The sequence below is a fragment of the Colletotrichum orchidophilum genome (assembly GCF_001831195.1).
Source record: "Colletotrichum orchidophilum strain IMI 309357 chromosome Unknown Scaffold_111.1, whole genome shotgun sequence".
Lineage (NCBI taxonomy): Eukaryota > Fungi > Ascomycota > Sordariomycetes > Glomerellales > Glomerellaceae > Colletotrichum > Colletotrichum orchidophilum.
The window spans coordinates 1-135939 of NW_019173067.1; the positions used below are offsets into that span (position 1 = coordinate 1).

Below are 135939 nucleotides of genomic sequence, written 5' to 3' on the forward strand. Positions count from 1 at the left end.
TTTTGGTTTCCTGATGCCCCGCGCGTTCGCGCTCGTATCAAAAGGAAACCTCACGCTGACGGTGAAACAAGTTCATCTGGGGTCTCGAATACATCTACGACAACCTCCCGCAAAAAAAATGGTACGTCATCGTCGACGACGACACCTACCTCGTCAAATCCTCGCTGCGTCTCCTCCTCGCACACTGGGACTCGAACGTGCCGCAGTACATCGGCAATGCCGTCGGCGACTTCAAGGGCCGCTTCGCTCACGGCGGGTCGGCCGTCGTGATATCGCACGAGGCGGCCAAACAACTCCTCTCGCGGCGTGATGTCGTGGCCGCGGCGCAGGAGCACTCCCTCGACGAGACGTGGGGCGACAAGCTCGTCGCGACGGCGTTTCAAAAGATTGGCGTGTACCTCGACGAGCGGTACAGCCACTTTTTCAATGGCGAGAGGCCCAATATCAGCAAGATGATGGCCGACCGGTTCTGCTCGCCGCTCGTGTCGTTTCACGGGGTGGCGGACCCGGCGGAGATGAAGAGGATTGGGCGGGCGTTTGCGAACGAGAGGAGTCCTGTCTTTTGGGGCCAGTTGTGGGAGATTTATGGTGCGCCATCAGTGGAGGAGTTTAGGAGGCTGCCGATTCGGACGGGACGTGATTATGTTGGAAGGATTGACGAGCGGGCTAAGATGGTGCATGCTGTTGAGAGCGCGGAGACGTGTCTGAAAGAGTGCGAAGACATGGGGAAGAAGTGTTTAGCGTGGGCATGGGTCGAGCATACCTTGGAGTGCAAGTTGAGCCCGTGGATGATTCTTGGAGAGCGGGTCGAGGGGCACTACTCGGGGATCAATACCGGCGAGGTTGAGAAGCTACACGAGAGTTGCTGAGAGAAGAAGAAGACGGCGAAAGACGGTAATGGTAGACATGAAAGCGCGATGATACCCAGGGAATACGCAGGCGTAGTGGCGGCAAACAGGTTGGTGTACACTCGGGTTATATTACTGGGACGGCGTAGGTAACAGGCGTTGACAATCAATTTTGAAGCATCATTCTATTTGAAGAACGCTTTCTTTTCAAAAGTCTCGTTGACTGTCTAGAAGTTACGTTGCAGCCCGCGGCCGTAATCCACACGATATACCTGATACTGCGGCATCTCCGGATCCACGTGGGGGAGCATTTGAGCAGCAGACAAGATATGCACGCCGCACTCACACTCGTCGAGAGCTCGGCTTCGGGCGGGGTGTAACTCGGGCCGGATCGAGGACCGAGCTCCATAAGGCAGGTCCGGAAGGGCGGTCCCCACCCGATTGTGGCTCAGCAATCGAGACTCATCCGTGCACGTGCGTGGCTTGACATAGGCTGTTGCCGCCCCACCAAACAAATCGGGGGGTTGTCAATGTGCAGGGTGAGGTGCGGCGGCGGCCCTTCGGACGGGGAAAGAGGTCGGGTGTGTGAGGTCCCCTTTGGTTACACTCACTAGTGCGAGGGGCGGCCGTCAATGACGATGACGTCTCGTCTCGAAGTGGGCGCGCACACACACGCGAGCTCAGCCACGCTGCATCCCATCATTTTCGCCTCTTGCAATTAGTGCGGCGCATTCTTGGTAGCTGGTCTAGATGCCAACTGGTTTGTTGATGGTGGTCGACAGGACAGGACAGTTGACGTCAACTCAATCAGCTCTTTCCCACTTCCATCCGCCCCCCCCCCCCCCCCCCCCCCTTCATTGCCCCTCGGACACGGATTTACAGCAAAGCTCCTTCAGCCGTCTTCAACGGTCAACATTTAATTAAATCGAACTCCTTCCAATACTCTTGGCATCCGGTCTGACTTTTTTTCAAAGCGAAATAAAGACTCGAGAAAAAGCACCCCACAAAACGGACCACTCTCAGCTCCCTTCAGCTATTTGCTCCCCCATCGTCCAGTCAACCGACGAGCGGATCAGTTTCATTTCCCAACTCTTTTTGAAGTCCCTGTCGTCGTCGGTGGTGGAAATTCCTCCCGTTGGCCCTACCTTGGACCATCCAGAAGCTAGAATCGTAAATCGCAGCTCCTAACCCCTGTTGGGAGCCCCACCAAAAGCTTTCCCAGCAGCAGGGCCCCCAAAGTAACTGGAACTGAGGCGGACCGCACACGCACCATCAGCCGGTGCGGTCACTAAGCGGCGCCAGCCACTGCGCACTACGACATCCCACTTTCCCATAAAGACAGGTCCAAGACAGCTCAGCACGCGGGCCACTTATCTCGAGACCCCGCCTGCATGCCGTAACATTTGAGAGAAACTTACACACAAACATACAACCACATACACGCACCCTCGAGTCCGTATTCTTTCTTCTACTATATCCGTGAAGCCATTCAACAACTCTGCCAAAGTCACTCCAAGTCTGCAAAACACCTCTCACCTAACAAACATCATTCCTCGAATCGACAATGGCGGCCCAGACCCCAACATCAGCTCAAGCCCAGGCCAACCAGGGCAGCTGGGGAGCTTTCCTCAAGGTATGTCCTTCCTCTCCTTCGTCTTCCCTACCCCTCCCCTTCTCCTCTGTCCCTCCCTTGACACCAAACACGTCGCAACTGACACGGGTTTCCAATCCTCCAACAGTCCATCGCTTCCTTCAACGGCGACCTCTCCTCTCTGACGGCCCCGCCCTTCATCCTCTCCAGCACCTCCCTGACCGAGTTCTCCTCCTACTGGTGCGAGCACCCATCCATCTTCGCCGCTCCCGCAAAGGAGGCCGACCAGGCCAAGCGCGCCCTACTCGTCACAAAGTGGTTCATCAGTACCCTCAAGCAGCATTACGCCTCCCGCAGCGAGCAGTACGGCAACGAGAAGAAGCCCCTCAACCCCTTCCTCGGCGAGCTGTTCCTCGGCAAGTGGGAGGATGACGCTGGCACAACGGAGCTCATCAGTGAGCAGGTTAGGTAAGATGGCTACCTTTTGGCTCTTTTACCAAGATTTCAGACTCCAAAGCGTAACGTTAAGTTGCTAACCGTCGTGCTTTGAACAGTCACCACCCGCCCGCGACAGCCTACTCCATCACCAACCTCCCCACGGGCGTCCACATCGAGGGCTACAACGCACAAAAAGCAACCTTTAGCCGCACAATCAACATCAAGCAAATCGGCCACGCCGTCCTGACCGTCCCGACCCCAGACGGTAGCAAGGACACCTACCTCATCACCCTGCCCGCCCTGCACATTGAAGGCCTCATCTTCGGCGCCCCCTTCATCGAGCTCGAGGGCACCTCCTTCATCACCTCCTCCACGGGCTTCACCACCAAGATCGACTACTCAGGCAAGGGCTGGCTTTCGGGCAAGAAGAACAGCGTCATCGCCTCCGTCTACCCCACGGGTAAGGAAAAGGACGTGCTCTACAACGTCACAGGCATCTGGACAAAGTCCTTTGAGATTCATGAGGGCGCTGCCAAGCATAACTCGTCCAAGACGCTACTCGACACCTTTGACGCCGCGCAGCACCCGACTTCCAAGCTCGTCGTAGCGCCCATCGATCAGCAGCACCCTCTCGAGTCGCGCCGCGCGTGGAAGGGCGTCGCCGACGGCATCGCAAGGGGCGACATGGACCTCGTCAGCCGCGAAAAGACCGCCATTGAAAAGGCGCAGCGCGAGCTCCGCGCAAAGGAGAAGAACGAGGGCCGCTCCTGGGAGCGCAGGTACTTTACCGATCGCCACAGCGCGGGTGACCCCGTTCTCGAATCCCTCGGCGCCACTGTCGGCTTGCCGGCTACCGGCGACGCGGAGAAGACGGGCGGTCTGTGGCGATATGACGCTGTGAAGGCGGACAAGGCGCGCAGCCAGGCCGCGCTCAGTGAGGAGGACCAGGCCAAGATTGCAGGGGAGATTTTGGGACAGTAAAAGTTTATGAGCCACGAGACAGGACGAGAGGGGAGGAAAACACAATAATGAGGAAGGGCGTTCAAGCCTGGGTTAACTAGGCGGAATGGGTTGGCCCAAGATGCCTACCGGAGACATCTTGGATTGGGCGACTGCTAGAGCTAGCGAGTTGGCGCATCGGAGTTTCCCTCTGTGCCGCGAGCCTGAACCTCGGTGCGCAATGAGCACCGCGTAGAGTACTATTAATCGAATGGAGTCTTTGTTATCTCGTTGCGTGCCAATGTCACATACTATGTAGCTACACTGGTACATGCAATATCCATGTGCCAACTCTTCTGGCATCGCCTATCCTGACGATGGTGTAGATTGCTGTTATTTTGAGTGAGGCCTACCTAGGAAAAATCTAACCTCAGAGTGACGTGTGTCCACCCCCTCTAGGGGGATCGACTCGCGTCATCTGATATCTGACAAAGGCTTCTTCAGGGCTTCCAGAAAGCCAGGTATATATACATGTCCTCTGACGAAATGGCACTCGTACACCGCATTTGCAAAGAAAAATAATGAAACCCCCCCGGCCCCCCCGATGAAGGCAGATAGCTGCTTGGGTAAGTAAAGCGACTCAATAGAAGGATGGTACGCAAAAGGCCCCGACGGTAATTTCAACGCTATATTCAGCTTTATCCAACCTCGTCTCTGTAAAGCGACTGTCACAACCCTCAAAAAACTATGTACGTACCGTATTTTTGCACTCAAGGGCCGTACCTTACCTTGCGTCACAACGCTTCGAGCGGGCTCCCTTCTCTTCCAGCTTCTAGCCCCTCCTCCTCAAAATGCTGATTGGGGTCCCTCGAGGGACTTCCCCCCATGCAGATGCTTAAACAACAAGACTTTTACGCCAGCTGATGCAAAGTTTTTTTTTTCTGTCTCTCTCTCTTCTCGATGCAAGTAAAGTGCATGCATCCGAGCATGTGTGGTATGTTCAAAAGATTCAGTCTCAAGAATGTAAACGAGCCAGGGGTCAACGCAACATCGTAAGCCTCATCGAGGCGGTGGCCGTGTAGCACCGGAACGGCTCAAACTCGGGTGGCAACGCCCCAGTCTGCGAGGGAACGTTGCCGGCCTCGCTCTACGGGCTATCATCCCTCTCGAGCTCGTAGAATAGCAGGTAGACCTCGCGACGGAGATCGAGAACCTCGGCCGTCTTGGCTTCGCGAACCTTTTCGTCGCTGATGCGCCACCAGCGGTCGGTGGGCTGCTTCTTGCGGGACCTGTGGATAGGCGGACGAGGTGCCACGGCCATTGGCGTGGACCGTGGGGGACTGCTTCCGGGTGTGCTATTGCCGTTGACCTTTTGCGATATCTTGGAAACGGTGCTCTTTGCCGACGCCGTGAGTGATCGCACTGAACGGATGCTAGCCGAGTCAGGTTCCCTCTGCCTATCGCGCGGGGCGGATGTCGGACTTATTCGCTTCCAAACTCGGTCCTTTGGCGAGGCGTCGGATGACGAAAGCGAAGGGGTGGAAGAATGCGTTTCTGAGCTCGGCGTCAGTAGGTCGGGTGTTGATATAGCGGGGCTGTGTCCGCGAGCAATCGCACTAAGTTGCGGCGTCGACGGCTGTGGCGTAGCCGCGGGGCTGGCTGTCTTGCTGTAGATGCCCGAGGGCTGAAAGGTATTCTGGTTTGAATACGGAGCATAGGTATTCTGGCGCCGGAACGATTCGTAGTGCCCACTGTGATGGCTTCCCTTATGTGTGACGAGACCCAATAACTTGTAATTGCGACGATCGCGCAAGCCGCCAAGAGGCAATCGCTCGGGGAAGGCAACTTTGGCCGAGTTCTTGGTTGACGTTTGGTCGTAGATGGAGCGCGAAAGATGGACGGCAAGGATGCGCGGGAAGGACGTGAGGCGTGTCGACCGTGCGATTTTACGCTTGGGCGCATTGGCTATGTTGGGGAGAAGCACGTCCTCGGGAACATGTTCCGGATCAAAGTCAATCGCATGGCGCAACTTGCGCACTGCCTCCTCGAGTGCGGTCCTCTCAGTTTCGTTCTTTGCGTTTGCCAGGTCGCTCTTGAGGGATTCTTCGGCGTGGATCAGTCGGCACCTCTCGCACTTGAAATCTTCAATCATCTCCGTCTTGAAGATCTCGTCAAAGCACGAGCTGAGAGTGGTAGAGCTGACTTGGGGTACATTCAATGTCAGCATATAGAAGGACTCCTCTCTTGGCTTCGTTTTGTGACCACAGGTCTGACACTCGGACTGGGATTCGTATTTGCCTTCCATCGGGAAGCCTTCGTCTTCGTCAATGGGCGCATGGATACCATTGGTCTGGATCTTGGGGATGGTTGGCGTAGGTAATGCTGAGGAGGAGTCTTCGGCGTTGCCGTTGGCCAGGTCAAGGGTTTTGAGTTTTTCTTGTATTGCGTCGCCATTGACGGAAGCGCCGACCGAGGTGGCTCGTGAGGCTTCCAATTTTACCTGGGTGCGTGCCCTCTCGCCGGCGTGGTACTCTTCTTTGAGTCTCTCGGCCACGATTTGGAGAAATTCCTGGGCGTCCTGCTGCTGCCGACTAATACGCTGCCTGAAGGCTGTCTCAAGTACCCTCACAAACTCAATGGCAGAGATTGATTTCTTGTAGATGGGCCTTTCGTTGAGCGAATCAAGCATGTCCTTCAATCCTTGTGTGACCAATCCGCGTTGCATGCCCTCGATCTTCCATTCCGGGTAGTTCTTGCCTGGCGGCTGAACCAATTGGGAGTATACGCCCTCATCATCGATGTTTCGGCGGTGAATTTCGCGGATCAGGTACATGCGCAGCTCGCCGAGACCCGCGAGAGCCTGCAAGGTCGAGTTGATGAAGCAATCGTTTGCAGCATTGCGCAAGCCGACAACACCCTTCCTTCGTGACGACGAGGTGCTGGATTCGTCGATTGTGAATGTCGGCGCAAAGACGTATACCAGGGCAATGGCAGCAAGGGATGCGCCTGCGGCATAGGAGATGGTCGTGACGTTCTTGTCTGGCATGATTGGAAATCGGGAGGCTCGGAGTAAGCAAGGTGACGGGGAGGGGATCGGGGTTTTGCGCGAACAAGCGCGATGCTCGGGGGATGGCGGCGCCTGGACAATGGACCATGGTCAGCATAGGTTTCTCCAAACATTTCTGAACAAGTCCCGCGGCGGTGGTCGTGGTGCGTTACACCCGTCTTCCCGAGGGCCGCAAGGCGCAGGACGGAAGCCAAACTTGCCTATGCTTTCTGGAGGCGGAAGAAACGCAAGCTCATAACGCTGTGAAGACCGGGCCAGTAAGGATACAGGAATCCAACATTGTCTCTCCAGAAATGGCGGAGGCGGTGCCAATGTTTTCGTCAACGATGTCAACCCACAGAGGGCAAGGCCGTGGTACGAGTTCGGCGTAAGGGCGAAAGGGAGGAGGAGAAGTGACGAGGAGAGAGGTGAGGCGAGAACTGGAGAAAGAGGCTAGAAACTGGAGACGAGGACTGGGAAAGAGGGTCGGCGATGGAACACACCAGGTTGCTGGAATGGGTAGACTGGGGGGGTGGCAGAGTGAAAAAACGGGGTAAAATGGAGAAATCAAGCAGGTGGACGGGGGTCACCACCGACTCGGTGGATCGGAGTCGGGGAGACGGTCAGTGGCGCATATGGTTTGCCAGCGAAGCGAAAGCGCGGCGACAGCATGAGAGAAGGGGGCGGATGAGTAGGTAGATGGATGTCTTGTTTGCTGGTGTGTGTGTGCGCGTTGGTTCAAGAGAGCCGATGAGCAGGCATGACTCCTGTTGTCTGCCCTGGCAGTTAAAGGAGGGCCCTTCCAGTCGCGGTTTGAGGGTTGGTGTGTATTGCAGTATTGCAGGCCCGGGAGTGTTTGGTAAGGTACAGAACTATGTGGCTACCTACCTAGGTAGATAAAGGGGACGCAGAGAACAGACTGGCAAGACTTTGTTGCTTGCCTAAGACCGCGGGAACAATGGGATGCGAAATGCAGGAATGCAAGAGCAGTCGGCAAAATCCCATATGGCATGTACGGAGTATGGCTGCGCCTATCACCGCCTCGTTATGCGCGCCGCTGCGGCCGTCATTGCAGCCCGTCAATTGTCTCCACCTACTCACCGTTTCCCCGACGCTTTCCTTTTCCCCCCCAAATTGCTTCTTTTCAAGCCTCCCTTTTAGGACTTCCCAAGACGGGCGGCACTTCTTTCTTTCTTGAACTCATTCTTTTTTTATTTATTGGACGGGTGCTGAAGAAAGCGCGCCATGGCATTGGAAAGAACTCGTCTAGACCGACTTGCCTCCAAGAACAGTAGCCAGCCTGGAAACTTTTAAAATTTTTCCCTCCTTTTCTTCTTTTTATTTCCTGGCCAGCGCCACAGCTTTTGGCCCCGGCATCACCCGTTCGGCTCTCTCGGCCACCGTTGTTCCGATGCGGACTTTGGTGAGAGCCCGTCACATCCAATCCCATCACGTACTGCCAGTCAGTCTCCCGAGCTTCCATCTCGAGACTTGAGCGTGATTGCTTGGTTTAGAGTCAGGTCTTTCCCGGCTCTCCCCGCCGTTCATCCTGCCAGTCATCGCCCGATATGACTGGCCACCCGCAAAGCTTCCAACTGTTATTACGTCTGGCCGTTTCTCGTCAATACCTTACTTTACCTGGCTTTACCATACTTCACCAAACTTTACCAATGCACCTACGACAGATGGGCAGAGTAGCGTTGCTACGTTATTGGTGTGCCGCCACGCGCCATGCCGCCTCCAGCACCTCGGCCTGCATGTTCCACGACATATTCTAGAAGCCCGCCGTGGCCCTGCCCGTCCAGCCCTGCCCGCCCTGATCTCGCCGCATTTTACCTTGTTCCGCTGGGCCAACCGCTGGCCGAGTGACTTGCGTCGCTTCCTGCAAGGCAACCACTTCAGATATGTGATCAACATCCGCCGAAGCCACTTGATTGGGGACCGAGGCACCGTCTCTCCTACTAGCTGCGACGTGGGGGGTTGGAGAAGCAAAACTCTCCAATGCAACGTCACCCGACTTTCCTCACCACCAGGACCGCTCTTCTGCACGCGCTGACCACCATCGCCCGGATCCTTCTCTTATTCGTCCGCCGCTAGTCGTATATTCAGTGCTGCATGTCTCCAGAAGAAACCCAATCTGTCCGAACCATCAGACGGTTCCCCAGCATGTCCACATTACGACACAAAGGTACAGTAGTGGGAGCACTCGGTCCTAGCACCCATCACCTGTCAGATGCTGCGGACAGAAATCCGGCTCTAGTCAGTTACCCCTCAGTCCCCCTCCAGTGTCTGAGATATCCGGCAATACCTGTCTCAGAACCCCGCACCTGCTGCTATTGTGAACAGACTATACCGCCGTCTTGAAATTTGGGCGGTTAAAGTGTTGCTACAAGATTACGGACAAAGGCGGGATACCGCAGCGCCTCTTCCGCCGCGCTAGAGCCGAAGGCAAAGGCGAAGAATCTTCAGCCATCGAGCGCTGACCACCAAAAGGCCGGTGCGAGAGGCTGGCATGAAGGCGCCGCTGGACATCGAACCTACCTAGTCGTCGGTAGTCTTCAACATGTCCTGCGGCTCGTGTTGCGTAATATCGCGCCGCAGCAAGTCTTCAATGATGCCGCCCGAAAGCGAGCCGTGTCAAATTCACCAGCTTCTCAAGTACGGTATCTGTCTAATGCGGTTCCAGAAGAGCAACGACATGTTGGGAAATAAAGTCAACCTCGTCGTACACCTCAATACCCGCCCAGGCCAGAAATCCAATCTCTGGGGAAATTGATGTTGCTAATCCCAGATCCCGACCCCGGTCCCCGGATTTTGCCTCCTTATTACATGCGAGACACGGCAGCTTGGGTCTAGCTTGCAGCAAGCTGTCGGGTCACATCCCAAGACCTGACACCGCGAGTATTGACTGTTCAGGAGATCAATTAGACATTTGCCCCTGTAACCGAGAGAAAGTCACAAAGACCTCTTGAACAGAACAACTCTCGGTGCCGATCACGAATGGTTGCTCCTATACTCCTTCAACGGGCGGACTGTCCACTGGGTGGCTTTTCCAGTCCCAAATTGAACCATTCAATGCTGCCATTTTGACCCAGTCACAGCACAAATCAGTGGCGTTCTCATCCCCGTAAAAGGACGTTGGGATGTCGTATTTCTCAATGGCCAGCAGTCCCTCGGGGTCATATTCGTCCCATCTCGTCGTCTCTATTTCCGGGAGGTCGCTTTCCACATCGGCTAGCACGATCTTGATCTTCCGGGGTACCAAGTGGTCATAGCTGTTCAGCATGTGATAGTAGTCGTCTTTGATATTGATCCGCGGCGGCACGAGCGGCCGCGCGAGGATGACCTGCTCGAGCTGGGCGGTGTTTGCAATGTCATACCAGAGCCAATGGCTCGACATGGGGGCATTAAACAATAGTACCCGCCTCAGATTGGGCCATAGGCTCCAGCAGTTGACGGTAAAGGTCTGTTGCATAAAAGTCAGAGCCGGATAGTCTCGAAGGCATATAAGCTCCTCCAACTTGGAAAGCCTCTGGAATCCGTCCGTCAGAGTCGGTCTGACATCGAGATGGTCGTCGTAGCCGGACAACGTCCCGAACGGCATATCGACGATGAGGCGTTTGAGGGTGTCGCAGACCTCACAAAAGAGCTCGCGCACCCACATCGCCGTCGGTTTATCATCGAGCGACTTTCCAAAGGGGCTGAGGTAGAGAGATGTGATGGATTTGAGTGACAGAGTCGGCGGGAGAGTCCTGGGCGAGGGGGAGAAGAGGCTGAGCAGGAGCAGACTCAGGCGGCTTGTCGAGTCGATGTGCATGCATCGCTTGCGAAGTAGGCGGGTGCTAAAGTCATATGTCGAGCGGGAGACCCGACTGAAGGATATCAGAGCTTTCGTTGCACTATGGGATGCAGGCAAGATTGACGATTCATTCGACGGGAGGAGGCTCTCAATGATGTTCAGAATGAGTTCAGGCGGTAACCGCTGCCGCTCGACCAGGGAAGATGACATTTGCAGAGAGAAGGAGAAGAGGCACGCAGGCTTTGCAGATCTGGTCGAGGTCCGGTAACGCAACAAGCGGCCGGGAGACTCTTATCTGATGAGCTTAACTGACGGAAACACACTGACGACAAAGAACATTGTCGGGAGGAATGAGGGGAGACGCAAGCAGAGCCAGGCACTAGGTCTCGCTCGGTGAGGGGTGGCTGTCCCCGGGTGGTCCCACTTTCTCCGCAGCGCCCAATCCGGAGCCAGTCGAGTCCGCTTCACCGAAGGTCGCACGGGAATTAGGTACCTCTTCGATTAACGAAGAACATAAGTAGTCTCTATTTTTTTTTTTACCAACTCTACCTCAAACCCTGCCTGCCTCTGGAGTCGACGCGCATCCATTATGTGGAACCAATTGAGGCTTCGGCTATGTAAATCCCCTTCGTTTGTATCATCATTCAAATTCAGCTCAGATGCTGAGCTACGGACATTCGTCATGAGAGAGCATTTTCCACCGCAATTTCCGCTGACTTTGGCTGCCAGAGAGAGTTTCTCCTCAGTGTCGCATTCAAGGGGCCATCCCCTGATGTAATTTGCTCGTCCGGCAACCGTCTCGGCACCGCATCAGCCGCCGGTCCAGCCTGCCACAATGTCGCGCTTCCCCTCCGCAGGCCAGTGTCAGCGAGTTTCTGGGGAGTGAACTCGGGGCTAGACGCCTGCGACGTCTCGGAAGGCTGAAGCTCTTCTTCCACGCCGCCGTCTGCCATGGGCGAATCGACCAGCGCGGGCGGCACACTCGCGTCCCTCGTCACGTCTTGTTTGGCCACGGCAGTGTCCTCGGCCTCGGGCGCGAGGCTGACGACCATTCTCCCGCCGCGGATCTCGCCCTTCCTCATCCGGTCGAGGCCGCGGTTGATCCCCTCGAAGCCCTCTTCTACGCCAAGGACCTCGGGCGGGCTGACGAGACCACTCTCGAGCAGGCGCTCCAGCCAGGTCACGAGCGCCTCCCCAACAGCAGGGACCTCGTGGAAGACCTTGATGGGGACGGTGTGATACGCGACCCCCTCAGGCGCCTGCTCCTTGGGAAGACCAGTCAGCCCGATGAGATGCTTCACGGTGGGCGCCGAGTTGCGAGGCGTATCGGGGGGACTGGGCGGCGCGCCGGCATCCTGCGACGGCGTCAGCGCGCGCAGCAGCCAGCCGGCGGACTCCCGACCGCTGGTATCCAGCGCGAAGCGCAGGTCCTTTCCGACGTTGGCGCGGATAATGTCGATGGCTCGCGAGGGATCGTGGCTGTCGACGAGAAGATCGGGCCGGAGGACCGTGTGGTTCGACAGCCGCAGGCCGTGGCGCAGCTTGTCTACCACGGTGACGACCTTGAGACCTGCCAGCCGCGCGAGCTGCACGGCCAGGTTCGCCGAGGTCGAGGACCCGCCCCAGATGACGACCCAGTCGCCCGCGACGGCCCTCTCGTGGTTCCCAATGCCGGCGAGACACTCCGATCTAATGTCCTGCGGCAGACTCTCGGGCGGGATGGAGCGCAAGAGTGTGAGCAGGTCCGGCCCGCCGAGGACGTGGGAAAAGTCTACGCCCATGCAAACGCCCAAGGAGAGCACCGCGGCGACAAAGGCGACGCCCAGGGTCGCGCCGGCGTGCGGGGACACGTTGGCGGGGATGCGGGCCGCGTTGAAGTCTGCGGTGACGACGTACTCCTGGTAGGCGGCCTTGCGGAGGTCGCGGTAGTCTGTGGAGATGACGAGGACCTGGTCGCCTTCGCGGAGGCGGCTGTGGGATTTTTGCGGGCGGCGGACGACGCGGCCTACGAGTTCGCGACCTGAGATGTAGGGGAGTGTTGGAATTGCAAAATTGAAGTCGCTAATGTTGGGGGGAGTGCTGGTTAGTTTGCCTTGGCATCCAGAAAAGGCGCCGACACACGTTGATGAGAGTGTCAGAGAAAGGGGAAGGGGTGGTTTGGTTGTGTTTAGAGACGTACGGTGCTTTCCAGTCAATCGGGTTCAGACCGATGTGCTCCGTCTTCACCAGCACCTCCTGTTCATCTTGGATCTCGGGCACTTGGTACCCTTCTGCCGTCTCGTACGGCTGCTTTGCAGCGTGGAGGATGAGGACGGTCTGTGTCTCTGGAATGTCTGCCATGGCTTTTCTCGGTTTCTCGGTTTCTTACGGTCTCGCCGTTCTCATTGGTAAAAGTTTCAGGGGGTTCAAGGTGGTGAGACTATGCCTCCTGGTTGGTTATGAGATGGGAATGGCTTGTCTGCGGGCGTTTTTTCGACTCTGGCCGTATGTGCGTCGGGTATCTTTGCAGCTCTCGCCTTGGGCAATAGTTCCTCTCAGAGTGACGCAGAATTGCAAAGTGAGAAACTAGGATCACTCTATCCAAATACTGTAGAGAGGGGATAAGAGGAAAGAGGCGTGTTGGAGGAGGGGAGAGCACTCCAAATGTCACAATAGAATTGTTAAACTTTTTCTTTTTCTTTTTCTCTTGTCATTTTTTGCTTAAAGATAAGGGCCATTTGATTTCCCCTCCTCCCGGTGTTCGGAGTCGTTCTGTCGATCGGGAACTTGCTTTGCTTGGGCGCGGGGGGGTATTACGTGCTCTCGTAGTCCCGCATTGCGTGATTCTTCCCCAAGATGGCTGCATCGCCATTGACCATTCAATCAACCCCCCCGCGAAACCCCCTCCAAAGAAGACGAACCCGACAAGAACCAAAGTTTACCTGATGGACGTAATTTGAAACTCTCATTTATAGGCGGCTAATTACGTGTTAAGTTTTAGCAGCAGGCGTGGATGACTTCTTGGGTTTTCCAAAAGACTGGCGCAATCTTTCTCAAGTGCTGTCCTTGCGCCCGAGGCAATCTAATCTTGCGACAGGGAACCTGCCACACCTTCTCTTTGCATGGACTAGTGTACCTACCGAGAAGAGCACCCGAGTCGTCTGTTATCCCCGTTCGTTCGAAGCGCGGGCGGGTACCGCCCGGACCGATACGGCGACGAAGCCCGAGCTGAACCAACGACAGCCGGCCCCCTCCCTCATATGCTCTCCACCCAGGGCCCCGCCCCGGGTCACGACATGTTGCAGGATTGTTGCCAATTCACGTAGTGATAGATAGAGCGCGAGCGGGTTGGCCGATATAGGCTGCTGAGTAATTCTCGATGCTCGCGACTTTGGGGTGCTGCGGGTTTGGGTGTAATGGCGTGCTGGAGCGGAAATGCTGCGTTGACGCGACTGGGCGTTGGATTCGCATTGTGAGACAACAGTGATTGTCTTTCCAAGCTGACTTGCTGGTTCTCGCGTTGGATAGGAAAGGAGAAGGCTGTTTGGTTGCTGGTGTATGTGGTTTAAGCTCCGTCTCCGCTCACTCTCCCAAATTAATCCTGCGCACTTCGTCCCTAGAGCGTTGACACAGGATGAATGACATGATAGCATGCGATGGCTGAAGATCGGAAGAGAGTCAAACTTGGTCACATGTATGCCAGTCCCCCCCCCAAAAAATACAAGCGCGACTGTCTCGAAGATTGCGCATTGGTATCTCTAGAGCTTCCTGAGTTTTCAATGTGGAGGATCATCAAGTCAGCCAGGGGAACGCGAGTCAAAGTTCAATATCCGCCTTATTCAATCACACAAGTGAAAGTCACATTCAACAAATTGCACGGTGATAAACAGGAAGTTGAACAAGCCGGTGCTATGATTGTTGAGCAAAGGCGGGGGATGGCGTTAAAAGTAGTTACTCAGAGCTTGCATTGGTGATTTCCCAATCTCCTTTTGTCCAAGATTTATAAAATTTCATGAGGAATAACCTGGGAACTTCTGTCAAAGGAGCCTCTTTAAAAATTGTTGGTAGTCATATGCCACGTCCGCTATCAACCAGCCGTTCTTCACTTGACAAATCGGATCCGCTGAACAGATTAACAATATGATTATCGCAACCTATCTACCCTAAGTAGGTCTTCTTGTACGCCGTAGAGATCTCGCATCAATCATCCAAAAGACCACAACAAGGTTTATTCTCTTCGCCAACTTACTCCTCGACTTCGAGATTTCTGTGATTAGCCGACGAAGCTATTTCGGGGACCAGCTGGATTACATAAGTCGGCGTTCGATGCAACTCTGGAAACACGGATGGTCCCTGGACCCATGAAGATATCTTGGTTCTTGAGTTTCCAACTTTGCCAACTTTCTTCGCTCGATGCCTAAGGCCCTACGACAACTCGTCGTAACCTCCACCTCTAAGTATGACGTCCAAAAGCATGTACTGGGCAATTTTGAGCCCCGTCAGCGTTGGATTCGCAAGACCATCTGCATACCTCGATGGACGCCTTACCATCCGCCGGTGATGGCGATGCCGACGGGGGTTTCCCAAACATTTCAGAAACTCAAGTCGACCCCGACGGAGACCTCATCCTGCTAGCGGGGCAGCAGACGGAGGATCCCGAGGGGGCTTTCCGCGTCTGCGCCAGCGCCCTACGACGCTCTTCGCAGGTCTGGGAGAAGATGCTCTTTGGGCCGTTTGAAGAATCTAAGCCGGCCTTTGGGATATGGCTAGTGAATCTCCCCAAAGACAATCCCGGCGCGCTGGAGATTATCCTTAACATTATCCACGCGAACTTCCCCTTGGTCCCGAATTCGCCAAGCCTGTTCGAGCTGTATGAGGTTTTCCAGCTGGCAAACAAGTACGACATGATTTCGGCCCTACAGCCGTGGGCTGTTGCCTGGTCGAATGTGGCGGAGAGTGATGCGGCTGTCACCGACGGGCTCAGCGTGGCTGCTTTGGCCTACGTCTCCTGGGAGCTGGGACACGTCGAGCTACATAGGGAGATGATGGGGACACTGCTCCTACAGTCTTCTCTCGACAAGGATGGGCGTATGATTACTAGCGATGGCGTGGTGCTGGACGATTTCGAGCCCATCGGCCCACCTAGTCACCTCGGTAATTTCAATTCTACTGAACAAGTACATACACGCGCCAATTTTGCTGACAAAAAGTGTCTAGAGTTCCTACGCAGACAGCAACGAGACATCTTCCGCACTCTGCCACTTCAATTAAATTCCGTCATTAGGGAGCTCACAGGTGGCCAAGGCTGCTGCGTTGACGAGACCGGCCTCCGCGAAGAAAAGGCGGCGTGCAACAACATTATCCTTGGCAGCCTGCTTAGAGGGATGGCGAGAGCGAGGGGAATGATCTCCTTGACACTGACAGGCAATGCAGACGAGAGTGTTGCTGACTTTGCGGAGGTAATCAGATCTATTGCCGAACATATCTCTACCTACGCGGGGCACCGAGATCGATGCAGCCCTATCATAAGGATCAGTGACATGTCTCACAAGCTCCGCAAGGGCCGAATTGTAAATTTGACTAAGAACACTGTGGATAAGATGGAAAAGAGGCGGGCGGAACTGAAGCTGAGTCTGAATTGATCACCCACGCCAGAGGCCAGTGACTGCAACAACCGTGGACAAGACATAATCTCGAGAAACAATTGGGCAGTGAATTAATGAATCAAACTATTAATATATAGAATTATCCAACTTCTAAGGCAACGCTCCATGTCGTCGTAATGCATTTAGCTCAGAATACCCCTGTGGCCGTCGCCATCAGCATCCTTGAAGGGGTTCAGCTTGTCAACAAGCGAAATCTTCTTGCCGTTGGCATCGTGGGTAGCATGCTCAGTGGTGGAGGCCTTGCCAGCACCGCTCTGGCTGGTGCTGGTGCCTGTCGAACCGAACCGAGGCTGGAAAAGAGTTAATTGGATGCAAATGATCAATGATAAGCATGTGACTTACCTCAGACTTGTTCAGGCCTGAGCTACCGTGAGTTGCAGTGGTAGGACTACCGGAGGTGGTGTAGCTGCTAGCGGTGTTCTGGGCGCCGGTAGGATGAGTACCGTGCAAGATGCCTTGGGCAGTGGTGGTGGACTTATCACCTACAGTTTGGTTGTTGGTGAGGTTGTCACGACCGGTCTGGTTGTGAGACAGGTTGCCAGTTCCGGGCGTGTTGCTGGTACGAGAGTTGGCAGTCTGGGCAGCCGCAAGGCTCTCGGAGCCGCGGGTGCCAGTAGTACTGTGGGTGTTGTTGGTATTGTGACCGTGGTGGGTAGCAGCTCCCGCGGCAGCGGCGCCGGTGGCAGCGGTAGCAACCTTGCCGGAGCCGGAGTGAGTGTTGTGTTGGTCAGCACGCTGGTTCTCGAGACCGGTGTGGCCGAGGCCGCGGTCGCTCACACCGTGGGTACCGGACTGGTTGTTGTGATGCTTGTGGGCAGCCAATGCGGCCCCGCCTGCGGCAGCAGTGCCAGCGGCGGCAGTACCCTTCCCGGGACCGGAGTGGTGATGGCTAGCTACCCCACGCTCTTGCTCATGCTCGTGGTGCTTGTGAGCAGCAACGGCAGCACCACCGGCAGCCGCTGTGCCCACAGCGGCCTTGCTAGCGCCGTGGCTGTGGTCATGGCTGTGGCCAATGCCGGACTGGTGTGTGTTGCCGAGATCCTTGTGGAACTTGTCGGGGCAGCCCTCGAATTCGTCGTATCGGTGGTGACGGGGACCATCGAGACTGCCCTTCTCCTTGGTGAACTCTTCGAGGGTCTTCACGGGCAAAGTAGTTGCCTCATGGTGGATGGGCTTGGCGTGGTGCGTCTCGTGAATAGGGACAGTGGTGTGAACAATGTGGGGTTGAATGGTCTCCTTCTGGATAACGGGTTGGATGTGCTCATGGATGTGGTGATGCACTCTCTCGCCAGTTACAACGGGAGCAGTGGTTGTTGAGTGGGTGGTCTCGTGAGTGGTAGAAGTGTCCTTGAACTTTGCGTGTGCCCGTTCAAGGGTATCCTTGGTCTCTTGCTCGTTTCCATGGTCAAAAGTCTTGTGTGCAACAGGGACAATGTTGTGGTGGTGCTTCTCGGCGCTGGTAATTGGGTTAGTCATTTAATAAATCCTCGTGACCCTCGCACTGCTTACAGAGTCTCCTGGTGCTTGACAGGCTGAATAGTAGTATGGTGGTGATCTTGATGAACCTCCTTGTCGACTGCTGTCGTCACTTCCTCGTGACGGTGAGGGCGGACCTGTTCTTCGGTAACGGCTCTGTTGACATCTTCATCGACGCTGGTCTTGTGGTGTCCATCCTTGGAGATGAAGCTGGAAACGGCTTGTTTGGCTTTATCCATGATTGCGGTTGTTATCGTTGGTAAGTGTTTGATTGATTGAGTTGGTTTGGGTTGGATTGTGTCGTAAAAGGGGTTTCGGGGATGATGAAGATGTAGTATATATACGTCAAGTTGATCAAAAACCATATTTCTTCACGCACCTGGAAAGCATCTGAAATCGTCAAAACCATCGTAAAAAGCCCCAAAACGTCATGGGACACTGAATTTCAGCTACCCTAACACTAACGTCGCGTAGAGATTCGCTGAATCTCGAATCCATTCCCCATCGGCGACTGGAATTCCCGTGTAAAGGGACCATGATCTAACAAATCCGATGCAAGACGTCATTTCCAGATCATGCTGAGCCTGGACTCATCGAAATAAAACGCCTCAAGGGTTGTGCCGAGAGCTAAAGCGTTGGCTCTGATCATCCGGGGAAGCTGAAATTCGGAGCTATCCTTCTGCCACTGACGAGGTCGAGGAGCGACTGAGCTGGACATTCTTGGCATGGCGTCTAGCAGTGGATAACATCCAATGTTATCGGAGGAATGGGGCCTGTGAGTTAAGCCTCATTTAGTGTGATCCGCTGGGCCCGGTCGACGCAAGAAGGCTTGCTCTCAGTTCTCAGGAATCCCGGCGTGGTGGCGCGGACAGGTGTGTCTTGGCTAGGCCCGCGCTAGGCGTGGGTAGCTTCATATGTACGGCGTCATAATGGATGCGGCTATCGACCACATCGTCGGAAATGGGTAGTGCCGTGCAAATACCTCATGGCGATCGCGGGGTACTTGCTACGTAGACCTCGACACCGAGGATCAACAGAGCTTGAGGCGGTTGGCTTGCAATGTTTTGACCCTCTGCGCGTGTCAAACTCCCTTGCTAAGCATTTGCGGAAGGAGACTTGTCCGAGTATTATGACGACGAGCTCAGATTTGTATACCCAGTTGAGAAGTCAGGAGCGGAGCAGGGTCCGTGAAAGGCTGAAGAAAGGTCCAACTCAATCGTCGGCATTTGCCTCGGCGACGTGGTATTTGATCTGCACTGAATTTACCTCCTAAGTCTTCGCGATAATACTGGCGCCAAATCATCAACGCATTTGGTTGAATTACCCACCCGAGCTTTGGACAATATGATCCGTACCAATCATTGCGCGGAAAAATTGTTCATGCTTTGGGCGGCGAGGGTCGATACGATGCGAACGGTGCATGTGGTCTCGCTATTGCTTCTATTCTCCCCTCTTGTTCGAAGACTTTGAACAACGGCTGTTGAGTTCAAAATCCTTCGCTAGAATGGCGGGCAACAGAGGAAAGCCTACCACCGAGGCACTGGCTTCGGTTTTATTAAAGCCATGTTTCTGGTCCACGTTTCGGGGTCTCGCAGTCAACCAAGCCCAGGCAGTGTCTGACTTTGCCGGTACCCGTTGTTTCCCTGGCTACTGTGGTGTGGCTGAGTGCAAGTGGAGGTGGCGCTCTCCCCAGCTCACATAGCACATCTTCATCATACTCATGGAGAACAAAGGACTCGGTGTTCTGAAACTGTCGAATCATAATTAGCTGTTCCTTCCATGGCGATCTTCTTTGGCCATCTTGTGTGCATGTTTCATATCTGTGTTAGGAAGGCATAAAAGACGTTGAGAAAACAATAACGTTGTGACCTAGGCCAGGGGCATAAGCATAACCGATACATACACTGGCAGTTTACACAAACAGTGAATGCGTCCACTCTGAAAGGGCCACTTAATTGAATGAAATAGAAATGTCCATTTAAGCCTGGCAGGCGCCAATGGAAAGTGGAAATTGCGACTCATCACAACGATTAACAACACAACCCCCAGCAACTCTGCAATTCACTTCTTCTCGTTCTTTTCAACACAATTCCCAGCCCGTTCTTACCATTTCATTCTCAAGTCAACCATCGATCAGCAACATCAAAATGCCTTCGAACACTAACCAGTTCCTTCTTTTCGTCTCGATGCTGGCATCGATGATCCTTGGACACGTTGTCCTCGAAAACCCTAAGCCCTTCAAGTTTGTTGAAGATGGCCCTACTAACCCCATTTCTCCCACAGGTGACGACTTCCCATGCAAGATTCCCGCCGGGGCTAGCTACATCGTTGATGGAGCACCCACAGTCATTGCCATCGGCGAGACCTTCGAGGCCACCTTCCAGGGCCAGGCCGTCCATGGAGGCGGCAGCTGCCAGTTCGCCCTCAGCGCCGACGCCAACCCCACCAAGGATTCCAAGTGGATGGTCATTCATTCCATCGAGGGCGGTTGCCCAGCCCGTAACCAAACGGGTAACCTCGAGGGTCCCAATAAAGATAAGTACCCTTTCAAGATCCCCTCCAGCATTGCACCCGGTGACTACGTCTTTGCCTGGGTCTGGCTCGCCAGAATTGGTGGCCAGCCAGAGTACTACATGAACTGTGCCCCCATCACCGTCACTGGTGGTGACGGTGCCTCCAAGAAGAAGCGAGAACACTTTGCTGATCGTCGCATGTTCCTTGCGAAGCGTGAAGAGTTTCCCGAGCTCTTTATGGCCAACATTGGAGAAGTCGCTGGCGGCTGCACCACTGAAGAGGCTCTGGCTGTACAAGTTCCCATCGCTTTCCCCAACCGCGGCATCTATTTTGACCGGCCCGAGGGCGACAATCTCTACAAGCAACCCTGTGATGGCAATCCCAATGCCGGAACCCCTGTCAAGGCTCCGACTGGCGGCGATATGCCTCCTGGTACTGTTGAGACGGCTGTTCCGACCTCTTCCGTTGTCGACGGCTCCCCTATCTCAACCCCTATCCCGACCGCCTCCTCTGCCGTCACTTTATCTGTCATCACATCACCTACAGACCCAAACCCGGCCCCGACGACAGCTCCCGTGGAGCCTACTGCTCCCATCGAGCCCACCGCCCCCATCGAACCCACTGCTCCGGCCGAATCTTCGATCCCAGCAGCGCCTACTGTTTCTATGACCTCTCCCGCCGAGACTGCAGCCCCGACTGGCGTTGATCCGACCCCTTTCATTTCCGTCGTCACGGTCACCATCACCGCCACCATCTGTGAAACAACGACCGCTCCAGGTGCGCCTGTAGCTGAGCCTACCACTGCCCCGACATCTTTGCCTGATTCACCTGTCACTGACCCCGACTCTTGCACCGAGGGCTACTTGACGTGCTTGGAGGACGAGACTCATTTTGCTACTTGCACTGGGGGCCAGTTGACTGCGCCGCAGCCGATTGCCCCTGGCTTCAAGTGTGCCGCTGGAGAAGGTCAAGGTCTTGACATTTCGCCTATTGGAGGAGAATGTTAGAGGATGGAACTGAACTGCTACGGGGGCCAAAGTTTCTGCGAAAAGTGCTGTGCTTATGAACAAGAAGCTGTTCTTACATGTACTCTCGCAATGACTGTATAAGAAAATTTCCCCCTCATGGACATGTTATCCAACCGTGACGCTTCTGCGCGCTGACCAGCGACATCTGTGTCACATAGATATTCGTCTTCCAGACTTCAATTCCGTGCAGATTATCCGTAGATGTCGAGAAGTTGAGATACTTTCCTTGTAGGGCGATCCTGATGACTTGCAAATGCCCGGACCATCGCCGGCCGTTGCGATCGGCCCCACTTTCCAGAGATGCGGCCTGCCGGGTAAAGGGGTCCAGTCCGAGCAGGTTCTGCCCAGGAGACAATACGGGCCAGGTCTGGTTCGATTGAAATGATCATCGCAAGCGCAGAAGAAGCGCTCTAAGCGCCGCAACTAGTCTGTAAATCTGACATCTTGCTCCCATCAGCTCTTTGATTGGCGTGGGCGTCACGTTGATATCTGCCTTCATGTACCTAATTAAACGAAAAGGGGCAGCTGAAGGAGGAGTCGTGAGCATGAAAAGATGCTCATCGCAAGAAACCTCTCAAGGGTGGTAAGAGTATGCCTCAAACTTGAGCGTCAACGCAAAGAACTGAGTACAAGGACGACTCGCACGCGGCCCATTTCTTGCGTCCTTACGCTTGGCTCATGAGCTGATTCGTGGTAACAGCGTTAGGCGCGCGCCTTGAATCCTCCTCGCCGTTATCGTTGGCTTTAGCTCCGATGACGCCCGTGTCTATGTAAGTCGCAATCAAATCCATTTAGGAATACAATGTGTTACAATGTCTCCATACTCAAATAGATGATGGGGGCCAGATGGCGCGCAACATGAATCCACACCATCCTCGACCCCCCGGCCGGTCGGTTTTGTTTACATGACCCGCCCAGTGACAATAGGTATTCTCAGTTTTCGAGCTGCCTAATACAGCGGAGTAAACTCATGCACGACGTCAGGAGATAGCAGGACTAAGGATGCCGTGCTGGGATCCATGAAGAGCTCGGGGAATAAGGCTCGCCTGTTCAATTGCCGCCTCCCGTTGCCAAGAGAGCGTTCCTGTCGATCAGACCCCATTGTGCCCTGCGATTACATCCCGGCAGTGATAGGCAACAATCAGATGGCCCCATACCCACATGCCAAAGTCCCTTGTTTTGACTGCCTGACGAACACAGCCAAACGGCTTCTTCAATAGCCCCCACGACGGTGGAGCAAGCTGGCATGTCTCACGTCCTCGAAATTAGCTTATGGGGCTTCATGGTGCTTATGGGTTGCATTGATGGTCTCTTCCAAAGTCTGTGCCCTCCCTTACCAAAGGCCCCGATAGAGTGGCCGTGGCTTGAATTTAGACTTCGGCATGGGGAGTTCCAGGCTGCTACTATTCTAAGTTGGGAATCCTTCGCCAGGCACAGAACGAAAGATCCTACCAAAGTTCGTATACTTTACCAAAGGAGTTTAATCCTTCGAGGTTCAATCGACCTCGGCCCCCAGAATTCATCTCGAAACAGCAGAGATTAATCTGCTAGGCATCGCGATTATGGCCTGCAGCCTTACCGGGTTCGAAACTCCAGCTGCCATAATTTTCTCAGAAACCAAAGTCCCTTTCTCTCATTGTTCTATAACTTAAATGAGAGGCTGCTCACGCCTCATGTTGGACTCTCACAGACCAACACAGCTCAAGCTCCTAACAATTACACTCTTTATCAGGAACATAGTCCTTGCTTTCCCGCGTTAATTAGCCCGACACCCTCTCAAGTCCATCATTGACAATGAAGACTTCGGCCACTCTTTTGGCCCTCGTGGCCGCCGGCAATGCTTCGCCACTTGGCATCTCCGTCAAGCGGGATGCCCTTGACAGCAAGGATGCCATGTGCAAGGGCTGGGATCTCACAACCCCAGAGGGCGCCGACAAGCTCTGGGAGGACACCTATTCCGGCGCTTCTCTTGACCTCTTCATCAAGACTCAGTGGGGTCAGTTCACAGCTCTTTATGCCGGCGACTTCTCGTGCGAGAATCCCAGTGCTAACCCAAGACTTTCAAACAGAACACGAGAACTCGTGGGTCAAGAACCTCGAAGACTTCGTCTCAGGCGGCACATCGGGCAAGTCTGGCGCCGCTGGCTGCTCAGCCCTCGGAAACGAGTGCAAGCCGTTGAACGACATGACGTGCGATGCTCAATATGACGCGTACGGCAAGACTCCGATTGGCAAGAACTCCTATTGGATTTTCCAGGCAGTCAAGGGCATGCATGCCAAGTTCAACGAGCTGAACCGGCAGCTCACCAAGGAGACGCTCATCAGCGGACTCCAGATCGGTCAAATGGTGACCGACTTCCAAGGCAACCAGGATGACCCCGGCGATGTTCTTAGCTGGCTTTCCGCCGCTGCCTCTATGGGTGGTGCGATTGGAGGTTTGGTTCCTGGAGCTGTAAGTTCACCGGATCTTCATGAGAATTTGCTATTCTATTCCAAGCGCTTGCTGACAACTTGCTGTAATAGGGAACTGCCATCGCTGGCGGCTTTGGTATGCTTAGCGGCATCTTCTCTGGTCTCGCCGCCTCCAATAGCGCCAACGAGATCGACCAGGGCTCGATCTCCGCCGCCCTGGCCGACGCATTCAAGCAAGCCACCGGCGCCCTCGAGAACACGCTCCGCATCGCCACCGGCGGCGGCACAAGCCAGGCGGAGTACGACTCACTGCCCGCCCCGAAGTGGGACACGTTCCAAAGCAAGATCACAAAGTTCTACAACGGCGGCTGGTTCCTCGTCGACGACGACGAACAGGCCGTCACCGTCGCCCTCCAGTCCATCAGCAACAATATCAAGCCAAAGGTCGCCAACGACGTCATGAGCGCCGCCAAGCTCTACCTTGTCGCTGACAAGCGCGACAATGTCAAGTCGCGCGAGGACTGCGGCTACGCCACGGGACGCCAGTGGATGGCGCTTCGGGACGGCGAGGAGTACTGCTTCTACATCATGCTCAACAGCCCCAACCCGAACCGCGAGAACGACTGGGTCGAGGTTGAGGCCGAGGTGTACGACAAGATGGCTTCGTACGGACTCGGTAACCGTGACCCGTACTACCGCGCCATCATCGACTGCGCGCTCAACGGTGGAGACGACAAGGATAAGGTTGACTTGAGCAACCTAGCCTGGGGCAAGGTTCCCACGTGCTACTTCAATTTGCCGGCTGTCTTTATCGAGAAGGATACCAACGTTGGCTGCGGTAGCCCTTTTGATAACCAGGGCTGCAACTACCTCAAGGCCACCCCGATCTCGTAAACTGACGTAGTGGACAGGGGCGTCTTTTCTTTAGTTATCAATCTTGATGATTACTTCACTATGATTGAGACATTCCACTTTTGTATAATAGAATATCAGCTCTTACAGAACTGCTTACTTTAAAGCTAATACTACCCATCAATGATAAGAAACAGTCCATTTGATCAACGCTGCGTCTTAACCAAAATTGCCAACTCATATACACGTTGATCCAGAAACAGTCAAGTTCACGATTCATTCAGGACATTTTGAAACAGGATTGGAATATGTACAACCAATCTATAGAATCGTGTTCTGTAGTACCAAAAAATGCTTGATCATCAACATCTAGTGATCTGAAAAGTTCTATAGCAGCTCGTCATCTTATACGCTCGGTGGTCGACAGGAACGGATTTCGAACCAATAACTTCCTTGTGATCGGGCCTGCAAAGTTCGACTTCGTACCACCTCGAGGTAGAATGTTTGAAGACCGAGGTAAGGTACTAGTCACCGCAATTTACAGGGATTTATCGAGGTTTTACCACAGACTGTTGGATATGAAACACAGCCCGTGTAGGCTGAAGAATTTTGTGGTAATGAAACAGATGTGCCGCTGAGTTGGATACAAGATATGAGGATGCTAGCAAGAGAGAATACGCATCGACAGCAATCAGTTTGAAAGCATGGACCTACTACTTAACCCTATACTAGCTTTGTGAATATAAGACATGCATAAGTAGTTGAAAAGACAAAAAAGTAGCTTGCCGGTTCTTGTGTCTCTGAATCGCCTCAGCCAGTCACCTAATAAACAGTGTGGAGAATGAAACTTATGTTGGACAGAAAAACATATATACACTAACCAAGTCTGCATCAGATAGAGTTGTGAATTCTATGAGGTTGAGTGTCTCTCCGAATGTCTCTTCCCTCCGCATTCGTTCATTTCACGACTTTTCCGCCATACCATGAACATCCACGGATTTTTTATTTCAGACGAAGATGACAGCAGGTTGGGTAGAAAATAAGAAGCAACAGTTATTCTAGCCGCATACAAGGCTGACGATGTACGGAATGAAGAAATTGCAATGAATGGCTGGGGCCGTATGCAAAGACTCACTCTCAAGCCTACCTAAGTTATAAAGACCAAATATCCCCAACGTGAACTTTCAATCCAAAACTCCATGAATCAGCATAGCTGAGTCATATGTCCGGACCTGATCATTTTCCACGCGAAATGTCTCACCAAGAAGTGCGGAAAAAGCTTTTGCTTCACAGTGGACCAAGGCCAAGCCCAGACGGACCATCCTGCCTGACCTCGGGAGTCCGGGCACTTCCCCGCGAAGCAGCTTGAATCGACGTCGTATTCTGGTAGAATCATCAGATTGACTGTTGCCAACCTTGCTTATGTTTGTTTCCAGGTACGAGATGCCAAGCATAGCCAACCTATCAGCTCAGTCTGTTCGTTGTTGAGCGTGTATCATTACGTAAAACTGGCACTTCCGTGCGTTTTTCTTCCCCTCAGTCGCCTCTTCATGTCTGCGCTTATACAGATTTTACGGAATCACTGAACTCTACCATGTAACGCGACATGACATCCCAAGATGCCCCGTGACCTCCGTGCTGAGGGTGGTCCGGCGGGCGGTGCTGGGCTTGGACGACATCATTACGCATCTCATCTATGTGGTTCACCATGATTTTCAATCCTTTTCAGCAGAGTTCCCTTCTCTCCCACACAATCCAAAGGAGACTCGACGAGATGGAATTCAAGAACTTGCCCATTCGACCAGCGGGTCATACGCCCAACGCATACGACAGTGACATGGATAGCGAGTGGATTCAGACGCCTCCCGAAGAAGCATTTGCGGACGAAGACGAGTTCCAAATAGATCCGACGGGAGATCTACTGTTGCACGTCGGTTCTGACCCGTCTACCGGCAGCGCCAGGTCCTTTCGCGTCTGTTCAAACACACTACGACGAGCGTCGCCATTTTGGAAACGCACACTACTTGAGACATCCTCAGAGACGCAAGCAGTCGACGAAGAGTGGTGCAGATGGACCCCATCGCTATACGCCTGTCAGCACGAAAAGTTAGATGGATTGATGATCCTGCTCAACGTCATTCACTCAAAATTCTCACTCATACCGAAGGAACCCACACTCATCGAAGTCTACCACACGCTATGTTTGGCTAGCTTGTACGAAATGGAGCATGTCTTGCAACCGTGGATCGTACAGTGGTCTGGGGTGTTGAAGACGCCAGAGAGCACCAGCGACGGCCGGAATCTGGCCATGTTGTCCTGCATTGCCTGGGCATTGGGCGACGAGCGACTTTTTGCGAGGACCATCATCAAAATCAGCCTTACCTGCACCATAGATGATAGAGGCCACATGATCACTCCTGACGGGGCTCGCATAGAAGACTATTTTCATGATTCCCTCGGCTCACCGATCATCCCAGGTAAGTCAATTTCTTCACTTGCGCTGACTTTTTGGGCCTAACAATCTCTTAGAGGCCATTCGTACCCTACGTTCCCAACTAGCCACAGAGTTACCCTCACATCTCAATGGTGTTATCAACAGATTAATAGACGGCACATGGCTGTGTGCCGGCATATCTGGAATTCCCGTAACCCGAAACAAAAAGTGCGATTATATTGTACTAGGAAGCGTGTTCGCGGGCCTCATCTACGTCCGGGGGACCAGAATGACAGAGATGGTAATCAGAGTGGACGAGAGCGTCATGGACTTGCTCAAGTCTCTCAAAAGGGTGCTGTCGTACGTGACTTGCTACGAAAAGCACCCGGAATGCAACCCGGCTGAGCGCATCGCAGATGCTATGAAGAAGACGATTGATGACATGGGCACACCTCTGAGCTCAGACTGTGTCCAACGAATGAGGGAACAGCGCCAAAAGACAGGATGGGAAAACTGAGGATGCACTGTTGAGAGTAGCATGGAAATCGAGAATGTGATCCGGGATTATAGTCTATAAATATGTCCCCCCGGTTAATGAAGTTATTGTATCGAAGAACGGAGTAAAGGCGTTGAAAGGGGGTGGATACAATTACTGACACAAAAGTTAAGCGTTCATGTAATCAGTCTCTTATAGCAAAACTGGGCAGTATGTTTCAGGGCTAGACCAAACCGCAGCGAAATGTGTAAAAGACAGTAGTCGTCTCGTACTATACGAGGATGAACGTATGTTGATAAAATGGAGTAGTAACATGAAGTCGAATCAAAAAGATATGCTATGACCGCGGCAGGGTTCGAACCTGCGACCTTCTCGGATCAAGCTCACATTGTTGTGAACGAGAAATCATGACCACTAGAACACACAGCCGGTGTTGTTGAATTCTGCCATGTTTGCATTTGACCAAGTGGATTGCATCGTGTTGCTGGCAGCTGCTGGAATTAAGCGAAATGAGAATGGGGTTGCTAGCACATGGATGTAACCTCGAAGGCTCGAACTAGAACAAACTAACAAAGCCTCGATGATTGATCCCATCGTCTTTCTGTACACGGCCATGGCATTGCACATCCAACAAGTCGGTCATACCAATGTGTGCGGGAAAATACGGCGGGTGTGAAGTCCAGAGAGGAATTGACCTTGAGTTAAAATCGCTTAATATTTGTCGCTTCTATTATTCACATCCCAGAAGACAGGAGACCAAGAGAGTCTCGGCGCAGCGGCCGGGACGGCACTCTAGCGCCACCCACTCTACAACCCTTCGCTAAGCCCCTTTATTTCTCCCGTCTGAGAATCTAGTTCTTCTGGTGCCGAGGCGGCTTACCGAAATCCCACCAGTCAACTCTGCCTTGGAACCAGGCGGGAACCTCTACGGATGTGGTGTGTCACATCAAACGGTATGCTCGGATACGAAAAGACGGCTGCCCAGCATGGCCCGATAGTGGTGATGAGGGCCTGGATCAAAAATGGCTGGTGCGGCCCTTGTCTTGCTCTAGGGATGCGCTCATGTCGGCAGCTGGGCCCCATTGCCGTTTCTGGCTGCCCGATGCGTGCCACCCTTGGTGACTGATCTGAACCCCGGGAATATCTGGGGAGAGGACCGCTGAGTTGGGCTCGGTCTGATCTTGGGTCACCTGCATCTTGGCGCGGCTCATGCCAAAGAACCCAGCTATTCGTGACACATGACTTTGCATGTCTAATTTTGACGAGGAAGTCAGTTATGATTGACGACGAATGAGGAAAATGTCTTCATTGGTGCACTCTGAGGAGCTCACGGCCAGGCTCTGTGTGTATCCTCGAAGCGTGCCCAGGGAACAGGACAAAAGAAAAACGAGTGAGGCTTGTATGCTCTCCATTGGAACAATCTGTCAAATGTGTCATACTGACGCCGTGTTTCCTTGCACCACTAAAATGAGATGCCGAATTCGTGAGACAAAAAGAAATATGCGCGCTACTGCGGCGGAATTTTACATAAAGTGACACTGTAGGTGATGTGGCAATGGCTATCCAGCACACGCGGGCGGCTTCACATAAATACTACGGTGGAGTTTTCGGTCAAGGAACGCGGTTATAACGGCAGTCTTTTGTGCTTAGGAAGCACGTATGCGATTGCGCAACAAGTCCATGTGCTGAAAAGAACCGTAAATGACGGCAGCAATCAACTAGACTATTGACCAGGCTGAGCCTCGGAATGGCCCGAGGGGGCCACGTCAATATTTGCAAATGCCCATGAAGTGGGAATCGATCGATTTCGGCTTTCCAAGGTGCTCATTGGGGCCATGACTGATGATGAACCTAAACCGGCCGAACATGAGTCAACAGTTCATTTCCATCTCCCGCTGGCCTTCTGCTTTTGGTTTTACGGATATTGAACCAGGGATACGATGGCTTGGACGAGTTCTCCTTTTAGCTTTTCAGGCCAGCCCTCCCTGTAACATACAATCCATCTACCTGAAGCCACAAGGTGACGAGCAGATTACACCTGCCCACATGGCCCATTGGTGGAGTCACTTCTTGAGCACCTCGTGGCCGCAGTGTGTACGCGCTTGGTTCGTCCAGTAAACAGAGTGATCAAGGTGAAACCGCCCCTGTTTGCCCACCGTAATCTACCCCGTCCAGTGGACCCCCCACTAAGCCCGCAACAAGCTTTCCGTCCGATACGCACCTCCGGCATCCCGGTCGAGTAGCCACGGCCGCAGGCAAAGAACCTCACCCGTCGTGTTGTGTTCTGGGCCGCACACTAACGTTCCATTCGGGATGCTACGCCGTAATTGGAGGGACTTTTCTTTCTGTTTTCTGGAGGGAAAAAAAAAAAAAAAAATCGTCGCCGGCGGTTGACGTAGCATCATGTAGGGGGTATATCAAAGGGCCACCCGCCCGCCTGGGAACCTCGTCTTGGCAGCCCTACGATTCGTTCCAACAAGCTACGTTCTCTTCTTGTCCGATATTTTTGCGCCATTCGTTCATTCCAGACACTCTTTCCAATAGCTGAAGCTAGTCCGAATTTCCACAATGCAGTTCACCTCCTACCTCGTCTCGGCCATGTTGGCCGTCACGGCCGTCGCGTCTCCCACGCCCGTCACCGTCGATAAGCGTGCCACCCAGATGTGCAACTCATGGGGCTCCGTCGCCGCTGGCCCCTTTACCGTCTACCACAACAACTGGGGTGCGTCCAAGGCCACCTCCGGCAGCCAGTGCACCACCTTCACATCCTACAAGTCCGGCTCCGTCACTTGGTCGACCTCCTGGACCTGGGCCGGTGGTCACGGACAGGTCAAGTCCTACTCCAACGTTGCCCTTGAGAAGGTCAACAAGCCTCTCACTGCTGTCAAGTCTATCCCCTCCAAGTGGACCTGGAGGTAAGTCGTCTCATCATTCCAAGTCGAACGAGCCTAGGCATCGTTTGTGCTAACCCCCATCATTAGCTACGAAGGCGCTTCCATCGTGGCCGACGTCGCCTACGATCTCTGGCTCGCCCCCTCCGTTGGTGCCAACAACAAGTACGAAATCATGATCTGGCTCGGCGCCCTCGGCGGTGCTGGCCCCATCTCCAGCACTGGCAAGGTCATTGACACCCCCACCATTGCCGGCACCAAGTGGTCCCTCTACTCTGGTAAGTGAACAATTGCATCTGTCCACCACGGAAAGCCGTCTAACTCGACTTACCAAGGCCCCAACGGTGACACCACTGTCTACTCCTTCGTTGCCCCCAGCCAGATCAAGAGCTTCAACGGCGACCTGAACCTCTTCTTCACCTACCTCACCTCCAAGCAGGGCGTTGCCAAGAGCAGCGTCATCACCAGCCTCCAAGCCGGCACCGAGCCCTTCTCCGGCACCAACGCCATCTTCAAGACCTCCGCCTACACCCTCACCGTCCAGTAAATGCTTGTTACAGCTATGCTGAACAACGCTGTGCGGACCTCAACCCAATCCTGAACTGTGTTCGGGCTCAGATATTCGACATGTATATATTGTCGCTTTTTGTACATACATTTAATCATCTTCAAGAATACCAAACAGGATTCATGACATTTATGGTTGCTGTTCTGTTCGTCGTTGTAAATTGAAAGCTTTCATGTCCCGGTGCCCATTTCAAGTAAAATCTCAAGTGGAGAAGAATTATGCACGCTTACTTGCGCCTATATCTATGGATGATTGAGCAGTGAGGCTGTCCGTACACGCAGTCATTTCTAATGGTACAGTAGCCCTGATCTGTGCCAAACGGGACACCCGCGGCTCCACCTAGATTCAAGCGGCCTATGTTATGTCGCTTGCCCATGTTGTCCCAAATCCAAGGAATCCCAGTTGAACTGATCAACGTTGATACCATGCGTGTCCGGCATACTAATATTTGGGTACAGAGCATTGTTTGTTGGCGAAAAGGTGATTTGGTCATAATTGAGACTGTGGCCGACAAAGTCCATCGGAATCGATGCACCAAAGTCATAAGAGCCCATGCCCATGGCTTCGGCTGTAGGCGACTGTGGACTCGGAGTCGGCGTCACTTCCAACAGCCTTTCTTGAACCTTGGTTACGATTCTCGGCGGGACTACCGGCTGCCCCGAGTCTCTGAGCGCCGTTGCTAGCACCTCCCAAGTGCTGATAATGACCTCGCTGAAGGGGATAAAGACTGGGGAATACCCCGGCATGAGTTGCTCGAATCGAGCTTCGAAATGATCGCTCAGGGCGTTCCATATATACTCGGCTTTAGAATCCAGGGGGTTCAGTTTGAGAAACTGGGTGATGCGGATATAGGCAGGGAAAGGGTAGTAGATTTGGAGAAACCAACGGAATCGCTGGGTGAGAGGCGAGGCTGCCAGCTTTGCGTCGCAATGCAGCCACCTCAGGGCGCTGGATAACGTGATTTTGTACCTCTCCTCGTCGGGCTCCATGAGGTAGCTGTGAGAGTTTTCCATGAGACGGAACTTTGAGAGCGATGCGCGCGACATCCACATGGCCATGAAGTGCGTCGGGTTCTCGAGATCGCAGTACCGGAGATACCGCTCTTCCACCGACTTCTCCAACCAATCTACCTTGCCGCCACCAGGAAGCTCCTTGGCAATGGGCCTCAAGATGGGATTCGTCATGTCGAGGTAGAACGGCGTGTGCCGGGCAAAGTCGGCGAGCTCGGCCGCCAGGACGGAGAAGAGCGCCTCACTGACCTTCATCTCCGCCCGGGGCGGCTCCTTCATCTCGGCTCGGAGTTCAGAGTCGCCCACGTTGAGCGGCACGGCGCAGTCCCACGTCGGGGTCAGTTCAGTGGCCTTGTGCTCGCTCAGCCCGCTCATACGGGCGTCGAAGAGCACGAGGGACCACCAGAGCCTGCGGCGCATCTCGGCCTCGAGAATGGTACACCTTGCGTTGGCGGATTCGTGCTGGAGACCCATGCGCTGGGCTATGCGGATGGCGACGCTGAGGAGTGACGAGATGGATCGAATGTGGGCGGCCGGACGGCTTGCGTGCTGTGTGGGGTGAGCTGAGATGTTGTCTCTCTTTATCAGGCAAGATACGTACGAGGTAGAGGAACAACGCGGTCAGACAGTCAATGTCAGTCGTTCGTAGGAATTGGCTATTGGCCAGAGCTTGCTGACAGCCAAACTGATATTTGGTCAAAAGGAGGGCTCTTGGCTGCTTGAACGTATCGTAGCAAGCCTCCTCCGTGAGGCTCGAGATGGCCATGGAGTACATGCTGAACATGAGAGCCTCCAATGCGGGGCTCATGTTTTCGATGCTGCTTACGGCTTCAATGATGCGCGCTTGAAAGCTGGGAGCGTGCGTTACTCGAAGCAGCGCGTTCACATTGTCGAGGTAAATTTGCCAGAGTCGGAAGATGTGAACGGGCTCGGGATGGAAGGTTGAGAGGTCGACTGATGATCGATCTGAGGAGCCGAAGAGAATGTGATCATCGCTATCGCAGGTTTGGTCCCACGTTTGCCTAATTGTCTCCCGCAAGCCGGCGTGTGAAGCTTCGAGCTAAGCAGTATTAGTCCTAGAACCGAGGGATGAGTTGAATTTGAATCTACCTCTGGGCTTACCAGATGCCAAAAGTTCCTAGACATACGTAGTCAGTGATACCGTGAACTTCTACGTACGTTCGATTAAAGTTGATCATGTGTGCAGAACAAGTGAGTGACATGCGTGCGGCAAAGGTCTGAATCGATAATGAGTGACTCACTTGGGTTCGTATGAGGTTTCGGATTTCACTGTGATTGACGGTGATGGCATCCCCGTGCCTTCAGATCGGTGCTCATCATCCGACCCGCCGCTATCGTCGACAGATTTTCCATACCTGGTGCCTAGGTCCCCATGAAGCGGCTCAAACTCAACCTTATTTTGTCGGAGTAGGCCCTCATATTTTCGCAGGCGGTCGAGAAGCTCCCTCTCCGGGAACCGCCGCCTCCGGGGCCGGGTCTGCGTCGCGGGCACGCAATGTAGCTGGTGCTTGGTGCAATGCGCGCAAGGGAACTTGCGGTCGCACTTGATCTTGCGCTGCTGGCAGAGGACGCATGCGAGGACGCGCTGGGGCTTTGCTCGGGGAGCGGTGTCTGCCTTACTACTAGATAGTACGGGAGCCGACATGGTTGCGTTGACGGAGTCCTGCCAAGGCCGTTCCCGTTGCAGAGAAGCAGACTTAGCAGAGTAGGTTTCGGAGAGTTGTGATGACCGGGGGACCGATGATGTCGGGCGGAGGTGGGCTCGTTCCAAGGCGCGGGTCAAGCTGACGACGGGATCTCATCCGTGGCTTTTTTTGGGGGGGGCGGGGACCTTGGCGCTCCGCGCCCACGGAGTAATCCGGACTTTACAAAGGGCCGACTAACAATTTTGGGAAGAGTAAGCCCGGACAATCATTAATGGAGTGGTGACGTTTGAGACACTGCTGGAAGCGAGGGGTCAATCAACCGACGCGTTATTTCCGATCGTGGCTGGGTTTGTTGGTCGAGATTTGAACGATATTCTGCCGGTACATATAGGCTACATGTATTGAAAATGCTTTTGTCTTAGTAAGGCATGGTCTGTGTCTTGATGATATAAGAAACTACTTTATTCATCCCGAACTAAAGCGGTCTAAGTAATGATTACATGTGTATCTGCCCTGCGTTCAATCCTATCTTCCAATGTCGTTGTAGCTACTCTTCGTCCGAAAACCCTGTAACCGGGCTCCAATCATTGATCTCGTAGTCGTCCTATTGGAAAGCCTTGACAATTGCAGCTGGGCCACTCTCATGGGTCATCAATTGTCCGAGCTGTATGCCATCTTCGATGTGTGCTTTGCCTCGCACCAAGAGGTCCTTCTCATATTCCTGAACCGCGCCGTCCAAGTTGTCGAGGCCGTGGGTTTCTATACTCTTAGCCAGCTCCATTGCATCCCACATGGCACAGTTGACGCCTTCGCCGTTGGGTAGTGCCAAGTGGGCTGCATCCCCAGCCAGAGCCAAGCCTGGCACGTTCGTCCAATTCTGGCTCTCAAGGGGGAGTTGATATAACGGCCAGCTGCGGAAATGCTCGGCATATCGTATGTAGTCTTTTGCCTCTTCGGTCCAATCGCTGTAGAAGTCGGATAGCAACGCCTGTCGCAACGCATCGATGCTTGCTGGGTCGGTCTCTCTGCCAACGAAATGCTCGGGAGCCTCAATCCCGAAGTACACCCTGTACCAGCCGTTGCCCTGACGCTGTATGACCATTTGGTTGGCTCCTGCCAGTATAGTGGCCGTTCCGTGTCCATATTTGTCCAGGACTGACTTGAATAGCGGGTTTTCTTCCGTAATCTGGGCTTCCACGTATGTTCTGCCAGAGTACCGAGGCTTCACTTGTGTGATCTGAATCACAGTTAGTCACTGGGCAAAAGCAAAGAGTGAGCCATGACATACCAGTGAGCGAACTCTGCTCCAAGCACCGTCGGTCCCAACCACAAGCTTGAATCCTTCCGCAGTCGTGCCAGAAGTGAACTCAAGGGACGGCGAGCCAGCCTGATGCATCTTGACAGCCTTCAGTGTGCTTCCCCACTGGATCTTCTCGCGCGGTACAGAGTCCAGGAGAATTTGTCGAAGTGCTTTGCGATCAATTTCGGGCCTGCCAGCCTCGTCAACGCCGCCATTGCTCTTAATGTCGAGATGCTGCTTCCCAAACTTGTCGTATACTGCGAACCTGTCGTCTTCCCATCTTGCTTCTTTGCGGAACGCATCCCAGAGACCAGCCTTTCGAAGCGCCGCTTGGCCTGTCCCTTCGTGAATATCCAACGAGCCACCGGCGTTGGCTGATGCGGCGCTCTCATCTCGCTCGTAGACTACGTAGTCCACTCTTTGACGCTCGAGAAGCCGGGCCAGTGTGAGGCCACATGGTCCAGCGCCAATAATGGCAATTGGAGGCATTTTTGTCGACAGAGAAGTTTTCAAGAATTCGCTGGCCATCCTGAGTTAAACTGTTGCAGGCACAGGGTGGAAATGAGTATTATGAAAATGCAGTCGTCTTCACCTAAAGAATCAGAATTATTCAAGATGAATGGCCCCTGTTGTTGTCGTTTTCTAAAGCGATGGCTAAGTCCTTCACTAGACGAAAGCGGCTTTTTATTTTTGTTTGCTTCCACAGACTAGGCTGATTCCGGGTGCTCCCAAACCCCGAATAGTGCCCATGCGGAGACATCTACATGCCGCCCCCAATGTTGGAATGTGTCCATATAGACAAGTCATCTCTTTGTGATAGAACATAAGAATTCGCTTAGTGTTATTCTTCCAACTTAAGGGCGAGTCCTTTGCAGCGCGATGTCATTCTGTGTGCCAGGCTTAATGGTGGCGTAGCAATCCTCTCATACTTACAACGTGCCGAAGTGTGCATCTATCATTTGACAGACCCATAAGCAGCAACAGCTTGATGATTCTTGAATCATAGATAATTACTTATCAGCAAGCTCACCAAATGAGTCACCCCCTTCAAATGAAGAAGCTAAGTGGCTTTAGCCGACGGGGCATTGATATCTGCGGGCAACTCGTTCAATACGAGCACAGGGTTTCTGGAATTTACCTCTACATGATAAGATCTTGTACCACGTAAGGTAATCAATCCTGTTGACGGGTCTGGCATTGATGCTCCTCGCTCCTGAAATCTCATCAGACCTCGTGTCCTTGTTTCTAGTACTCGCGTATGAGATGCCATAGAAATTGCTCAATGATTTCAAAACCAAATTCCTTGAAATCTCAGACCTGTTACAATCCTTGCCGGTTCCGCATTGCTCAGACTATCATGGTCAAAAGCCGTGAAGTATTCAGAAGGCTAAATCATAAGATCATTGACATCGACATGACCTGGAGCAAAACCAACGTAGAGAAGCGTTCCTTAAAGGACGTTGTGAGAGCGACACTAGGAAACCACGGACCAACCTCTATCCAAGTCGCGGCAAACCGATGTGATTATTCGCGAGTCCATGATAGAACTTTTGGTCTCGATCCCTCCCCTTTCTTATACTCTTATCGAGAGCGTCGTATTAGAACAGGTCCCGGTAAGGTCGCCAGAGAAATTGGTTTCTGTTTCTCTCCACTGCAGGCTTGCTGAGAACGGCTGAATGCTTATGGTTTTCTCTTTCTTTGGCACCTTTCCAGAATAATAGTTTGCAACTCAGTGAATTCGGCTTCGTACCTTTCAACCACGCTTCGGCGTCGGTAACAGCATCACGAAGTCAAGCTAAGCGTTCTTCCGTTCTATGAACACTCGCAGGCCGACTTTTCCATGTGATGTTTGCAAGTTCATCCGAATTGGAGAGATTCCGTCCAGGACAGCCTTCGGCACATGGATATCTTGACGGAGGATGAATTCTCAGGTGGACTTTGAACCTGAACGAATGCAGGGCTTCACAGCGAAGTTCGGTCATAATCCAATGTTCACTCTAAGAGGTACGAGCCTAGTGTTCTGCGTGAGAATTTCTGACAAGGTACTGAGTAAGGTGACTCCGGTCACTGCTCAACTAGCCAGTCTTGTACCCATGCAGGCAAGCCACAAGATAAATACCAGTCCCAAGTCCTGTAGAGGGTCGAGAAAGGCAAGCCGTGCCGGAAGGCCCCGGTAGCGAACTCAATATCAAGGCGCCACCCGTAGATTGCCGGTAGCCTGATTTGATACAGAACTTACTACCATACTTTTCAATGGGCCCTTGACTGGTGGTAACTAGATCCACATCAGAAGAAAGTGAAGCTAAAGCAAACATTTAAGTTATCGTGGTCCAGAGTCTTATCGTTATTTCGAGCTCATGCAAAGCTCGTGAACTCTTGACTCAACCGCGAAAGATCCAAACGGAAGAGAGAAACCTTGACCACGGCAACGAGGCCTGACCAAAAGAAAATTGACGACATCAGGATTTCGGACCATTCCTTTCATCACCCAACGTCGGTTGACCCGACTCTGAGCTAGCACAGTATTTAGAGACATGGCACCTTCGTCCGGGGCTTGCTTATCTACCTTGGTGCTAACTGACTTGGTGGCACGGCCGAGGAGCAACAAAGCGGTTTGAGCGGCTTAGTCTGCTACAAGCCAGACCAGAATGCTTTTTGCACAGCTGCAGATGTCAGCCGTCAGGGAGATTTGACAGCCATTCTCCGCATTATGATGCAAACGGCGTCGGCCCAAAGCATCCTCGTGATCAGCGGCAGGCGAAACCGATGAAGGGCATCAGAAAAGCTTTGCGTGATCTTCATAGCAGCATCCTGTTCTTCGACGTAAAATATGCCTCGGAAGTACTTGAAGGCTCGGCACCATAAAGTATTATATACCTTCGTAGGAGGAGGCAAGATCATCGATGCTGATATGGTGAAAATCGCAGTGAAGAGGCGAGTCAGCTGACTGCATGTGAGAAGGAATCAACTCGATGACGCGAATTTGACGCTCAATATGCGGAGGAGGAATGTTGTAATATTTCAGTTCGGTCCCGGCTGGCAACGTCATGTTTGCAATGATTATAGGGATAGTCAGTCAATAATTATATCAGCCAGTCAGTTGCTGGTTCCGACTGATGTCTATCTTAATTTGAATTCCTCGTAATAAAGTATTTGGATTATCTGGCGAAGAAGTCATTACGAGGTATCAGGCAACTACCTATGCTGTTAGACACAATCTAGGTTCGCCTGGCACCAGGGATAACTTCACGTCTAGCTGCGGCACATTAATTGTTTTCTCCACTCTCCGTTTTGCTTCTTGGATAAAGGTCTAAGAAATATTCTGCTTGGCTTCAAAATAAGGCTAACCTCTCTCATGGCGTACAATGTTTCCTGAGTGGAAGTAGATTTCTACGTACTTGAGGAAACGACATCGGCTGCAAACTATTCACTCGAGTTTGCACGCTCCGAATCTGCGTCCTCCTTGTATACATCATACTTATAGGACGATCCCGGGTGATCGGCTCTCAATCCCTTTTGCCCTTGCCCATACACCTTCTCCCTAGCCGTGAATGCGACGTCTTCGGCGGGTGCTTCTGGGTAGATCCCACGCCTTCGCAGCTCTGGGATGAGGAGATCGACGACATCTTCAAAGGTGCCAGGCGTCGTGACGTACCCCAAGTTAAACCCATCCAAGTCACCCTCACGAATCCAGTACTCCAAGTCATCCGCCACCTTTTGTGGGCTCCCAACAGATACCGGTCCGAGCCCGCCAATCGCCGCCCGCTCGGCAATCACACGCGGCGTCCACTTGGGGACGTGCTCGCTCGTTGTCGTGAAAGCATCGAGAATGCTGCGTACCTTGTGCGCCTCCAGAGAGTCTGCGGCGGTCACCTCCTGGTCGACCGGGATCTTGGATAGATCGATGCCAGTCCAGCCACTGACGAGGACCAAGCCTCCGATAACAGACGCATATTTCTTGAGTTCCTCATGCTTCGCCTGAGCCTCTTCGTCGGTCCTTCCCACAATTGGAGTGAAAGTCGCGAAGAACTTGACAGACTGCGGGTCTCTGCCAAGGGCCGCGGCCTTTTCCCTGATTTGCTTGACCTTTGGGCGTAGGAGCTTTGGCGAATGGGAGGACACAAAGATACCCTCGGCATGCGTGGCCGCAAATTCTGAACCAGCCGCCGATGTGCCTGCCTGAAACAGGAAGGGCGTTCTTTGGGGGGACGGGTCGACGATGTGACGTGTATCCAGATCAAAAAACTTTCCATGGTGATGAATCGTCCGGATCTTGTCCGGGTCGGCATAGCTGTCGTTCTCAGGATCAGGGGTAATCGCGTCATCTGCCCACGAGCCCTCCCAAAGCCTAGGAAAACGTAAGTACGTGCCTTCAACTCTGTTGCTTTGAATGTCTCAAAGACAGGTACCCTAGAGACTTACTTGTAAAGAACTCGCAAATATTCGTCAGCCTGAGCGTACCGCTCGTCATGGGGAATAGGGCTGTCCAAGCCAATTGCCTTGAAGGCTGCCTTCTTCCATGAAGTGACAATGTTCCAGCCAATGCGACCCCTGGTGAAATGATCAAGTGTTGAGAAGCGCTTGGCGAGCAGGAAAGGTGGCTCAAAGGATGTGGATGCGGTGATGGCGAACGTGAGGTTCTTCGTAACTGCGGCCATGGCACTAATCGGCTGTATTCGCATAGTTAGCATGGGTCGAGCTCTTCTCACCAAGGTATTTCCTTACAATGGTAGGATCCGTCATCGGCCATTGAGCCGCTCGGCGAATGCAATTATCAAGGCTACCTTCATACGTGTCGTAGCCACCATAGGTATCGGCGAGGAAGAGCGCATTGATGCCTCCTCTTTCCAAGAGCTTCGCAAGGTCGATCCAGTAGTTCAGGTCGCGCTTGGTTGCTGACTTGTCGGTGGGGTTCTGAAGCAGCAAGACTTAGTAACCCATTCGTCCAGAAACCTCTCAAAACGAGATCACCAACCTTCCATTGCCCCGGAGACAAGTGCCCGACGGTAGACATGTCGAAAGCATTGAGCAAGATTTGCTTCTTTCCTTCCGGCTTGACGCCATTTTCGCCATTGGCTGAGCTGTGAATCGGTACCGAAGTCATTTCGTATGTTTGCTCAAGAGTATCAGTATCCTCAAGCTCTGGCTTCTGTTGACGCCTCTAACGCAGCCCCGCGGGCTCCCTGCCATCTTATCAATCACGACGGATGCAGAAATTCTTCAACTTGGCGCGGGAACGCGATGCAAGGAAGCTGTCCAGTCGCCATGTCGTCATCGCCGTTGTCGCCCACCGCGTGGGACTGGCGCAGGATGTCGTCTGCACGTCGACGGTTGACCCCAATTCAACGCCGCCGGTGCAGGGCAGAAACGCTGGCGTGATCGCGGGTGTGGATGGTGCCATCACCCGTCTTCCGAGCCCGAAGACTCATTCCATTTCGGAACTCAACACCGGACGTCTGGACCACTGTGATGGAGCTGGCATCAAGCCGGGTCGGTAAAAACGACATCTGATAATTGGTTCTTGAGCCGACGAAGTCTCGCCGACGACATGGCTGATAGTTCAGGAGGCGCATCTCCGCAGCGGGTCGTGTACTTGTTCACACATTTGCCTGCGGGTCGCAACCAGTCTCGATACTGCAATGCCGAACTAGAGCGTGGCGACCACGCCATATTTGCTAATAGCCCTTCCTGACGCGGTTCCAGAATCTCTGAATACGTTCTCGAAAAAGCCTCCAACGGTCAACTTCCGCGAGATGGTCACAACCTTTGCTTGGCGGCTAGAAACGACGCCAAGCACGCCACAGACCAGCGCATCTCAGCCCTAATATGCCAATTCAGTCGCGCTAGTTCTGGAGTCACTCATGAGCGAATTGAATTACAGAAAACCATCATGTGCGTAGTTGTCCTCTGCATGCGATGCTGACACGATGAACGATGATTTGGATCATGACCTCAGTTTCAGCTAAGATCTGGTGCTGGGACAGTCGTTTATTAAAGTCATTACCACCATATACTACTAGCTGCACCGTTCCAAATGATTTATAACTACACCATTTACACGTCGCTTTGGCGGGACAACAGTTCCCAGCTCCATATCGAACATCATTCAGTTGAGTCTAACGGCTCCTCTTCAATCACTTCGGTCATCTCGTCCGCTTACTGCAACTGGGGGCTGCTTGCCGTTTTCAACAGTTGAAATGTCTTCGTGATCACTTTCAGAAAACCCGGTAGCGTTCTCAAGTTGAGGACTAATAGACAGGCAGTTAGCACAAGCTGCTTTCCAGGGAAGTATTGGATGAACTTACTCTCTTCGCTTGATGTACATGCGCAAAATGTGAGTCGCAACAATGAGAAGAACGGCACAGGCCAGAGTAAATGCGAAACCCTTGCGGTATCGAGGTGCCTCGACCGTGGGAAAAACCAAGAGTGGAGTCCACGCCGTGGACGACTGAGAGATGGCATTGATCAGGACAAGTGTGAAGGATCTCTCAGCCGGCGACGACCGCAACTGGGTATTGACCCAACCGTGAAACACGCTGGACATCGCAACGGAAGCGTAGATTGTCGAGAACGCAAACCATTTGGCAGCTTCCGGGACGTTCCAGATGACCAAGATCAGGAGTCCCAGGGCATTCCAGGCACTTGCCAGCGTGATTGCCCAGGCGGGTCCTATGACGAGATCCGAGGCAAAACAGACGAACAAGGTGTAGAATATGCCTAGAGCGGGCGCAATCGTGCCGAGTTCGTTTACCTTGGCCGCCGAGTAACGACTGAGACTCTTGATCCAGAGCAAGAAGCTGCCCGACGAGGTGTGAATGCTCGCGTTCCAGAAGAGAACGTCGACAACGACAATGCCCCAAAATTGCCACGAGAAAAAGACTTTCTTTAAGTTACCTAGTTTGAATTTCCCGTGAGATGAATGACCTGCGCGCTTGAGTCTCTCCACACTCAGTTCGATGTTCTCTCTCTTGAGGAAAAGTCGATTGGGCTGTTCAGGGGTGCCTGGGATGACGAAGTAGCCCAGAATGCCGATGGGAACGGTAATGAGAGAGCAGATGATATACATCCATCTCCATCCGGCAAGGCCATGCACTCCGTCGAGTCTTGCTGAGGCGCCGGCTTGAATCAGACCAGCAGTGAGTGTGCCCAGAGATAGACCGACGTAGAAGATGCCACCGCGTCTTGCAATCTCATCTCCACGATACCAGGAGCCTTCGAATTACTCGTTAGTAAAGTGTAGCGTGTAGGAAAGTATTGGGACTCACCAAAGAGGTAGTGCATGACTGGGAAAAAGGCGGCCTCGAACCAGCCCACCAGGAAGCGATATGCGGCGAGCTCAGCGAATCCAGTGACGCGGTACTGGAGGAGCGTAAAGATGCCCCAGGCAATGTCCAAAAAGGGAATGAGCCAATGGATCGGGACGTATGTCAAAATAAACATCATCGGCAGTTGTCCAGTAACGGCTCCGACAATGTACAAGGTCTGAAGCTGAACGAGCTCATTACCCTTGAATCCGAGATCTTCTTTGAGGCCGGCGACGTAGGCATTGTTGAGGTTCGACTGATCAATGTACTTGACCCAGTAGCTCAACACCGCGTACGGTACAATGAGGAGGTCGAGTTTGTTGATCAACTTGCGCTCCTCTGGCGTGTCGGTGTCGGCATACCATTGAATGTGCCACCATTTGCGGCGAGGCTGAACAACCATGGCGGTTACCTTTCGCGTCGCCTTTCGATCGTATGGCGGGAAGAAAAGGTCTAGATACGTTGGAGACACAGAACGTGCATATCACAGCTGCAGGAAATGGACTTGAAGGATCTCTTGTGCTTTTAGTACCATGTTACTATCCTAGCTCCTGCGATTACAATTCTTCGCATACCGTAGTAACCCGCCCACGCGCCGTCTTTTCCAGCCATTGAACAAGGGCCCAGTCATGTCTCTTGCGCAAGCTGAAGGAGCCAAACTTGGCGTTGGCGTTTTACCAAGGCGAAAACCTGGAGACTACTGCGTAGTAGCACCGCAAACCACCCGACGTGAGAGCGGAAAGGGTGCGACAAGAGGTTGGCAGGTTGCATAGATGCCCGGGACGAAGCATTGCACCATTTCAGGGCTCATTGATGTGACTGTAAGCCAGATGTGAAAAAGAGAAACGCGAGGCGTCCTCACTTGTTTGGATAGACCACTCAAAGCCCCGGTCGACCATGCCCACATCGCCGGCCGGCATCAACCATGCTCCACCCCATCAACCTGCAGAAATTGGAGACGAGTATTTGTAACCTTCAAGACTCGAGTGCGGATCCGACATGGCGGGCCCCATTGCGGGAATGGAGAATCAAACGAGGACGTTTTGTTGGAGGCTCCGATCTGAGGAGAGGACGGACGGGGAGAGAGGGAGGGGGGGGGGGGGCGTGTTTATTGGCATTCCCCAAGAAAGTGGGGAGATGGCGTGCTCCCCATGCTCTGCGCACCTCATCTCCAGCAACAGCGGTCCGCAACATGGGATAGCGGGGTTAGATAAAGCTTCATGGTGGGGTGGAGAGCTGTCCCTGTCTCGTGAAGCTTTCTCTTTGACGCTGCGAGATAACAATGATTCCTCTCTGATAGGACGATGGTTCTGGTGAGGTGGCCCCCGGGTTGAACCATACTCGAGACCGCGGACCGTCTTCCTTCCAAGTACATGTAACGCGTTTGAGCACGAGTCTGACGTGATTCCGATGTACGGATTGACGAGGGGCAGAGCTGCCGTCTAACAAAATAGAGCTTTCCCATCTTGTCTATTGCTGGCTCTCAGCCTAGTCCATTGTAGAGCTATAGATCCTACACCTGTACGTTGAAGCATCACTTGAGCAATTTGCCATCATGGGTGACCACATTGAGACAACGACCTCAAAAGTTGCGGAACCAAGGGATGCTTCGAGCGAGGCCCCATTGAAGAAGGGCACAGATAAACAGACGCTCATCGACCGTACCGTCGACTCACTTCTCACACCACCAAAGTCCATTTATGATGATTATCCAATCAAGCTTGTCGACAGATACATAGATGAGCCGCGAGAGCTACGAGTTGCCGTGATTGGAGCAGGTCTCTCTGGTGTTCTTGCCGGAATTCTCCTCCCTGCAAAGGTTCCTGGCATCAAGCTTTCGATTTACGAGAAGAACGCGGACGTGGTGCGTATGAACTGAACCCGAGGAGTATCTAGAGCTTTCGGCTAACACGGACAATTCCAGGGCGGCACATGGTTCGAAAATATCTACCCAGGCGTCCGTTGTGACGTACCAGCCCACGTCTATCAATCAACCTTTGAATCCAATACCCAATGGACGGAGGAATTCGCTCAGGGCGCCGAGATCCGCGACTACTGGCAAGGCCTGGCGCGAAAGTATGACGTTTATAAGCACCTTCAGCTCTCCCAACGAGTTGAAGGCCTGAATTGGGTAGATTCGCGCGCAATCTGGCAAATCACCATCCGCGACCTTGCCACGGACGCGATTCGCATCGAAGAGGCTGATTTCGTCCTCACAGCCATCGGCCGCTTCAATGCCTGGAAGCTGCCGGACTACCCCGGCCTGAAAGACTTCAAGGGAGTCCTCAGACACGCTTCAAACTGGGACCCTAGCTTTGATCCAAGAGAGAAGAAGGTCGCGGTGATTGGCAACGGAGCCAGCGGCATCCAACTCACGTCAAATCTCCACAAGGTCGTCTCGCGTCTGGACCACTACGCGCGGAACAAGACGTGGGTGACGGCCTCCTTCGCGGGCGACGAGACCTCCATCGAACCCATCGTCATCCCCGAGGACCTTAGAGAGACCTTTCGCAAGGACCCAGAGGCCTACCTCAAATACCGCAAGGAGCTGGAGAGCAAGTATTTCCGCCACTTCACTGGGTGGCTCAAGGGCTCGAGCGAAAACGACGAGGCGCGCGAAAAGTTCCGCAAGTTCATGAACGACCGGCTCGTCAAGAAACCAGAGCTCGTCGACGCTCTCATCCCAGACTTCTCGCCGCACTGCCGTCGTCTGACGCCCGGACCGGGCTACTTTGAGGCAGTCACCTCCGACAAGACAGAGTACATCCAGACGCGCATTCAGCGAATCACAGAGACGGGCATCGAGACGGAAGACGGCAAGCATCGCGAGGTAGACGCAATCTTCTGCGCGACGGGCGCCAACGTCGACATGGCGCCGCCATTCCCCATCACAGCCAAAGGCCAGGACCTCCGCGAGCTCTGGCGGCCCGACGGACCCTACACCTACTTCGGCTCCGCCACGCCCGGATTCCCCAACCTGCTCTTCGTCCACGGGCCCAACGGGTCGGGGCGCTCCGGCACGGTCCCGCACAACGTCGAGAACCAGATTGTGTATTTTGCGCGCATCCTCCGCAAGGCCAGCCGCGAGGGCATCAAGACGATCCAGCCGACCAAGAGGGCCGCGGATAACTTTACGCAATACTCGGACGCCTTCTTCGCGACGACGGTCTTGTCGGAGAACTGCAGCTCCTGGTACAACAGCGGCAAAGCCGGCTCGAGGATCCACGGCCTGTGGCCTGGGTCTGCGACGCTGGCGACGATTGTGCAGCGGGAGCCGCGGTGGGAGGACTTTGAGTATGAGTATGTCGGGGACTCGGAGAATCCCTTTTTGTGGTACTTTGGACTTGGATGCACGAAGAAGGAGCTGGACCCGGAGGCTGACGTGACGCCTTACTTGAAAGCTGAAAGTGTTGATGTGAAAGACGTTCATGAGAGCTGGTGGAGCGTGCCTTAGACGTCGTGTAGAAACTTGGAGGGGGGGGGAGGCGCAACAAGAAATGCAACAGCGCAATCAAGATAATGCTGATTCTAGAGTTCTCATTTGGACTATCATCGATACATGCACTGCTTGTTTGACGGACCTGGGCCACTTGGACAAAAGTTTCCATCACGACCTTACGGCAGTGACCAGGCTAGCAGTGACACAGCGTTGAACTTTAGGAGCTGAAGATCTCATGGAAAGAGTCTCGTCACAGTATACTGGCTGAATTCCTGGCCTCGGAAGTGAAGACCAACCCACCAACAATGACGGTGACATGCCGAACTCTGGACCGGCACAAATGAGTCCAGCGGCCGATCCACAAGCCACCAGGACATCAGCCCACGTGGATTGAGCCGTTTTCCATGCCAAACGTTCCCAAAGACTCGGAATACTATGTCGTGCTTCCATTGCTAGCGTAAAATTGAGACCTAATCGTGGTGGTGGTGTTTACCGTTGAGTGACTGATCACCGAGGTGATGAAGTATTGAGGTGGGATCCGTGCGCCGGCAGCGGAATGGCGTGCTGTACCCAGTTGATTTCGCAACCGTTTTTTTCGCCGCAGATTTCCACAAAGACGTCTTAGCGAGTCTTCTATTCAAACGCTAAGCTCTTGGAGAGTTGGAGTAAGCCTGGCCGTTGCTTGCCGGGGTTTCTGAGAAGAGTTAGGATATGAGAGAAGAGGGAGGGAAAAAAAAAAAGTTTGTCTGGACCCTGCAGTTCGGGCCCGGCATGTGTCAGTGATAGCCATTGATTTGATGTTACTCCAAGAAGAGAGAGGAATTGGGCTGCAGAGGGAAGGGATGCAGCTTGTTAGGCCTGATTATGACAGCCATCCCTGCATGTTTTGTCTCTTCTGATCTGATCCATAAGACGAAGGATTCCCGTTCCTGTTGGGGGGTTGTAGATGTGATAGTCGACTCGGCAGTTCAGCTCTTGGCCTTTTGACGTTATTCAGAGAAGAGTCCCTTTCTCTCTTCATCCTTTCATCTAGCCTCATATTACATTCAACAGGCTGGTCAGAGCGTCACAATGGCAGAATACGTCGACCCAGCAAAGGGCGATGCCATCCCTCCCAAGTCGGAGCGTCACCCGGGTTCGTTGATATCGCAAAAGAAACTGCCTGGAGCATCATCGAAAGGCTAACACCCAGACTCGCCAGTAAAATGGTACCGCTCGACGTTCTACAACATGACCATCCTCGGTCTCTGCAACCTAGCGGCCCCGGGCATCTGGGGCGCCATGAACTCTCTCGGCGCGGGCGGCGCGGCCTCTCCCAAGACCGTCAACGCCGCCAACGCCCTCACATTCTGCCTCATGGTAGTGTCGTGTTATTTCTCATCCGTCATCGTCCACTACATCGGTATCAAGGGTGCTCTCATCTTTGGAACGTGAGTATCACCCCCTTCCCTCAATTCCACAGACAAGGATGGATACACCACAAGGAACACAAAACACTGATGTCTCAAACCTCACAAACAGCATCGGCTACGCCCCCTTCGCCGCAGGTCTCTACACAAACAACCGCTACGGCGTCGAATGGCTCATGCTCTTTGGCGCCGCCCTTTGCGGCATCTCCGCCGGCGTCTTCTGGATGGCCGAGGCCGCCATCGCAATGGCCTACCCGGAGCCCTGGAACCGCGGGAAAGCGCTCGGGTACTGGCTCACCTACCGCCTGTGCGGCCAGATCCTCGGCGGCGCCATCAACCTCGGCCTCAACGCGGACAATGACAAGGCCGGCAAGGTTTCGTACACCGTCTACATCGTCTTCATTACCATCCAGGCCGCGGGGCCCTTTGTCGGGTTCCTGATGAACAAGCCGGAGCAGGTGGAGCGGCAGGACGGGAAGAAGGTTAGCTTGGCGATTCTTGAGAATCCTTGGTATGAAATCAAGGCGACGACGAGAAACTTGTTCAAGCCAAAGTTTCTTCTCGTTGTTCTCTGGATTGGTCAGGCTGTATTTGCCGAGGCTGTTTTCTTCACCTATCTCGCCAGTAAGTCTGCCCCATAAATCGCCTCCTTTCTTGGAGATTTGAGGCTGACCCATGACAACAGCATGGTTCACTGTCCGATCCAGAGCTCTGGGCTCATTCCTCTCTGGCATTGTTGCCGTGATTTCAGGCAATCTTCTCGGGGTAAGTAGCTCTTGTTTTGCTCGTAGCTACGCCTGAGAAGCAGTTTACTGACATTTGCTGCCAGCACTGGCTTGACCGCGCAAAGATCTCCCTCAAGCTCCGCACCAGGTCGACCTTCTGGGCCCTCGTCGTCACCCAGGGCGCCTGGTGGCTCTGGGCGACCATCCTCGCCACGCGTTTCCGCCACACACGGCCCACCTACGACTGGGCCAGCCCTGGTTTCGGAGCCGCCTTTGCAGTCTACATTTTCCTCACAATCGGTTTCCAGATTAACTATCTCTTCCTGTACGTTTACCGGCCCTAAACCGCAAAGTCTGCTGGCGGCGCTTGCTGGGCACACCGACTAACACGCGCACACACAGGTATTTCATCGTCACGAACCTGGCCGAGGGCGAGGAGGAAGTGATTCGGTACGCCGCGCTGCTCCGTGGCGTCGAGTCGGCGTGGCAGGCGGTCAGCTACGGCCTCACCTCGATACCCCTCTTCGGAGAGGTCGGCGGCATCTACTTCAACTTTGCACTTTGGGCCGTCGCCATCGGACCCGCGTGGCTGGTCTTGAGACACTTTGGATCCGGGCTCACTACGCACGTGGAGGAGGTTCGTGAGGTTAGCGGCGTGGTGTCTAGCGAGGATGGCGAATCGGACGCGAAGCACTAGCGGGGGATTTGGTGATGAAAATCCGAGTCAGGGTCGATACCGAGTTGCTGGGACAGAGCGGGCAGCTCTGCCAGCTTGCTGCTGATGGCCGAGACGGGGGGGAGAGGGGGTTCGGATACTGCCAAAGAGACGAAAAAGATTCCCTGTTTCTTTGCGCTAGTAATTCGTCTGAACCTTGTTTGATTCATCTTTCCGATATCTGTGTCATTCATGTGCATGTGGTCCGTCAATGAGGTGATCGCCGCTGCGAAACAATCGTGAGATGAACAGATGCCAAAGTCAATTGGCGAATTAAAGCTTAACAATAGTCCATGCGCGCTTCCACTTGCCCCTCATGGAGTGTTCTAGGTATACTGCTACCGTGTTGCGGGTAATGGCAAGCCGCCAATCTGTCGCGCGGTAATCTGCAACTCTCTGGTTGGGCCATGTCATAAGAGCTAACATGACGTGATAGCCTCATGTCGGAACCTTGAGCTCCACGACGTGCGTTCGCCGGTGGGGGCCGTTGGGGAGTTCTCGTCTCGTAAGGTAGACGTACGTTGAGTTGAGAGTTGCAGCTTAACCGCCTCTGCAGCCTAAATTGCTACAGATCGGGGAGCGGCGTTGAGGACCCTATTTGCAACCTACTAGGTACACGGCCCATCGCGCAGCCGCTTCCCTGGGCAATTATCAATAAGATAGCGGAGGGCAGGGGTCGTCGGCATTGGTGTGGGGTTGGCCATGCCGTGGTGCGTCGTCGTGCGTCTTGCGCCACCGAGCCGTCCGGTGGCATCATCGCCCCGGCTCCACGGTGCCGGACCCACGCCGAGTATCGGGAGGGGCAATTTGGGGTAAACTTGTAAGACCATCGCGCCGAACGGGGGGTCTCCAAGGAACGTCACGGTCGTTTGACGCGAGCCCCTCCAAAAGCCCTATTGTTACCCCGCGCTCGCCGAGGTTCCGCTGGGTAGCTGCTTGTAAGGTTTTGTTTTTCTGTTGTTTGCTGTTTGTCGCAAAACCAGCAACTTCTTCTCTTTCGGATCCTTTTCAAGCGAACAACTCCCGTGCGATTCAGGACTGCAAGCATCCGAGTAGCAAGAGACCGAAGCAAACATGGCAGACACGACGGGAACCGCGAAACCAAAGAAGAGCCTCGTGCTCAATGCCTTCGTCGAGATGTGTATGTTGCTTGAGCCTCTTCACATGGGGCAAACGCCGTGTAGCTGACAGCTATCGTGCAGGCAGTGGACATCAGACCCCAGGACTCTGGAGACATCCCGAAGATGAGTCGTGGCGCTTCAACGAGATCAGCCATTGGGTTGAGTTGGCCAAGCTGCTCGAGGAGGCAAAGTTCCACGGCATCTTCATCGCTGATGTTCTTGGTGAGCTCTTTGTTCCCTCAGAAGATGGAATCATGGTAATAACTGACTGAAAAGGCGGCTACGACGTATACTCGCAGTCCCTCGACCCTGCAAAGATTTCTGGTGCTCAATGGCCCGTCAATGAGCCATTGGCTCCCGTGGCTGCCATGGCTGCGGTGACGAAGAGCATTGGTTTCGGCGTGACGGTATCGACAACATATGAGCAGCCATACCACCTGGCGAGGCGTTTGTCGACTGTTGATCACCTCACGGGCGGTCGGTAAGTTGACACGGAATCTGTTGGCGCAGCTTCGTTGCTAACATTCCCATAGTCTCGGTTGGAATGTCAGTTTTCAGGCACAAGGAATTGAACAAAGCGCATACTGACCACCATAGATCGTGACGAGCTATCTGGACTCTGCAGCAAAGAACATGGGCCTGGCACAGCAGCCTCAGGTGAGACAACAAGAAGTCATCCCGTTTCCAATGGGCGCAGCTGACAAGAATAGCACGACGACCGATACGCACAAGCTGAGGAGTACATCAAGGTGATGTACAAGCTCTTCGAGTCGTCATGGAGAGACGACGCCGTCAAGCTCGATCGCAAGTCGGGCGTCTACACCCAGCCGGACCTCGTCCGCAAAATCGACCACAACGGCCGCTTCTTCACCGTCCCCGGCCCGCACATTGTCCAGCCGAGCCCCCAACGCACGCCTCTCCTCCTCCAGGCCGGAACCTCCAAAGCGGGCAAGCAGTTCGCCGCGCAGCACGCCGAAGCCATCTTCGTATCGGCGCACGCGCCCGCCGTGTGCGCAAAGAACATTGCCGAGATCCGGGACCTCGCGCGGACGCAGTACGGCCGCGACGGCAAGGACATCAAGGTGCTTGCGCTCGTCACACCGATCCTGGGCGCCACGGAGGAGGAGGCGCAGGCCAAGCTGGCCGACTACCGGCAGTACGCCTCGCACGAGGGCGCGCTGGCGCTGTTCGGCGGCTGGACGGGCATCGACCTGAGCAAGTACGGCGACGAGGAGGAGCTGCGGCAGGTGGAGAGCAACGCTGTCAAGTCGACCGTCGAGGGGTACGCGCGGTTCTCGCCCGGCACGTCAAAGTGGACAAAGCATACTATTGCCGAGCACGTTAGCATCGGTGGCAACGGGCCCATCTTTGTTGGTACGGCTGCGCAGGTTGCTGATGGGCTGGAGACGTGGATCGAGGAGGCGGATGTTGATGGATTCAACTTTGTAAGTGCTTATGCCGTGTTGATGTTCAGCTGTAGTTGGAGAGAAAATGGGTGATGCTGACTTTTTTTTCTTTCCTACAACAGGCGTACGCCCTCTTCCCCCAGTCCTTCAAGGACATCATCGACCTTCTCCTGCCGGAACTGCGCCGTCGCGGACTCTTCTGGGACGATTATGCGGTCCCCGGTGGTACATACAGAGAAAACTTTTACCGCAAGCAGGGCCAGTCAGGACCGTTGGACGAGCATGTGGCAGCATCATACCGATGGAAGGCGGGGGTTTCCGCTGAGGAGGCCAAGATTCCCGAGTAAATTATTCGACTGTGTCGTGAGGTAGAGGTATTGTAGACTACGCTTGAACCCTCTTAAAAAAGAAAGGGAAAATGGAAAAGAGATGAAAACTTGAAGCTATTCCCAACTTTCTAGAGCATGCACCAGACAAGTCTCCTTCCTCTTTGAGTGCTGAGTATGCAGGGGGCAGTTTCTCGTTCTACTGACCTAAGGAACGTACTACCTTAAGGTAGACCCAGCCGTAAGCGGGCAGGGGTTAGGGGGCCAGATCAAGCGGGAGTGGATGGGGCCGTCGCGACCTTCGCGACGAATGAGACACAGCAGCGCGTTTTAAACCCGAGCTTCGTCCGGCCGAGCTGTGCCGAAGGTTGGGCTCGCATCTACGGAAGTTTGAAAATGTCTCCAGTTTATTTTTCTCGGGGAACGCCTTGATAGTGGGGACTGTTCACCATCTACCTTACGTAGGTACTTCAAGCTCAGGGCCATTGATTGCTACAGTGGCCACGGGAAAGCATGAGGAAATGCAAAGATTGCACATATCAACAAACAACACCAAAAATAGTGGAAAATCGCCTGACCGAACCTTTTGCCCAGATTTGCATGCAAACCAGCGGAATTCGCGTTGCTTGATTGGTCAATGGCTTCAAGGTCTCGGCTTAGACCGAAGAGAGGCATCATGTTGCGGTGCCTGAAATCGGGCCCTACCAAGACGTGGCCGCTCAGGTACATTGCAAGCCTCAAGGACAAAAAGGTTTCTCGCTCTAGCGGCCCTACGGCTGTGTCCAGGAGGGTGTTACCGACCGTTACCGAGCCGCCAGCCTCAGTGGTCCAATCATGTCGTCTTTTTTTGATGACATAATCCCTCTAGTGGGTATCTCTGCCTCTCAGAAAGCCTGGAGCTGCGTTGGAGCTCCCTGGTCTCCCAGGGTCGGCGGTGCGTCATTCTCCACCGAGGGGCTCAAGGAATCTGGCGAAGTGACCTGATCTTTTCCAATGCCTTGACCCTCTTGAACGGAGACGCGCCCAGCCGTAGCTCACCAACGCTCCTCGCGACTAAAACAGAGCCCATGGTATAAAACCTCGCCGACGCCCACTTTCTACCCCAGAGTCACCCCATCTTCCCATCTTCTCCTAGTTTGTGGTCGGCCAGGCTTCGCATCTCATCTTCTCCCCTCCTTTCCCCGGGCTCTGACCCTTTTTGAACCTCTCCACTCCTCCTCGCCGCCTCACTCTCCTTTTGCGTGATCACGTCTCGCGAGATGGCGTCTCCCATTGCTTCCGCCGCCCTGCGGGCTCGTGTCAAGCGCCCGTCGTTGCTTAAGAAGCTCACCAAGCCCCAGGATCTCCTACACCACTTCCCCAATGGCGCCTACATCGGCTGGTCCGGCTTCACCGGCGTCGGATACCCCAAGAAGATGCCCACCTTTTTGGCAGACCACGTCGAGCAGAACAGGTAAGGGACTCTAGGGTGCTGGTAGACTCGCTCCGATGTTCCTCAAGAAGCTAATCCCGAGCGTTTGTTCCAAAAGCCTCCAGGGTCAGCTCAAGTACAGTCTGTTTGTCGGTGCCTCCTCTGGCGCCGAGACCGAAAACCGCTGGGCCAGTCTCAACATGATTGAGCGTCGCAGCCCTCATCAGGTGGGAAAGGCCATTTCCAAGGGTATCAACGAGGGTAGAATCCACTTCTACGACAAGCACCTGTCACAATTCCCCGTCGATCTCGTATACGGCTTCTATACAAAGGACCGCCCGAACAAGAACCTCGATGTCGTTGTAGTCGAAGCTACCGAGATCAAGGAGGATGGCAGCATTGTCCCTGGCGCCTCCATCGGTGCCACCCCGGAGCTTGTTCAGATGGCAGACAAGATCATCATCGAGGTCAACACCTCGTTGCCCAACTTTGACGGTCTTCACGACATCACGATGACCGATTTGCCCCCGCGCCGCAAGCCCTACCTCATCATGGGCGTTGAGGACCGTATCGGAACTACCTCCATTCCCATTGACCCTGAGAAGGTCGTCGGCATCATCGAGTCCGACTATCCCGACCAAACCGGGCCCAACACGCCGGAAGATGACGGCTCCAGGGCCATCGCAAGGCACTTGATTGAGTATTTTGAGCACGAAGTCAAGCACGGGCGCCTTCCCAAGAACCTGCTACCCCTGCAGTCCGGTATCGGCAACATCGCCAATGCCGTCGTGGGAGGCCTCAAGGACAGCAACTTCTGGAACCTCAAGGTCTGGACCGAGGTCATTCAGGACACCTTCCTTGACCTTTTCGACACAGGCCACCTCGATTTTGCGACCGCCACTTCGGTCCGTTTCTCTCCCGAAGGCTTTAAGCGCTTCTACGACAACTGGGAAAACTACCATGACAAGCTTCTCCTCCGCAGCCAGCAGGTTTCCAACTCCCCCGAAATCATCCGCCGGCTGGGTGTTATCGCCATGAACACTCCCGTAGAAGTGGACATCTACGCCCACGCCAACAGCACCTGCGTTTTGGGGTCCCGCATGCTCAACGGCCTCGGCGGTAGCGCAGATTTCCTGCGCAACGCCAAGTACAGCATCGTCCACACTCCCTCCACTCGCCCATCAAAGACGGATCCTCACGGAGTGAGCTGTATCGTTCCGATGGCGTCCCACGTAGACCAGACGGAGCATGATGTTTGTGACCCCTTTGGATTTTTATTTGACGGCTGAGCGCTAACGATAGAGTAGCTTGATGTTATCGTGACCGAGCAAGGCCTTGCGGACGTCCGCGGCCTCAGCCCCCGCGAGCGCGCACGCGTAATCATCAAGAAGTGCGCTCACCCCGTGTACCAGCCTATTCTCCTGGACTACTTTGAAAAGGCCGAGTTTGAGTGCCTCCGGAAGGGTATGGGCCACGAGCCTCACCTGCTCTTCAACACCTTTGACCTCCACAAGGCCCTGGTCGAGGAAGGCAGCATGCAGAAGGTGAAGAGCTTCAAATAAACGTACGGATATTTCAGATGTTTCAGAGCCACCTAGAAAGCATTGTTCGATTCGCTACGATACAGTTTTTTTTTTTTTTTTTTTGCATTGGCGCTTTCATAGGGCGGGCCTGCAATTTCGGAGCATGCTTTGGTACATAGAATAACTGGTCCTTTTTTGTTGATAGAGAATGATACCTCGCTAAATAATTGAGCATTACACTATTTGCCAAGCATCGGCGCTAGATATGCCATGCTATCAAGGTGACGATCCTGACCCAGCCTCCGATACCACGCAGCGCCGGAGGCGGAGATTTCGCTCGGCCCCGAGACGGGGGGAAAACGTCAGCCGCCCGACGCCGATGCGAAATCCCCGATAATCTCGGCCCGCATGACCTCTCATTTCCGAGTACGCTGAACAAGCTCCTCCAGCGCATCGACCGCCTCATTCGGCCCATCGTGGCTGCCAAAATCCACGCACACCCTCTCGGCCGCTCTCCGAAACTTGTCGTCGGCGATGATTCGTTCCACCGCAGTCCGCAACGCCTTCTCGCTCGGCGTATCCGTCTTGAGATCGATCCCGGCGCCGCTCCACGCGACCCGAGAGCTCACATCGATCTTGTCCTCGGTCCGCCCCGCGCACACCATGGGCACCCCGCAGCTCAGCGCGGCCACCACGCCGTTGTAGCCCGCGTTCGTGACCATGACGCCCACGTGCGGGAGGAGCTTCGCGTGCGGGATAAAGGACGCCACGCGGGCGTTGGCGGGGAGCGTGGATGCGGGCAACGCGTTTTCGGCATCCGGGGTTGTGACGATGACGAGGAGGTCGGCGCGGTCCTTTAGCGCCGCGAGGGTGGGGCCGATGAGGTTGGCCGAATTCGTTGCGTAGGTGCCCTGCGTGACGTGGATGACCTTCTCCCGCGGGTGGGCGAGCATCTCGTCCCACCATTTGGGCGGCGGGGCGAGCGCGTCTTCGGTGAATAACGGCAGGAGCGGCCCGACGAACTTGACGCCCGGATGCAGGTTCTTGCGCGGAAATTCAAAAGACGGCGTGGTGATCATGATGTGGAGGCTATCCGACCGCGTTGAATCGTAGAACCCCGACGGCGGCAAGGCGGGCAGCCCAAGCTGTGCCCGATGGGCGTTGAGCAGGGTCGTGAGCTTCGGGTAGAGCAGCCGGTTCGCGATGGCGTGCGCGAGACCATTGATCCAGCGGCCGACAAAGGTCGTGGGCGGAAGCCACCCCGTGCCCCACGGCGGGACCTCCGGGTCGAAAGTCACGAGCGGGTTGATCCCCAGCGTCGCGTACGGCAGGCCCGTCAGGTCCCGGAGGCAGTGCGCGCCGTAGGCGCAGAGGTCCACCACGAGGATGTCCGCCTGCAACGAGGTCTCGAGGACGGCGCGGTAGGCTGCCACCTGGTCGGGTACCCTGTCGAGGAAGAGCTTCCGGAGAGTGGAGACGACGGCGGCCAGGCCCGAGGCGTCTGGGTCCGGGGCGAGGGGGGTCTCATCGTGCGCGGCGAGGGCGCGCGGGGAAGGGAGGAAGGTTGCGCCGGTCGGCGTTACCAGGTGAGCGTGGGATTCGGAAGTGAGCCAGCCTACGGTGTGGCCCCGGCGGGTGAGGGCGAGGGCGATGGGCTGCATTGGATGGATGTGGCCCGCAAAGGGCATCGTTGCGATGAGGACTTTCATCGTACCGGAGGTACCTTGAGGCACCGCAGAGAATCGAAATGAGGCTTTGGTGCTAAGGGAGCGCGAGAGCAGCAGTGGACCAGTTTTGCGAGTGAGACGAATGAAGCTTTGAGAGTGAAAAGTGAAGGCGTGAGGATCATGTCCCCGTCGCGATGCAGTATAACCCCCTACGGATGTGCCGGTCGATAGGCGTGGGACGTTACGTTAATCAAGGTTTGATGAGCGGCCGCGACGGACGGCTTTAGTCCGCCCGGTATACCGTTTCAATTACAATATCCTTTCATATCTGCTCAATTGAGTTTAAACATCGGTCTAGCTGGGATGTGTACCCGTTGTCTTTGGAGTTCCCAACATCCCAGATAACCTTAATCGCCGGGTGTAATTAAACTGTAATTCTGTACTGGGGACCCTCTTGATTTTCTAGTGTAATTTGGAATCCTTCGATAACAAGGTACTCGAACCGATATTGACTGGTTTGACCGGCATGGGGACGGCCTTTTTGGGAGAGTACCCAGAGAATCTCAAACAGAACTCGAGTCAGGAATGCGATGTGGGCTCGCGCGGACCATGGCGCACCAAAAGATTTCAACTTGGCGCAGCGCCACATTTGGCGCTGCCCAGCATACTGCCGAACAAGGCCTACCACGGAACGGCTGTCCCATGGGCTTGCTCCCTGGGGCGTGCACATAGACTAGCCCTTCTAAGATCCTCGCTTGGCAGAATCAAGCCACTTGTTTTGTACATATCTCCTTTGACAGTCTTTTCGGATTGGGTCTTGACTACCAGTGTGGTATTTGCATCCCCTCCAAGGAGGCATGGCTCATGGAGACTTTGATGCGTGCAACTATTTCTGGCAGCGCCTCGTCACAGACAGGATCGAGGCATTCTTGACTCAAAACAGCCAGATAATTGAAAGCGGGGAGTATTCGCCATTGCCCAGCCCGTCTCTGCTCTGCCGTCTTTAGACCTTGGCCACTCATACGTTCGTAGACATCAGTCCACATCATGGCAGCTCGATGTAGAGCGCGCATGTCTTCCACATGGTCGTCAGACATGGAAGGCGTGAGCTTTGCTCGCTTTGAAATCCAGCATCGGCTTGAGCTCCGCATCAGCTTCTAGTCTCATGCCATTTACCTCGGTCGATAGGTGGCTCAGATTGAGACATGGTAGTCCACATAAGCCTGCTTGGCGGTCAGGAAGGAAACATAAATCCGTAGACAAGAAGGAGACTTCCCGAACCCCTGACTCCTCCTTGTTTTTCAAGCAGATCAATAACAAAACACGACAGAACTGCCGCTTTCAATAGGAGACGTAACAAATGCCTGAATTGCAGTGAGTGAGATTGACCCTGTTTGGGAGCGAGGGTCGGTGTTGACCGGCTTTTATGAGAGTTCTGCGATGCAAAATCGCAGCCTTGTAAATCCACGCCGGAGTCTACAGCTAGTCGCCAACGTGTGCATGGAACAATGATTAATTTTTAAAAAGACGGTCGCACAGACACAGTAGACTAGATTTCGTTGAAGCTTGGTGATTAAGAAGAGAAGGGTCATACGAAGACGAACGCGTCGAGTTAGGGTAAGGTAGATAGGTGAGCGAGATAGGTGAGGCAGGTGAGGCAGGTATTACCTTATGCCCGGCCGAGGTAGTGTCGCTGGGTGTGATCCAGTCTTGGCGTTTGGCCAATAAAATAGAGAAAGAATGTCACCAAATACCCTACGTGCTTACCTAAGACAAACAGAACAGGCCACTTCTTCTCTGCCTGATCTAAGGTAAGTAAGTAGGTACCTTACCCTGTAAATCCTACTTGGCGTAGGGTACGGTAGAAAAAGTCGAGATAGTTTACAGGAACCATCTTTTTAACTATCGCGTCTTGAGTTTGCCCGGATTACAAGTTACGTTTCCACACAGCCGTAGTTGACTTTTCGGTTGCAAAAATAAATCCCATTGACCGATTGACGTTGGCTGCCTGGAACGATGTGGTGGCACAGATCCCCCAGCTAATAAGGCAGCCTGGAAGGATTCAGGACAGATCTTATCTACCGTCCACATCACCAGTCAGAGCACAAAAAGAATCCTGGCCATTTGCAAGTGATTGCATCTAATCATGCCATTGATTTCTCCATCCTTCCATCGAAAATTTGGCAAAGGACCCTTTTAACACTGGACGCGACGGGGATGATCATTCAAGCCCATCGTCAACATCATGTACTCATCTCTCCGCAACGCATTCCTCTTCTCCTTCTTCATCCTCGCGGCCACCGCATCCTTCAGCCTACCAAAGGGCTTCGCCACCAAATGCCCAACATACATCGACACCGTCGTCCCCTTGGGCCAAGACGACCGCTACGGTAGACGCGAGCCCGGAGACCCCTTCCTGGCGACCATGCGCGACGTCCACAACACCCTATCTGACTGCGACTCCATCAAAAGCCTCAAACTTCGCGTCGCAAGCATAGGGTGTTCGGAACACCCCGACCGATGGAACTTTCCGCTCGACCTTGCCTCTGGATCCAAGTACCCCTCGAAGCTGGAGTCGCTGGACCTCGAGGGGTATCATTTCGGCGACCGGCTGTGGGAGGAACTGCAGCAACCGCCCTATCGGACGAATTCTAGGTTCTGGGACACGATGGAATGGATGGGCTCCGGCAGGGCGTGGAAGTGGGCGAGGTATCTTCCGTTATCTGCAGAGCAAAAGGCCAAGACCAATCTGGAACTGTGGCTCGATGCCATGGATTTCGGGCACATCAAGGAATTTGCTTTGAGGCCTACGAGAGGCCACCATCCCGACGTCGCGCGGCTGGTCCCACACTTGACGTCGCTTCGCTCGTTGAAAGTCTACGGTGCCTGGGCGCAGGAGCTCATCGTGGGGGTCCCCGAGAACTCGCTGACGCATCTCTCCTGGATATTCAGCGGCGTGACCGGCGCGTCCGTGCTGCCGATCCTGCGACACCACGCGCAGTCGCTCAAGAGCCTCGAGTGGCGCGAGGCGGAGAGCGGAATTCGGCAGCGGAGGGTCATGACGGCGGAGGAGATTTCGGAGCTCGGGCGCATGGCGCCCAACCTGGAAAAGATCACGCTCGACATCAACCGAAACGGGACGTGGCCAATGGAGCACTTTGACGCGCTGGTGACGGAGTTTCCAAAAGTCACCAACGTGACAATCTTTTTGGAGATTGCGAGCGAGTGCCGGCGCCAGCTGGGTGTCTCCAAGGAGGGGATGGGGCCGTATGAACAGTGGAAGATGGACCAGGCGTCGCCGGACTGCAGCGGCGGAATGGGTGCCATGGAGCAGCCGCTTCTGACGCGCAGTCACGCCGCCGAGCTGTTTGAACATCTCCGGGAGAAGAAGGTGGGCGATGCGCTGCGAAAGGTGGTTTTCTATGCGGGAGACTGGGAGAGGCCGTGGGACGGGGCCTTGGCTGAGGGTGAGTGGCTCGATGGTAGAAAGGCCTTTTTCGTTTGTGAGGCTGTCGACGATGGCGAATCCAGGGATGGGCCCGGCTCCAATGTCGTGCAGTGTCTGGGGATGAACACACACGTTGCCACGAGGGGTCGTTGGTCTGGATATGACGAGGAGGATGGACCGCTTGATAATCCCGAGTGGAGGACAGACCTAGCTCAGCGAGCCATTCGGATGGAGCTCTAAGGTGGTAGAAAAATGCTCTCAAGGAGACATGTATTCAATCAAGATGGCGTTTCGGTCGATTCGGGAAAAGCCTCTTCCTCCGCGCGAGCGTCCCTGTCCATGAGCTCCCTAATCCAGCCGCCGACGCCGACAGAGACGCAAATTGCGCTCCACCGGGGCCCGTCGCCGAAGCACACGTGGTTTTGAGAAAGCCACGACACGAGCCCCTGCATCATCTCCCCATCGTTGGGCGTACCCTTTCCCTCCACGACGGCCTGGAGCCGCACAGCTTGGTCGGTGGTGATCTGGCCGAGGATATTGCCCGCGACCTCCTCTGGCGTCTTCCAAAAGCCCTTCGGCCTCCCCCCCTTTTCGTAATCCTCCCTGACGAGCTCGCCCAGTTCTACGCAGGCCTGCTCTGCAAACTGGTCCGACAGCTTGCGGAACATGTAGCCCTTGTTCTTGTAGTCCATCCGCGCCTGGGCGAGGGAGAGAAGGTACTTGCGGTCCGAGAGATGCTTGGAATGATTGAACACGCGGTCCAGCGCCCTGATCGCAGGCATGGAGGGGCGGGCGTCCCAGAGCTCGACGGCGTAGTTCATGGTGGACCAAAAGATGCAGCCGGCGAGGGTGTGCATGCCGGGTCCCAGGTACGGGACAATGTCGATGGGGGGTTCGAGGACGCGGATGAGGCGGTCTGGGTCTAGCCAGAGACCGTAGTCTAGGCGGGGACTCAGTCTGCCGCTGGGGAAATCTTTTGATGAGCCTTGGGGCTCGAGTGTTGGTCGGTTTAGTGATGGCGGTGTTGGCGTTCTGGCCAGGGTGTCCAGTAGTGGTCCTTCTTCTTCTTCTTCAACAACATCTTGGGCGCCGGCATGCTCAACGGCGTCATCTTCACTGATATCGGCAAGGCCCCGTGCATGGGAAAGAGCGGCCTTCAAATCGTCTGATAGGTGCCCTCGCCCTTTTAGTGTCCTGTTTATCTCGGCGATGGCATCCTTGAGCTTTCTGTTTTCGTCTTCAAGCCTCTGAACCTTGGAAGCGTGTCGCTTACGGTACTCGCGCTGAGCAATGACACCGCGCTCACGACGCCGGGCCTGGGATGCATTAGTGAAATCTTGGCCGGAACGGCCGGGACGGGATCTCTGCAGGTGTCATCACCTCGGCATCGGTTGGACTCATTCCTCTCTCCTTGGTAGAATCTCACGACCGTTGGTGGTAAACGATACAGCAAGTAAACCGGCTCGACATGGGCCGAGTTAACGTTATCGTTGATGAGAAATACCTGGGGTCGTCGTATCTTTGTTGAAGTCGAGGGAGGATTTATCAGCCAGACCGGATACAGTAAATTCACTGTGTGATCGACAGTGTGTCGTGTCAGCAAAGACGTGCGGGACCTCGCCCGGAAGCCGATCCATAACGTTATCGCCTGACTCGGCGCACCGCCCGGACTTGGCGCTTGTGACCGCGGGTCTCGTCAACTTTGTCCGAGTCCGACTCCAAAACGTTGTCGGTTGTACGTATCGTCTCCAGTTCGCAATCCTACTTCTTGGAGACAATCTCGCATTTAAACAATAGCTGACATAGCAAGATGATTCTCAATCAAGGCAATGTCATACAGGCAAGGAATGATGCCAGTGAAGGGGGGGTAATGACGCATAGGGATCACGACGATGTGCCATTTTGGACACCACAACTGCCTGGACTTCTGATCTATAAGACGACGACGAAGATCAAATAAGAAAAACATTCGTTCCCTATTAAAACCAGTTTCAAATACACTTCCAACCCTTCCAGAGATATCCCAACACTCGCGATAATCAGCACCATGGCGTTCCCTGCTCCCACCAAAACCTACCACACGCAGCCGTACGCCGCCATCTCCCCGACCCGCCCGGAGCTCTCAACCAAGGGCAAAAGCGCCTTCATCACAGGCGGCGGCGCAGGCATCGGCGCCTCCGTCGCAAAGTCTCTCGCAAAGTCCGGCATTGCAAGCCTAGGCCTCCTCGGGCGCACACTCAAGTCCCTCGAAGAAACCAAGACCGCCATCGAGGCCCTGCACGCAGAGACAAAGGTATTCCTCTACACCGCCGACGTCACCAACGCAAAAGAAACCACCGACGCCGTCACCTCCTTTGCCGGCTCCGTCAACGGGGGCAAGATTGACATCCTCGTCGCCAACGCAGGCTACATGGCTGACCTCAAATCCATCCCCGACTCGGACCCGGAAGACTGGTGGCGCGCCTTTGAAATCTCCGTCCGCGGCAACTTTCACCTCCTCCGCGCATTCCAACCCCTCGCGGCGCCCCACGCCGCCGTGATCCACATCTCGACGGCGGCAATCCACCTCCCCTACATGTTTGGCTACTCGGCCTACCGCGCGTCCAAGAGCGCCGCGACGAAAATGTTTGAGTACTTCCGCGACGAGAACCCGGGCTTCTTCGTCTTGCAGGTGCACCCGGGCCTCATCGGCGGCACGGCCATGTCGGAGAAGTTTGGGGCGAGCGTGGAGGCGTTTGGGCTGACGTACGACGACATTGCGCTGTCTGGGGACTTTGTCGTGTGGGCGGTCAGCGAGGAGGCTGCATTCTTGAATGGACGATTTATACATGCGAACTGGGATGTTGAGGAGCTCAAGGCGCTTCGGGAGGGTCTGGAGAAGGACCAGAGTCGGTTTACCATCGGACTACAGGGTTGGTATTAGATCATGCGGGGTTTGTGAATACCTAATGGTGGGTGTATATGCAATTATATTCTTGTCATTATCGTCCTTCTCGTCCTGAACATTCAAACAGGAATATGCCCCCCAACTAGATAATTTCTTCACGCTTCCAAAACAGTTCCCATGGCGTTGAACGTTGATTAGTCCTGACGTGGGCCATGGTCTGGGGCTCGGAGGTCCAGAGCATATGTCGTTTTTGAATCCAATAAGAGAATCGCCTGCCTTTTTTTAATGTTGACAAACTCTTCAACTTGTCCGTGTTCCATTTCCCATTGTAGAGGGCAAGAGCTCGCTTTCCATCTGCGCTTGGCTTTCGGGCCTTTTCACGCAATGACACAAGCAGGTCGGCTAGCCCAGAGTGTAAAGATGAAAGTCAAGTCCTTGAATCTCGTCCAGAATTGAGGACTGAGGCTTGAAGGCACACTGAGAGGCTGACTAAATAGCACTGCTCTGCAAAATGAAGGGAAAAGAAAGAAGTGAGATATGTGTAATTACAAGTTCGTCAAAAAGGTACTGAAGAGAGATTAAAATTGCCCCATATCGCAGTCAGCCAAAATACCCACAATACTATGAGTAACGAGGCCAATCCCGGAAGCTTTTCAAGTAACAGATTCTCGTAATGTTCGAGCACTCGGGCCTTCGAGCTGCAAACGTCGACCGCAATAGATGCAAATGATACTGCGTCATTCTCTCTCATTGCCAATCACCCGGACGTTAAGGTGAGGGGTCCACTGAATGTGTACGTAAAGAGGCGTGCTTGGCGACGAAGCCACAGTGACGAATGGGGAACCCTTCGACTCCACCATCCGTGAACGATGCGCTAAACTTGAGCGGCATTTAGATCATGGTGATGGTTTATACAAGTGCTCTTGGAGACTTGAATTCATTGGCCATGCTGTTTCAGTGTCCCGTCCCGCTCGAAGTCCAATGACTGCGATGCTACGATTCCCGCATACCTGGTTCTATTGCTGAAAAGGAAAAACACGAAGTACGAGAGTTGAACGATCCTGAGAGGTAACAGTCCGGTTCATTAAGGGAAACAAGGTTCAGACCTACTTCCGGAGAGTTGACCTGCGAGATCAAAGCCGTTGGGATGATATTGGTGGTACTGAGACATCGTTCAGCCTCCCGGATCCGGCCCGCGAACGAGGAAGTTATGGTGAATGATTCCCCAACCGGCGACTCTCCGCAATGATCGGCCGGCCCACCATCACAATATATGGAATGGGCCGCCTTTGTTTTTCGGACTTCGGATACTGAGGACCCTTGGCAGAGACGAAACCGTACTCAGCTTCCGTTGTTAGAAGAAGACGAGAAGTCGAAGCTGACCCTTCTGCACTCAACACTTTGGATCAATCAGAAGATATCGTTGGATGCACTTGTAGTATCACCCAAGTCTACAAATATCCGTCCCCGTTCTCGAGGATTGAGCAGAGAACATCTGACATCACCCAATTCCTTGAACTCAGAAACGCCAACTCTTCAACTTTTCTTTCTGCGAGACAACAACATCCTAGAAGCTCACCTCCAGTCCCAAAATGAAGACCGCAGCTGTCCTCCTCGGTCTTTCCTCGTCTCTTTCCATGGCTGCTCCAGCAAACGTCCAGCGCACCGAACTGGGCACTTACCCCATCGACTCCAGCCTTGTTGAAAGGCTCTCCATCCTTCCCGCAGTCTGTACCGGAACCACTCCACTATGTTGCGCATCCGATGTCCTCGGCAATATACTTTCCCTCAACTGCGTGGCGCGTACGTTCTCCTGGCTGATCGCGGGTTTTACATCAATCTGGTGTAAATCTTTTTGAGCTGACCCATGGTTACAGCCGCGGCAACTCCAATTACCGTCCTTGGATTCCAAGCCGCCTGTCTGATTGATGGAGGCCGACTACCCCGATGCTGCACCCTCAGTGTTGTGCGTTTCCTAGTCACCATCCAAACTTTCTGCTTTTCATTGGCTAATCAGCGGTTACCAGGGTGGCTCAGCTCTGCTTTGCAGGGCGCCCGGCGTCTGATGAACTGCCTTCCTCGTTTTTGACAGTCGTGAAATAAGTGTACTACTATGATTTACTCCATATGGAGCCTTTCTAATGATATAATAATTGTCACTTTCCTCGATGAGCTGCAACCGTTGTCTAATAATTACAGCACCTTGATTACGTGGCTAAACAGCATCGGGGCCAATAGTTGGAAACTTGTTCATGATGTTCATTTGATGACAAGGGTGATGTTTACTAGCAGTATCTCGAAAGCCCGGCATGAGGTCAGATTCGCAAGCGGCAAGTGCTGAAGCCAAATTTCTCTTCTCAAATACATGGGCAACATTGGGCTGATTCACTTTTCATATGCGGTGTAGAACAGTCGAGCCACGGATTGGACCTTTGCCCCCTGCAACACGGGAACCCACAAACCATGGTCCGGTCTTAGCTCCTATCAAGGTAAAAAAGCAGATGCAGGGAAGTGTGAACTCAATCCGAACTCGTTGTGGGGATGACCCAGCTGGGCTTTGGGTCGTTCATTGGCAATTGGAACGTGCTTAGCTCAACTCGGATAGTACGCCTGACTTGAGTAAGTTGCTAGCATTATTATTGGCAATTATCAAGCCATCCACATGTGGTCACAGGGCGAATTCATCCATGCTATTCAGATCCAATTTCTGGAAATGCACCGCGCCATGCGCTTTCAATCAGGACCAAGGTTCGCGACAAGTATCCAACTCAGCAGACTCTGGCCACAATGTGCTTATTGTGCACATCCGGATGGATGCCGCCGAGGCCAAGAGAAGCCCGGTGTTCTTCGGATACGGAGCCGGAAGTCCCAAAGCGGGGCCGCATGGTGCTAGTCAAAGCGTCTCGGCATTGGATCCCGTTTCAGCAATTCTCCTCCTCACTGGCAGGCCGTCGTCAGTAAATATGACGTTGAAATACACTGTTGCATACCGAAATTTCTATGTGAAAGAGTTACTTTGTTTCCCTATCCAAAGCTTTTCTTCCTTTTGGGTAGAATCGTCTCGCGCCATCATCCCGGAGCTATGGGGACCGGCACCCGCTTGCAGATGTCGCCATCGCACCCATGCAAGCACGACGCGATGTCGGACGCAATCCCGACCCCCATCCTGGAGTCCAACTCCACGTTTCTTTTTGCGCATGTGCGCCGGCGAGGCGTGCTTGCGCCGGCGGCATGCACCAGGGATAGGTCGTCCTAGTGTATCCGTACCTTTGAGTCCATCGGGCGGCGCTGGCCAGGATTGCCTAATTACGATTTACAATAACGCCACGCGAACCAAGCTTATTAGAGCCCATTGGCGGTCCGTCTCAACCAATCTGAACTGGACCCGGTATCTGACAAGCCGCAAAGCCCAGAAACAGGTGCAGGGTGGGGGGGTTTTACGGGAGGAGACACAAAGGAACGAAAAAAAATCAGACTGGTGTTACATCACGGACGTTGGCCGCTTGGAGCTTTTGCTGGAGGGGCAATGAATATCCCGCAGGACGGGTGGGTGTGTTTGAAGCGATGCAGACGTCGAAGGAATCGGCATTTTCTTAAAAAGCTCAACGTCGAACGGACCCCATTTCCCTCCCGCACTTGCATGACCTTTATCCGTTGCGTCGGGATCGAAAAAAAGTGACCTTTGCTGCAATGTCGTCAATCGATCACGCAAAGCAACCCCAAGAGGTCGACGAAGAGGTTCAGGATGTCCAGCCTACGAAGCCTGTGTCTCGGTTCACGCGCTGGTACCGCTCGCCTCTCTTCAACGTCATCCTCGTGGGCTTGATCTCCTTCACGCAGCCTGGTATCTGGAATGCTCTAAATAGTATGCAATATTCCTCACTTACCTAGATAAAGAATAAGGGCTAATCGAGATCTAAAGGTACCGGCGCTGGTGGCCAGCAAGAGCCTTACCTCGTCAATGGCTCCAACTCTCTGACCTTTGGCATCATGGTCTTTGGCTGCAGTTTCTTCGCCATCATGGCCAACAAGATTGGCCTGAAGACGGTCCTAATCATTGGCACCCTCGGCTACGCACCGTACTCGGCATCCATGTACGTCAACAATCGTTACGGCGTGGAATGGTTCGTGCTGTTCGGCGGCGCGACCTGCGGTATTGCTGCCTCTGCATTGTGGGCAGCTGAAGGTGCCATTGCACTAGGATACGCCGACATCAAGGACAGAGGAAAGTTCACCGGTATCTGGCTAGGTCTCCGTGAGCTTGGACAGCTTCTCGGCGCCGCCATCCAGCTCTCGCTCAACGTCAAGGTCAACCAGCGCGGAAAAGTCGGATACTCGACCTACCTAGTCCTGATCGCGTTGCAATGCCTCGGTCTTCCCTTGGCGTTGCTCGTGTCACCTCCGCAAAAGGTCATTCACAGCGACGGCAGGAAGGTTGCCGACCCGACCAAGAACAAGGCCGTCCTAGGAGAATTCCGCAAGTGGCTCAAGCTGCTCAAGAAGAAGCAGTTCTACCTCTTGATCCCCATCCTCATCGGTTTCAACTGGAACAGCACCTACCAGGGCATTTACCTTACCAAGTACTTTTCCGTCAGAGCGAGAACTTTGGGCGCCCTCACGTCCGGTATCGCGGCATCTGCTGCCAACATGTTCTGGGGCTGGTTCTACGACCTGAAGTGCTTCAGCCGCCCTCAGCTTGCCAAAATTACCTGGTCTTGCTTCTCAGTGATTATGCTGGGCCTATTCGCTTGGCAGGTGGCCAACGAGAAGCTTTATGAGGATACGGTACCCAAAATCACCCTTGACTGGGACACCCCCGGTTTCGGACGCGGATTTGCAGTCAACGTGCTCTTCCGGTACGTTCATTCCCATCACCTTTCCTCGCTGATGATCTCAATACTGACAATTCAAAGCTTTATGAACGAATCGCACTATATGTTCGTCTATTGGATCATGGGTACTTTCTTCGACGACATTGAGACTCTGACTCTCGGCGTTGGCCTCGTTCGGTCTTTCGAGTCCATCGGCTCGTGCTTGGCATTCGGCATTGGCGCAGTCAAGGTCACTCCCATGGTTAATCTCATCGTTGCGTTCGTCATGTTTGTCATTTGCATCCCTGCAACTTCCTGGGCTGTCTTGCTTGTGCCCGAGCGACCTGTGAACAACACGAAGCTAGACGCGAATGACTCTCTTGCTGAGGACACCAAGGTGGTCGCCAACCCAGTTGCTGTGACTACTACGGCTACGGCTGTAGATGGCCCGCGAAATGTTTAAGCAGCCATAATGTCATTCTCTTGTGCGTTTAGCTTCATAACACAAGTACTTAGTTACTCAAGGAGACATGCGTTGCCAGAGTGCACACAAGCAGGCTAGTGATGAATCAGTCTTCAAAGTTCATGGTTGTGTATTGTGTGAGATGCCTGCTAGTCTTGTCTCGTTGCTTGTTCATGGTGAGCAGAATATTTACATTGGGAGAGTTAATATGATCATGAGAATAGGGACGAAAGCACATATGTCGGTGCGTAACACCATCCAAGCTCTAATCAATCCACTGAAGTTGATGCCGTTCTCGCGTTCCCTAAATGAATCCCTTGTCGAGATTGTTGAAAAAGTTCGCGGGAATGAAAGGCACGTTTGCGTCGCCAAAGTCAGTGTTGCTGAGAGCATTGCGCATAGCCTTCGGCATGGCGTCCCAGTCAAGGACCGGGTACGTACGGCCGACAGTATCCGTGAATTGGAGCGCATGGTTCAGCAAATATTCTGTAAAGTATTCCACCTTTATGCTATCATTCTGGTATGGCGGATTAGTCGACTTCTTGTAGTTGCCGTGGCCCGAGGCCGCTGCACCCAGGATCGTCGGGTTCGCGACTTCCGGGTTGTTGAGCAAGAGAATCGCGCTCTCCCAGTCGAATCTGTGCGAGCCGATGAATACGCCATTGATTGGCTGGTCTTTCGGGAAGAACCATGCGTACAAGATGGCGTACTTGCCTCTATACCATGCGCCTCTCGCGTAGGTCTGGCCCTTGCTGGTGTCTCTACAGCCACCGCTGGAAGTACCGGTTGGACTTAGGCCGCCACTTGTTCCCAACATTAGCCTCGTGTAGCCTTGAAGTGACCTTATAGGAGCCCACCTTGTGTCTCCGGCATCGTTGACAGCCGGGTACGGTTGGCAACCGTGAGCAATATGAAGAAGCGGGTTGAATCGTACGATGGATTTGCCGATACCATTGTTCTGAACTCTCGTGGGGAGAGGACTCAGGGAATCGTGGGCGACTACTGCGCGAGGATTCAAAATTATGTCAATGGGAGCGGCAAAGGCCTTGCTCATGAGGCCTAGGAAAGGCAAGAGGATGGTGGAACGCATGTTGGAATAAATGACTACTTTTGATACTGTCAGTGAAGTCCCGCAAATCTTTAGGTATGCGAACGCACCAGGAACGAATGAAGCAAGGTAATTGAAGTGAATACTGGCAATGAAGACCTGCTTTCCTTTTCGCAGTCTAGGATCTCTGCTGGAATAGAATTGATGAAGCAAGACGGCGCTGACACAGTCTCTCTGGCAGAGGGCACCTCTGACAGAGGAGGTAGGACTGTGGGCTAAGCGGGTAGGTATATGGGTTAGGCGTATTAATCGTAAAGAGTAATGCGATTAAAGAGCAATATGGAAGAGTAATATAGAAAAGTAAGGCGAATAGTAAGATAAGTATTGTAATAAATATATTATTATTATTATCTTTCCTAAGTAGAGGGACACGGCGAGCCCGTTTATATACACGGGGTCGCCTCAACACGTGACCAAACTACTGGGTGACTATAGGGAAATGTCACAGGCGCAATAAACATTGTAGGAAAATGACGGCTCTTGTAACTAACTCGATCCCAGCACCCAGTTATTAGAAAGAATGACACGTTCATTATACGTCACCATTTCCCCGCTCCCTACCACCCACGCCCTTTTTCACCCCTTTCCCACCCATCTATATCCATTGATTTTACTGATTTTGATTAAAGAATCCTATGATATAGATTCTGCTTGTTAATAAAATATGCTATAGCTTCTTAAAGTTTCTAATATAATTAAATATCTATAACTATAACTATATATAAAGCAAATTTAAGAAATATTAAATGTTTATAAAAATTTATAAATATTAAAAATATTAAAATGTTAATACTGTTTATAAAAATAAAGAGTAAAAGATTATATTATATAATAATTAAATAAACATTTTCACCTATTAAATAAGTATTTATAAAAACTAATTAAAAGTTTATTTTCTTATTATGTAGTTATTAACAAAACATATAAAAAATAATAGTCGAATATAATATAATCTTTAATGAAGCTTAAAAACAAACTTTCTCTCTTTAAAAAATTAAATTAATATTTATTTTTTTTAGTTGTTTTATAAATTTTTTTATAAAGCCTTTATTAATTAAAATTTAATTATTTATTAAAGTTTTATTTTATAAATTGTTAAAGTTTTATTTATTTAGAAACTATTATATATATGTTTAAAAACTTATTTAATTATAAATATTGTAGCTGTTTTTATAGCCTGAATTTTTATTAATATAAATTTTTATAATTAATAAACTAATTACAATACTTCATTTTATACTTTAATATTTAAGAAAGTAATTTAAAAAAATATATAGAATAACGGCGTAGTAATTATCTTATTCCAATTCTTAAATTAAGTTAATTATATAGTTAGATTAATATGTTTCACATTGTATTGAGTGGTAGTGGGTCTAGGTAGTGTCACCCTTGGGCTCGACCAGATCTAACTTCCCGTGGATAAAAGAATCAAGCGAGTTAAATCTGTCCACTGCAAGCGTGCACGGCGTTCGAAATGCTAATTGGGTCCGAAGACGACGGAATGCAGGGGGCATGGCAAATGAGACGAACCACCAATTCTATCACAAGATCAGTAAATGCTTCTGTTGTACATTAGTCAAATGAGATCTGAGTGATTCACTCTCAGAATCGCCGACCAGAATCGGAACCGAGGTACATTGGAAACTGATTGCACATGTCTTCCGCAGGGGGGCATTGCTTGGCACACCGATCTCTATTATCTACAATCAACCCTTGATATGCCCATTGAAGCTGTCCAATTTCCAGAATCAGCAATGCCCAGGCTGATGGACCAAGAACCTTCATCAAGCTGCGGCGTTCTTTGTGGGCCCATTGGACATGACCGAGTCAGCGCAAGGTTGCATCTCCCCGTGTCAATAGATTGATAACCTACCTTCGACCGCCATTGTCGTCCAATTTGGCACACTTCTTCCAGTTCGTGACTGCGCGCGGCTGTCAAATGTCCCGTAGAGTTCTGATTAGGGGGCACAAGGAGACCCGAGTTGTCCGTGCCAAAAAGACTCCCTCCCCCTGACCCATCGTGGTTCTCGCGTGGTTCTCCAGAAGGTTAAAGGAGGCTAGCCATCTTTGTCGCTAGTCATAACATCGAAGTAGTAGTAGTATTGACGCAGACCACCCTGTTTATGTGCGTAGTGAAATTGAAGGCATCTCTGAGAGAGCACTTCTTTGCGCAACTGCTTTATGTGGCATCTTGGTCACCGGCCTCGAGGCAATTTCTCGGCCCCATTGGCTGTACTGTCAAACAAGTTGAAGTCATTCTTTGCAACTAGCGCTAAAATATACAGCACATGTGCCTTCGAACCTCACAGTTTCAATCGAGTCCAAGGCTCTCTTCAAACTTCTTTGCTTCCTTGCCAATTGGTTGAATCAAGGTATAACTTCCCGAAGTGTTGAACTCTTGCACCCCGTTCAGCAAGTATAGCGGAATCATCTGACCGTCATCGCTGAAGTACAACTTTGGTCTTTCCCGGCGATAGTAGTCTAATTTGACGCCATCGGTAAACTCAACAGTGGTGTTGTAAGCCAAGGTATTGTTGTCGTACGTCCAAGGGCCCTCCCACTTTCGAGCGTAAGCGTGTGCTCCAACGTGCGGCCCTTTTCGCCCTTGCGCAATATCAATCATGTGGTGGACCAGAATATGCCAGTGACCTCGCTTGTCTCTCCAAAGAAACGGATCTTCGCTACGCTCCGTGTTGCGTGGTTCTACAACAAGTTCATGCGGGGCGGCGAAGTTGTCTGCGTGATAGATGTTGTTCTTCTCCACAGCGAGTAGAATTTCATGGGTAGGGTTCTCGTTTGACCACAGCGGCCATGGCGCCGGGTTTGTGACATTGATGACTTGCGGGATGGGCGTCGTCCATTCTCTGAGGTCCGGGGACGAGGATACCGAGATTGTGTTGTTCCATTTTTGAGATTTGCAGACGTCACCGACCTCGACGTCTTTACCGATGAAGTAGATTAGAAACTTTTCATCAGCCGGGCTCCAGATGGTCGTCGGATTGTGGTGGAAAGTGCTAAACAAGGTTTGAGCGTAGTTGTACGGGCCCCTCGGCCCCGTGCGAGACTCAGCCCTGATGATGGTGCTGAAAGGCCTCCAGCCGGAGAGACCGCAGCCGTGTGACATTTGCGAGGTAATGAGGTGGAAGAGCCTCTTGTCTGAGCAATCTTGAATGATGTGGCCTCCCCAGGAAGAGTTTCCGGCGCCCTCCTTGTAGAAATCCGGGCCTGTCGCGTTCGTGTGGTTGTATCCAGTCCAGCGCTCGACAGGCTGTAAATCCAACTCGCTGCAGTCGGCGGAACGCCATCCTTGATCGCAAATGCAGGTGGCATCTTGGTCGCAGATACCGTTGAGACTGCAGTCGTCGTCTGTCTGGCATCCATGTACACCAGCCAAGAGGCCGGAGAGAAGTCCAAACAAAGGCAGGCCGCGCAAGAGGGACTGCATTTTTCGTCGTCGTTGCAACGTTCGTTTACTATGTTTTGCAGTTTCCAGCGGGCATCGACTTGAAGAGAAAAAAAAAAAAGAGTCCAGCAACGGGTTACTTTTGTATGCGCGACTTTCCCATGCTGCCAGCAGCAACTTGGCAATTTCGAGATCGATGTGCTCAAGTCTCGGCTCGTCGTAGATCTATCCGAAATACGCAGGCCTGCGACATGAAGACCGCGCGGAAGAATTGAGATCCTCGAATCTTATTTGGCTTCTCCGCATTTCCCCACGAATACCACGAGTCGCAACCTTCTGTCGCACCGCAGCACCACATGCAAGTTCACCTCCCAGACCGAATGACTGACGCTTTCTGCAACATCATTGCCGCTTCGCTCGTGAACCGTGACCACCGCCACCTACGCCTCCTACAAGGCAGGGCGAGTGAGGCGCATGCTTAGGTCTAGTCAATAGTTGGCTTCCAGAAGATGAACCTATTTCCACCACATACGAATCAGTTGTCAAATTGTAATCGGTAGTGAGGCTGTAAACGCTATCCCAAGCGATTGTCCAGGGCTGGCGGAGGAAGCCTTTGGTGAGGTCCTCAAGGCCAGCCATGAATAAGTTGGGAGCTTTTCTTGTTGTCAGTTCCGATTTTCCAAACCTGTCAAAAGCGTAACATATGTCACCAGCCAATGAGCCGAACTAGACACTATTTGACAAGTGTTTTGCTTCTATTGAAGCTTGATTCCAAATACCAGAGTCTGCCTTCCTCTGCGATATTTGCCATGAAAGACCCGATGGTCAATTGGTCATCAGAACCAATAGCACTTGTATTTGACGGATAGGAAGATACTCTTATCTCCATTGACCACTGAGGTCCTTCCTCCAAAAAGTTCTTCTTCCCGTTATGAAAGGCTTCCTTTAGTATGGCTAGTTAACCTGATTTGGCTCGTGTGTTGACAACTTGGCTGAAGCCTTCCACGTCCACCCTAGCCGGCATTGACTGAGTGGTACTACACACTCCACCTAGACTAGCGACGGACGTAAACCATCCGTCATGCTTTACACCAGGACCATACCAAAAAAATTAATTATTTCCCATTTGTGAAACGGGATTTTCCCCACCTTAAAATTCCCATCAAATCAAATTGGGTTTTCATTTCTTGCTTTCGGGACTTAACTTCAAAGTCAACCACCTCCGACAAACAGCCCAACCCGCAACCATGATTCGTTGACGTAATTCAACATTCCCCCCCACAGAAAACTTCTCCCTCACGCACCCCAAACTCATACCCGTCAATCCCTTACTATCCCATCAGCGGCACAGCACGCCTCAATACAACCACAACGGTAAAAGCTCCAAAAAACCAATCTTTGCAAACGCTTTTGTTGGCTGACGACAATTGCAGATGGAGCAATTCGGCCTCGCGGCAGCGCACTCGGGGGCGATCAACCACCTCCACGCCATCCACGTGGGGCCCGCCGTCGTGGACATTGTCAGGGAGATCCGGCTGGCCGTCACCGTTGTCGTCGTTGGCTGGGTCGCGGTCACTGGAATAAGGACGTTTTTCAACCGGAGATAAGACTTGAATGGGAGGCAACGCTCGCAGGAGGAACGTCGACGTCGGCGCGGCAGACAACGATGTGGAGGAAGCTCGCCGTTAGAAGTTGGATTGTTACATGTTTGGGGCGTGATGCACTCGAATATGGTTTCCCCCCAAAAGAAAACAAATATTATTTGTAAAACAGTTCTCTTTCTCTTTCAAAGACCTCGGTCTCTCGTCAGCGGCCATGTATCAACAAAGCAAAGAAACGCCATTTGACCCCTTTTGCACAGAATCAAAAGTCGCCCCAAAGACGGGTCCTGAATATCCTTAGAAACCTTCTGATCACGATACCGCAATCCCAACAATAAAGCATCTTCTGCAAAGCCCTCAGAAAACAACAGTCGCCATGGAGGCTAGCTACGGAGGCGGAAAATGCAAAAACTTCATGCAACACCAAGCCTTGGTCCCCGTCACGCAAGCCTGCGCATCAGCGCCCGTGTCGTTGGCCTTCTTCTTCCATCCCTCGGGGCAGGCATCATCGCAAAATCCCTGACAGATCTCGGCGTCGGGGTCTGCAGGCGAGGAATCTAGATCTTCTCCGTGAGCAAAAAAGGTGCTCCCCAAGTACAATCGAGTATATTCGCTTCAGTCTCGTGTTGCTGGTTCGGCAATGGGGAAGAGCCTACTGAGCGGGATGGCCAGTGTCATGGCCGTGAGGGCTGTCCAGAGTACGAGTACAGTTTTCATCTTTCACGGAGGTGTGTCGTTTTGCTTGGGTTTTTCATTTCTCATTTCTCAGTTCCCATGGCGATGTCACAGTAGTTGACGTAGAGGTGGCGAGGAGTTGACACTCAATATGATGGGACATGCTGCCTCGAAAAACAAAGAAGACAAGTCAGAGATGGTTCGTGAAACAGAAGACTGTCAAAATTTATGGCACCAGCGAACAGTAATATAATTATAGACGAGAATAACTAAATCAGACGCTCTGAAACTCGCATAAACATAGAGCATGGCCCACGATCTCGGGTTGGCCCGGGCGGACCGGCGGTTTTGTTCATGATCCAGCCTTATCCTTGTTGTGCGAGGATTTGGCCTCGTCAAGCGCGCTCACTGGTCGACTGCACGGCACACCACGCCGGATGAAACTTGAATGTTTGCACACACCCATCGGGGACCACAGAGTTCCAAGGCTCTGTTTGCGGTTGTTTACAAGTATTTCACTTGGCATCACCGGACTTATCATGACAGAACGAAGAGATGAGGGCAAGGTTTTGAACTCAAAAGGAACTGTGATTACAAGTATCTGAATAACTTGCAGGTAGGTGTAATGTGAAAAGAATGCCTCGTCATCAACTCGTGAAAGTCCTCGTCTCAGCTACCAAATCCTTGTAGATACAATGTTGTCCATCCAGTCATTGCCCATTCGTCATAATCCCAATCCCATAAATTCCCATTATTTTTATGTACCCCATAGCCACCCACCAAGAGTGCTGGAACCAGCCAAAACAGCTCTTTCAAAACGCCAAGATCAAAAAAGACGGAGAAGTAATTTCAACAAAGAAAATTTCTCAGCAAGCACCATACCGCACACCTCTCTTCCCCAATTCCTTTCTACCAATGGGGTCCTCGGGCAAAACCCAACCTCTCGCTCTTTTGGCCTCCCGCTTCTCCGCCAACTGCGGCTTGGGCATCCAGTCGTCCCTCGGCAGCGCCTTGCGCCTCGTGCCCTCGGCTGGCGCCCCAATCTCCGTCTTCCAATGTGCCACGACACCGCCGCGGCCTTGCTGCTGGGGCGCATCGTCACCGGCCATCATGCACAGGCCCCACAGTGCAAGGCAGGCAGTCAGCGGGATCTCGCCGACCTCGCAGTTAGCGTCGTCGGCGACGGCGGCGAGCTGGACGGAAGTAACTTCGAGGTGACCAAAATGGGGGACCGACTCGGTGCCGTTACGGACGATGACGAGCTCAATCTCAGTGAGGATGAAGCCGTATCGGCACGAGTGCTCGCGCATGGCGTGGTGCAGGGCGGCCAGGCCGCGGAGGTACTCTACGCGCTTGATGTTGCCCTCGACACGCATGCCGGTGTTGAAGCGGTCAAAGGAGCGGACGAGGCCGACGACACGGGCGGTAGGTTTGCCGCCAAAGATTGTAGCCGCGGAGGCGGGCTCGCCGGCGGGGGAGGCGGTGAAGAGGAGCTCGGGCTGCTTGGCGTTGGCGGACGGCGCAGGGGCAGAGAGCTGCATGGGCCTGTGGGAGGAGATGGCGAGCGCGGCGTTGAGCTTGGGGAGGTAGTGGGAGGCGTAGATGCTGTGCAGGGCTGCTTCGGTCTCCGGGTGGCGGGCCGTTGGAGCCGGGTGAGGGAGGAGAGGTGCAGGGACGGCGCAGTTGAGGAGGGTAGCGGCGCCGGGAAGCGAGAGGACGGAGGAGGCGTTGAAGGTGGTCCAGGGGCGGATTTGGCGAATGTCCCACCAGAAGTGCTTGGTGTTGGGGTCTCGGAGAGGGAATGAGATGGTGCGCACCAGGGAGGGAGCAGGGTTAGGTCCGGTGAGGTAGGTCATGAGGGTGGTGTTGGGGGTCGGGTCCGGGGTGGCGGCGGCGGAGAGGCTGAGGGGAGAGGGAGCACGCGGAGTGTAAGAGGGGAACATGTATGCCTCTGAAGGTTGCTGAGGTGCAGGAGGGGGAACGTATGAGGGCATCTGGCGGTAGGTCGGGAAGCCAAACTTCTCGAGGGCGGAACCCTCGAGGCTGCAGGTTGACGCGCGGCGAGACTGCAAATCATCGGCAAAGATGACGGGTGAGCAGAGGAGGGAAGAGGGAGTCTGCTCTTCGGGTTGGCTGCAGTAGGAGGATGGCATATTCCACGTCAATGTCTCCGGGTTGGTGAAGCTGCGTGAGTGAGCAGGACGAAAGACGGCGTTGGCAGCGGGAGCGACGGGGGTCGCCCGTCTGGGAGCCGGGGCGCGGGGCTTCGGCGAGGATTTGATGCGCTTGGGCGGCGAGTCAATGGCTTGGTCCTGGGAGCGGATCTTGGGAAGCAGAAGAGGGCCGTGTTGGCGGATTGGTGGTGATGCGCGAGACGGCGTCGTCATGCGGGTGCTCACCGAGTCCGGGGTGGAGTCCGCGGCAGAAATGAAGGAAAAGACGGAGCCATTGGAGCGGGAGCGGTTGTGGCCCGGGTTATGGTGGTAGAGGAGGTCGAGGAGGGAAGAGTCGAAGGAGAAACTCGGCGGCGTTGAGGGCTCGCACGAGGGGAAGATGAAGTCGAAGGACGTATCCGCTGCCAGACTGGGGAATGATGCGTTAGTGGGGGTGTAAGTGAGGCGAGCAGCAGGGGGGAACTCATACGTGGACATTGTGATTGTGAGACGGTTGGATTATGGGATTATGAGAGGCGTTTCGTGGGAGAGAGGAGGCCAGCTCCAGGAGTCTTTTGGCGTTTGAGAATGACGTTGCGGTGCAAAAGCAGACGGGGTTGCTGTGAAGCAGGGACGAGTTGGCCGCGTTCAACGAGACCAATGCGTTCCGAGAGATCTAGGTATATAACTTTTGTTTGGGAATCCAGAAATGCGAGTTAGAGCAAACAAACAAGGGATATTGATAACAAGACTGAGACCGAGGATGAGAGGACGAGAGTGGAAAGGAGACGAGGGGCCGAGATGAGCATGGAGAGAGAAGGGGGCCAACAGAAAAGGACAGTAGGCGCGGGAGGGGAGGACATCTTTATCCTCAGGGTTGAGGCTCGTAGCCCAATGGATGTGGTGGTGGTGATGCGGCGCGCGACTGACGGCCGACTGGAGCGAGGGCGTGTGGCCTTCGCCCCGGCCCCAGCCCCAGCCTTGGACTGACCGCAGGTCGTCGGGTCAAGTCTGGGTCTCTACACCCGTGGACGACAGGGGAGGGCAGTACAACGCAATGGTGGGTTGAGCTGCGCGCATCCTAGCTGCCGGGGTCCGTTGGACGGATCGTGGGTCGAGACCAGACGACGGATGAATGATGAATGATGGATACGTTTTCTCGACTACGTAGCGTGTATCCCATGTACGGTGGACGAAGAGAAGGATTGTCGTTCATCGTCTGACCCCGGCCGGACACAAAGGGTATGGAAACAGGGTAGATTGAAGCTACTGCAAAAGGAAAAAAAGGGTGGATTCGTCGATGAAATGCGGCATCTTGGGCTGCATGATGGGAATGCGAGGTGAGGCCGGCCCACTAGGGCGTTGAGAGAGCCAGAAATCTGAAACACGGGGCAAAGTGTGCGTAGGTTAGTCCACTTGGATGTACATTGGCGCCGCATGTATGCAGAAGAAGAACATGAAGCTGCTCAATGAGTTCGACCGGGTGAGGTGAGGTGAGGTGTATCAGGGTCTCTTGGTTTGGCCGTCGGTCGTGGACACGCAGCCGGTGGAGCATGTTCTTTCTGGTGGATGTTGAAGGGGTACGGGTACGTACCTCGAGGTGGACCCTTCGAGGCGGAGCCTGCGGGAAGTCGCTCGCTTATTCGCGCACTGTCCTTATACGTTGACAAAATTCCACTACTACAGTGTATATTCAATCCGCGAGACTTTTCCCTCGCCAACCACTCACCGTCCACGACAGCTGTCTTGCATCGACTGCTCTTTCCTTGGTTTCCACCTTCCCACCCCTGCAAGGCGTCTATGACTCATTTTTAGACACATGGCAGTTCGGCCGTGCATTAGCTCATCTTTTCTCCACTCTGCTAGCTTCCAGGTTTCTCTTAGCGTCGTCCCCCACATGAGGACGGGCGAGAGTGGGACGAACGCTACACGACACAAAATATCAACACCACCGACGAAAAAAAGGCACTCTCCAGGGCGTAGACGCGCCCGTGTGGTGGACGACGATCATTCGACGCGATGTCATGCGTCGTCGTGACATGCGGTGCGATGCTATGCGATGCGGGATCCGCGAGTCCCTTTCGGTCTCGCTCTGGTTTCGCGTCTCGACAGAATCCATCGCGACTCGTCCGCGAGGGCATTCCCAACTCGTCGCTCACACTCTCCTCTCGAAGACGTGCCAGCACATCGCGCAGTCGCACCGCTTCAACCCTCCTATTCCGTCGATTCTAACTCTCCCATGGACATCCATCGATCGACCGCCTCATTTCCATCTCGCGGCTTCGAGGCCGAGTACTACCACCTGAGCCTCGCCCACCTGAGCGCCTTCGACTTCTCGCAATCAGATGAGCCGAGCGGCAACTGAGATTACCGGCGGCTGTCGCATCATGCTGTCTCTCCCACTAAGACACCACGAGCACTCTTTTCCTCCCAGAGCTCTCCCCTCTCCCAGTGTTACCATCCGGCAACAAGCCCACCCTCTCATACGCGCGTACATTGGCACCGCCTAAGAAAAGAAACAGCCGAGCCCCACGTCTCTTCCCGAAACAGCCGCTCGCTCAGAAGTCTCCGCTCCCCGTAACCGCCCGGGCGGCTACGCTACGGCTAGCAATAACGACCACCCCCGATTCCGGACGGCGCGTACAGCCAAACCTTTGCTCTCAGCAGCACCCGGGACCCGATGGGCCTCGATAACGGTCTCCAGGAAGAGGCAGCCGCCTGCTAAATTGCCAGTCTCACCCTCTTACACGAGCTCCCCCTCACCTCAACTTATATCCACACAAAGGTGCGACTGACCCTCAGCCTCGATAGCCCCGAGGTTAGGGCCTGCTGACATTAACTTTGGCAGTTGTCGACCAGGCTCGATGCTTACGTCCGCATCATGCCGTAGCCGCGCATGTCTCGGTGAGTTCAAAAAGTGGGCAGTCTAAGCCTCGCAGCCCCAACCGCCCTCTGCAACGTTGATATATCGTAACCCGTCTTGAATGTATTCGGGCGGGTAGTTGATCCTTTCTGCTCCTCGAGTTCTAGGGTAAGGCGACAAGCATAGTTGTCGCCGGGTCGCCTCTGCTCCATGATTCGCATGATCCCTCAAGCCAAGCATCCCTCGGTTATCTCCCCCTCGGTCGATGTAGTACGACTCTACTCCTCACCAGATCAGAAATCGGGAGATACGGCATGGAGCGACGATTGCACAGCCGCACTATGGATACAGCGCTTAGATCCCCCAATGTTCCTCTCCTAAAGCGCCACACCAAAGATCCAGTCAGCATCCAAAGCTTCTCCCTGTCGCTTCCCCCGTCCTTCCCGCTTCGCTCCCGTGGCCCATACCCCCAAGTGCCCCGTGCTCCTTCTTGCCTTTTCCAGACGCGGTCTCCTTGCACAAGGTCCGTGCCACCCTTTGTCATCCATCGCCAACGAATCCCCCCTTCCCCCCGCCCCGTCTCCCCATTGGCTCCCAACCACGCGCCAGAACCTTTTCCACACGCCCAATCTCGACGCGCCGCAGGTCCGTCCACCTGCCAAAAAAGCCCACCACCCGTCATCCGTCGCCCGTTCATCGCTCGTCCGCCCCCCCCTCCGGTCCACCCCGGTCGTGCCCGGCATCCAATCGGGTCCCCAGAACCCTTTTCAAGAACCGTGTCTCGACCGCTTCATTGGCCCAGCCGTCCTCCCGGGATGTTTCACGACCGCCTTTTTGTTTCTCGATTCAATGGCCCTCCCGCCGTCGTCGTCCTTCTTTCGGACGTTTCCCTCGTCCCTCAAGCTACCTACCCTACTTTAGCATCTTTCTTGCCGGGTTCGATAGCCCCATCCATCCCCCCCCTAGCCTTGTCATGCATCCATACTAATGGTTGCTGCTCTTGGCTTTCAAACTTGGCCGAGAACTGTGGCAAGGAAGGGTGACTCACGTTTCGCTGTTCATCGACGGTGGATCTTCAGACTTCCACAACAGAGAAGAAAAACGCATCAAGGACATGGGGGTTTGGATGGGATGGGATCGTCTGCTCCTCCCCTGACGGGGCCACAGGACATGTTGGCAACTTTTGCTACACCGGCAGTTCGGGTCGGTGTACTCTCAAAAGCGGGCACGTCCTGACGGAGGCTGCCCGGGAAAATCGGGGGGCTGGGGGTTGAAAAGACTACAATCTCGAGCCTGCAGATTGAACAACACCCAAATCGACGTCACTTCATTTGTACTATCAAGCCGAACTAAATCAGTATTGACCTTGATCAAGGTAGGTATCCTCATGTATCCATTGTCTATTGTCCCTCGGTCTCGAGGAACCCAAAACCCTCAAGGGAACCTAGTCTATCATACCCACGCCAAGGACGCCAAAAGGGTATCCGTCAAAAGGAAAATTTGAAACGATGAAAAAGGTGTCTCTACCTACTACACAAAAAGACAACCAACAAGGTCGGAGAGAAGCAAGTAGTGTAGGAGAGACCGGGAAAAAAAGAGGTTTCGACAAAAGTTGTGTACTCCATGCAGGTGATGTGGTCCGCATCCCAGACTGACACCACCCTCCCTCTCTATCGGCTGTCCTGGCTGCATTCATCCGCTGCGACGGACGGACTGGACTGGTCATCCGTCCCACGCAAACCGTCCACTCACAGCCACGCTGACCGAGACGCGTCGCATTTTGCATACAACGCGTCTGTCCTTGGTGTTGAAGGGAACAAAAGCGAATCCACCCCCAACCACGACGTCCGCACACCCATCCCAGGCAGACGGCAGTCGTCGTAGTCGCAGTGCGCCCCATACGAAACTAGGGCTAGGCTCTAGTATCCCGCACCATTCGCCACCACGTCGCCCGTTCTCGTGCTTGCACTGCTGGCTCCCTCGCCCGCATCTATCCCCATCCCCTCATGCGTCGATTGACTCATACTCGACCGCCCTGAAACGTTTGCCAATGCCGCCTCGAGATCCGCTTTCCCTTCCCGTAGCTTCCGCAGTGTCCTCATCATCCCGTCCAGCCGGAGCCGCTCCTGGATCACCATACCTTTGGCGAACTCCTTGATCGCTCGTCGCCCCATTTTCTCGTGCAGGTCTTGCCACCCGGCTAATTCCCCGGCCACCACTTGTTGCGAGTATCGAAGTTCTCGACCGAGGTCATCCACCTGCTCTTGTGACTGGCGGGCTTTCTCTTCCCTCTCCTCGTTGAGACGTTGTCGCGTGTCATCTAGCAGACCAAGAGGCCACCTTGTCGATCTCGTGAGCGAGTTGTAGTTCCTCTCTACTGCCTTGCGCGCAGCTGATATCTGCGTGATTCGGGCAGGTGGTCGCGACAGAGCTGACAGCAGGGCTTGGATCGCCGAATGCGATGCCAATAATGTTGAGTGGAAGATGGCGTTAGGATTTGACTGCATTGGTACGAGTGTACGGACATAAGACCCGATCGCCGTGATGTATGCAAGAGGGAGGAACGGCAACGTTGAAACAGCGCGGTGCAGGAGAACTGATGCGTCGTGGAGATCTGCTCTCGTTAGTCCTGCTTGTTGCCGTGAGGCCCGGAAACAAACTTACCTGAAGCAACGATGGCGATGTTATTGACCTTTCTAGCCACGCTCTTAGTCGAGTAGTTGACGCTGCGTACCATCTCTCTTGCGTGTTCGACAAATTGTTCGACCTCGCGCACATCTTTCACGGGCTCGTACTCTTCCCGGACCTTCTCGGCTCGCGTCTCGGCTTTCAGATTACTCCTCTGCTCCATCATGCCAAGCTGGATATCAGGCACCAAGAAGAATTCCCACAGCATCTCGTGCGTCGCGAATGTTGGGTGGTTGAGCATGATCTTGAGAAACCAGTCGGCCCGAGTCTGGATATCTCGTAGCACCGCTCTTGACGGCTTCGAGGGTATCTGGAAAGGCGACCGCACGCCTGCCACCGCCGGAATCCATGAAGCCGGGTTCTCGAGCGCGAGCAGATTGCCGAGGTGCTCAAAATCAGATAGGTTTCTGCGGCTCGTTGTGACAGTGTAGCTCATGTGGTCGGCTGGGGCGGCCGATTTCAAGACCAGGCGAATGGTCGCATCTTCAACGAAAAAGGCTCTCACGACACCGGTGATTCGTGCATCCGTGCCAGGGGGCATGCTGAAGAGTGCCAAGTCATCAATCTTATTTCTTATGTCGTCATCTTTGGCCAATTCAACGGCCGTCAGGCTCCGGATTTCTCGGGCCGCGACATCAACGCGTGCGTCCACGAACAACGTTCTGACCATGTCCAATCTGCCATATTTGCTGGCAACCATCAACGGCGTGAACTTTTTCTCGTTCGTAGCATTAACATCGACGTCGCACTGTTGAAGCACTCTGATTGCCAGCTGTGCGTCGTTGACAATGTGAAGCAGGGTGTTCCCCTTGGCGTCCACATGATCGTCAATGTGCAGCGGAAGCCCGTCATCCTGCGCTTCCGTGGCCGCATCAAGGCCGGCATCCACCATTTCGCGGTAATGGACATGGTCATACGACCTGCAAAGCGCAAAAAGTGGCGTCTGCCCATTCTTGTCTTTTTGCCGCCAGGGGACTAATTTCCCGATGCGAGAGATTAGAAACGGTGCGTGGAACAGGTAATGCGCGCAACTGCGCCCCCAAATGTCTTGCTGGGCAAAATGCTCAATTAGGCGCTCTCTTGCCGCCAGCCTCGAAATGAAGTCGAGAATAATATTGATGAGCTCGGTGTGCCCCAGCTGAACCGCAGCGCTAAACAACGTCGTATCTTCGTTGTTGATGTCGTCCAGAACAGCGGATAGGGGATAGTACTCGCTCAACGTCAACAAGTACCGCAGAACGTCGACCCTTTCGTTTTGCACAGCCATCATCAGAATTGATTCCCCGAATGAGTTGTGAGTCTGCGACAGGCGATCAATTGTGATGTCGCCTTCAAGCACACTTCCGATAGTTCCATTGCTGGTCGCCCTTGAGTGATATGAGATCTCCGAGCCGCTGGACATGCTTCGTGTGTCCATGGCAACCCTCTTTACTTTTCTCGAAGGGGGTGGCAGAGGGAAATCAATCTCACTACCATCGTCCTCAACCTGAAATGGAAATACGTGACTGAGGCCAGAGCCTGACGAGAAGCGATCCGAGATTGTCACCGCTGTTGACGACCTCCTTGAGGAAGACCCGTTGGTGAAGCTCCAGCTGTTGGACGGGCGTCGACTGGATTCTGGCGATTCGTAAAGGTCATCATCTAGGACAGCGTTCTCATCTGGTTCCATGATCTTCTTCAAGTCGTCCAAGCTTCCGTTGCAAGCAGCGTTCCACAGCGCTTTGTTTCGTCGACTGGCCCTTCGCAATCCTGCCGAGTCGAGTGCGAGGTATGCAAGGACAGCCTCAAAAGTGCTCAGCGCATAACCCATCTCACCGTTGTCGACATCGTCGATGAAGATAAAGTGGCGAATGTAGATGAGACGAGCGTGCAAGTGCCGAACTTGCGCTCGGATGACCACGAAGAGTAATAGGGAGACGAGCGTGTCGGCATTGACTGTCAGGGTAGGCTTTTCAGTCGAAGAGGCTGCCTGCGCTCGCGAGGACTCCGTCAGGTGCGTGACCAGCTTCATGGTCGACAGAAGCAGATCGAGCATCTCTTGTGGGCTCATGGCATTCGCCGTTTTCTTGAACTCTTCCACAGCCAAACCAAGCTGTATCGTCAATTCGTGCTTCCCTCGCGAACCGCCTTCGATGGAGATGCCGAGCTGGGACAGGTCAATAAACTCCATCTGCCGAATCTTGGCCTCCAATTCGAGATCGTACGGTCGTTTTGATGCACTGAGTCGCGGAAATAGGAGGTGATGCGTGTTCTCCGCGACGTATCTCTCAATGAGCCTCTCGACCAGAGGGCCTGTAAGGTCGGTCGTAGCACCGAGCATCGACAGCTGCTGCTTGTCAACGCCCTGGAACAAGTCGATGGCGGCTGTTACCGCAGTCTCCAACGAAGCTCGCATCACATCTTCGTCATCTTCGGCGTAAAAGTTCTCCGTCACGGGCAGGCCATTAGTTATTCCGTTAGGGCGCCTTGCCGCCGACATGCTGTTTGATCTCGCTTTCCGCATTGCTGTGGTAATAGGCCCCTCGGGCTCGGGATCGGGTATGCGTAACGCCGAAGGGGGCGGTGGAAGCGGTCGCTCGAACACGGTCGTAAATTCTCGGAACAGCTTTTCTAATCCGGGTTGCATCTGTCGCGCAATTATAGGGAAATGGTTCAGGAGGTCGTGAAAGCTTTTGATATCCTTCTTGCGCGGAAGCATCGCGCCTTCGCCATTCTCAGCAGCCGACGCCTGGCTTTGTTCGAGTGCTCTTCTTCTGGCCATGCCTTCTATCAATACGGCAGGTTCGATCTTGACTTCATCCCATACCCCAACCAACGGTCGCGAGATGTAGTAAATTAGCCATTGGCGGGGTTCGAGCAGGTCGGCGTACCATGTCGAATCGTTGAGCAATTGAGCTTGCGCGAGCGACTTGAAACCTGCGATATCCTTGTCAGTCGTTGGGAACTCGGGTCGTAGTTATATGTCCAGGCGCACCTTTATTACTGTATACGTGTGTGTCTTTGATGACAACTGTGCGGCCATTGATGGTCTGATACTGCTTCGCCTTGCCCCTCAGCTCGCGTAGGTTTTGCGCCGCGTCCTTACCGCCCGCAGCAGAGGCGGTGTTTGCGGCCGGAATCCGAAGCACATGGCTAGCGAGGAATTCTTCCGAGGTGATGACCTCCTGGGAGGTCGAACCGCTTTCGACTTCGCGACATGTGAGGAGGACGTCGGTGGTCGGGACCAGAAGAATGTGGTGATGTACCGGGGTACACTGGGAGGGTAGGGAGCTTCGGAAGAAGGCAGCGAGGAATGGATTTAGGGGTTGCATTCATTCGACTGGCGCTGGACGTCCTCGGCCAGCTCACCCGGCCGGGGAAGCCAGGATTGCAGGGTGAAGGTGAGGAGGTGGTGAGGGTCGATAGAGTTCGGAGGCACGGAGGTGCCGGGGGATCGACGAGCAAGGGGTGGGCTAAACGCTGGAAATAGGATCGCTGGGTATCTTTCAATGTCGCTGCAATGCAGGAGGATCGTTGGTGGTCGTGGAAAAGGCACGATTCTCGTCGGCGATCGGTGAGGAAGGTGGAAATGGTTCGTGATGACGGGCAGGCTGGTGGTTGCGATTCCCCTGGACAGATAGCAGTGGAAGGTGATGAAGCTCGGGTGTGGGCCAGGCACTGACCAGTCTGACCTCACTCAGGCCGCACGTCCCACTCCCAATGGGCTGCCGCGGCCAGGGGGCACCGTGGCCCGACTCAGCACTGCAGAGGTTCGCTGCCACTGCCTGCCAGAATACCGCGCCCATCCTGCCGAGACGGAACGCTCTGATTTGCTGGGGGTGGGAAACCCTGCTTAGCTAATGAGCCCAGTTGAACCCACAACCAACCCAACTTTGGCCTCATATCTGGTTGGTGGATGCGATCGCGAAGCAATAGTTGGTTGGTTGGGTTGGTTTAGTTGGTTAGGCTAGATGTTCTGAATGAAACTGTTTTTAAAAGGTCTCCTCGTCTCCTGCTAGGGGAGAGTGACTACGAGGGTTGATATGCCCCCGGCTAACCTTCAATCCGACTATTTAAAGAAAACGAACTTGCTCGAGATCTTCATTTTTTTCTCTTTAATCTGGCTGTAGTTCCTATTTTCCAGAGTCCCTAAAAGCTCGGCTTGCCCTAATCCACTTTGCCGTTACGTTATCCTTAAATGTCCTTCGCTTTCTCAATACTATCTAAATCACGCGGCTTTATAAGACTCATGCCACCTAGGTCAGCCTGACTTACTACCGCTGCTAGAGTCCGTAATTTCCTCGCCATAAAACAACAAACACTATAATAATTAAAACGATATATTTTAACTAGCGGGAATCCTTACAGAGAGAATCATCCTAAAACATACTTATTAAGACGGCAATAACAGCATTATATTCCTAGCGGCAGATATATTCCTAAAATTAACGGTTTTTAGCTGCAAAAAAACCCGTTTAGTAGCGACGACGTTAACGACGGTCTAAATAATACCTATGTAGCAATTATAGCGAAGCGATAGATTGCTAAAAACTCAGTAGAACACTTTAGAAGCATTACGAAGCCTATTAGCAAAACAAAAAGCGAGATTCCATGATATATAGTAGAGTTAGAGCAGCTCTAATAACACTTATAGACCGGCAACGGAGGCGGTTCGTCATAACTAAAAAAGGGGTAAGATTTAATATAGTAGAGAGGTAGAAGAATGAATATAGTAGTAGTAGACACTATATATCAGCCAAATAGATTACTATACGGCCTGGCTCATTATTCCATACGATAATTCTATCACTACTTAAGTTTCTTTAATATACCCTCAAGCTCATTAGCACTATCTCTCAATACTCGCTCGAAGGCCTCTAAATCGCATTAAATTCTTAAAATAAAGCACCGAAATATAAATACTTACCGTTAGGTATTCCATTAAGCGTTACAGCGTACCAGTTAACCAAGAGCCAAAGCGTAGCCGGGCTAATATCGCCAATAGTCTAGCGGGGAAGGTCATAGGTGATTTTAACCTAAGGAAATAGCAAAGCCTCTAGAATACGTCAATAGGGATATCAAATAAGGATATTAAAAAGCTACAAACTATAAGCAAAATAATATAATTTATAGTTAAAATCTAATGAAAGTTTCTCCGGTTCCTATGTTAATCCTAACCCGATTTATCGCACAATTAACAATTTAATTACGTTCCTAATATCCGGCTTAAAATATATATATACTTCGTGTGGCTCGCTAACCCGGATTTCAGTTTCGGATAAAATCGGGAATCTATTAGGATTAATAGTTGTAAATTGCGCCTTTTCTCGGTGGAAAAAGCGTTTTTAGAAGACTTGGGCATTCATACACCTCTTAAGATCGGTTTTTTAGGGACGTAACCAACGACGCGCTTGCATTATGAAGGAAGGCTTGATAACGTGACTGCGGTAGAAACACGATGAGTGTCAGGGGGAAGTGCGAGCCAGGCTTATGTAATCGTTTTAACAATTAGGCTAGGGGTTGCTCCCGATAGTATCTAGAGTACATGTAGCTATCGGTTAAACCCATAACCCATTCTCACGAACATCGGGTAAGGACCGCTGTCCGGCAAAAGTTCGGATCAGCCTCTCTTACCCTTCAATCCCTCAATTGGGGTCAGTATTACTTGTAGCAAGACATACTTGACCATCCGTCAACTTTAGAAACTGACTGATGACGGCAATAACCTGCAGGTGGAGAACTAGGAGTTATGTCCACTTCCTCACAATCTAGCCAGGATCCTTATGCCGTTATGAGGCAAGTTCTAAAATATGACCTAGTTGACGAAGTAAATTAGAATTACGCTATTACTGAAATCCGTATCTGTTATAATCTCTTGACTTTATATGTGGTGTGACTATTTGATTACGCCGTAATGTTCACTCTTCTTATGCTGCTTATGCTATTCCTTGTTCGTAACCCCGTACTTTTCTATTTACTTGGGCTACAAAATCGTGAATATTATTAGGTGCAGAAGCAAAATTGGCTGTTACGCTGATGAGGGAACAGGTAGAGAGCTGATAGTTTGCTATGCAGTTGTCGGAACAATATTCCGTTTGATGACCGGCAGACTTCCCGGCTGTTGTGGTTTAGAGCATCAGTCCTATGGCGATGTTTCGACCATCTCTACGTGGGCTTAGAGTTGTTCAGAGTACCTAGGTATCTGTAAATTGTATTATCATAGTAGCTATGAAATATGCGAGGTCGACGTAACATTCTGTAGAAGTGGATGAAAAACGGTCGCTCTATGTAGTGATTGAGGGCTGTAAACAGGTCCAAGGCTTCCTGATTAAACTGTTGGTTTACGTAATCACAGGGTGATTTGTTCGATCGAACCGTGGTGACGAAGGGTCAATTACTCTTGTATTGATCTCTGCGTGAAGTAGAAAAGAGAGGTTCCAACCGTAGGTTAGATCGCCGGTCAAACGCTGATATAGAGACCCTTAGATGGCCCTTACGCTGGCGCTAACTCGAGGTCGAATTAGGCTTTTAATCCGATATTAATTATCTTTTTTTTATTATTAAAATCGTATAATTAAAAAGGTAATTTAATAATCTTATAATAGTATATAATACGCTAATAAAAATAATATTTATAATTCCTTTTTTATTTCTTTTTTAAGCCTTTTCTATATAACTTATTTTTTTATATATATTATAATCGTTTTATTATTAATAAATCGTTTTAAACTTAAGTTTAGGTTTTATTTAGTAAAAGCGTTTATTAAATTATTTTTATTATTAATTTAACGGATCTTAAGAATTTTACGTCGCTCGTATAATTACCGTAAAGTTTTAATATTTATTATTAACTTTTTTTTTTTTAATAATTCCTAATTTAATAAAGTATTCGTATAATAAATAAGAATTTATATAAATAATCGTTAGTATTATAAGTAAGGTTAAATCGATTTATAATCTATTTAAATATTATAGAGATCGTATAAGCGAAGTCGACGCTATTAACTATCTTATAAACTTTTAAAATTAAAACGCTTTTAATTATTTTTTTATTTTTAATTAATAAATAATAAACGATATTATTATATATCGTGAACTTATCGTTTTTTATAGCCTTATTTATTAAGATAATAATATATTTAAATTAAGAGGTTAGATCTATATTATTTATAAACGATCTGTCAATAAAAACGTAAAGCTTAGTAAAAGCTAAATTTAACAGATAATAAGTTAGCCTACGATCTAAGTTTATTATTTACTAACTTAGCCGTTTATTTAGTATAATAACGTCTCTTTTAATTAAATCCGTAGCTTACGCTATTTTTATAATATTAAACGTTATTTTTAGTTAATAAATATTAATAATATACGATCTTTTTACTTATTTTATTTAATATTTCTTTTATCGATTACGTAATATAAAGTTAATAAAAATAATCTTTTTTTTTTATTTTTTTTAATAAAAAACGACGGTATCGCTTTTAATTATAAAGATCCCGTTATTAAACGTTAATAAATAGTTAACGATAAAGATCTCTTTTAGTTTAATAATAAATCCGGCCTTTTTAAATTTTTTATTTTTTTTTATATAAATTCGATATTAAGTACGTTTAATATATCGTTAATTTATATATTAACGATTTTATAAAGTCTTTTTAAATAATTAGAGATTAATAAGTATAAATCGTAAGTTAATATAATTATACTTAATTATTTGATATAGAAATCGTAATAAGTCGCTTATTAATAAGTTCCTAATTTTATTAGTTTATATAATAGTTTAAGTATTTTGATAATCGTGCTTTTTAAATATTTATTAATTATCTTTTTTAAAAAGTAAATAAAGATCTTCCGTATTAAATTTATAACGGATTATATATACGCTTACGTAATATCCCTACTCTATACGTAATATCCGTCTCTAATAAAAAAAGGGATTAAAACTAGTATTAACCGTTAACTATTTTTTTAAACCGTCGGCGATTACATAAATAATTCTATTTTCTTAACGTCGTTATATTTTTAAATTACGTAATAAGATTTTTTATACGGCGTATTAATTCTTTTACTTTTAATTTTTTAAACTATACGTAATTTAAAAATTTATAAAATTAATATATTTATTTAAATCATATAAAACGAAACGATATACGCCTCGATTTTATAAAGTTTTTATTTTAATAATATTTAAAGCCTCGTAGGGCTTACTTTTTATAATAATAATCCTTTTTTTTTATAATTTAAAAACTAATTTAAAATTTATTTTCTTTTTAGTTAAATAGAAAATATTGATATAATCATTAATTAATTTATTATAATTAAAAAGTTATAAAATTAAGTTTTTCTAAAGCTGACCTCGCCGCCGTTACAGCGGATTTAATAATTAATTATTTAATTTATTAATTATAACGATTTTATTAAAAACGATCTTTAATTAATCGATTTAGTTTTTACCCTTTTAAATAAGAAGTAACTATTCGACCTCCTTTAGCTCTTCTCTTTTTTCTTTATAAATTATCTTTTCATATATTTAATTATATAATCGGATCGCTATTATTATAATTTTAAATAATTAATTTTAATCCTTTATAATTATATAAAAACGCTCGTTAATAAAAATTAGTTTATATAATCCGGTTTATTTATTTATAATATCTTTCTAAACTCGTATATTTAAATTTAATAAGATATTAAGATTTTATAATATATTAAGCCCGTTGTTACGGCCAGCTAGTCGTAATAAGGTTTATATTAACAAAAGTCGGGGCTGCGATACTCGTAAACAATAGTCGTCGTAAGAATAGCTTTAATAAAACTATTATCTATAAGTTATAAAATAAGTAAGGCTTCGGTAATTAATCGTAATCTTATTAAATAAGTTCTTAATAAAAATAGTTAAAAACGATCGTTAGATTTAATATAAGAATTAATTATTAAAAAAGCTATAAAAATCTATCTTCGAGCCTAGCTCGGGCTATCTTATATATAAATCTTAATTATAAATATATTTTTTATAATATCTTATTTATTATTATCTAACCGTTTACCGAGCGGTTGTTTATTTTATATTTTTATAATCGCTCGTTTTATTTATTTATAAGCGTCCGTTTTTTATTTTATTATACGATTATAATTATATAACTTATTTATAATTTTTTTATCTTAAAGGAGGCCGTTTAAGTTTTTATTATTATATATATAGTATAGTAACCGCCGTAGGTCTTATAGGGTAAGGCTTTAATTTAATAATATATATTAAATCGTAATATTAGCTCCTTTTTTTAAAAATCTAATCTTTAAGTTTATAAATAGGTTATTCGTTTTTAAATTAAGGAATCGTTAAGTATTTTTATTAAAATATACTGACGTTATATTAAATTAAATTAAAAAATCGAAATCGTAAATAGCTATGTCTCGTCGCTGTTTATTATATATTATTCGTTTCTTTAACGAAAATATAAAAATAATACCGTATTCGAATTATTATTCTTAAGGTATTTATTATTTAGTTCTTTTTAATTCCGATATTTACGAAATATACTATCGTTTAGGTATTTTATATAATGCTTTTATTAATATTATTTATATTTATAAGTTTCCTAAGGATTGTTTTTTACGGGTCCCGATTAATAAGTATAGTAAATCGTTTAATAATAGAGTCCGATTATTTTAATTATAAAAAATAAGTAAAGGAGTTACGGTTTTAAAAGAGAGCTATAGAGCTATAGAGAAAGGCTAAGGCCTATTAAAAGGCTTAAGTTAAATTAAATAAGTCGTTATTTAAATTAAAACGCTTTTATTTTTAAAAGCGAATAGTATTTAAAAAGAGTCGTATTATATTAAAGGAATTTTTTAAGGATACTAAGAGTATTTCTTTAGTGGCTTAAGAGGCATAAGTTAATAATATTTTTAGCGTTATCGATTAAGACGTCGTGATAATTAAGAGTATTAAGTTTAAATTTAATTTTAATACTTTTTAAAAAACTATTAAGAGTTTTAAAAGTTTATAACGGGTTTTTATATATTATTTTCGTATCTATAGTCTTTTTATTTAATAAAGTACTTTTCTTAGCTTTTTTTAATTCGGTAGTTAATAACTCGCTCGATTTTGTATTTTAATTCGTTAGGTTTAATAATAATACGATCCTTAATATATAAACTTTTAAATATTAGTTTTAAAAATAAAATATAAAAAACTAGGTAGTATCGTATTATATTTAGGAGTTTTAATTTAAAATTAATTAGTAAAACTTTTTTGATAATTTCGAAGGGTTTAAGTTTTTTATAGTTTAACTTATCGTTTAGTCGTTTTATTTTAATATTATAGCGAAGGAGATATATATTATTTCCTTTTTTTAAAGTTAGTTTATTAATTTTTAATTTATCGGCGTACTTTTTTATACGTTATTATATAAACTCGAGGTTTAAAGAGGCTTTTTTTTAAATCTTTTTGAGTTTATTTACGTTTACTACGGCTTTTATAGTTTGTAATCTTTTACGTATTTTTTTATATATAGTTAGTTAGAATCCGTAGTTAAAGTAAAAAGGGGATTCTTTTATATTTTTGTTAATTGCGCTATTATATATAAATTAGGCTATTAATAATAGTACTATTTAATTATCTTAGTCGTAATTTATATAATAGCGGAGGTATATTTTAAGAATTTAGTTGATTTTTTTTGTTTATTTATCGGTTTATAAGTAAAAAGAGGTCGATAGTTTATAATTTATACTAAGCTATAAGATTAGAAATTTTTAAAACTTAGCGGTAAATAGTTTATTTTTATTGGAAATTATTTTTTTAAGTAAACCGTAGTTGGTAATAATTATTTTAAAGAAGGTATATATTAATTCCTTAGTGTTGTTTATTTTTTTATATAGTATAAAATAAATAAATTTAACAAGTCGGTCGACGATAATTAAAATATTATCGTATTATATATTTGTAAGTAGTTTTTTAGACTTTAATAGTTTAACAATAAAGTTTTAAAAAATTAAATACTATGCTTTTAATAGTATTAGTAAGGGTTATAGTTTTTTATAAGGCTTATAAGGGCTGTTTTTATTTTTTTTATAAATATTATAGTTTTTAATAGCCTTAGCGATTTCTATTCTTATAATAGTTTTGTCGTAATATTAACGAATTTATTTTTATGTTTTTATAATATTTTAATAACCGTATGCTTAAGTATTATAAACTTCTATAATAAGCTTAAGAGTTATTTTTTTAAACGGGCTAGTATTAACTCTTCTAGCTATTATAAAGAGTTTTATAATAAGTATAAAATTACCGTTATCGTCGTATTTAAGGATTATTTATATTTTTTTAAAGACCGTAACTTTATAATTAGGTTATTTATTAAAAGCGTCTACTTTACCGTTTTTTAAACTTTTTTGATAAATAATTCGGAAATTAAATTTTAATAAAAATTCGCTTTATTTAATTTATCGTTTATTTAAATTTTTATTTATTATAAAGTTCGTAAAGTTCTTATAGTTTATATAAATAGTAACTTCGTATTTAGTTTTTAAGAGCTATAGTTTTTATTTTTCAAAAGCTTCGATTATAGTTATTAATTCTTTATCGTAAATTTACTAATTTAGTTTTATTTTATAAAATACTTTAGAATAGAATATATAAAGGTAAAGTATTTTTTACTGGTCTTGTTATTTTAAGATAGTTTTTATAGTAAAGTCCGAGGCGTCGGTCTTAACTTTAAACGGTTTCTTTAGGTCCGGAATTATAATTATTAATTCCGAAGTAATTAAATCCTTAACTTTATTAAAAGCTTCTTTATATTTTTTATCTTAGATAAAGGTTATGTTTTTCTTTATTAAGTTATTAAAAGGTCTAATAATATTAACGTAATCTTTAAAAAATCGTTAATAGAAGTTAACGAATTTTAAAAATAACTATACGTTTTTAATATTAATAAATATAAGCTAGTCCTTAATTATTATTATTTTAAATACTTATATATAGATTTATTTTAATATAATCGTATAGCTAAGGAAATTTACTTTTTATATATAAAATTTATATTTATCAGGCTTAGTAAAAAGCTTTATGTTTTAAAGTTTTTAAAATATTATATAAATATGTTTTTTATATATTTCGAAATTAAAAAAGAAAATAAAGATATCGTCGAGATAAACGATTACAAAAATATCGATATACTTTTTAAATATATAATTAATTATTATTTAAAATATAGTAGGTGCGTTAATAAGTCCGAAAGGTATAATTAAATATTTATAAAGTTTTTTACGGGTTTAAAATACCGTTTTTTATTCGTCTTTTTTTTTAATTTTAATTTAATTAAATATTCCTTTAAGGTCTATTACGGTAAACTATTAAGCTCTATATAATATTTCTTTAAGTTTTATAATAAGGGGTAATAAATAATAATTCTTTTTAATAATTTCGTTAAGTTTTTTATAATCGATTATAAGTCTAAGCTTTTTTTTACTTTTTTTAAATACGAAAAAGATTAGTGCTCTTATTAAAAAAGATAATAATCTTATATAACCCTTTTTAAGTCTATCGTCGATATATTCGTTAAGTTCGTCGCGTTTAAGTTAATTTATAAGGTATAGTAAATAGAACTTAAGTTATATTCTTTTTTTTAGTTCGATCTTTATATCCTAATTATTATGTTTTAATAGTCTTATTTCTTTTTTTAGGGCGAATAGTTTTATATAAATCCGATATTCTTTAGGTATAGTTTAGAATAGGTCCGATCCTCGATCGTCCGTACCGAATATAAATATCTTAATAAGTTCTATTATTTTAATAAAAGCGATATATTTAGTTTATTTTCGTTCGTTAGGTATTATATAAAACTTATTTAAACCCTTTTTTTTAAATCGTTTAGTAATTAAATCTATTTAATAAAATTAGCCGGTTTTCTAATTTATTCATAAATTATACTTTCATAACTACGAGATTCTTAAAATAACGTCGGTATTTCTAATCTCCATAATATCGTATTTTAATTATTTTAATTAATTATTAATATATATCGTAAAGTATATAGTTTTTCGGTTAATATATCTATTATTATAATTAATTTATTTTTTTTTTACTGTTCGTAAGGTATATAAGTTCGTTTTCCGTATTTATAATAGTTTATATTTATTTACCGTTTTTAATAAAATAAAATTTTTTTGAGCGCCGCTATCGATAATAACGTTTATATCGTATTTATTTATTTAAAATTTAAATCGTAAATATTCCTTATCGAAAAGTATTATAAAATATAAAAACTTATTTATTTTAGCTACTTTTTATCGTTTTTTTACGATTAGCATATTTAGTTTTTTAATATTTTGAAAGCTAGTGCCCGTTCTTTTTTTATAAGCCGTTTATAATTAGCTACTAAATCGGGACGTTTTTATCTTTTAATAAATAAATATAGTACGTCGATAATATCGTAAATATTATTTATTTTTTTATTAATAGGTTCTCTCCTTTTAAAAAATAATTTATAGTTTTTAAATATTTTAATATTAGATTATATATTTAGAATATATCGGTTATATAAGTAGTTTTTTAAGTCTTTAGTAAGCTAATTTAGTTCTCTTTAAAAGCTTACGGATTTTTATTATTTTAACTACTTATTTAAATCGGCTTCCTTTTTAATAATAAAATTGTTAATATTAAATAATATCTTATAATTAATTTTTAACTAAGTACGTCGTCGAGCGACGTCGCAAGGTTCGTTTAAGTTATAAAGCGATTATTAACTTATTAGCTATTTATAATCCGATATATTAATATTATTTAAAAAGGGGTCGTAGTCTAGTCCTTTAGTATTAAATTCTATAAATATATCGTCAATAGTTTTTTTACTTAAATCGTTTAGCTTAGTATTTTTTTTAAACGTAAAAAAGTTTTATTTTAAATAAAATATATCGTCTTTTATTATTATTTTAAACTATTTATTTATTTACTATTATAAAATAATAAGGATTATTTTTATAATTAAGTACTAAAGAATATAAATATCCACCGTATAATAAGCCTCGCTTAGTTTTTTAATACGTTATTTATAACGTTTTTTTAACGTTTAAAGTTTATAAATTAAATTTATTTTTTTATCGATCTCGTTTTTTAATCGGAAAAGGTTTTTTTTTATTTTAATTTTTAATCGTTTTTAAAATCGTTATTAAAATAAGGCGAGTATTATTTTTACGTTTAATCGTTTTTTTTTTAATAATCGGCTAACTTTATAATAGTTAGCTAAGATACGAATATAATTTTCGTTATAATCCTTTATTATTAAAAAGCGATATTTATAATATTAAATTATTTTATTAAATACTCGTTATATTATATAAATAATTTTATTTAAAATTCGTATTTTACGAGCTAGGATCTCGTTTTTTAATTAAAATAAGTCGTCTTTAGTTTTAGCTATTATCCTTTTTTCTAATTTATTTCTTATTATCGTAAGGGTTTGCGCTCGCTTAAGGAAGTTAATAAATTATACTTTAATTACTTTATATATTATCGATAGTATTTAGATATACTTTTTATTATAATCTTCGATAATTTTAAAACGTTCTTATTTATTTACTATAATAAGGGTTTTATTAGAGGGTTTTTTAAGGTACTATCTTAATTATTTTTTACTATCTCGGTAGATAAGGTAGTTATCGTCATAATATATAGTTTAAAAAAGTAATTTATAAGGTATTTCTTTAAAGGTAATATTAATCTGTTTCTTAGGGATAGGTCGTTATTAAATTCGTTTAGGCTATTTATAATTTTTAGCTATATATCTTAACTTATCGTAATTATAATATTTAAATTCTTTTTTTTAATAGGATTAGTCTCATTTCGCTATACTAAGGTTTATAAGTCCGCTATATTATTTATAAATAATAGTTTATCAAGGGTTATTATTCCTATTATAGCGGTGTCTTTAATTAAAGTTATATTAAAATTGTTATTAATATTTACGTCTTAAATTAGGTTCCTATCGTTATTCTTTCTTTTTTTTTTTTTTTTTTTTTTTTATTTTTTTATTTTTTTTTTTTTTTTTTTTTTTTTTTATATTTTTTTTATATTTTTTTTTTTATATTAATTTTTTTTTTTTTTTTTTTTTTTTTTTTTTTTTTTTTATAAAAGCGGTTATCGATTTTAATTATAAGTTTAGTATATTAAAAGAAATCGTTTAGTTCGTTAATTTTAATAAGTTCGTCCTTAACCTTATTTTTTAATCCTTAATAAAATATAAAAATCTTAATATTATTAGTAAGATTAAATTAAATATTAAAGCGTCTAAACTCGGCTAAGTAATCCTTTACCGACTTAGTCTATTAAAATTATAATATATTACGCTCGGCTTATCGTTTCTTATTTAAATTTTAAAAAAGCGATTTAAAAGCTTTTTTAAACCCGTCGAAGTTATAATAAATATCTCATACTTTAAATAAATATTCATCGAGGGTTTCTTTATTAAAGTATTCCTTTTAAAAAGGCTTGAACTATTTAAAAACTCGTTTTTTAAAAAAGTTAATAATATATACGACCTTTTTAATTTTATTATTAAAATCTTTTTAATAAAAGTTTTAAAAGTTTTTAATTTAAATTAAGAATTTTTTTAAAGTTCTAAAAGTCTTATCGAAAGTAATAAATACGTTAAGTTTAAGCTTTTATCGTCTTTTATTAAAAAAGGTAACGACAATATTAACGGTATTTTAAAATATATTTATTTAATTAGCGAAGTTTAAAACTTTTTAATATTTACCCTCGAGTTTTTTAAATATAATATTAAGTATTTTTTATATTTTAATAATATCGCGGTCGTTTTTAACTTAGGTTTTTATTAATTAAATAATATTAATATTAAAAAGTTTATTTAATTTTTTATTATATTTAACGCTTTTTTTAACGGCTTTACGTATTTAGGCGTATATTACTTAGTTAAAAACTGCGTTTCCGTTAAAATTAAATTTAATATCGGGTATTTTTAAATCTTTTTCGGTTTAGGAGAGTTCGGTATTTAGAGCTTAAGGCTATTTACCTTTATTAGAAAAAGATTAGGTAGATATCGTTCGTACTATTTAATAAGTTTTTATAAAGTCGATTTATTAAATAAAAATAATTAAAATATTATAGCTAATTAGTCGTAATAAAATTTATATTAATAAAAATCGGGGCTATGATATTCGTAAATAATAATCGTTATAAAAATAGCTTTAATAAAACTATTATTTATAAATCGTAAAATAAATAAAACTTCGATAATCAATCGTAATTTTATTAAGTAAGTTTTTAATAAAAATAGCTAAAAGCAATCGTTAAATCTAATATAAAAATTAATTATTAAAAAAGCTATAAAAGTCTATCCTTAAGCTTAGCTTAGGCTATCCTATATATAAATCCTAATCGTAAATATATCTTTTATAATATTTTATTTATTATTATCCGACCGTTTACCGAGCGGTCGTCCGTTTTATATTTTTATAATCGCTCGTCTTATTTATTTATAAGCGTCTGTTTTTTATTTTATTATACGATTATAGTTATATAACTTATTTATAGTTTTTTCGTTTTAAAAGAAGCCGTTTAAGTTTTTATTATTATATATATAATATAATAACCGCCGTAGGTCCTATAAAGCAGGGCTTTAGTTTAGTAATACGTATTAAATCGTAATATTAGCTTTTCTTTTTAAAGGTCTAGTTCTTAAGCCTATAAATAAGTTATTCGTTCTTAAATTAAAGAATCGTTAAGTATTTTTATTAAAATGTATTAACGCTATATTAAATCGAATTAAAAAATCGAAATTATAAATAGTTACGTTTCGTTGCCGTTTATTATATATTATTTATTTCTTTAATAAAGGTATAGAAATAATACTATACTTAAATTATCGTTTTTAAAATATTTATTATTTAGTTTTTTTTAATTTTAATATTTACGGAATATATTATTGTTTAGGTATTTTATACGATGCTTTTATTAATATTATTTATATTTATAAGTTTTTTAAGGACTATTTTTTATAGGTCCCGATTAATAGGTATAGTAAATCGTTTAGTAATAAAGTTTAATCGTTTTAATTATAAAAAGTAAATAAAAAAGTCGCGGTTTTAAAAAAGAGTTATAAAGCTATAAAGAAAGGCTAAGGCTTATTAAAAAGCTTAAGCTAAATTAAATAAGTCGTTATTTAAGTTAAAACGCTTTTATTTTTAAAAGTAAATAATATTTAAAAAGAGTCGTATTATATCGAAGGAATTTCTTAAGGATATTAAGAGTATTTCTTTAATAGCCTAAGAGGCGTAAATTAATAATATTTTTAATATTATTGATTAGGACGCCGTAATAGTTAAGAGTGCTGGGTTTAAATTTAATTTTAATACTTTTTAAGAAGCTATTAAAAGTTCTAAAGGTTCGTAACGGGTTTTTATATATTATTTTTATATCCATAATCCTTTTATTTAATAAAATACTCTTCTTAGCCTTTTTTAATTTAATAATCGATAACTCGCTCGATTTCGTATTTTAATTTGTTAAATTTAATAATAATACGATCCTTAGTATATAAGCTTTTAAATACTAGTTTTAAAAATAAGATATAAAAAACCGAGTAATATTATATCGTATCTAAGAGTTTTAATTTAAAATTAACTAATAAAACTTTTTTAATAATTTCAAAGGGTCTAAGTTTTTTATAATTTAATTTATTATTTAGTCGCTTCGTTTTAATATTATAGCGAAGGAGATATATATTATTTCTTTTTTTTAAAATTAGTTTATTAATTTTTAATTTATCGGCGTATTTTTTTATACGCTGCTATATAAACTTAAGGTCTAAGGAGGCTTCCTTTTAAATCTTTTTAAGTTTATTTACGTTTATTATGGCTTTTATAGCTTATAGTCCTTTGCGTGCTTTTTTATATATAATTAATTAAAATTCGTAATTAAGGTAGAAGGGGGATTCTTTTATACTTTCGCTAACTACGTTATTATATATAAACTAGGCTATTAATAATAATACTATTTAATTATCTTAGTTGTAATTTATATAGTAGTAGAGGTATATTTTGAGAATTTGGTTAATTCTTTTCGTTTGTTTATCGGTTTATAGGTAAAAGGAGGTCGATAGTTTATAGTCTATACCGAGCTACGAGATTAAAAATTTTTAAAACTTAATAATAAATAGTTTATTTTTATTGGAAATTATTTCCTTAGGTAAACCGTAGTTAATAATAACTATTTTAAAGAAGGTATATACTAATTCCTTAGTATTGTTTGTTTTTTTATATAATATAAAATAAGTAAACTTAATAAGTCGGTCGACGATAACTAAAATACTATCGTATTATATATTTATAAGTAGTTCTTTAGATTTTAGTAGTTTAACGATAAAGTCTTAAGAGATTAAATATTATATTTTTAGTAGTACCGGTAGGGGTTATAGTTTTTTATAAAGCTTATAAAGGTTATTTTTATTTTTCTTATAAATATTATAGTCTTTAATAGTCTTAGCGACTTCTATTTTTATAGCGGTTTTGTCGTAATATTAACGAATTTATTTTTATATTTTTATAATATTTTAGTAACCGTATACTCAAGCATTATAAACTTTTATAATAAGCTTAAGAGTTATTTTTCTAAACGGGTTAGTATTAACTTTTTTAGCTATTATAAGGAGTTTTATAATAGGTATAAGATTATTGTTATTATTATATTTAAGGATTATTTATGTTTCTTTAGGGACCGTAATTTCGTAGTTAAGTCGTTTATTAAAAGCGTCTGTTTTGCCGTTTTCTAAACCTTTTTAATAAATAATTCGGAAATTAAACTTTAATAAAAATTCGCTCTATTTAATTTATCGTTTATTTAGATTCTTATTTATTATAAAGTTCGTAAGGTTTTTATAGTTTATATAAATAATGATTTTATATTTAGTTCTTAAAAGCTATAGTCTTTATTTTTTAAAAGCTTTAATTATAATTATTAATTTTTTATCGTAAATTTATTAATTTAATTTTGTTTTATAAAATATTTTAGAATAAAATATATAAAAGTGAAGTATTTTTTATTAATTTCGTTATTTTAAAATAGTTTTTATAGCGAAGTCCGAGGCGTTAATTTCGATTTTAAACGGTTTTTCTAAATCCGAAATTATAATTATTAATTCCGAAATAATTAAGTCTTTAACTTTATTAAAAGCTTTTTTATATTTTTTATTTTAAATAAAAGTTATATTTTTCTTTATTAAGTTATTAAAAGGTTTAATAATATTAGTATAGTTTTTAAAAAATCGTTAATAAAAATTAATAAATTTTAAAAATAATTATATATTTTTAATATTAATAAATATAGGCTAGTTTTTAACTACTATTATTTTAAATACTTATATATAAATTTATCTTAGCGTAATCGTATAGCTAAGGAAATTTATTTTTTATATATAAAATTTATATTTATTAGGCTTAATAAAAAGCTTTACGTTTTAGAGTTTTTAAAATATTATATAGACGTATTTTTTATATATTTCGAAATTAAAAGAGAAGATAAAGATATTATTAAAATAAACGATTACGAAAATATTAATATACTTTTTAAATATATAATTAACTATTATTTAAAATATAATAGGTGCGTTAATAAGTCCGAAAAATATAACTAAGTATTTATAAAGTCTTTTATAGGTTCGGAATACCGTTTTCTATTCGTTTTTTTTTTTAATTTTAATTTAGTTAAATACTCTTTTAAAGTTTATTATAGTGAACTATTAAGCTCTGTATAATATTTTTTTAAGTTTTACAATAAGGGGTAATAAATAGTAATTTTTTTTAATAATTTCGTTAAGTTTTTTATAATCGATTATAAGTTTAAGCTTTTTTTTATTTTTTTTAAATATAAAAAAGATTAATACTCTTATTAAAAAGGATAATAATCTTATATAACCTTTTTTAAATTTATCGTCGATATACTTATTAAGTTCGTTGCGTTCGAGTTAATTTATAAAGTATAGTAAATAGAACTTAGGTTATATTTTTTTTTTTAATTCGATTTTTATATTTTAGTTATTATATTTTAATAGTTTTGTTTTTTTTTTTAAGGCGAATAGTTTTATATAAATTTAGTACTTTTTAGGTATAATTTAGAGTAGGTCCGATCCTTAATCGTTTATGCCGGGTGCGAATATCTTAATAGGTTTTATCGTTTTAATAAAGGCAATATATTTAGTTTATTTTCGTTCGTTAGGTGTTATATAAAACTCGTTTAAACTTTTTTCTTTAGGTCGTTTAGTAACTAAGTTTATTTAATAAAGTTAGCCGGTTTTTTAATTTATCCGTAGATTATGTTTTTATAATTACGAGATTTTTAAAATAACGTCGGTATTTTTAATCTTTATAATATCGTATTTTAATTATTTTAGTTAATTATTAATATGTGTCGTGAGGTGTATAGTTTCTTAGTTAATATATTTATCGTTATAGTTAATTTATTCCCTTTTTACTGTTTATAGAGTATATAGGTTCGTTTTTTATACTTATAATAGTTTATATTTATTTACCGTTTTTAATAAAATAAAAATTCTTTAAGTACCGTTATCAATAATAACGTTTATATTATATCCGTTTATTTAAAGTTTAAGTCGTAAATATTCCTTATTAAAAAGTATTATAAAATATAAAAACTTATTTATTTTAACTACTTTTCGTTATTTTTTTATAATTAGCGTATTTAGTTTTTTAATATCTTAAGGGCTAATGCCCGTCCTTCTTTTATAAACCGTTTATAATTAATTATTAAATCGGGACGCTTCTATTTTTTAATAAGTAAATATAATACGTCGATAATATCGTAAATATCGTTTATTTTTTTATTAATAAGTTCTTTCCTTTTAAAAAATAATTTATAATTTTTAAATATTTTAATATTAAATTATATATTTAAAATATATCGGTTATATAAGTAGTCTTTTAAGTCCTTAGTAAGCTAATTTAGTTCTCTCTAAAAGCTTACGGATTTTTATTATTTTAACTATTTATTTAAATCGGTTTTTTTTTTAATAGTAAAATCGTTAATATTAAATAATATCTTATAATCGATTTTTAATTAGGTACGTCGTCGAGCGACGTCGCAAAGTTCGTTCGAATTATAAAGCGATTATTAGCTTATTAACTATTCATAGTTCGATATATTAATATTATTTAAAAAGGGGTCGTAGTTTAGTCCCTCGGTACTAGATTTTATAAATATATTATTAATAGTTTTTTTATTTAAATCGTTTAGTTTAGTATTTTTTTTAAATATAAAAAAGTTTTATTTTAAACGGAATATATCGTTTTTTATTATTATTTTAAGCTATTTATTTATTTATTATTATAGGATAATAAGGACTATTTTTATAATTAAATATTAAGGAATATAAACGTCTACTATATAATAAGCCTCGCTTAGTTTTTCAATACGTTATTCGTAACGTTTTTTTAATATTTAAAATCCGTAAATTAAATTTATTTTTTTATTAATCTCGTCTTTTAACTAAAGGAGGTCTTTTTTTATTTTAACCTTTAATCGTTTTTAAAATCATTATTAAAATAGGGCGAGTATTACTTTTATATCTAATCGTTTTTTCTTTAGTAATCGGCTAGTTTTATAATAACTAGCTAAGATACGAATATAATCTTTATTATAATCCTTTATTATTAAAAAATAATATTTATAATATTAAATTATTTTATTAAGTACTCGTCGTATTATATAAATAGTTTTATTTAAAATTCGTATTTTACGAGCTAGGATTTTATTTTTTAGCTAAAGTAAATCGTTTTTAGTTTTAATTATTATCTTTTTTTTCGATCTATTTTTTATTATCGTAAGGGTTTATGCTCGTTTAAAAAAGTTAATAAGTTATATTTTAACTACTTTATATACTATCAATAGTGTTTAAATATACTCTTTATTATAGTCTTCGATAGTCTTAAGGCGTTCTTATTTATTCGCTATAATAAAGGTTCTATTAAAGGGTTTTTTAAGGTATTATTTTAATTATTCTTTACTATCTTAATAAATAAAATATTTATCGTCGTAATATACGGTCTAAAAGAGTGATTTATAAAATACTTTTTTAAAAATAATATTAATCTATTTTTTAAAAACAGGTCGTTATTAAATTCGTTTAGGCTATCTATAGTCTCTAGCTATATATCCTAGCTTATTATAATTATAATATTTAAATTTTTTTTTTTAACAGGATTAGTTTCGTTTCGCTATACTAAGGTTTATAAGTCCGCTATATTATTTATAGGTAGTAGTTTATCAAGGGTTATTATTCCTATTATAATAGTATTTTTAGTTAAAGTTACGTTAAGGTTACTATTAATACTTACGTCTTAAATTAAGTTCTTATTATTATTTTTTCTTTTTTTTTTTTTTTTATAAAAGCGGTTATTGATTTTAATTATGAGTTTAGTATATTAAAGGAAATCGTTTAGTTTATTAATTTTAATAAGTTCGTCCTTAACCTTATTTTTTAATCCTTAATAAAATATAAAAATCTTAATATCGTTAATAAAATTAAGTTAAATACTAAAGCGTTTAAACTCGGCTAAATAGTCCTTTACCGATTTAATTTATTAAAATTATAATATATTGCGCTCGGTTTATCGTTTTTTATTTAAATTTTAAAAAAGCGATTTAAAAGCTTTTTTAAACTTATCGAAATTATAATAAATATCTTATATTTTAAATAAATATTTATCGAGGGTTTTTTTATTAAAATATTCTTCTTAAAAAGGCTCGAACTATTTAAAAACTCGTCTTTTAAAAAAGCTAGCGGCGTATATAACTTTTTCGATTTCGTTATTAAAATCTCTTTAATAAAAGTTCTAAAAGTTTTTAATTTAAATTAAGAATCTTTTTAAAATTCTAAAAGTCTTATCAAAAATAATAAATACGTTAAATTTAAGCTTTTATTATCCTTTATTAAAAAAAGTAGCGATAATATTAATAGTATTTTAAAACGTATTTACTTAATCGGCGAGGTTTAAAACTTTTTAATATTTACTTTTAAGTTTTTTAAATATAACGTTAAATATTTTTTATATTTTAATAATATCGCGGTCGTTCTTAACTTAAGTTTTTACTAATTAAACGGTATTAATATTAAAAAGTTTATTTAATTTTTTATTATATTTAACGCTTTTTTCGACGGCTTTACGTATCTAGGCGTATATTACTTAATTAAGAACTACGTTTCCGTCGGAGTTAAATTTAATATTAAACATCTCTAAATCTTTTTTAGCTTAAAAGAGTTTAGTATTTAGAGCCTAGGGCTACTTACCTTTATTAAAAAAAAATTAAATAAATATCGTTCGTATTATTTAATAAGTTTTCGTAAAATCGACTTATTAAATAAAAATAATTAAAATATTACGGCTAACTAATCGTAATAAGGTTTATATTAATAAAAGTCGGGGCTATAATATTCGTAAATAGTAATCGTTATAAAAATAGCTTTAATAAAACTATTATTTATAAATCATAAAATAAATAAGGCTTCGGTAATTAATTATAGTCTTATTAAATAAGTTCTTAATAAAGATAGCTAAAAGCGATCGTTAAATTTAATATAAAAATTAATTACTAAAGAAGCTATAAAAGTCTATCCTTAAGCCTAACTCGGGCTATCCTATATATAAATCCTAATCGTAAATATATTTTTTATAATATTTTATTTACTATTATCCGACTATTTATTAAACGGTCGTTTATCTTATATTTTTATAATCGCTTATTTTATTTATTTATAAGCGTCCGTTTTTTATTTTATTATACGATCGTAATTATATAACTTATTTATAATTCTTTTGTCCTAAGGGAGGCCGTTTAAGTTCTTATTATTATATATATAATATAATAGCCGCCGTAGGTCCTGTGGGGCAGGGCCCTGGTCTGGTAATACGTATTAGGTCGTAACACCTATTATATACTACTAAAGCTTTATTAACTTACTTTTTTATTTTTAAATTTTATAAAGCTCGTATTATTTTTTTAATTATTTACGCTTTTTAAATAATATTAAATAACGGCGGTAACGAAATAATAATTTTAAAATACGATTTAAATATTAAAAATATTAAAATTAGACTTTATGGTCTAATAATATCGTTATAATATTTTAATATTATTTATAAATAATCGTTATTTATAAAATCTAGGCTTTTATTTTTCATAATTTTAAACGCTTTTTTTAATTATTAATAAGCTTATTTAATTTTATTAATATTATAATAGGCCTTAATTAATATTATTTTTAACTCGATTTTATATAATTTAGCGTTTTTTTTAAATTTAATAAATTTAAAATTAGTTTTAATATTAGTTCGTATACTATTAAATAGGCCTTAATACGTATTAATTTATTACGCTTTTAGCGCTACTTAAACCGTTTTTATGTTACGGTCTGCTACTGGATTTCCTATCTTTCGTGTACGGTTGCCCAGGGAAGAGAGGGCCGCGAAATTCCTAAGATTTCCCAGAGATTTCCTTTGGATGAAGCGCCTAGAAAAGCCTAAGATTTCCTTAAGATTTCCCTAAGATTTCCCTAGAAGAAATCGCAGGGAAATCCTGGAGATTTCTTTCGTTTTCCTTGGAGGAAATCACAAGGAAATCCTCAAGATTTCTTGAAGGTTTCCTCCAGAACTTCCATATTATATTTAAGAGATTTCGCTAGGAAATCTGTAGGAAAATCTTAGAAGGGGGCATCAATATATTATTTTATTCTCACCGCACAAAAGCGCGCAACATTTTATTTAAAAATAAATAAAAAACTATTTTATTTAAAAAAAAGTAGTTAAATTAATTATATAGAGAATTAGCCGGCTATTTAAATAAAAAACGTTTATTATTATCTTTTAATTAAAATTAAGCTCATCGTAAATTTTAAATTTAAATCGTCGTAAGTTTTATACGTTTATTTAATATTAATAATAAAATTTAATTAAATATTTTATTATTACGATCTCAACATCGTTATTTAACTATTTAAATAAGGTATAAAACTTTTAAACCGATAAGTAACCGAACTTTTAATAAAAATATTATAATTCGGTCTTTATAAAATAATAAATCGATGAAATACCGGTCTTAAGCTTTATAAAAACGTAGTTTTATCGTTATTTAACGGTTTTAAATATTTTATTATTAATAATCCTATTTATAAGGTTTTTAAATATAATATTAAAGCGATCTATATTTATTAAATATAAAAAAAAAGGCGTATTAATAAGTAATATATAAAAAATTATAGTACCGAATTAAGTCTAAATATTAATTATTCTAATCCCGATAATCTATTTATTTAATTTAAACGTAATCCTAGCGATACCGGCCTTAGCGGTATTAAATTTAGTTAAATAAATCTTTTTTAAAATTTAAAATTACTCTTCTTCCCTTATTAACTATTTTAAAACTTTTATATTTAAAATAATTTTTTAAAAAGTTTTTAATTCGTATCGATCGTTAATAAAATAGGTTTATACGATCCCTTCCGTTTAATTAATTAAATTATATAAAAAAGGTTTTAATACTATTATTAAGCCTATTTTTTCTTTAAAATTACCTTTTTTTTTATTTATTTAAAGTTAAAAATGAGAGGTTTTTACCCCGGATTAGATTAAAGAGTTTTAAAATTAAGTAATCTTTTTATTAATAAATTATAATTAATTATAAAAGAAAGCCTATTTATTTAAAGCTTTTATAGCTTATTTCTTATTAAATATTAAATAATTAATTACCGATAAGGTAAAATAAAGCTATTAAGTTTTATTTAAAACGTCTAGATCCTCGTTATTATTAATTAAATAAGCGGTTAAATCTTTTGTATTTTTAAATTTTATAATAAAGTTTATAATTTTAAACAATTTACCTTCGTAATTAATAAAAAATTAATTATATTTAATTAGGTTAATTTTACTAATAGTTCCCTTCGCCTTTTTATATTGCTTATATACTTCGGTTTTTTTTTTTTTTAAATAACTACTAGACTAATAACCCTTTTTTTAATATATATAGCATTTTTAAAATCCATAAAACCCTACCGTAAAAAGTTTTTAAAAGCTATTTAGAGTTATTTTTTCGTTTTAATTTTATAATCGGGCGTCATATTTAATTTCTTTTCCTTTATTATTATAAATACGGTTAATTTAATATTATTAATACGGTTTTTTATTAATCTAAAACTATTACTATTTAGGTATCTTAGTTTCGATATTAAAATCGGTTTTAAATTAAATATAAAGCGCTTCGTAATCGTTAGGCTAGTTTTATAAAATAAATTTTATTTTATTAACTTATTAAACTATAGTTAATAAATAATCGACCTTTCGTTCGTTAGTTCCCTTTATTAATAGGGTTTTATTAATCTTATTGATTTATAAAATAAGCTTTTTAAAGATTTTTATTTTTAATTTACCTTTTATTTTTTTTATTATCGATCCGAATAATAAGGTTTTAAATTTAATAAAAAGCTTTTTTTTTTTTTTATTAATTTTAAAACGGCTTTAAAAAGCGTTAATAATCGTAATAAAATCGTTTTAATTAACTATTATATATACGATTTAATAATAATATTCCTTAGCTTTTTTAATAAAAACGATAATAATTACTAAATAATATTAATAAATTTAAATCTTAATCTTTTTATAATTAATATAAAATATAGTTAAAGTTTTTTATAAAACTTTATATTTTCTTTTTAAACACTTCTTTTTTTTAAATTTTTTTTTTATATAAATCGATTAATTATTATACGTTAGCCGTTTTTAAGCTTAGATTTTTATAGTTTATTTAAAAAAAAAAGATTAAGGCCGTGTTAATTGTAATTAATTAATTATAATTTAATATTTATATTTAATTAAATAAAGCTAAGTAGCCTCGTTCTTACCGACGATCTATTAGCCGTAATAAAGGTTTATAAAAATAATAATAACTTTATTTTTAATAATATCTTTTTAATTAATATAGATTTCGAAGCTAAAATAGCTCCGTTTATAATTTTAAATAAAAGTTCGAGCTCTTTAATCCGTTAAATAAACTATTTAAATCGATTAATTACTTAATTAACTTACGCTTTAAATTAAATTAAAAAATTAATTACTTAAACCGTTATTATAAAAGTTTTGTAAAGCTATTTTATTAACGTTTAGTTTAATAAGACCTTATTATTATAAATAAATTTATTAAATTTTTAATAATCCGTTTATTTACGAATTTAAAATGATTATTATATTAATTTTTAATATATTAAAATTTAATTTATTTAAAAATAATAACAATAGCTTTTTATTATCGCTCGATTTATTATTAAAAATTAAATCGGTTCTTATATTTTAAGTTTATTTTATAATATTTTTTATATTTATTTTTTATTTTATAAATAAGCTTTTAATATTGTTTTTAACTATTATAAGTTTTTTCTATTTAATTTAAATAATTTTATTATACTTTATTAAAATAAATTACGGTTAATTTAATAACGTTTTAAATATATATATTTCTTTTTAAATAAATACTTAAAAAGCGTATATATTTATTAAGCAAATTATTATTATTCGGTAATTTATTTTTTTTTAAAAAGTATAAAAAAACCGTTTTAAATTTATTTTTAGTTTTTTTTTTTTTAAATTACTTTAGCCTTGGCCTTTTTTTTTAATACCTATTATTAAATTATAAAAATACTTATTACTTTCGTACGGTAAGTACTTATAATAAGCTAATTAAGCTTAAAAATTTCGTAACAATTTCGTTTTTTATTTATAAATCGTTATTAAAATAATATTCTATTTATTTATTTAAAAAAGTAATAAAAAAACCGAAAAAAAAGTTAAATTAAATAAGATTTTATAAAGTTTACTTTATATTTTTAATTTCTTTTTTAATTTAATCGTCGTATAACGAAGGCTTATTTTCGTAAGCTATAAAATAAATATAAATATTATATAATCCGGTCGCGATTAATATAAATATAAAATAAATAAATTCGTATATTTATTACGAAAAATTAAAAAAAAAAAAATTAAAAAAAAGTCTTTTAAAATTAAAAAAAGTATAAAAAAAAAGATTTTTTTAATAATCGGCGGTTAACCTAAGCGGTTCTATTAATAAACCGTTTAAAAACGTTATTAACGTAATAAACGTTTCTTTTTTAATAAAAGTTTAAAAAATCAGAAATTTTTTATTTTATATAGCGTTAAAAATTCGTTTTTTTTAATCTTTATAAAAAGTTAAAATAACGCAATTTTTTTATCTTATATAGTATTAAAAGGTTGCTTTTTTTATTTTATAATAGCCTTATTAATTTACGATAATAGTTAAACTACTAATTAGTATTAGTTTATGTAATTATAAGGTGATTTATTTGATCGAACCGTAGTAATAAAAGGTTAATTACTTTTATATTAATCTCTGCGTGAAGTGGAAAAGAGAGGTTCTAACCGTAGGTTAGATCGCCGGTCAAACGCTGATATAGAGACCCTTAGATGGCCCCTGCGCTGGCGCTGACTCGAGGTCGAATTGGGCTTCCAATCCGACATAAACAGAGGGTGAATTCTAATTATCGACGACTTAGGAGTGACTTACGTTACTCGCCGATTCTCAACTCCTACTCAGGCACGTTAAATAAGACCACGACTAAATCGGACCATAATTATTGTGTTTACAAAGATTGTTTACAAGAGTAAAACCGAAGTGTGATAAAGGTACCCGCAGATCGCTCTTTACAGCTGCCGACATGAGATCTCCGACTGTACCACAGAGGCGGGCGCTCTCCCGGCTACAGTTAACCTTATCTTATCAGTCCCCACACGTCTCTACTTAAGGTACCTGAGCACGTGCTTAGGTACGGATACACCAGCAGTTTCTGGACCCAGCCACAACTTTTTGGCCGCGTCCAAGCCACCAGCTAGTGAGAGACATGCATGCCTCTATCAAAACACATGCCGACCAACGGCAACAGGTTAAGAAGAGCCAATTACTGCGCGCTTTGCTGCCTGAGAAAGTTCGTTGGTTGCTTGTGGGAATGGCGACCTATCGCGTCTGCTGGATCCGTTATCGTGTATATGCACGCCTTGTCCGAAATGCAGGAGGCCGTCAACTTGGAGAATCAGAGAGCGGGGCAATTTGAGCCTTGATGAAATCATAAATAGAATTCATCTCTTTCCTACACCCCATCACTCTGATCAATGGCCACAATTCACAAATAAAGCCCAAAAACCCAACCGGTCATTCCTTACGTTTTGCGATTTTTGGGCCCCAAGTCTCTGATGGTATTCTTGAATCTCGGCCACACCTTGTAACTCTCGCCTGGTAACACAACGACATTAGTTTTCACGAAGATAACATAGGAAGTTGCGAGAGCCAGTCTCGCCAAAGCAGACGTGCTTGACCATCTCAAACTAAAAAGGAACACTCTTCTGCCTTCAAGATGGCTGACAGAATCACGTCTCTTACCATTCACTGCCACAGTGCCACCACGGATAGCTGTCTGCCCTTTTCACCCGGCCGATGCTCTCCGGAATCCTCAGCTTTGAGCAAGATTCCGCGATACCTGTTCAGGGTCCACGCACCGAGCACATCAGGTCAAACATCTCTAAAGGAAGTCGTCTCCAAAGCTGCTCTGGGTGGGCACGCCAGAGCTGGTCGAGACATCTTTTCGATGCCCGCAGAAGAAGCAGCGGAGATGCTCAACTGCCACCTTCGTTGGTGGGCGAGAAACTTCGACAACCTCATGTCTTGGACCAGCTCTTTGCTCTTCGCCTTACAATACGCCCTGTATCGCAGTATCAAGCTCCAAGGTGGGCGGCTCGACGAAGCGTCCGATATATGGATCTATGTCGTGGATACGAGAAATCTACCTGAGGGTTCGTTCATCTCAGATCAGGCACTTCTTAACGCATTTACTGGGAAAGATGCAACACATCCATACAACCTATCCAACTTTCGACAATTACGCGAACGCTACAACTTTGGCGAGTATTTATGTCAAGGAAGGCTGTCGATTACAGGTGCATCTACTTCTGCATCTCTCAAAAGCATCATTGAGCACGGCCTTTTCAGGCTATGCCCCGAACTAGGCCTGCCGAACGAAAAACCGGAACTTGCAAACAGGGTGTGCAGGCTTCGCACCCAGTGCTTTGCTTCTTCCACGCCGGCGGACAAGGCCGACTTCCGCTTCGCCAGCACTATTGCTCAAGGATGTTTCGGAGAGGAATGGGCACTTCCAATGACGGCGGCATTTCTCTCATTGCGAAGGCGACCAGTAAATGATGTTGTCATCGTTGACGGGTTTAACGCCCTCTTCTCCGGTATGAGAAATTGCTTCCAAGTGATCATCGCCTGTAAGTAATACTAACAGTACATTGAGCTAGAGCAGGAGATTTGTGCGCATGACCTCGGTTCGTTCAAGACCTATCATCGTGATACACATCCGGAGACTCTGCAATTCTCCAAAGTCATTCAAGACCTTCACAGTGACTACTGCACGAGAGTACTTGATTCTGTCCTCGACACCACCACGAAGCTATCGCGTGAGTAAAGTGTCACCATTTGCTTAAGTACGGTGGTCTCTAGCTAATAGGTAATAGTTGTATCTTTCTGAACTCCGAGGTTTCTGACCAGCTTTGAGGCCCGTCAAATTGAGCCAAGTTTGGCCGTTTAGGAAAATAACATGCCTTGAAACTAGCCATTGTTTTTGGGGAGACTTCAGTGAATTTCGGCCATTTACACAATTACATCTTTAGTATTGTGTAGGACACTCAACCCAAAGATGAGCTTCGACCCAGACCGGCTCACTCGTACGCGGGATAAACGATGAGTAGCATGTGAACCTCTCAAATTAGGTCTAGTTCTCAATCAGAATTCACAGAGACCCCATCATAAGATTGGGGAGAGAGCTAGGTACTTGGTCTGTTCGCCTACCTTGGGTGAACAAACATCGTCCATGCTCGGAATGGGTAATAACTAACGCTATCTCCACTTCTTTCTACCTTTCTTTTCGCAGATCCCCTATTGGGAAAAGGAAACGTTGACTACTCGATTTCACCTCCTCGCACCAACATGACGTTCAAAAAGGCAAAAATAGAACCCGAAGAGTGGCTGTGCCAATCGCGGTGAGGAATTGAGCCTCACGCGGGGGTCGAACCCGCAACCTTGAGATTAAGAGTCTCACGCTCTACCGATTGAGCTAGCAAGGCGGGTCATTTAAGATTGTTGATTTTTGGAGTCCGGTTGGCGCTCATGTAGCATCATCAATTTGATGGTAGGGATTTGAGGTTTGGAGAACAACCGAGTCGCCTTAACTCATTGACAGCCAGAATTGGACCTCTCTTGCAACCGCCATGGCCTATGAACAAGCAGGCACGAGTTCTTTTTTTCAAGTAGAATCTTCAAATTTATGTTTCAAAACAAAGACTTCTCTAAAACTGGTGTATCTGGTCTTTCCGATACCCCAGCTGTTGCAAGATCCCCGGCGCGCTCCTCTTCCCCACAAGAGCCGCCTCCATCGCCGGTGGACCGCACACGAAGACCTTGGTATCCTCGTTCTTGGGCACCGCCCCGACCTCCTCCAACAATTGCTTCGTCACGTATCCCTTCCGATACGAGGAGTTGGCCGCGGGGTTGCTCACCGTGTACACGGCTCTAAACCGCCCGGGAAAGTCCCTCTCAAATTGCTCAAACTCCTCCTTGAGCAGCACGTCCTGGTCCGAGTTGACACCAAAGACGAGCGTGATGGCCGTCTTGTCGTCCGGATTACGGAGGATGCCCTGCGCGAGCTGGTAGAGGGGCGTGATGCCCGCGCCGCCGGCGATGAGGGTGACGTGCCGGTAGCTGTTGGGCTTCCACTGATGGCCCTTGATGGCGAGGGCAAAGAGGAGCTTCTGGCCCGGCGTCAGGGAGTGGATATGCGTGCTCTGCTTGCCGTCCGGGTACTTCTTCACCATGAGCTCGAGGTAGCCGGCATCATCTTTCTTCCGTTAGCATTGCGCGCCCGGGGGTCCAAGGACTTTGTGAGTTTGTCTTTCTTGTCATACATACCGAGGGGTTGCACGGGCGTGTAAGGTCTCGCGACGGGTAGCCACCTGCCCTCCGGCCATGACATGGTCAAGACAGCGGCTGTTCTTGAACATTAGTGCTGCTTTTTCTTGTATTTCGGGCCATTGCGAACACTGACATGTTAACGAAAGACCGCTGACTGCCTCTCTCTGGGGTAGCTTGAAACGCAATCGCTTGGTGTTGTGGTTGACGTCCTCCGAGCTCTCCAGCGACAGTGACACAAACGCGGGGCCTGCCCCAAAAACCTTTGGCGGCGCTGTCGACTCGGCAGACGCGCTGTTCACGAACAGCCTCGAGTAAGCTGCTAGACCGATGCCTCCGGCTGCGACGGTAGCCGCGATGGTCGCTGGTCGGACGCGGCGCAATGCTACTGATGCCATCTTCAATTGACGGTGAATATAGTATGTGTGGACGTAGGTAGGCACGCTGCACCGATGCAAAATAAACAAATGTCAACAAACACTGCCAGCTACGCTGCGGAGTGCTGCAGGGCGACAGTGATTAAAATGGTTCGGAGATCTCGGGACCAAGGCGGGCTGAAGAATGAACCGATGGCGGTGGAATCTTACAGCCGGTACGGTTTCGGTCATCCCCAAAAAGTCCGTTACCGATCGGACGATGTCAGCCTGCGCCTCCATTTGCCAAATCAGCCGACGGGAGCGGAATGACCTGGGCTCTCGTATTCTAGTCAAAGAACGTTGTTCTATAGCCTATCGCGCCTCATCTATCGCGGCTATGGTAGACATTACACCATTTTATATGTTTGAGCGGACAGATTTCTTATTCTATGCTCCCAGAGTGCACACGCAAGCCAACGTTACGGGTCACAGTGCAATAGATCTTACCTTGCGGACAGCCAGCTGATATCAGCAAGCTTTTGAAACGGAATCTCCATAGGATTTGGCTCACAATGCTTCATGTTTCCAACGCAGTTCGCCGCTTCCGCCTCTTTGTTGGGACGGCGCCCTACAAACTTTGGCGAGACGGACTGCGGTGACGGAGCACAGTCCATGTATTGTCTTTGGCGATCAGCGTGCTCTTTTGGGGTAACTGTGGCGTTGATCACAGGTTACAGACTCGTCGCTAGATTTCCTGTCCCACTTAAGTACGGTATTCTTTGGTCAACGCCATGAGGCAGAGGCATAAAATATCGATAACGCACGCTGCTTGTGACCCCTGTTATACCTAACTACCGGTGTTTTTCAGCGTCAAAGTGTTTCGCTGTACCACGCCTAAGGTAGAGGCCAACCTCAGAGCCCACCAAATAGCCGCCGTCCGGACAAACAAAGCGAGGCGACTGACACCCTCAGGTAATTTGGAGACGTGCTCAGCATCACCGTAGTACCAGAGTACAACACCGCTGGAACCCATTAGCGCCACACGTAGATCTTGGTGAAATGAACAAGATTGATTATACTCTTTGAACTAAACGTTGTGATACGCGAGACGTAGGTTCCCACAGCCTCATTTCTCGTATATAAAATTAGGACTCTCTGGGTGCTTGGGATCTTCCACTGTGTGTCAACACAAATATCAAACATGTCTATAGACAAGCCTCCGAAAACTCTACAAGATACATCAACAGAGGGTTTACACATCTTCAGGCAACAGAAAGTAAGCAGCACGAAGGAATACTCACCATGTCGTCTAGCCTCCTGATCTTCCGCTCATCTACTCACCGGCACTTCAACATGTGTGACTACGAAGAACTTTTCTTCCCATGTGAACATTCGGCGTCCAGGAAGAAGTCTTATTGTCACTTTGCCCGCAACGACCCCATGCATCAGTGCTTCAGTGTCAAAATCCTCAAAAAAGTATGGCCGCAGGGACGTCCTTATGATAGCTGTACAGCGGCCTTAATGCAGCCAGGCCCGGCGAGCTAGGTCCTCAGAGAGAAGCTTGAGCGAAGCACACCCGGGAACTAGTAGCTCAGGTAGCAGCCGAAGACGGAGCGGCCCGAGAATAGACTCCAACGTAAGGTGCCATGATGGAGGTTAATGTGGCCAAAGCTCCTCCGCAAGGTGAAAGTACGGCTGGCAACGAGCGAAAGTGAGCCAGATGGACTTCTTAACGCAGCGACTCCGGTGGCTGCCTAGCTTGATAGAAACACCTGTGGTCCGGCTTGGAAGCAGCTTGACGCAGAAAATCAGATACCACGTCATACTTCATTCCTTGCAATTCTTGCGTGCTGTACTTGTATCCATCGCTACTGCTGCTGACGGAAAATCGACGTAATCGAAGCGGTCTCACCAACAGATATCTCGCTCAAAAGGTCCAGATTGGACTCTAGGCTTATCTGACTTGTTGGTTTTTGGACCTGATATATTCCCATGACCCCATGAACCACGATGTTGAAGTTCCTGATGCTCCACTGGCATTTAATAACGGATTTCTCATACATTGTGCGGCCCGGTACAGCAGTCCTCTCGTTTTGAATCTTGTCTATCTTTGGGAGGCAATCGGTGTCCTCACACGACGAAGAATACGAGTTAGCCCTGATATGATTCAAAATCCAGTCCGTATGACTTGGCAGGGATATCATCATGCTAACAAATCTGCGCGTGATTTTCCCATCGGATTGATAAGAACTTGCATTTTCTAGGTCCTGCTTATTTCCATCACACAACCAGCAAGAAGACCTCCCTCAAGAGATGACTTGCTTGGGGAGTCGTATTTCCAGTCTAAGTTTTGAGCATTCCAAGTCATGTAGCCGTGGGAAAATTGTCTCATCTCTCGACTCCCAATATGAGGGATGAAATGACATGATCGAGTCCTCGACGTCGCGACCCGGTGGCAATTCGAATTTTTTCAAGGCGTCTCGTTTTGCGCATCTGTAACAAAACATGAATCAATAGCCTCAAGACTTCTGCTACCTTATGTGCGAATGAGCAGTAATCATCCGCGAAATGACCAAGATGGCAACAACCTTTCCCCTAGTGAAGATGACTAACCTGGCCTCCAATGGCGGAGCAACAACACGGCAGAGTGGATCAATCGGCGCACGGGGCTGGCCTAGAGTCGCCTAGAGAGCCGATATTCTGCCGTCCTGACCAATGAAAATGCCCATCACATCGCTTATTAAAAAGACTGGGGCCCAATGCAGTGCGATCCAGGATCAAACAGAGATGTTTTCCAGTCAACATTCTCCTGCATTGGCTGTAACTATATGTCTCGATGATTTGGCAGAAGCCTACCAGCCCCACGTAAAGATGTCGGTGCAAGAGTATGCGGTAGGTGTATCGTTGCTACCTTGTTGCTCAAATATACTGTACTAAATACACTCCAAGGTCAATGAGTTTGGCGCAAATACGCAACCTCACTTCAACTTGCTTAGGATCTTGGGCGGATGGGGCAATGTCAAGTTTGTAGCGTCACTCCAGCTCAAAAGCTCAGCTAACATTTAGAGACAAGTGGTCCGGGTCTGCTGTATGCATTGGAAATTCCTGGTCTCAAAGGTGGTGATTGTTAACCAAATTCCAGGATGCTCCGGAGCATGCTAGCAGGCACGTCAACGGCCGCTGTCCTCGGGCTCTCGGCCGCCATAGTAGGCAGTAGCATCTGGGGCACCGCTGCACTGCCCTTCATTGTCGGTTCTTCCTTTGGCTTCGTGTTGGGAAGTACCAGATGGTACACTGTCGCCGTGAAGGAATCTCTGCTGCAGCTAGACACATACCCCTCCATCTTGCGTCTCCACCTGATCGCCAACTTCCCCTGGAAACCGGAGCTTGGACGTCATAGCCTTGATTGGTACAATGTCAGACGATTCAGTTCGACTTGGCAGATGAAGAGTATGCTTGTGGCAAGTTGGCTGACTGCCCAACCGGCCTTGGATGAGATTCGCAGTCGCACGGAGGCCGCGCTGGTGGAGAACTATGTCAGGCAAGGGGGGTTTGAAGGCGAGGATCATGGTGCCAAATCGCAAGAAAGCCGATGAAGCGTTCCGAAATTCCGTTCGCTACCCACTGGTAAAACAGAGGTAGTCATGCATCAAATCTCTCTACGAAGAGCCTAGTGTGACCTCTTCGTGGACCGGGTATCTGAGTGATCAGACAAACCGAGAGTGGAAAAGCGTTTGGGCTTATCTACAGTTTACGAATCAAACGAGAGTTTGGAATTAGCTACTCCGCCGCGAGCGATTCAACAAGTAGCCCGGCCCCGCTGCTAATGGGTTCGTTCAGAGCTTGAATACCATAGACCTGTGGCAAAGGAGTCAACAAATAGCCTGATGTGAAGCCTCTCAATTACTAGATTTGGAACCTATTTTCACGAGTTGAAGGCCCTCGGCGGAGTCAAAGGTTGTGGATGACTTTCTCGTATTCTCTAATAATAAGCTCAATAGCTTCTGGCTGTGTTTCATAAGCCATGATCATACAAGGCGGGTAGCAAGACGATCGTACATCATAGCCTGGCTCAATTACAAGGTAAAACCTTTTGCTCGTGGTTTCTCAGTGAAGCACGGATACCAGACTGGGCTTTAGCTGTCACCTTTCAGGGCTCGGGACCTTGGAAAGTGTCGCTAGGACGACATGTGCATGAAAGCTCGGTGAGATAACTCCTGATTCCGTTTTAGGGCGGTCCATTGACGTGAAATTCGGCATCGCGTCTCTCAGTGTTCCACAACCTTTTCACGGGCGAGGAATGTCGGTACCAAGGTAGGGGGACTTGGGGATTCGTCGTGAACTTGAGTGGAAAACTTTTCCTCATCCAGGTGAAACACCGAAGAAGGGTAGTAGGCAAGATTATTGGCTCAATTGGTTACTCGCAATTGGTTTTAGCATTCGTAGATGACAACAAGGAACTCCCCGAAGACGGGCCCGCTCAACCCGAGTCCATAACTAGAGAAAGCTATGGGCAATTACCAAGCCCATAATGACAAGTCCAGACGCCTTGGCACTCACTGACACGGCGCTATTAGGCTTCTGGGACGGCGAACCGCCGCTCTGCGATGCCGTCGGTGAGGATGAGGACGAGCCTGCTGTCTGGGACGTCGAGGCTGTCGCTGATGCGGCGGATCCAGTTGCCGCCACGGTTGCCGAGGAACCCGCACTGGAGCTCGAGCCTTGCCCACCCCCGTTGTCATTGATGACTGAATCCCAGGACGGGAATGTCGTGCCGGGACATGCGGCGACGCACTCGTACGTGTTCTTGTAGACGTTGGGATCCTGGCTCGTCGTGTTCCTCTCGTCAAAATATTCGTCGTTGCACTTGCGCGCGCAAGCGTACGCCGTGCAGGGAATGTGATCCTGGTCGCCCAGCGAGGAACCCGCGAGCTCCGTCTTGCTCCATACTCCAGTGCCGCCCGAAAAGGTGAAGTCGTTGCTGTATTCGAAGCCCGAGGGCCCGTCCTTGTTCGGATCCGAGTTCAACTCCATGGCCGTGATCTTGTAATCGGAGCCGTCAGGGATCGCGTCAGCGGGGATCTTGACCGTTACGGAGGTGACGTCGATCTTTGTCCCGTTGACCAGGACGCACACGGGGCCGGTGCCCCATCCCGGCGGGGTGGTTGCAAGGTAGAGATTGTAGTTTGTGAACCCTGCGTCAAACGATTTGCTCCCGGACGCGATGTCATTTTGGATGGTGACTTCGACATCGGTGTCGGCCTTGACAGTGGTCGGGATGCTGATGCTATCAAACGCCGAGACCCTCGACACGCCTGCTAGCAAAACAGCCAGGGGGCCTATGAAAGTGGACGAGATCATCTTTCAAGTGGAAGGAGAGTGATCGTGAAGATGTAGCGAGTGACTGAAAAAGAAGAGCTGATGGACCAGAAGTTGATAGCAAGGAAATGAGCAAGGCGTGAGGCTGATAAAAAAAACCTTTCAGAGGAGAGCAACGCGCATCAAAACACAACTTTTTAGGCGATTGCTGAGAATTTTTGGAAGGATTCATTTTTGCCCCTGATCATCAGCACCAACGAACAGGAGCCAATGTAGCCGAGATTGGCTGAAGAGACTAGTACCGAAAACCATTGGCGAGCGGTAGTGGCTCCTATTTCAGGCTCGTAATGGCGGCTAAAACGGCAAATTGTTCACTGCTGCCTGAGACGAAAGGCAACAAAACAATGCGGGTGACGACGATGATGATGTCGCCGTGGGTGAGAAGAGTGAAAAGCAAACATGGCGACGGATCCCTCGACACAGACGGACACTGACACACAGCTTTGCCATGGCGCTTACATCACGCCTGAAAGCTTAGCTCTCACGGGACAAGTGTACATGTACCTCATCCTGGCGCGCCGAAATCGATGTTTCACGCATTGTCGCTGATCAATCCCAGCAGCCGTTTCTTATCCAAGATCTCGCCCTCTACTAACCTGCCCGTCTCTCTGACTTCGCCATCTGAACGCTCATACCGAACAATTGTCGGGACATTGTTGACGTTCCACTTGGTCCGAAACACATTTGTAGGGACTCTCCACCTGATGCGCTACTTAGCGAGTGCTCACTCCAGCGAACCGAGAAGAATCTGGGCACTCGGCTACTCACTCAGGCCTCTGTCCTACTTCAACGAAGGCCATGTCTGGGGCACCACCGGCCGAGAAGGCGGCTTTGATGTGAGGAAGGGCAGCTCGGACGTCGGGACACCATGACTCTCCCGTATCAGGGTGGTCTGAGGTGGTGAATGTGACGAAAAAGGGCACTGTAGAATCCGTCGGCAGCGCCAGGGCGCTCGCAGCCTCTGGCAGAGTGAAGCCGGAAATGATCGGCATGGTTGCGGAAGGTGGCCGATAACCGATGATCGAGCCTCGTAAGGAATGCTTCTAATTGCTTGGGACTAACAAGTAGCGTTGGAGAAGGAAAATTGCAGTGACCAACAAGACCGAGATCCAAACGGATATTTGAACCAAGATTTACGCGAACCGAGCTCCTGGGCCGCAGTGAAATGACGCGATATTCACCCGCTATTGTGCTCCAGGTCGGGTCCGCCGGTGGTCTCCGACACCGGCCGAGCCTTCGTGCCGGAATGTTTGAAAGTGGGGCCCGCCGAAGACCGGCAAATGCCATGGTGTTTTGCCGGTCCTCAGCACGAATCGACCAAGCCGATGATGACCAGAACGGGAACGCCTCTGATAATTCACACTGTCGAGTGCACTCAAGTCCATGAGTCTACCGGAGCAACAACAACGCGAAATCCGTTTCCCCTCCAGAATCCCGATGGCTCAAGGCTGCCCCGATACGTACAATTCGCCTTCAACTTTGGACTCGAGAAGCACCCGCCTCGCAGCACCCTTCGAATATGATCCGGGTCGTCTGGGGACTCTCGTCCATCATCACGCCATGGATACTGGAAAGCCGGCGTCGCCATATCCTCGCCCCAGAGAGTCGAGCACCATTCCCAAACATGTCCCGCCATGTCGTAGCACCCATACGGCGAACGGCCCTTGGGAAATAGGCCAACTGCACAGGTCGTATTGAATCCAGTTTCATCGCTGTTGGCAGCATCTTCCTGCCAATGCGTACCCCAAGGGAAAACCAACCCTTCAGTATCCGACTCTTGTTGATCACCTCTCGCTGCGCGCTCCCATTCTGGCTCCGTTGGAAGTCTCACGTGCTCCCGTGAACTGATCTTGTTCTCCTCTCGCCATCGTCTTGTAAGCCACTGGCAATAAGCTCTCGCGTCATGCCACGTAAGATCAGTGGCGGGCGCATTGGACCTCTCCAGGTCCGCGCCATCGGGGCTTGCCCAATTGCGGCCGGTTTCCTGAACAAAGGCATGGTAGTCTTTGTTAATGACGGGATAGAGACCGATGCGAAACGTTTTGAGTGAAACCTTTGCCAAAGGCTGCGAATTGGGATGACTTTCGGATCCCATCACAAAGATTCCGGCGGGAACATCTGCGAGTCCAGCCAGATCTCGTGGGTCGCCATACGTTGACAGTATGCGACCGGCCTTCTTGCGCTCGCCAGCCGACAAGTTTCCGTTCTCGACGATTTCCAGAACCAGACTCCTCACCTTCCTCTCGACCTCGGCAGATACCGGGATGAGACCAGCCACGAGTAAAGCAGCACGCTGAGCGTCAGCTGGGGTACCTTTGAGGAGCCCATCAATCAGTGCAGTCGATTTTTGAAGAGAGATCAGACGCAACAAGCAGCTCCTAAGAATGTAATGGGAGACTTGACGTTGGCGATGAAACAGGTCGACAGCAACCTGCGATTCAAGACCAGCTAGGTGCTTTGCAGCGAGCAGCCGTTGAACCACAGGGCTTCCTAGCGCCGGGTTGTCTTGCGTCGTGGTCGATGGTACCGCAGTCAGACTCCCAGGTGAGGTGTCGTGGGTAACTAGCTTGTATGCTCTTTCTGCCATTAGCTGTGCGACACCTGGCTCTGGATGGGTAGATGAAAGCCACGTATCAAGCAGCTCCTCGGCGGAATTTCCAACATGGTAGGCTTGCACCGCAAGGGCGAACAAAGCTGGAGTCGATGCGGCGGTACCGGTGCCAATTGTGACGAGAGTTGACGGTTCCAAGTCCAAATGAGCACAGACTGCCTGCCGTCGTTGAGACTTCAACAATGGTAGGAGATCATGTCGGACGACCTCTGCGGGAAACCTCCAATGGCCTAGGATATCTGTGTCGCCGAGCAAGAGCAGTCTGATGTTGGGTCGCCCTCGGAGCAGAAGTAGAATCTTTGATAGAAGAGTAGTCGCTTCGTCTCCCGCATTCTGTACATCGTCCAAGACGATCAGAAGATCCTCATTTTGAGGATCGCAGGCGCCAAGGAGTTGTGAAAGCGTGGAATCAGCCAATGTCTTGAGATCCTCGATGCCATCTAGTGCAAAGTAGCATGGGAACAGCGGACGGGAATCCCAGCACTCTTCTCTAATATCGCCCAAGTCGTTTCGCACCAGCGGTCGAGAATCGTTGAAGCCCTTGGAAGCTAAGCGGGAGCAAAGATGCTTAGCAAAGGTCGTCTTGCCACTTCCACTCGGTCCCGTCAAGAGCAAGACACGAGTGTCGCGAACCAGCTCCAAGGCAGAGAAGTGGATCGGGTTTTCCAGCTTGTCTCCGGCTCTGCGCTTCCGAAGACCCTTGGCGGCTTTGTCTTCAAAGGTGTATCGGGCGAGCAGCGGAATGTAGCCATTGGCTAGATTGACGATTGTTCCGTCTGGTAAAGCCAGGAGGGGCTCGGCGTCAAACCTCTGAACCGCCGTTCGTAGGCTTTCGATGAATGCGGAGGTGCTCATTTTCAATGTGGAAGGATTCTGGCCAATGTTGGGCTAGGATATGTTGCGTGATCGGCCGGCTTTATATACCGAGGTGCGGTAGTTGTGGATCCGGACCTTCGGGACTATAGCGGAGCGGCATGACTTGGGCGATGGTCGTCAAAAGAGTTGAACTCTTGGGATTAAGAGATTACGGATACAAGAGTTTAGAAAAGCTACCCCCAGCCAAATAATCGTCATACGTCACCGCAAAATATGAGGGATTTTTGAAACTATTGATTTACCGTCAATAAGTTGACCTTGTGCTACATCTCCTGAGACTCATTACTCAAGTGTGAGCACTCCTGAATACCCGATCCTAAGCGCAACGTCATGCCTCGTTGCCCACACAACGTCTGGATGGCCAATATACAACCAAGGGGGATTCTCTTGCAGTCTTTGAAGAGTCTCAGCATATGCTGCAGCTCTATCATTGTAGTCAATCTTGCCCCTTGCCTCATGAAACAGCCTCTGCACCTCATCATCATGATAACCAAGCCACCACGTTGCGTGGGATGAACTAGAAATCTTGTCATCCAGCACTCGAAATGTGCTGTTGGGCGTAGAGTCGAAGAGAGCAAGGCTGCCAATCTCCTTTCTGAGTCCGATTTGGCGGGCGTACTCTGGTCGATTAGTCTCGACCCTGATTTCGACGTCAAATCCAACGGCTTTCAAGGATGATGCCACGAATTTTGAAATTTTCTCGGCGTGTTCCGGCATATACACCGGCGTCCTCAAAACCAGAGGCGTGCTCTTGTCAAAATCTTTGAGCAGTTCTCTGGCCCTGGCGGGGTCGTACGGGATTGGCTGTAACTTTGACTCTGGAAACCCAAGATGAAAGGGGCTGACGATGGTAGCCGATGGCTTCGCGAATCCATGGTATACTTTCTCCACCAAAGCTTCGTTATCGAGGGCAAGATTCACAGCGAGACGTGCGCCCGGCGAAGTAAATATGCCCCCCGTACAGTTAAGATAGTAAATGGCCGACAAGGTGCTCGTCACTCTACCCCATTGAAGCGTAGAGCCAAAGTCCAGCAGGTCGAGATCGTCAACCCGCTCGAGGTTCAAAGCGGCGTCGACCTCTCCAGTGCGTAGAAGCCGAAGTCTTTCGGCTGCATTTGGCTGCATCGTCGCTATAATGGTATGAGGTGAACCGTGTCGCGTCGGATTCAGCCGCTGCAGAATAGCTCGCCCATTGCCCTCATCCCGCTCGAACTCGACTACTCGAAAGGGGCCTGTTCCAAGCACCGGTTTTCCATTTGCGTCGATACGGGAAGGCCAAAACTCGCAAAACACACCCTCAATGTCCGCAAATGGCTCCGCATTTACGACTTTGACGGTCCGATCGTCCACGGCATAGAACTTTGTTTGGGCGAAATAGCGACTATAACTCCAGCGCATTCCAAAGTAGTCTCTTGAGTCTAGCAGACCATTGATGTAGCTGACTATATGCTTAGCCTGGCAAGGCTCATCATCATGGAAGTAGGCGTCGTCTCGGATGTGGAAATGCCAAACTCGGGCATCGGGGGAATGCTCCCATCGGTCAAAAAGTCCGGGCTCAACACGGCCGTGTGGCTGCCACCGGAGGAGGGGCTCAAAGACCAGACTCTTTAGCGCTGTTACGCTATTGTCGTCTGTGACTTGTGTCGGAAGTCGAAAGTCGACATTCTCGAGAGACAATCGAAGGACTTCTGGCGTCATGCTGTAATGAGGGCGGAGTTGAGTGATGGAACCTGCTCTTATCGGGGAATTTGGCGTAGTTGCATGTGGTATCAGTTCATGAGGCTGGGGCCGGTCGGAGTATCTTATCCTCGAAGTGACAAAATTCGTATTGCCGGGTAGGGACAAAACGCCGGAACTGGCGTCACCAAGCATCCCACTTGTCTTTGCGATCACGGAGGCGGCAAAATGTGGCATGTCGGGAAAGTTGTGGAGACATGTGCTGTATCCGTACGGTCAACTCAATCATACATGCTGCCGGACATGGATCCTGAGCCGTCGAGGGACAGCATATGACGGGCTCATGTCTCTTCCATAGGTTAAAGTTTCTAGAGAAGCTTTTTCGACTGAAAACTCTCAGCATGGTATGGTACTTTTCTAAACACACAGTCACATCTCTCATAGCTAAAGCAATGCGATGAACACCGTTTTGCTGGGGAGTCTTTCGCCCAGAAATGCAGCATGGACTGGCCAGACTACAGGGTAAGAGTTACGGTGCTCTTTACACCTCGCCGGAGTCCGGACTCATGGTTTTGGTAAAATGGATACGAGCAATGCCTTGATTATTTCCGGGTAAGCTGTCGGTACCGGCAAGGATGCCGGAAATCAAGCAAGGCGACAGAGCGGAGTGAGATAACGACATTGTGGGGCAGCCGCACGACATTCCGTCTCAAATCAAGCCGCTGTGACATCCGACAGCGGCGCAACGGCCTTGAAATGTTGTTATTCACTTACCAAAGAGATTCCGGACAAGGGCGTTCGCTTCTGCGGGTGCATACAGTCGTTGTTCATGTAAAGTTTGGAACAGTAAAATTGGGGCCAAAGGATTCAGGGAGACGAGTTAGCTCACAGGGGCTGCAATGGCATCATCTGTCAATAGCAAATCACATCGACGTAGTTATCTAGCCCATGTTGAATGAGTCCATGATTAAATCCAATGCGGTTAGAGAATTCGGAAAAAATCGTTTCTCGTCACAAACCCAAAGTATATAGCAATCTGAGACCGACCGAATAGCAGCGGCAAACCGGATTGCTGGGACCATCGTGCAGAAAACGTTTCTTCTGGGCACCAATCACTGGTCACTATGTCGGATACCAAAGCCATTGCCCCTGTGGCAGCCTCAGATACCGCGTCTGATGTAGACAAGAACCCCAAAGACGCCGTCCCGGTTACTGTCACAGAGGCCGCTTCCGAGGCCGAGGGGAAGCCCTCCTGGTGGCGCAAGGCTGTAGGTCTCGTGTGGGACTCTGTCGAGGGAGATCCAGAGTATAGGAAATACGTCCAGAGACTTGATACTTTCTTCTTGTAAGTCGCTTGTGACTGTGTGCCCTACCTGATTGTGCGTTCTGCGGGCTGACAAGTTCTTGCTTGCGTCTAGCCCAACGGTTTGCTTCGGATACTTCATCAAGTATCTCGATCAAACAAATTATAGTAAGCTCTTTTGAAAACATTGTGCGGAAGTACTTTGTTGACCAAGGCTTCCAGGCAATGCCTTCATTAGCGGCATGCAGACCGACCTCGGCCTCTACGGAAACGAGCGCAACTGGCTGAACACTTGGTTTAGTCTGGGTATCATGGTCGGCAGTATTCCAGCGCAGATGTCACAGCTCAGCTATATTCGGCCTTCAGTTCTCATCCCCTCATGCGAACTCATCTGGTCGCTGTTGGTCATCGGTATGGGATTCGCCAAGAATATCAAAACGGTTAGTTGAGAGCACTCGTGGAACCTCCCTTGCCTTCCGTCACTAACATCTAGTCCAAGATGTACGCACTGCGGTTCTTTATCGGTCTCTTCGAGGCCTGTGCTTTCCCTGGATATATCGCCATGCTGGGTGGCTGGTACGGTCCAAAGGAACTCACCAAGCGCTTGGCGATCCTCCTCCAGGTTGAGTCGATTGCAAGTATGTTTAGCGGATACTTGCAAGCAGGTTTGTATACAAGCATGAACGGCCGTCATGGCATTGCAGGCTGGAGATGGTTGTTTATCATGGACGCAATCATCTCGTTTCCAATTGCTATCTGGGGCTTCTTCGGGTTGCCTGACCTGCCTCACAACACCAAGGCATTCTACTGGTCAGCCGAGGTAAATGCTCAAATGCACTTGTCTGTACGAATATGGCTGACTCACCTCACACAGCACGTCAAATATGGTATCGACAGGATTGAGAATTTTGGTCAAAAGGCCCAGCAGAAGTTAACATGGAAGGAAGCCAAGCGGATCTACCTCGGCTGGGAGATCTGGGTTTTCGTTGTGCCATACACGTGAGTCAAACTCTATGGACGAAACAACAGTGACTTTCGGCAACATCACTCACACAAGCGTAACAGCATGGTCGCGGCTTGTCACACGGCAACCAGCTATTTCAATCTCTGGTTAAAGGCCGCTGGCTACAGCGTCGTCGATGCAAATATTTATCCAACCGGCGGCAGCGCTCTGAACATTGTGGCTACAGTCATCTGGGGCATCATCGCCGACCACACAGGACAGAACTACCTAATGATTGTCATTGTTCAAGCTCTGATGATCCTGTCCAACATCCTGCTTTCCGTGTGGTACATTCCCAAGGGCGCATTGATGTTTGCGTATTATCTCTCCTACGCCGGATCGGCCGCGACTCCTGTCCTCATCGTGAGTATCTCGAAGCGAATAACTGAATGACAGTTTCTGACGAGAATTGCAGAGCTGGGCCAATAGGCTGAATGCTGGTGATCCTAGTCTCAGACAACTACTCGTGGCCACTGCCAATGTGGTTTCTTATGCTTGGGTCCTTTGGGTACCACGTGGGTTCAGGCCGAAGTCCACCACCCTGGTTTTCAGACTAACACAATTTGCAGTGGTTTTATTCCCTACCTACGATGCGCCGAAGTACAAGTACGGTTATCAAATCCTCATTCTTTTCGGAGGTCTTGCAATCATTAGCGTCACGCTCATGTGGTACATGTATAGACGAAGAGAGTAAGTTTGCCTCGATCCAACGACACTCTAGAAAGTCAAGTAAGCTAAAGAACATCAACAGTCAGAAGCGCGCCCATCAGGAGAACCAAGGCACTGAAGGTGGCTCAGAGAGATCAGATGAACAGTAGCGTTGGCTCATCTCAGAACTGGAAAGCTTCTGTGCAGTTGCCGCCAGGTCCACACTACATGTAAACACAGAAGACTGCGGATTTGTCCTGCTTGAAGTCATTGCTTATAGCGATCTCTATGGAAAGAGAACAGTGCAAAGAAGAAATCCGCAACAATAATTGGGTTGATACTGCAAGAATTGGCCCTCATGCGGCATTCAATGCGGCATTCCATACCGACAGACTCTCCACCAATACCTTTGGGCGACCCTTGAACGAATAATGATGCTTAGAAACCTGCCTCCATTGACGATCTCTGGGAACTTATGCTGTAGATGACGCAGCAGGCAACTGGACAGACGAGCCTGGCTTGCGACCAGAAACGACATATCTAACAGATCAAAATTAGTAACAGCGCTCAAAGAAGACCGACACGGTCTTGCAGAGTCCCTATGAAAACTTACACAGGCCACCAAACATGAATCCTCGGATCCCGCATCTCTTTCCTCGCTTCTGAGCACAAAACGATGACCTCCTCCCTCGACCACCCCTTGATGTTGGTCAAAGTGCCGAGAGCCGCCGTCTCGAGAAAGGTGTCAAGGTTCGCCAGCCCCCACCCGCCAATGTCCTTCATCGTCCTGTCTCGCGGCCAGGTGTTGGTCGGCCATTTGTAAATAGTCTCCCTGACGTCTTCGAAGCCGCGGTCGATGAGCAGCTGCTTCCACTTAAAGGGAAGCTTGAGCGTCCGACCGATTTTTTCCATGGCGTCAACCACCTCATCCGCCCATTGCGCCAGGTAGCTGTTCTCGGGTAGTGTGTTGTCGTCGCTGCGAGCTTCCATGCAGACGTCTTGGGCTTCGAACCAGCCGCCAGGCTCCAATTGACTAGATAGTTGACCGTTCGTATGTCGTCACCAGGCTCAAGAGACTGCAGAATCACTTACTTGTAAATGCTGTCGACCAGGTTGGCTGGGTCTAGGATACTGCCGCTCAGAGTTCTAGAGAAGATGAAGTCGAAGCTTTTTGACCATGTCCATGGTTTCTCGAGATCATCAATCTCAAAAGAGCAGTTGGGAGGCATGCTGAGCGATCTTTAGAACTTTTGACCATGATGGTGAGTTGACAGTAGCCTCATGAAGCTTGACTCACAAATCAGGTTGCACCGGGCTTATGTCCACCCCGATCACTTCAGACTCTGGATGCTCCTCCGCTATGAGAGTCTACCGTGAGTTTGGGCCAGTGATTTCTAGCTTAAGTAAGGCACTGACCGTATTCCAGCGCCCAAATTCCTGTACCTGTTCCGAGATCGAGGACTCGGTTGGCGCCGTAAGACTTTGGACAGGTGCAAAGGCGTCCTCTGAGCGTCCTCATGAAGAGTTCATGCTGTAGATCCAAACGCTCTTGTTCGACCTGTGATAATTATGGTGTGTGAGCTTTCTTAGAAAAGTTCAAACTGCATTATCGCAATCTCAACCAACATTGTCGTGGGGAAAGTAATATTCTGCACAGGTTTTAGAATCGATATGGTAACCTTTGAGAATGCGGTTGAGGTACTTACTGCCCCGAGAGTGAGAGTGATATAGGCGCCCATGCTCATCTTCGAAATTGAGAAGGGACGAGCGAATCGAAGTGAGGGAATCGCGGATTGACTAGCGGCAGATATGTTCAGCTTGAGTACGTACTTTAGGTATGTCTTTATAAGCCCCCAAAGTAATTCTGTTGAGATTGAACATAGGGCTTTCTCGACAGTCATAAAAGGTAGTGGCCCACGTACGACGTTGATAGCGGAATCAACTTCGCCTTCGTCTGGATCCTGATTCACCACATTATTAGTTAGCAAAAGAGGACGCATTCCTCCCATGTTCAAGCTCGCTGGCTAGACCAAATCGTACAATGATGCCCGTTGCCGGGTTCACGCCTTGTTCTGCATGTGCCGAAGCCACGGCTTCAGCCGTCGGAGGCGAGGGCATCTCATCTCCTGAAGTCGCCATGATGAATGCTCTCAATACATCAGGAAACGTCGGTGAGGGGTTTGATGTTGAAGCCGTGGGGTTACAAATTAGATCGTCTGAGGTCTGGCCCGTCTCGGTATTCATCCACCGAAACTCAACCCCAACTTCCAAGGAACAGGGCCCGCAGGCAACCCCCAGTCCCTTTCAAACCGCCACACCGCGGATACAAGGCAGTGCATCAATGTGCATGGATCAAATGTTGGCAGCTTGAAGATCTCGACCGACCTACCTGTCCTAAAGAAACCTCGGGCAGTGGAGAATCTTCAGCGATCCTACCAACCAGACTTGAAGACGGCTAAAACCCACCAGCTAGTGATAAATCGCCAAGGGGCTTGACACGTGCCGATTCTTATGGGGCTCACAGGCATTGGGCATTTCTCCTCGCGATGGACCTCTGGGAGGAGGCGACGGGCCGAGAGCAGACCAGGTCCCCGGGCGTGTCGCCGTGGAGTGTTTCCATGAACCGGGTACGTTCATACCACTCGAGCCCTCATTCCCCATAGAGTTGCGTGCATCATTCGTTGAAACTCTTTGACGGTGATCGTCGCTAATAGAGAAAACGAGGCATGATAAGACGGGAGCATCAGCAACGTTACAAACTGTTGCGTCCCCTTGTCTACCTACATGTAAATCAGGTTACATTGGGTCACCGAAAGTTCGTGCAGGTCAAGAGATCAATTTTGCAGTCATCTGCAACCCCACCGCTAGAGCTTGAGGAGTAATGACGAGGGCGTACGGGGGACTAGCTCAACGACCCTTGATTCTTGAATTTTCAGCCAATGAATTGAGCTCTTTTCCGGCCTCCAACCTTTTTTAGGTTCACAGCACAGGCACTTTTCAACAGTCGGTGTGTCGGGGGCCAGCCGACTTGACTTTTAGCGCTAGAATAATACGTCTCGTATTCTCGGAACGACAAGACAGATGCAATGTCAACCGTAGACAAAGGCATGATTTGCAATGCGGAGCAATTCGCCCTAAACAGGGATCGAGTAGGCGCAGAGACACAGAGGCATAGCAAGAAACCGCCTGCGTTTTCACTTAGTTGTTCCATGGTCACTACAGAGTGGCCGGGCCGTGCGGCGAGCCTCTGTGAAAGTCTTGTCTAAGAGGATCTTGACATGGTTTCAACCGGGCTCCCATTTCTCGCAGACGAGATAGTTGTCCATCATCACCAATATCCGAATAGGCAGTCATTTGGCCGCTCAAGAAAACATATTAATCGCTAGCTGTCGACCTCAGAACCGCCATCAAGCCGCCCATGGAACGACCGCTTTGCAGGCTACGAAAGTAGCCGACCGAGTCCTCGAGCAAACCGATGATGATTAGTTATTTTACGCAAAAAACTACATGCAACACCAGGCATTCGCCGGTCGTCACCGACCCGACTACTACTCTGGCCCTCACTGATTTATCGATGGGAGAGCGGACGGGATCCCGAGTTCTCCAGTGGGTGTGGTCGCATGTGCTTGAACCCTCGAGATGAACTAGCTATGGAGGCTCGTGGGCAAAACGAGAAGTTGCGCACTCTGCTGTGAGATGGGTCCGCCGCTATTCTCCCAACTCGTACACATGACAACACCACATCTGCCCAAACACAAGAGTTCTCAACCACCTCTACTCTAATCAACTTCAAGCTCTGTGTCTGTGTCTAATTACCCCTCAAAGCACCGCGCGAGTCTTGGAACTCTTCATCTTCGAGTACATTTCGTCCTCAAAGGCCTTGATGAACGGCCGAACCCCTTCTTCCGCCGCGGGGAGCATCTGTGTGGCAAAGAAACCACACAGTCCAGTTTGCCGGTCAATCCACTGCATAGAATCAGACGTTTGCCTACACAGGCCAGGTGCGAGGGAATGTGCTTACCCAGAAAACGTTTGACGCGCCACTCCACATCAAGGTTCCGTTACGGCGGTACGGGTGACTGTCTCCGTCCACAAGCAGCCCTCCAAGACCCCAGTCGTACTCACCCGTGACTGGGAAATGACCAACCGCCCACTCCGGCTCTTCCAATGCACTCAACAGACCCCTTTTAGCCTGCAACGAGAGCTGAGGCTTGAACATCTCTGCAGTCATTGTTGGGCTCAGCAGCTTGCCATCATCGACCAGCAACGAACGCAACACCCGCAAGACATCTGGAGCCGAGCCGTACGATCCTTGTCCACCAAGACACTCCGTTACTCCCTGATTCAACTCTCGTCCGCGATGAAGGATGATCTTCCCCGTATCCTTAGCACGGGTGTTCATGCCCCACAACTTGGGTCTCGCAGACTCAACGTCGAACGTGAAACTCGCCGCGCCCATGGGGTCCCAGATGTTTTCCCGCATGTACTGCTCAAGCGACTTTCCCGACACATTCTCAATCAGCTTCCCTGTCCAATCCGAGCTCGAACTGTAAGCCCAATCCTCTCCGGGCTCGTAGTTCAACGGGTACCCGAAGCGCTCCTCGACGGTGGACCCGCGCACGGGTTTGATCCCGTGGAAAGACTGCCACTCCCGCGTCGCGTCGCTGAGAAAGTCGTAGCTGTTTCCGGCGCTGTGGGTGAGCAGGTGGCGCAAGGTGATGGGCTTCTTGCGCTGGACTTCGATGGGCTTCCCGGATTCGGTGAAGCCGGTGAGAACGGGCTTCTGCGCCAGTGTCGGTATGTGTTTTGCTACATCACCGTCGAGGGTCAGGATGCCGCGCTCCACAAGCTGCAATGCAGCGATTGTGGTGAAGAGCTTCGTGACCGAGGCAAGAGTGAGAATGTTGTCACTTGACAGAGGCTTTGCGCCTTTCAAGTCATCCCCGTACACATGTGAGTATTGAAAATCGCCTGTTTTGATTCTTCAGCAATCATGAAAGGTGAGGTCATTCTCCCTGTCGGAAAGATTGGCTCACCAGACTTGTCTTGAGCGTGAAGCATGATTCCAGGGATATCACGATTCCGCACGGCGGTGTCGATAAGCTCTTCGAAAGAGCCCATGGTCGAGAGACGAAAATAAACAACAGTACCTGTCAACAACTCACAAAGTGTACACGAATAAGAGCTTCGGCGAGCCACAAGGAGAATTGAAACCTTAAACGGGCTGAAACAATTGGATGGGACTTGGGGACTTGCAAGACAACTTTTCATTAGTCATCCGAGGTTAATGCCGATCCCCCGCAGGTCCATGACAACATCCCGAGGTAACAACGATCGATCGTGAGCAGGACCCGCAGCAGGAGGGTGTTAATTTCAGGAGAAGAAGAAAGCAACAAATTTCAGTTTCCAAACTCGTGAGCAAGGCAATTTATCGTCCCACAGTCGAGTGCAGCCAAACCAAGGTTTCTCCAGATCCCTTGTTGCATGAACTCAACAATCATTTAGTAAGCTCATTCGAATGACACCAAATGAGTTTCTATGCAATGACAAAATCTTGGAAGGACAGGTAGCCTTCAGGGCCTCTTACAGCATACTCTCCTCCCTGGTCGTTGACTCCGACTTGGTCAGCCTTCAGCCTTTCCTCGACTCTGCCGATCGGCCTCAAGAGCTCGCCATCCATGACGCCATGAACATAGCAATCGCCAATGATGTGGAATATCTCTCTCTCGCCCGCCTCAGCATGATCTAGCCCTTTTCTCAAGATGAAGGGTGTCCTGAATCCCTCGAGCAGGACCACATAATCCTCAACCTGGGCATTCCACGGAATCGTGCCTATACTATGATACTCCAGAGGCTTTGTTTCGTAAGACTTCCTTGCTGGGTTCTCTCTCATCTTCACGGCATCTTGCTCAATGTCCTCTGCACTTTTAGGCCCTCTTGTACCGATTTTGGCAAATCGTCGACCACATTGAGCCTCTTGAAAGGGAACCGCGAAGGGTACCATGCGTTTCTGGAGGTCTGCCTCGACTTCGGCATCAAAATCGAGAAGCCATTTGAATATGGCCGTCTGATGCACGCGTATACCCGGTGCGCGCTCATCCTCCTCCGAGTCCGGCCCTCGGGCATAGAAGCGCTGGAATGCGTCCACCCCCGCGAAGAACTCTTTCGACGTTGAGGTTGAAGATTCATCGCCATGCCCCATAGCAGGAGCGAAAGGAGAGAGTTCGCTTCCTTTCTCTTCTGGTCTCTCCCTCTTCCCGATTCTTTCGCCCTGCCAAGATCGGTCCATCGCCAGGGTCCTCACGAGTGCGTCTTCAAGGCCCTCGTCGGTGTATCGATCTTGAAGGTCGTCCTGAATTGCTTGGCTAGCGAAACTGAGGATGAAGTTTCTAGAATTTTCGTCATTGAATGGTGGAATCTCGATGTCTGGTGCATTCTCAAAACTGTTGAACGGGGGAGCGGATTGATCATGGGTGTAGTATCTCCACGAAGGACCCACGAAATTGACCCGGGCCAGGATCGCTCCTCGGATACTTAATTTCGGGGCTCCTTCTGAGGCCAAGATTGATACAGTAGGAGCTGTATCCGGCATGCAGTTGTATAGCTGGGCCGATAGAGTCGAACGCGACTGCATCGTCCAGTCGGGCACCCAGGAAGGAAGGTTTGGGATGCTTTGATCGATACCGGCATGGTGCAGCAAGTCAACAGCGTATCCAGCCTCAACCATGTCTGTCGCAACCTCGGTGAAGACCTTCGATGGCGTATTATCAAGGGAGTAGTCAGGAACGATGGACTGAGCGACAGGGTCGTCAGTGAGTGCTAAAAGACCGTAGATCTTGTCTCTCGCATCCGTTGCAAGACTGTTTCTTGTCAGACAAAGTAAGTCGAGAAGATTCGGCATCAGCAATTTGAATTCTCCAGCCGCCTCATTGTCCACACTGTCGGTAACGTCAATTTTCTGCGGTTCCTCAAATGCTCCCTGCCTGCGATCTCGAAGCACCTTGAAGGAGCTGACGGGGCTTAGGTGCATAATCATGTTGAAGATCTCCGCGTAGGTGCCGATTCTGAGTGGCCTTGGAAGACCATGACCAGCGCACCTACCCATTCAAATCAATCAAACAAATAAGTCAAATAAACAATCAAATATAAGGATTTTAGCAAATTAAATAATCAAATATCGTGAGGCCCTATATTTAACTTATTTAATTAAATAAAGATCGCCCGGAAAAAAGAAAATCCGAGGCCGGGTTAATTAAAAATATATATTATTTAAATAAACCGTTAAGTTTATTATAAGTAATATAAACTCTTATAATAAAATTCGAACTTACGACTTTTTATTTACGGTTATAAATAAAGTATTATATTATTTAATTATATAAAATATTATTAATAATTATTATTAAAAAAAAAAGCCTAAGTAATATATAACGTTAGATTTAATACTTTTTAATATATAGGATTTAAAAAAACCTTTTTAATTAATTAATACCTTTTTTTTTAATATTGATAAAACTAACGAAGTTATATATTACTATTTTTAACTTTTTACGATTATTATAATTATTATTAAAATTAATTAAATTATATATTAATTAATTTATTATATCGTAATTAATTAATTAATAATAAGTCGTATAATCTTTAGCGTACCGTAACCGTTTTAAATTATTTTATAATTATAAGTTTTAATAGACGCTAATTTTATATTATCGACCGACCTTAATATTTATAATAACCTCCTCGTTTTTTTAAAAATAATTTAAAAAAAGAAGACTTTTATAAACAACGATTTAATATTATAAAAAAACGTAAGGCTAAAGAAATTATAAATTCGTTTAAAAAAGGTCTTTATTTAAAAAATTTATAATAAAAATAATTAAAGTAAAGTCTTTTAATTTTATCGTCGTTATAATAAAATAAATATTATTATTTATTT

At 47.3% G+C, this 135939-nt stretch overlaps 44 protein-coding genes across 44 annotated transcripts; 22 read left to right on the plus strand and 22 right to left on the minus strand.

Annotated features, from left to right (window-relative positions):
• Positions 1–71: 71 nt before the first annotated feature.
• Positions 72–869, plus strand: CORC01_10836 (glycosyltransferase family 31; the record flags this gene model as incomplete). The annotated part of the gene is made up of 1 exon (XM_022622463.1): positions 72–869. A coding segment is annotated over one exon (798 nt), but the record flags the coding sequence as incomplete, so codon positions are not given.
• A 1543-nt stretch (positions 870–2412) lies between these two features.
• Positions 2413–3858, plus strand: CORC01_10837 (oxysterol-binding protein; the record flags this gene model as incomplete). The annotated part of the gene is made up of 3 exons (XM_022622464.1): positions 2413–2481; positions 2588–2907; positions 2994–3858. 3 exons carry the CDS (start codon positions 2413–2415, stop codon positions 3856–3858), a joined length of 1254 nt encoding a protein of 417 aa, XP_022470980.1.
• A 1105-nt stretch (positions 3859–4963) lies between these two features.
• CORC01_10838 (ubiquitin carboxyl-terminal hydrolase) lies at positions 4964–6862 on the minus strand (the record flags this gene model as incomplete). The annotated part of the gene is made up of 1 exon (XM_022622465.1): positions 4964–6862. The coding sequence occupies one exon, from the start codon at positions 6860–6862 to the stop codon at positions 4964–4966; it is 1899 nt and encodes a 632-aa protein (XP_022470981.1).
• Positions 6863–9872: 3010 nt separating this feature from the next.
• CORC01_10839 (uncharacterized protein) lies at positions 9873–10871 on the minus strand (the record flags this gene model as incomplete). Its single annotated transcript, XM_022622466.1, has 1 exon — positions 9873–10871. The coding sequence occupies one exon, from the start codon at positions 10869–10871 to the stop codon at positions 9873–9875; it is 999 nt and encodes a 332-aa protein (XP_022470982.1).
• Positions 10872–11341: 470 nt separating this feature from the next.
• On the minus strand, positions 11342–13001 carry CORC01_10840 (alcohol dehydrogenase GroES-like domain-containing protein; the record flags this gene model as incomplete). Its single annotated transcript, XM_022622467.1, has 2 exons — positions 11342–12722; positions 12841–13001. 2 exons carry the CDS (start codon positions 12999–13001, stop codon positions 11342–11344), a joined length of 1542 nt encoding a protein of 513 aa, XP_022470983.1.
• A 2174-nt stretch (positions 13002–15175) lies between these two features.
• Positions 15176–16282, plus strand: CORC01_10841 (uncharacterized protein; the record flags this gene model as incomplete). Its single annotated transcript, XM_022622468.1, has 1 exon — positions 15176–16282. One exon carries the CDS (start codon positions 15176–15178, stop codon positions 16280–16282), a length of 1107 nt encoding a protein of 368 aa, XP_022470984.1.
• A 146-nt stretch (positions 16283–16428) lies between these two features.
• On the minus strand, positions 16429–18021 carry CORC01_10842 (allergen; the record flags this gene model as incomplete). The annotated part of the gene is made up of 3 exons (XM_022622469.1): positions 16429–16596; positions 16649–17762; positions 17816–18021. 3 exons carry the CDS (start codon positions 18019–18021, stop codon positions 16429–16431), a joined length of 1488 nt encoding a protein of 495 aa, XP_022470985.1.
• Positions 18022–19929: 1908 nt separating this feature from the next.
• Positions 19930–21303, plus strand: CORC01_10843 (endoglucanase; the record flags this gene model as incomplete). The annotated part of the gene is made up of 1 exon (XM_022622470.1): positions 19930–21303. One exon carries the CDS (start codon positions 19930–19932, stop codon positions 21301–21303), a length of 1374 nt encoding a protein of 457 aa, XP_022470986.1.
• Positions 21304–23118: 1815 nt separating this feature from the next.
• Positions 23119–24630, plus strand: CORC01_10844 (uncharacterized protein; the record flags this gene model as incomplete). Its single annotated transcript, XM_022622471.1, has 3 exons — positions 23119–23320; positions 23394–23776; positions 23848–24630. 3 exons carry the CDS (start codon positions 23119–23121, stop codon positions 24628–24630), a joined length of 1368 nt encoding a protein of 455 aa, XP_022470987.1.
• Positions 24631–26296: 1666 nt separating this feature from the next.
• CORC01_10845 (uncharacterized protein) lies at positions 26297–27539 on the plus strand (the record flags this gene model as incomplete). The annotated part of the gene is made up of 2 exons (XM_022622472.1): positions 26297–27065; positions 27118–27539. The coding sequence occupies 2 exons, from the start codon at positions 26297–26299 to the stop codon at positions 27537–27539; spliced, it is 1191 nt and encodes a 396-aa protein (XP_022470988.1).
• Positions 27540–30086: 2547 nt separating this feature from the next.
• Positions 30087–30956, plus strand: CORC01_10846 (xyloglucan-specific endo-beta-1,4-glucanase A; the record flags this gene model as incomplete). Its single annotated transcript, XM_022622473.1, has 3 exons — positions 30087–30433; positions 30500–30687; positions 30745–30956. The coding sequence occupies 3 exons, from the start codon at positions 30087–30089 to the stop codon at positions 30954–30956; spliced, it is 747 nt and encodes a 248-aa protein (XP_022470989.1).
• Positions 30957–31336: 380 nt separating this feature from the next.
• On the minus strand, positions 31337–33653 carry CORC01_10847 (uncharacterized protein; the record flags this gene model as incomplete). The annotated part of the gene is made up of 4 exons (XM_022622474.1): positions 31337–32536; positions 32589–33047; positions 33098–33125; positions 33250–33653. The coding sequence occupies 4 exons, from the start codon at positions 33651–33653 to the stop codon at positions 31337–31339; spliced, it is 2091 nt and encodes a 696-aa protein (XP_022470990.1).
• A 605-nt stretch (positions 33654–34258) lies between these two features.
• On the minus strand, positions 34259–35443 carry CORC01_10848 (uncharacterized protein; the record flags this gene model as incomplete). Its single annotated transcript, XM_022622475.1, has 2 exons — positions 34259–34891; positions 34943–35443. The coding sequence occupies 2 exons, from the start codon at positions 35441–35443 to the stop codon at positions 34259–34261; spliced, it is 1134 nt and encodes a 377-aa protein (XP_022470991.1).
• Positions 35444–38377: 2934 nt separating this feature from the next.
• On the minus strand, positions 38378–42661 carry CORC01_10849 (HK97 family phage prohead protease; the record flags this gene model as incomplete). Its single annotated transcript, XM_022622476.1, has 7 exons — positions 38378–39302; positions 39377–39624; positions 39680–39868; positions 39930–40070; positions 41115–41202; positions 41260–42166; positions 42220–42661. The coding sequence occupies 7 exons, from the start codon at positions 42659–42661 to the stop codon at positions 38378–38380; spliced, it is 2940 nt and encodes a 979-aa protein (XP_022470992.1).
• CORC01_10850 (uncharacterized protein) lies at positions 40162–40779 on the plus strand (the record flags this gene model as incomplete). Its single annotated transcript, XM_022622477.1, has 2 exons — positions 40162–40444; positions 40658–40779. The coding sequence occupies 2 exons, from the start codon at positions 40162–40164 to the stop codon at positions 40777–40779; spliced, it is 405 nt and encodes a 134-aa protein (XP_022470993.1).
• A 1152-nt stretch (positions 42662–43813) lies between the features above and the next one.
• Positions 43814–45712, plus strand: CORC01_10851 (4-hydroxyacetophenone monooxygenase; the record flags this gene model as incomplete). The annotated part of the gene is made up of 2 exons (XM_022622478.1): positions 43814–44122; positions 44183–45712. 2 exons carry the CDS (start codon positions 43814–43816, stop codon positions 45710–45712), a joined length of 1839 nt encoding a protein of 612 aa, XP_022470994.1.
• A 1056-nt stretch (positions 45713–46768) lies between these two features.
• Positions 46769–48528, plus strand: CORC01_10852 (major facilitator superfamily transporter; the record flags this gene model as incomplete). Its single annotated transcript, XM_022622479.1, has 6 exons — positions 46769–46832; positions 46899–47127; positions 47219–47730; positions 47792–47871; positions 47936–48156; positions 48234–48528. 6 exons carry the CDS (start codon positions 46769–46771, stop codon positions 48526–48528), a joined length of 1401 nt encoding a protein of 466 aa, XP_022470995.1.
• Positions 48529–49620: 1092 nt separating this feature from the next.
• Positions 49621–51420, plus strand: CORC01_10853 (dibenzothiophene desulfurization enzyme A; the record flags this gene model as incomplete). The annotated part of the gene is made up of 7 exons (XM_022622480.1): positions 49621–49687; positions 49749–49889; positions 49944–50148; positions 50201–50213; positions 50265–50324; positions 50378–51112; positions 51196–51420. The coding sequence occupies 7 exons, from the start codon at positions 49621–49623 to the stop codon at positions 51418–51420; spliced, it is 1446 nt and encodes a 481-aa protein (XP_022470996.1).
• Positions 51421–52658: 1238 nt separating this feature from the next.
• Positions 52659–54372, plus strand: CORC01_10854 (acetyl-CoA hydrolase; the record flags this gene model as incomplete). The annotated part of the gene is made up of 3 exons (XM_022622481.1): positions 52659–52852; positions 52929–54063; positions 54118–54372. The coding sequence occupies 3 exons, from the start codon at positions 52659–52661 to the stop codon at positions 54370–54372; spliced, it is 1584 nt and encodes a 527-aa protein (XP_022470997.1).
• Positions 54373–54749: 377 nt separating this feature from the next.
• CORC01_10855 (PdmS protein) lies at positions 54750–56021 on the minus strand (the record flags this gene model as incomplete). Its single annotated transcript, XM_022622482.1, has 1 exon — positions 54750–56021. One exon carries the CDS (start codon positions 56019–56021, stop codon positions 54750–54752), a length of 1272 nt encoding a protein of 423 aa, XP_022470998.1.
• A 2224-nt stretch (positions 56022–58245) lies between these two features.
• Positions 58246–59688, plus strand: CORC01_10856 (uncharacterized protein; the record flags this gene model as incomplete). Its single annotated transcript, XM_022622483.1, has 1 exon — positions 58246–59688. The coding sequence occupies one exon, from the start codon at positions 58246–58248 to the stop codon at positions 59686–59688; it is 1443 nt and encodes a 480-aa protein (XP_022470999.1).
• A 38-nt stretch (positions 59689–59726) lies between these two features.
• Positions 59727–60849, minus strand: CORC01_10857 (uncharacterized protein; the record flags this gene model as incomplete). The annotated part of the gene is made up of 2 exons (XM_022622484.1): positions 59727–60764; positions 60829–60849. 2 exons carry the CDS (start codon positions 60847–60849, stop codon positions 59727–59729), a joined length of 1059 nt encoding a protein of 352 aa, XP_022471000.1.
• A 646-nt stretch (positions 60850–61495) lies between these two features.
• Positions 61496–62371, plus strand: CORC01_10858 (uncharacterized protein; the record flags this gene model as incomplete). The annotated part of the gene is made up of 1 exon (XM_022622485.1): positions 61496–62371. The coding sequence occupies one exon, from the start codon at positions 61496–61498 to the stop codon at positions 62369–62371; it is 876 nt and encodes a 291-aa protein (XP_022471001.1).
• A 1556-nt stretch (positions 62372–63927) lies between these two features.
• On the plus strand, positions 63928–64401 carry CORC01_10859 (uncharacterized protein; the record flags this gene model as incomplete). Its single annotated transcript, XM_022622486.1, has 3 exons — positions 63928–64138; positions 64213–64301; positions 64363–64401. 3 exons carry the CDS (start codon positions 63928–63930, stop codon positions 64399–64401), a joined length of 339 nt encoding a protein of 112 aa, XP_022471002.1.
• Positions 64402–66025: 1624 nt separating this feature from the next.
• Positions 66026–67609, plus strand: CORC01_10860 (uncharacterized protein; the record flags this gene model as incomplete). Its single annotated transcript, XM_022622487.1, has 3 exons — positions 66026–66200; positions 66258–67191; positions 67249–67609. The coding sequence occupies 3 exons, from the start codon at positions 66026–66028 to the stop codon at positions 67607–67609; spliced, it is 1470 nt and encodes a 489-aa protein (XP_022471003.1).
• Positions 67610–67913: 304 nt separating this feature from the next.
• Positions 67914–68699, minus strand: CORC01_10861 (necrosis inducing protein; the record flags this gene model as incomplete). Its single annotated transcript, XM_022622488.1, has 1 exon — positions 67914–68699. The coding sequence occupies one exon, from the start codon at positions 68697–68699 to the stop codon at positions 67914–67916; it is 786 nt and encodes a 261-aa protein (XP_022471004.1).
• A 2329-nt stretch (positions 68700–71028) lies between these two features.
• On the minus strand, positions 71029–72162 carry CORC01_10862 (uncharacterized protein; the record flags this gene model as incomplete). Its single annotated transcript, XM_022622489.1, has 1 exon — positions 71029–72162. The coding sequence occupies one exon, from the start codon at positions 72160–72162 to the stop codon at positions 71029–71031; it is 1134 nt and encodes a 377-aa protein (XP_022471005.1).
• A 595-nt stretch (positions 72163–72757) lies between these two features.
• On the plus strand, positions 72758–73727 carry CORC01_10863 (uncharacterized protein; the record flags this gene model as incomplete). Its single annotated transcript, XM_022622490.1, has 2 exons — positions 72758–72784; positions 73554–73727. 2 exons carry the CDS (start codon positions 72758–72760, stop codon positions 73725–73727), a joined length of 201 nt encoding a protein of 66 aa, XP_022471006.1.
• A 1535-nt stretch (positions 73728–75262) lies between these two features.
• Positions 75263–77047, minus strand: CORC01_10864 (uncharacterized protein; the record flags this gene model as incomplete). The annotated part of the gene is made up of 1 exon (XM_022622491.1): positions 75263–77047. One exon carries the CDS (start codon positions 77045–77047, stop codon positions 75263–75265), a length of 1785 nt encoding a protein of 594 aa, XP_022471007.1.
• Positions 77048–78608: 1561 nt separating this feature from the next.
• Positions 78609–78914, plus strand: CORC01_10865 (uncharacterized protein; the record flags this gene model as incomplete). Its single annotated transcript, XM_022622492.1, has 1 exon — positions 78609–78914. The coding sequence occupies one exon, from the start codon at positions 78609–78611 to the stop codon at positions 78912–78914; it is 306 nt and encodes a 101-aa protein (XP_022471008.1).
• A 2417-nt stretch (positions 78915–81331) lies between these two features.
• On the minus strand, positions 81332–85411 carry CORC01_10866 (uncharacterized protein; the record flags this gene model as incomplete). Its single annotated transcript, XM_022622493.1, has 3 exons — positions 81332–82026; positions 82077–85016; positions 85075–85411. The coding sequence occupies 3 exons, from the start codon at positions 85409–85411 to the stop codon at positions 81332–81334; spliced, it is 3972 nt and encodes a 1323-aa protein (XP_022471009.1).
• Positions 85412–101833: 16422 nt separating this feature from the next.
• CORC01_10867 (uncharacterized protein) lies at positions 101834–101980 on the minus strand (the record flags this gene model as incomplete). Its single annotated transcript, XM_022622494.1, has 1 exon — positions 101834–101980. A coding segment is annotated over one exon (147 nt), but the record flags the coding sequence as incomplete, so codon positions are not given.
• Positions 101981–111538: 9558 nt separating this feature from the next.
• On the plus strand, positions 111539–112711 carry CORC01_10868 (uncharacterized protein; the record flags this gene model as incomplete). Its single annotated transcript, XM_022622495.1, has 3 exons — positions 111539–112418; positions 112482–112640; positions 112698–112711. 3 exons carry the CDS (start codon positions 111539–111541, stop codon positions 112709–112711), a joined length of 1053 nt encoding a protein of 350 aa, XP_022471011.1.
• Positions 112712–113528: 817 nt separating this feature from the next.
• CORC01_10869 (oxidoreductase NAD-binding domain-containing protein) lies at positions 113529–114545 on the minus strand (the record flags this gene model as incomplete). The annotated part of the gene is made up of 3 exons (XM_022622496.1): positions 113529–114076; positions 114148–114225; positions 114284–114545. 3 exons carry the CDS (start codon positions 114543–114545, stop codon positions 113529–113531), a joined length of 888 nt encoding a protein of 295 aa, XP_022471012.1.
• Positions 114546–115856: 1311 nt separating this feature from the next.
• Positions 115857–116048, plus strand: CORC01_10870 (uncharacterized protein; the record flags this gene model as incomplete). Its single annotated transcript, XM_022622497.1, has 1 exon — positions 115857–116048. The coding sequence occupies one exon, from the start codon at positions 115857–115859 to the stop codon at positions 116046–116048; it is 192 nt and encodes a 63-aa protein (XP_022471013.1).
• Positions 116049–117374: 1326 nt separating this feature from the next.
• On the plus strand, positions 117375–118099 carry CORC01_10871 (uncharacterized protein; the record flags this gene model as incomplete). Its single annotated transcript, XM_022622498.1, has 4 exons — positions 117375–117395; positions 117453–117526; positions 117577–117591; positions 117646–118099. The coding sequence occupies 4 exons, from the start codon at positions 117375–117377 to the stop codon at positions 118097–118099; spliced, it is 564 nt and encodes a 187-aa protein (XP_022471014.1).
• A 901-nt stretch (positions 118100–119000) lies between these two features.
• CORC01_10872 (uncharacterized protein) lies at positions 119001–119864 on the minus strand (the record flags this gene model as incomplete). The annotated part of the gene is made up of 1 exon (XM_022622499.1): positions 119001–119864. The coding sequence occupies one exon, from the start codon at positions 119862–119864 to the stop codon at positions 119001–119003; it is 864 nt and encodes a 287-aa protein (XP_022471015.1).
• Positions 119865–120414: 550 nt separating this feature from the next.
• On the minus strand, positions 120415–120874 carry CORC01_10873 (uncharacterized protein; the record flags this gene model as incomplete). Its single annotated transcript, XM_022622500.1, has 2 exons — positions 120415–120583; positions 120651–120874. The coding sequence occupies 2 exons, from the start codon at positions 120872–120874 to the stop codon at positions 120415–120417; spliced, it is 393 nt and encodes a 130-aa protein (XP_022471016.1).
• A 383-nt stretch (positions 120875–121257) lies between these two features.
• Positions 121258–123348, minus strand: CORC01_10874 (serine/threonine protein kinase; the record flags this gene model as incomplete). Its single annotated transcript, XM_022622501.1, has 1 exon — positions 121258–123348. The coding sequence occupies one exon, from the start codon at positions 123346–123348 to the stop codon at positions 121258–121260; it is 2091 nt and encodes a 696-aa protein (XP_022471017.1).
• Positions 123349–123651: 303 nt separating this feature from the next.
• CORC01_10875 (uncharacterized protein) lies at positions 123652–125067 on the minus strand (the record flags this gene model as incomplete). Its single annotated transcript, XM_022622502.1, has 1 exon — positions 123652–125067. One exon carries the CDS (start codon positions 125065–125067, stop codon positions 123652–123654), a length of 1416 nt encoding a protein of 471 aa, XP_022471018.1.
• A 1103-nt stretch (positions 125068–126170) lies between these two features.
• CORC01_10876 (pantothenate transporter liz1) lies at positions 126171–128170 on the plus strand (the record flags this gene model as incomplete). The annotated part of the gene is made up of 9 exons (XM_022622503.1): positions 126171–126391; positions 126465–126517; positions 126572–126789; positions 126843–127169; positions 127224–127348; positions 127415–127715; positions 127768–127867; positions 127922–128042; positions 128104–128170. 9 exons carry the CDS (start codon positions 126171–126173, stop codon positions 128168–128170), a joined length of 1533 nt encoding a protein of 510 aa, XP_022471019.1.
• Positions 128171–128473: 303 nt separating this feature from the next.
• On the minus strand, positions 128474–130139 carry CORC01_10877 (TAM domain methyltransferase; the record flags this gene model as incomplete). The annotated part of the gene is made up of 9 exons (XM_022622504.1): positions 128474–128540; positions 128614–129033; positions 129093–129239; positions 129298–129358; positions 129417–129558; positions 129627–129649; positions 129707–129797; positions 129923–129961; positions 130041–130139. The coding sequence occupies 9 exons, from the start codon at positions 130137–130139 to the stop codon at positions 128474–128476; spliced, it is 1089 nt and encodes a 362-aa protein (XP_022471020.1).
• Positions 130140–131819: 1680 nt separating this feature from the next.
• On the minus strand, positions 131820–133121 carry CORC01_10878 (beta-lactamase; the record flags this gene model as incomplete). Its single annotated transcript, XM_022622505.1, has 3 exons — positions 131820–131966; positions 132022–132971; positions 133037–133121. 3 exons carry the CDS (start codon positions 133119–133121, stop codon positions 131820–131822), a joined length of 1182 nt encoding a protein of 393 aa, XP_022471021.1.
• A 415-nt stretch (positions 133122–133536) lies between these two features.
• Positions 133537–135036, minus strand: CORC01_10879 (uncharacterized protein; the record flags this gene model as incomplete). The annotated part of the gene is made up of 1 exon (XM_022622506.1): positions 133537–135036. One exon carries the CDS (start codon positions 135034–135036, stop codon positions 133537–133539), a length of 1500 nt encoding a protein of 499 aa, XP_022471022.1.
• Positions 135037–135939: the final 903 nt, after the last annotated feature.